We start from the raw sequence: 144,179 nt of genomic DNA, 5'->3' as shown, positions 1-144,179 counted from the left end.
GATCAAACAAGTTGTTCGAGTTACTTAAATATTCTTTTCTTCTTCATTCTGATGATTGTATTGAATCGCAGCAGGTTGTCTTGATCCTTTCTGCATGTCTAAATGCACTGAATGTCTGCCATATGGTTGACTAAATCACATAAACAGGTGTACACAATAAAGTGTCTAATGACTTTATACATACAAAACATTTAGGTACAGTATGTCTATCTGTAAATTCTGCTTCACTGCGTGTTGGATGGTGAACTTATTGCCATTTGCCTAGACTGCAGCTGCTCTCTCAGATGACAACCGTAGAAAACCTGCTGTGCAGCCCTCTTGGCATGGTTACTGGTTGGCTACAAAATAGTTTCCTGAGCAAAACAGTGAGTTAGCCCTCTCACTCATGGAGAAATCTTCACAACCTTCCTTCAAATCCTATGAGCCAGACTTTTGCATTTTTCTAATTGATAAAAGGGTCATATGAAACAGTTCTAGTAAACAAACCTCCCCTTGCTAGAAAGTCCAAGAAGGAGATGATGTTGAGATAACCTCACTCAAAAGATATGCAACACTTAATTTTAGAACGATTTTTCAACCAGGACTAGACATATAGAATGCAGGGTCAGCCATCTGGATGTGTGGATGCGAGTAGTTATTCAGCGATTCAACATTGAAGCGTTTGCTGGATGTGTACATGTAGGCAGTTTTAGTTCAGAGCACCTCTTTGCCTCAGCACAGCACTATAGAGGCCAGCATCTGTTCTCCTGCCTCACTTTCCCCCCTCATGTTTTTCTATTCAAGCTGACAGCTTCTTTTTTTTTTTGCTATTCCTTTCCAAGTCAAACCTTTTCCTTTTTAATCTTTCCTCTTTTTTCATTGCAAAAACACCAATTTTAAGCCACTTCAGTATGTCCTCCCTAGCTGTACCATACCATTAGAGCTGAGCAGATAAGAGCGTGTGCGGATGGGCGTGGCCGCTGCTGTCTCATACCCACATACCCCTTTCACATTCACACACTCAGCAGTCAGCCCCCGTCTGTCTGCCTGTCTGTCTGGAAAAAAAGGGCTGTTTCCACGGCGACTTGTCTCCATGACGACAGCCACCCCATCCTCATCCCCTCTTCCTCTGTTAAGTCTCTTGCCTCCATAATCCACCCCCTCAATTCCTCATTCCAGTCTGTCATCTCACCCCATTTACACCCCACCAAGCCCCATCATCTCTTTCTCTCTCTCTGTCTGTTTCACACTCGATCTCCGTGTCTCTTTTTCAGTCCTCGAGAGAGGAAAAAGTGAAGGAGATAAAGGGGGACCATTCCTGACATGATCCTCTTTCTCTCGGACTCCGAGAAAGTAATGAGAGAAGCCACAAGCGCCCGGAGGGGGCAGAGATGGATAGCAGAGAGGGGTCAGATTTTGGATGGATGGAAAGAAAGCTCTAGGTAGGCATGGGTGGAGCCTGTAATCCTCTGTGCACTGCTGTAACGGTGACCCTGTTTCCTTATGCTCCGAGCAGCCAGGAAAAGGTGGGTTTTGTGCCAGAAAACACAGAAACACGCGCTCACACACACACACAGTGAGAGATGGCAGCCCGACTGTGGCTGCAGGGCATACATCTGGTGGAACTGCGGGCCAGCGGACACGTGTCGGTGAGGGGAAGATGAATCAGGTCGCACAACACCGCCTAATGATCTCTGAGGGAATGGGGGGGAGGAAGCAAATATCCTTCATGTCTATGTCATTAACCTGGGGATTGGCTGGGTGTGTGTGTGTCTGTGTGTGTGTCTAGGAGGAGTAACTGCAACTTATCATCAGGCTCAGGTGTGAAACCCCGCATCTCCACCCATCACATACACACAAAGGGAACCATGGGATTTTCCTCCCCTTTACCAGATGATGAGAGCAGATAGAGAGAAAGTAGGCCAAACAAACAGCTGTCTCCACTGACTACCATTACATCACAGAGAAAGGGAAAAAAAACTAAACTAAGCCACAGGGGCACATGCGTTCACATGCGTAGCCATAACACAGGGTAGGATGGGATATCCTGTTTTTGTTGTGCTTGCAAATGGAAAAGCACTGAAAAGAGTTCAATTAACAGGAAAACAAATCGTAAAAGAAAAACAAGACAAGCCTCTGGCTCTGAAAGCAACTTTCCATTAAAGCAAGAAAAAGGTGGCATTTTTTAAAAAGTTTCTCTCAACCATCGTCTTCTGCCATCCCTGTCCCCATCTGTCTACATCACATATTTTCATCCAACGACAACAGAGTGTTTTCCAAGAAACAACAGAATGTGAGAGAGAGAAGAGCAAGTCATGGAAAGAACAACGTTGGATTATGCATTAAAACTATCAGGAATTATTAGCCTCGGGGAGTGGGTGTCTTGTGTGTACGTGTCTGTGAGTTTATTGTGCCTGCATAGCACCAAGTGCTGAAATAACCCTCTGGGAGGGAGCTGAAGAATTTTCTGTCCGGCTGTCAGCATACCCATCAACATTTACTACAGTCCACACAGCTTACGATAGAGGGCAGCTTTATTGTTAGATAGCACCATCCTCATTCAAGATCTCTCAATACATCCACAGTCATTTTTAAAAAGGTCTGGTGTTGTGCTCGCTGACATTTGCTTCTGTGGTTAGGAGAAAACCTGAGTTCTTTGTGGGCAGGACTGAAAATATAGGAGAAAAAAAAGAAAAAAATAACACATCCTTATTTTCCCCAGCAAGACAAATGCTCACAAAAGACGGCAGTAAGACGAATGGATGAGCTCAGGTTGTTTTAAGTTAATTTACAGACATAAAACACGCCTGAATGGGCCCATTTCCTAGAATAACTTAACCCCCCACTCAGTTTTAGCTTGAACAACCTCCCCACTCCCACAGGCTCAGCATTATCAAGCACTCTGACACCACTGACACTCCCATCCCGCCACATCTCTGTGTAGATTATTGTCTACACAGAGATGTTTTAGCTGTTTTCAGCCACTTTATTACCTGCATGATGTATCTACCAATCATAGATACAGATACACTTTATTGAACCATACTCATATTATTGGTTTCACTTCTACTGTCCTGGTAAAGCCTAGATAACACTAACATGACCTCAAGTATCTATCCTCCCAAGATGGAATCAAATCCAGTACAAGTGGCTTCCATCTACACCTTCTCTTTGAACTCCTATAGTTTAGCAATGTCTCAGCAGACAGAGAAAAGGGGAAGCCTTAATGAGAACACAGAGTGCTACAAACCTGGAGGTGTGTCGAATCTTATGCTTTGCTCCTTTTACCTCAGACGTCAAAGCTGGGAGGGAATTCACACCCGGCATGACTGCAGTCCTGTAGTCGTCGGAGTAACAGGCTTTATTTTACTCTGTAGCAAGATGGTCATTCAGCCATCACTCATAAAACACAATGGCCGATTATTTAATGTTAATGTTTTGTTTGTAAAAACTAAGCTGTGACATGTTCATGGATAGGCCTTAGTGTGTGCTCTGTGTATGACTAGCGCCTGGATTACACTCCATTGCAGACAAGGACCGCTGAAGACCCAACGGCTGGGTAACCATTCCTGTTATACTTTTTTGTTGTCCATTTTAAGTCTGCCACTTAGGACGCATGCATAGTTGATGCTTTTTACTGTAAATTCTACACAACGAGTCTGCACAGCACATCGAATTAATGTCTAACTGTTAACTGTCATAAATGTAAAACAGTGGTTGGTTTCAATTTCCCTTACATGGCACACAGGACCAATGTTCCCTCTAAGCTGCGCGCATGCGCAATTGCGCACTGATGGCACGGTCTCTGCGCAGAAAAAATCTGCATTGCGCACAACCATCGAAGATGTGAGCAGAACAGACAGAACAATTGACGGAAAAAGTGTGGACTTTATACCAGTTTTTAAATTGTGTTGATAGGCCACGTAAAACCAGAGTTATGATAAAATATCTGCAATGTTTGGTTTTCTTCTTCCTGAATACTATCGTTGTTTATATTTACTGCAGGAAGAAACGGTAAAAACTGCGTTTTATAAGGAAAACGCTCGAAAGCACTCTCCACCTGTGAGCAAAGATGAAACTAAACCACCCCCCACACTTTCCCATTGGTCGAAAAATGTACCATGTCAAAACATGGCATTTAGGAAGGGGGAAGTTTTAAGGAGTGACGGCGGTGTTTTGAGATGTGAGAGATTTGCTACATTTAGCGCAAATCTTGTGTAGTCAGTGTGTAGTGTAGTCAATAGTTTTGTTGTGTGTGTCAGAACAATGAGGCGACTGCTGAATGTTACAGGTGTTACAGCAGTGATACATCTCCTGTTGTCAGGCCTGCAGGTATCAGGCTGTTGTTCTCCTTTATCTCATAGTGGACAGAAATTATTTTTTGGAGTGGCACAAATGATTTGTGTGGCATCAAATTTGATGCAGAACAGCTGATTGTTCTGTAAATAGTTTGAAATGTTTATTCAAAAAAACGCCTTGGCTGCATTTTTAGGTAAACAGCTGCAAAAACTTTGTTGTTTGCAAAACTCAGTAACTTTTTTGAAGAAGTAACTATATAATTAATTGCCCAACATTGGTCATTATATACTGTATTTTGAAGACAGAGTTACAGGACTCTCTCCCAGACCACAGACTCATAATACAAGTCAGAGCTTTATTAAAAAAAAAAAAAAGAAATTCTTGTTTTCAAAATTGGAGTTCAAGTTATTTTTACTTCCAATAGTGTTAACATACTACACAGGTCATGAACAAGATTCTTTTTATTTTCATTGTAAGTGGGCTAAAGCAGTTAATTAAAAGTAGTCTAACATAAATGTAAATGCTGTAATTTGATTATTTTAATAAACCATGTAACTTGGATGGATTCAATGCTGGCGTGACCACAGTGCACACGTCTACTGTTGCTCACAGTGGTCCAAGGGACGCTCAGGGAGTTTGTATGTTTGCTCAGACACATGAAAAATTAGAGGGAACGTAATTCCCTCTAGAGGATGTAACAAAACTAAAGAACACGCTTACATTTGCTGATTGGTATTCATGCTCTATCATTCACTTAGGTCTTCAACTACCATGTTAATAGAAATGTCGCATTCTCATCCCAGCTTCAATCACATCAGCCTAAAGATCAGTCGGCACCCACCTAGGTAACCCCTGGTTACTAGGGAAGAATGTTTACTCCCTGACTGGTTGGCAAGTGGTTGCCTGAGATTGCTGGCTGTCGCTGGGAGAAATGAGTCATGAAGAGGGTGCTGCACCAAAAACTTTGCGATTGCTTTGCTCACAAGCAGATTGCCACAGTCGCCTGTTTGTTTAGAAGACGCCAACGTACTTGTGAACACTTGCTGAGTAACCAATGGGAGGTAGTGAAAAAAGTGCAACACAAATCAGAAATGGAGACTGTTGGCCTCAAAGTAAAACGAGTGTCTCACCAACATGTTTCAAAAAGGAGGGACTTGTCTTGATTTGCTTTACACCTTGGAGTCTTAACTAAAGATACTGTAGCAATCTGATGGTGACCAAGACAATTGAGATGAGCTCTTCAGTGCAGCACTATGTACCTTTCTGAGACCAATTTCACCTAGAGGCAGTCATCAACCCATCAAGGGAATATATTTTTCCCTTAGTGGCTGGTGGTTACTATGGGCCCACAGACCAAATTTCTACATGTGTGAGACTGGGACTTATCAATCACAGTGACTGCCAGCATCCTCCCCAGCTGCAGCTGGTCGGGGAATATTCATTTTTCCTTAGTGACAGGTTGTTACCAACTGGTCTGTAGAGCTGTGTGACTGAGGCCTCACCAAGTTTGATTATCACAAAGCTTGACAAAAAACAACACTGCTCTAAACTCTAATTTGAAACATCTAGAGTACACAAAAAAGAGAAACAATGCAGTACACACCTTTCTTAATGTTATACTTCAGTGATCCTGGGCTCTATTTACCTATTTTGCCGATTTAGTAATCCAGTCTTGTGTTATCTGCACATTCCTCCATGCCTGAGAGAATACTGTTTGTCCTTCTATGTACGTGATGTGTGATTAATATACAGTACATGCATATGTGTATGGCAGAAAGTGTGCATGTACCACTAAATTATGTGTTGTGTAATGAACGTTTTTGAATAAAGTCCTTGAGATTTTTTCTGCGCCGTGTTTTCATTGTATGTTCCTGTACATTCCAGCAGAGCTGTTCGTGTGCATGCAAAGTTTGAGCGTGAATAATTGTGTTTATTCCCACCAGGCCACCTGAGGTAGCAGACAGATCAGGCTGCACTGTGATTCATCCCCAGGCCTGTTCCCTGTAATCTCTTCTGCTCATGTCCAGGCAATAGCTCTGTTTACATAATTACTTCCCTGAATACATTAATGCCTGTCTCCTATTCTCATTCCACGCAGTCATCCAGGCTTTTCTCGCCTCACGCTACCTGCAGAGTCTGCTAATGATGGCCCAACTTGTTTATTAATGCGACCAGGTCCGATTATCATTCGAATTAGCAGGAAGAAGAATATGATTACACCCAAACGCTTTGTCAACAAGCCAAAGTTTCTGAATTGCCCTCCTGATGTGCATTTATGAGGATGATTAGCAGTTTCTCACAGTATTTTTCACTCACACACACAAACACACACACTGCAAATGCTTGGCCTTGTGCTGTCTGACTCCTCAGTGACAAAGTGCAAAGCGGGAAGGGTTTAGGTTTCCTGTCTCTGAGGTTGGTGGCAGTGCTTCGCCAACATCCTGGAATTCACACACATGTCACACTCACTCATAAATTCTCAGTGACAGATGTAAACAGTTTTGCATGCGCTTAGCAGCTGGTCACATAACTCCCAGTGACTTGGCAGCTATAAAAACTTTAAGAGCAAACAAACCCGCTTTAAGCATAGCTCAACTTGATGGCGGGTTGGTAGTTCAATTCTAGGCTGAGAGGGAAATGGCTGTTTTTCCTTCACCCCCTCCACCCCCACCCCAATGTCCCATTCTGCCACAGCAGCTGCCGGCCAATCAGATATGAGCAGTCAACACCACCAGGGAGCCAGGGTGGATGAGAGCAGAGCATGCTGGGAGGGAAATGAGGGGCATTGTGGGATGGATGTTCTGGTAGGGTGGAGAGTTGTTCAAGCTCTGCACCAACCTCGTCTCCTGCTGAGAAATGCTGGTTAGGGATTAGGGCTGATGGATGAGGACGGAGGCAGGCGGAGGGGAGCCTGCTGAGGCAGAGTAAGGGAGGACAGAGGAAACAGCTGGGACACGTGAAGTGGAGGTGAAGGAGGAAAGAGAAGCATGCCAGCATTTTGTTCAAACTTCCTGGAGTGGCAAACACAACCAAACACTATCAGGCAGTTCGAGGGGGAAAGAGAGGAGGGATAGAATAGAATAGAATAGAATAGAATAGAATAGAATAGAATAGAATAGAATAGCCTTTATTGTCATTGTACAGAGTACAACGAAATTGGAGTGCCACTCCCTTGGTGCAAGTTTCAATAATAAATATAAATGTAAAATATAAAAAGTACAAAAAAAAAAAAAAACAATCGTAAGTACTCAAACAATAGTATGTACAATATATACAGGATAGCAGCATTAATATGATGACAGTATGAATAGCAGCATAATATAATGACAGTGACGGTATGGAATAGGTTCAATTGTTTTTGTGCTTATTTACTACAGTGATAGCTCTGGGAAAGAAGCTATCCCTGAATCTGTTTGTCCTGGTTTTATGTGACCTGTACCGTCGGCCTGACGGTAATAGTTCAAACAGTTGGTTGCTGGGGTGAGAGTGGTCCTTGATGATATTGCCAGCTCTGCTGAGGTACCGAGAGTTTGCAGTGACCTCCAGGCTGGGCAGAGAGCAGCCAGTGATCTTCTGGGCTGTGTTGATGACCCTCTGCAGTACTTTCCTGTCTGCAGCTGAGCACCCTGCATACCATGTTGTTATGCCGTACGTTAGGATGCTCTCTATGGTGGCTCTGTAAAATGTCACCAGCAGCCTCTCCTCCAGGTTGTTCCTCCTGAGCACTCTCAGAAAGTGGAGACGCTGCTGGGCCTTTTTAACCACCGCTGTAGTATTTGCAGTCCAGGAGAGGTCATCAGATATCTGCACGCCCAGAAACCTCATGGAGTGTACCCTCTCCACACAGCTCCCGTGAATGTAAAGTGGGGCCGGGTCTGCTCTGCCCTTCCTGAAGTCCAAGATAAGTTCTTTAGTTTTCGTGGTGTTCAGTTGGAGGTTGTTAACTGAACACCACTCAGTCAGTCTGTTGACCTCATCTCTGTAGTCCAACTCATCCCCCCTTGAGATGAGTCCAACCACTGTGGTGTCATCCGCGAACTTTATGATGGTGTTTGAGAGATGGGTAGGGGAGCAGTCGGATGTGTAGAGCGTAAACAGGAGGGGACTCAAAACACATCCTTGTGGAGACCCGGTGCTGAGTGTGATGGTGCTGGACCGGTGGGGGCCGAGTCTGACAGACTGTGGTCTATTTGTCAGGAAGTCCTTGATCCAGAGGCAGATGGGGGTGGAGAGTCCCAGGTGAGACAGTTTCTGGACCAGGATCTCCGGGATGATATGATTGAATGCTGAGCTGAAGTCCAGAAAGAGCATTCTCACATAGCTTCCTCGGTGCTCCAGGTGACTCAGCGCAGTGTGGAGCGCTATGGTGATAGCGTCCTCGGTGGAACGATTTGTCCTGTAGGCAAATTGGTGGGGGTCCAGAGTGGGAGGCAGACCGGCCCTGATGTGCTGACAGACCAGTCTCTCAAAGCACTTCATCACTACAGGCGTAAGTGCAACAGGCCTGTAGTCATTTGGGCTGGCCACAGCTGTCTTCTTGGCGATGGGGATGATGGTGGAGGTTTTGAGGCAGGGCGGGACGGTGTTTGATGACAAGGAAAGGTTGAAGATTTTAGTGAAGACTCCGGTCAGTTCGTCAGCACATGCTCTGAGAACCTTTCCATGTATTCCATCAGGACCTGCCGCCTTCCTGGGATTCACTGACCTTAGAACACACCTCACTTGGTGCTCCCTAAGTGTTAGTGTGCCAGTGCTGGGGGCGGGTGGAAGTGGTGTGGCAGCTGAGGGCTTGGTCGTCTCAAAGCGGGCGAAGAAACGGTTTAGATCCTCAGCCAGTGAGGCATCAGTCCTAGATGTTGCCTGGTTGGATGAGGTGGGGAGTGGAGGCAAAAGCATAAGCCAATCCAGGAAAAACAGTGGATATACTTGTGATTATAAAAAAAACATATAATTTTTAATTTGTTTGACCCACAGTTTTTGTTCACATCAATCTAAAGCTGAACACAAGAAAATGGTGACACTTTCAAATATACACAAGTTATATGTATAAGTTCTGAAACTATTTAAACTTGGCCAGTCTTCCCAGTCTTTAGCGTCCTCTTCTCTCGACCAGTTATATACACCAATATATGTGAGACAAGGACTCCACTAGACCCCTGAATCTCACATATCCTGCTGAAATCCTGAGGCCGAAGCCATAGATGAAAGGGTGGACATGGTCTACAATAATGCTTATGCAGGCATTACATGTCATTGTAACATCCACATGGATGGCAGGACCCAAGGTTTCCCAGCATACATTACTCAAAGCATCACCCTGCCTCTGTCGGATAACCTTCACATGTGTTCCCACAGAACACATATGAACAAGTATGGGTTGTTTAGAAGGACTGCCCTCCTCTGTATAAAAAAAGAACATGGCAGCAGAACTTAGATTTGCAAAGTTGCATCTGAACAAACCACAAGACTTTAGGAATAGTATACTTTAGACAGACAAGACCAAAGTGAAGACATTTGGCGCTTGGTGCATCACCACAAACACCTTATAGCAGTTGTCAAGCACGGTGGTGGAGGGGTGATGATTTAGGCTACGTCCACACTAGCCCGGATAGATTTGAAAACGGCAAAAAAAAAGAAAAAAGAAAGAAAAAAAAGATTTGAAAATGGCGTTTTCAGTCGTTTTTGTGCATTGTGCATCCACATTGAAATAGCCCAAAACGCTTACATTCCAGTCCTGCGCATGAGCAAAAGCGAGAGAGAATTAAAGAAATTGAAGAAAAGCTATCTGCAGCATGTACAAACTGATATTAATCTTTTTTAGGGCTGTCAAAATTAAGACCAATCAAAACAACTGCTGTATAATGCACTCTGCTATCTTTGTTTAATTGGTCACATGACTGCATCATTGTTTTAGAAAGTCTGCGTTTTCGAGTGTCCACACTGCGACAGGACAGCTCCATTTTGAAATGTATTCGTTTTCAAAACGCATTAGTGTGGACGTAGCCTTAGGCTTGTTTTGCAGTCACAGGACCTGAGCATCTTGCAGTCACTGAGTCAACCATAAACTAAGTTTGGTCCAAATTGGGTGATGCAACAGGACGATCATCCCAAGAAAAGCAGCAAATCTATAACAGAATGTCTCAAATTGAAAAGAATCAACTTTGCAAGGTTGGAGTCATTCAGGCCTCAACCTGAAAGAAAAGCTGCCGTGGGACCTTAAGAGAACTGCAGGCATAAATAAGCCTGCAAACCTCAACAAACTGAAGCAACACTGTAAAAAAGAGTGAACCAAAATTCAACAGTGTGTGAGACTCATAGTCATACAGAAAAGTAATTTCACCAGGAGGTGGTTCAACAAGCATCTGAATCACAGTCTCTGCTGAGTTTTTTGAGAACTTTTTTTCACAAAACTGCAGGTTAGAAGTTGAGTCTAGAGGCTTCCCACCCTACTTGAACCTGAGGACAGGTCCCATGAGCAAGGATATTTAAAAAACACATGTGCGGGGGTGTAATGGGTGTGCAGAGACTTTAACATCTTTTTACTTACAAGTAAATGAGACGATGTCTGTAAATATGATGTAATGTTTTAGGGACAACTCAGTCACTTTAAAACTATATAAAATTTGATTTTTTTCTTGGCTACTGCGTAGTTTACACATTAACTGTTAATGTAAGCATTTTAACACTGACTATGTAGTGTCTGAATCCTAACAGAGACAAAGAGGTATAAGGGAGGATGAAGAGGGAATTTTAAAATAATGAGAAGTGACACCGATGACGGGAGGGGGGACGTGAAGTTCAGGGAGTTTGCTACCGGCCGTGGTGATATTATAACACCGTCCTGACCTTTATTGTTAAACAAATGCAGGACAAATCAGAATGAATCAAGTTAGCTAACATCCTCCATCTAGCCTCATCTTATTAAGACCAGCTAATAACCTCTGCTTTAGGACAGGAAGGTTCACTTTATAAGCGTGCCAGTGAGAGTTTAATTGTGGGTGACTGGCTGTTTTCAACACGGCCGCGTATTGTTTTTCTTCCCATACGTGCTGAGGAGGCCAGATTTGAACTCTCTCTTCAGTTCTCACGCATGCATCAGTTTACTTCTGCAGATTAAATCCACATTGTGTCAACAGGGTTAGGCCGCATGCTTATACATCCATTTAACCATTAACCACTGGCTGAATAGCAGTGACTCATCCCTGCAGACTCCCTCCATTTACCCCCCTTACCTCTCACCCCAAAGTCACACTAATCATGCTAAACCAAGTCTCGTCAGTTGGATGCCCTGGATTCATGCGCCTCAGATAAATGCATACATTGTGTTTAACGGCTTAACAGGCCCGCTTGCACGCGCACGCACGCCGATGGCTGTGTGTACATTTGATGGAGGCAGAGAGAGAGATGGCAAACAAGAGCAGAGTGAACAAACTGACCTCTATCTCTCTTTGTGCCACTCATGCCTGGTTAGTAATGTGAAAGAATATAAATCAGGTAAAACCAAAGCAGCTCTGTACTGAAAAATACTTTGTTCTGTGTGTAACATACTCGTAATAACAACACCGGCAGCTTTTGCCAAGATCATTAAAAATGCAGCACAAAGTCTGGGGTTGGGATATATCTACTTTTCTGACTCTATACTCACATTTCTGTTAGTTCTGCTTTTTATATTAGTGTTAATGCAGAGGGAGAGACCCCCTGCTGCATTACTTTACATCAGTGTTAAGATCCCCTATGGGCTTGTAAAAGTGCAAAAGAAAGAGTCTCACCATCTGCACATTAAAGGACAGAGATACAAGATACATTGTAGCCCTTTAGCGATTACAGGGAGAAAATGTACATTTCCATGTTCAGCAGCAGCAGCTCACCGTCTCAAGGCCATCACATATTTAGGCAACGGTTTGTCTGTGACTAAACCCAAAAGGACCACTCGAAGTAAAAGAAAGGAGTCTAATCACCAGCTTTGACTCTTTTCTTGGTCCGGGGCCACATCTGTTGTGGATTTTCTCGCTCACCTCGGTGTCAAAAGAGTGCACGTGTGTGGGAGAGAAAAAATACAGAGGAAGCATTATGCCACGATGACTTAAAATGCCAAAAGCAAACTGAATAAGAAAATAACTCAAATGTAATATCAGAGGCAGATGATGTCTAATAGTGTTAGACAAAGGTCGATTTAATCATTAACAGAAGCATTCACTGGAAAGGGAAAACTTAACAGAGACAGCACTGATATAATTCAAACTAAATCCCCTGAAGGCTTTGCAGGGCTTTCACAGTACGACCCTCCCTGGATGAGATTTTCTAAGAACTGAGTTGCAGGATACGACTGACAGAGAAACTCTGTTCTCTTAATCCGTTTTCAAAAACACGTCACAGTGCTGAAGTTTTCTAAACATTACGAGGAAGCGCAAGAAACACAAATGAATCAACCGGACACAGCAGCATAATGTTCAGCATAATTTTCTATGGTGTCCCTGTCACGCCATTGTTTGTAGGTGCACCGGTTCGACTGTTCTTGAAGATAAATATCTAATCCACCAGTAACATGGCAGCAACCCAGTATATTTAGACATCTAGATGTTGTCAACATGACCTGCTGAACTCCAAAATAAGAGTTTTGGCAAAAACGCTGCCTGCTCTGATGAACCTCAGTTTCTGCTGCGACATTCTGATGGTAGGGTTCGAGTTTGGTGCAAACAGCATGAAGGCATGGATCCATCCTGCCTTGTATCAACGGTTCATGCTGCTGTCGGTATAATGGAGGACCCCTTACCACCAACTGAGCATTGTTTAAACGCCACAGCCTAAATGGTATTGCTGACCATGTCCATCCCAATATGTACCCAACATCAGTGTATCCATCATCTGATGCTGCTTCCAGCAGGATAACGCACCATATCACACAGCTCGAATCATCTCAAGCTGGTTTCTTTAATATGACAATGTGTACTCAAATAGCTTCGTCAGTCTAACGGAGCTGCTTTGGCTGCGGTGAAACAGGAGATGGATCCATGGTGAATCTATGCCATGAAGAATTACGGCAGTTCTGAATGTAAAAGGGGGTTTAACCTGGCACTAGGAAGGTATACCTAAAAAAGTAACATGCGAGTGTATAGTAAAGGAAGTAGGCTTTGGTTGCTTGCTGGTAAAAGGTCCATGTGCTGAGCAAAAGAGGGACTACAGCTGCATTTTTAAAGAATGACGATGCGTGGAACAGGAAGTCTAGGTTTTGATATCTGCTGGCTACATCAGTGTCCCTGGAGACAAATGAGACGACAATCTACTGTAGTTTAGTTACTGGCAGGAGTTAGAATGACCTATTCTTAGCAATTTCTTATCTATCTGAAAATAAAACGACATATATAGTTCACTAGCACAGTCTAAAATAGTTTAGTTTGGCTGAGATGACACTAACTACAGTGCTAGGCGATCCATGTCCACTAGCTTCTATAACACACTGCAAATCCTCATAGAAAATTCATGCTTTTCTATTTTTTCTACAAAAACAAAAAAACAAGCGTGTTCCTACACACATGCTTTGAGACACTGACATCCGAGTTTTAGAACATAGACAGTGTATAAAGGATGGACATGTGAAATCAAATCTTGAAGTCATGTGATGAGCATCTCAACCGTCTTAGATTTTTTTAGGCTCCTTGACAGCAAGGAGTGGAAAGGGGTGGATCTAAATGTGGCACCACTATAAACTCATTGTGCATTGACACAACATTGCTCTGCCCGTAAGCATGCTCTCTCTGATCTATCATCCCTTTTAACTCTTAATAGGACCAGACAGAGGTGCCACCCCCTACTGGCCATTAGAAGGAACAGAGTTCTAATGCAGATCACCTTCAGATCCAGACGATACCTCCACCTCGTACACTGCCCCCCCCAAACAGTATATAATCAAAGTGGCATCAGGTCATTATATTGATGTGGTCAGTTAGGTAGCAGAGGGGGATGTTAATCAGTTTCAGCTTCTTTGGTGTTGTAGAACTAACAACAGGTTAGCTAGAGGGGCAACAATGAGACATTCCAGAATCAGGAATGGTTTCACAGGTGGAGGCCACTGACATTTTTCCCTGCTCATCTTTTCTGGCTGTTTTTTTTTAACTAGGTTTGCTTTTGTCTAGGTTCAGTGTCACTACTGGTAGCATAAGGCGATACCTGGAACCTAAAGAGTTTGGACAGGTAGTACAAAACAATCAGGATGGAACATCAGTTTGTGCCATTGCCAGAAGGTTTGCTGAGTCTCCCAGCACAGTCTCAAGAGCATGGAGGAGATTCCAGGAGACAGGCAGTTACTCTGGGAGAGCTGGTCCAGATCTGGGAGGAGATGCCCCAGGACACCATCCTTTGCTGCATTACAATCATGCACTGATCATGTCAGGCATACATGTAAACATGTGGGGCACATACAAAATACTGAGCATCATTCTGTGTTGCTGCAATGAAATTTCAGCAAACTGGACTAATTTTTCACTTTGAGTTACAGGGTAACTTTCAGTTCAGCTCTCTGTAGGTTTTTAATTTCCAGTCCACATCACTACAGATATCCAGCATGATTCTTTTTTCACATTTGATGTATTTCCAAAGTGTTCATTCGTGTACATGATGTGTTACTTTGGGAGCATGTTCCCACCCATGAAATCTACAAAAACTACCTCACAAAGTCAATTTATTAACTTTTCAACTGTAGACTGACGGTTGAGAGCACTGACTCTTTATTCCCTCTTACATCAGTTTTTATTCAGAGTATTCTGGTATAAATGACGCATAATTTGGAGTAAACTATGCAGCACCAAATGTATCCGTAACAGAGACACAACAACACAGGGCAAGTTATTCTTTTGTAGAGCTGCAAAGCAGTAAAGTGGTTTATTATGATGCAGTAATGTGTGTTTGGACAGCTGAATATTAGACATAACATAAAAGGGTAATCTAATCAACACCCTTCATGGCCGCAAACTTCGCTTCATCCCTCAATAACTACCCTGCTCTGAATCAGATGCCGAGTCGATACATCCCATCAGGAAACCGCAGCAATTTGGACCCTACAAAAAAGACTGGGCCTATTCTCCAAAGGCATTAACAGCAGCCGGCCTGTTTTGGAGTGAGACAGCGGCTATTGTCGTGGAACCGCAGTAGAATAGACGGCCGATAATGACAGGGGAAATGGAACCCAGCGCACTAAATGTCACACTCGGTCTCTGGGGGCGTTGCATAGTGCTTAGCCTGTTGGTGGACCTGTTTAGAGCTGAGACAGACTGATAGAGATGGAAAGAGAAAGGGGGGAATAGAGGAGTTGGATGGAAGGATGGGTGGGGGATAAGTGAGCGAGAGACTATGTGCACACATGTGCTCGTCTGTATTGTCTGCCTGTGTTCGAGTGTGCTGTAGCTCCTTCCATCTCCCGAATCTCTACGTGTCTCTAATTCATAGTGACCTCTCCATTGTTAGGGAGCAGATGAGCTGGGTCCAGAGCTACACTGATTGAATGGAGTCCACTGAAGCTGTCTCTCTGTTTTCTACACTATTCCCCTGGCTGTCTCCCTTCATTCTCATCCCAGTTCATTGTTACAGCAGAGGTGCCCGGGTAAAGCGCGCACACACACACACACACACACACACACACACACACACACACACACACACACACACACACACACACACACACACACACATACAGACATACAGAGCCTAGGGCAAAGAAAGGGGGCCAGAGAGAGGGGTCTTTCTTTATTTCTCTGATCAAAACATTCATCTATCCTATCTGTCCCTCTCCCTCCCTCTATTACACTCCCCTTATTAAATCATTCCCCTCCTATTTCAGCTGAATTTATCCATGAGTATTACCTTACCCCCAGACCAGCACACACAGGCTTGCACACTCAGATCTCAATTTCAAGCAAATTTATGTATATAGGAGCTTTTTTTTCCTCTCTTTGAGATCAATTAGATAGAAGCAGGAATGAGAAGATGTGTTATGAAACAAGGGCTGACCTTGACACATACGCCACAGTCAAATGAGTCACACACACACACACACACACACACACACACACACACACACACACACACACACACACACATCTATACAGTAGGTCAGCCCGTGCCGATGTAATGAGACTGAGCAGAAAGTTGGAAGCAGGAGACGATGGGAGGAGACTTTTCAGGAAATGGGTCAGAGAATTAGAATCACACCTCCTCCGTGCCGCTGCAGCTACTTGCCAGCGCTTCTGAAAGTGTTTCTTGCAAATCGAGAAAGTCTCTATTGTCAATGTCTTGGGGAAAGTGGAAATGAGAAGGAAGGATGAAGCAGGAAGCGGTGAGGTTGCTGAGGAAGCACAAACTAGTACTCAGGGGTCTGAGCTGTTGCATTTGAGGAATTCAGTAATCCAATTACCCAGAAGAGCATATACTTCTTTTAGCAGACTGCCTGTAACCCAGGACAGATGTTTGTGGCCAGCCATATGCCCAAAAACACACACACACTGGGACACAGACACACATACCTAACAGAAGACTTCAAAGACGTTTGTTTCCAGTGCCAGATAATAGTACATCCTCCCTACTCTGTTTCGAATGAATAAATTATCTAAGCTGAAACACACAAACACGAGAAATTCGGTTTCAAGACTGTTTTGCTTGGTGTCAGACGAGCCTATTAGTAGCTTTTTTAAGGGGTTAATTGCGCTACTGCTCTACAGGGCATAGAGCAACACTGTGAAAACTGTAAATCTGCTGAGAAAAGAGTGTGGACAGATTAAAGCTACAACGTATATCTGGGTTATTATTTGTTAAATTATAGGAATAAAAAGTAAAGCTTGTGAAAAAAAAATCAAGAGCTACATATTTGTGTGCTTAAAGCACTGTGTGAAAGGCTCAAGGATGAACCACTGTTGTGTCTAGATACAACAGACAACTTTGCAAAGAAATTTAAATTGTTTCTTTAGGCACTTTGTTACTAGTAGCCTGTCTCAAAAGACATAATTACTTCTCATTTCATTAGTTGAGGCTGTGAAAAATGCCAAAGATAACACAGTTTGACAGGCATTAAAAAAAAATCATTTTTGCACCAACAAGGTGATTCCCAAAGAGCCATTAGCTGAAAACTTGGCATATCTCTGTACAGACAGACACATTTATTTGTGTGGAAATTGGCTTGCACAGAATCACCTGACATTTGTGCACATCACATAGAAACAATCACATCAGCATCAGCATAAAAAACACAAGCACAATATGCACTTTTGCTGTCCTTAGGGATGCCACTGTAGATGCAATGTTTAGTTTGTCCATAAACACACAGTGAAACACTATCAGTCATAGACGAGCCTTCCCAGACCACAACATCATTAAAGCAGGATCATCTTGACAGAGAACAGAATAAATGGCATCCTTCAAGAAGCCTAGAGAACTATTCCTGAAGAATACTTAAAAAAATTATAAGAAATACAGCGAGCCCGAAAGTGAGTTCGGGCTGTGTTGAAGAATAAACCTCAATTTTACAAACTGTTTCCATTTATGTTTGCACCTATTTCTAATTTTCCTAGCAAAATGTAAAGAAGTGAGAATTGAACTGAGACTCATCTCTGTCAGAGAGCTGACTGTTAGTAGCTTTCAGTTTTAACTTTAAATGCTGTGCTACTATTAGCTAGCGTTACGGTTAGTTAGCATTATGGTTAGCTAAGCTACAGTTAAATTATTTTAAAAAGTGGCCCAAATTTGGTGGCAGCAGCTACACCTGTTATGCTATTCTTAGTAAGGTGTTAAGTCTCATGTGGCAGTCCTTTTCTAGCAGCCATTTTGATGTGTCGTAGCACGGTAAACATAGGTGTAATTAATCAAATTAATTACTGTCCTGTTACATTTAATGTGCCACAGCCATTCTGGTGAGCCAGCACGCTTGGCCTGGTCTTTCCAAATGGAACAAGGACATAATTAATGTTATTAATTACACTAGTGTTTACCCTGTTATGACATGTCAAAATGGCTGCTGTGACAGTGGTGTGTAGGGATGGGTATCATTTAGGTTTTATCCGATACCGGTGCCAAACCGGTACTTTTGAAACGGTGCTCAAACCGGTGCTTAAAGAATGGAGAACACAAAATTGGTCCAAAAACCTCTCATGTTCAGCTGTTTTTTTGTAAAAAGATAACAATGTTAGCCTTTTCTGCAGCTAGAGGGCATATATGGTATCACTCTTGGCTGGAAGCAGTGCTTAAACAATGGAAAAAAACACCAACTTTGTCTAAAAACCTCTCATGTTTAACTGTTTTCCACTTTTTCTTTGGTCGTTTTAGCCTTTTTGGCCAGGGTGAAGGGAGTATCTGCCATCAAACCAGAAGACAGCCGCATGTAACTACAACGGTGTTTGCTAGTTCACCTTACATGCATTAATGTAATAACGTGGTTAGCCTACTCAATGTAAATTATACACGAACATTAAGCTACTCACGCAGAGAAGAACGGCTGCTGCTGCCATCATCATCCGTCATCATTTCTGCTACACTGGCAGGGCTAGGGGCCAGGACTCTCCTCTTCGGGTTTTTGGGGGATGTTGCTAACTCCGGGTCCGATAACAGGCAACCCACCCGCAGTAGATGCGCTCGGTGTGAGGTCTTGCAGCAAGCTATCAAATACGGCGCATTTTTCGGCTTTTAAAAAAAACGCTATGCATCTCCAGGTGTTTCATCGGATTCGAGGTGTTACCTCCTTTGACAGTATCACAGTATCAGCTTAAAGCACTTGTTGCAGGCTGCTGAGTTTGCATATTTTGCTGTGAAGTACAGCCAGACTTTTGACCGCTTCGCCTTGGGCATTTTTAATCTGTAGCTCTGCTCTAAAAGAACGTACGTACCTGGGCCCGCCTACTACTACTCGCAAACGTAAAATGATTGGCTAGAATTCAAAGTGTATGACATCTCAGGAAAAAAAAGCACCGAAATAAAGCACCGAAATGTGCGCTGCTTTTCGGTCTGGTTACTACCGTTTATGTCAGAACCGGTGCCGGTACCCATCCCTAGTGGTGTGTTACTGCTACAGATATCTGACAGTCCTGACATGATACTGCTGACAAGTCTCAGTCTTGCCATGTTTACCGTTGGCTAACATTGTTAACAAACTGACAAGACAGATTATGTTTAGCCCTCGGTGCTTCTGAGGCTTTAGTTCACTTATAAATGCAGAGTGCAGTCTAGCTAGCAAAACTCAATACCTAGCCTAGCTTAAATGTAGCTGAAATTTAGCCTGACTTTGGACATAAAATGGTGGCAGAGTGGTAAAACAAACATCTAGAAAACTGTTTGGAATGACAAAAAAAATTCTGTCTACTCACTTCGTCCAAAATATTAAAACTATTAATGGCCTGTAATTTATATTTGCTAGACAACATATTGACTTCTCTTGACAAAAGGATGTGTAACAACTTTTTTTAACGAGTGGGTGCAGGAAGGTCCCTGTGACAGGTCATTTTGCCTTCCTAAAGAGACCATTGTCACAACTGATGCGGCTTAGAGCTAACCCTTAGAAAATGATACAACAGCCATTACAATAGCACATAAAGCACTCGTTCCATCCTGTAATCATCATTATATCAGACCTAATCGCCATTATTGACTGTCAGAAATATGAGGTGAACAGGCTGTCATATAAGCATACTGCCAACCTGACCAGATGCTCTATAGGCTGAACCACAGCTGCTCGCTGGGATTATCTCATTTCCCACAAGCACACTAACACACTTCTTGGCCGACACATGCTGCCCTCCACTCAAATCACACACATGCAGAATTAAGAGAGGTGTCCAGTGTGAGTAATCTTGTCACGCGAGACAGATCAGTATATTGCAGACACATCTATCACACCTAAATGAATCACTCCCACAGCATTTCCCTGAGTCATACACACAGTGATAGAGAGCGAGCGAGTGCGAGTTCCCAATGTGCAGGAAAGAAGGGCGTCAATAAAAAAATGTCACTGATTGATCGCTTAAACATATGCTACTGAATTACTAAGGAGAAACATCCAGAGACAAACACACATAATAAAAAACACAGATTCAGAGTCTGTTTATTTTTTAATCCTGGCCCACTCATTACATACAGCCTTATAGCTGCAAGACTTCATTCAGTATGCATCTATCTGCACGCCAGAATTAGCCACCTTATATAAGTGTTACCCTAATTGCAGTTAAACAGTACTGCATTAGAAGCTGGCCTGAGCACACAAGGATAGGATGGGAGTGAAGATCAGGAGGACACTGCTACTGACCGCACTATTGCTTTTCAATAAGGAAGAGAAATGTAACAGTATAATTCACTTTGAAGAGGTTTTCTCTTGTAATACAGTCCTTGAGAGTCAACAAAAACAACCAATTTATTAACTTGAAATGCCCATCCCAGGCATTTCCTGGTGACTTATCATGTTTTGAAGTGGGACACGACCCAGTGACTCGGGAACGCAGGCTTTCTCATTGGAGGGTAGACGGTGAATGGGGTCACGGGATCCGTCGCAGATGGTGCAACCCCTCCTACGACCAAGCCCCGCACACCCCCGTGACCGACCCCGTCCCCCTCCTCCGATGCTGAAATCACGCTGCGTGCTAAAATGAAACCTTAATGGGAAGCTTCATGGGTTATTGATCGCGAGGGTTGACCATTTTATCATGTAGTTCAGCGGTTCTATTTTTTTCATAAAGGCCTGATTGCTTTTTTCCAGTCAGAGGAAGAAAGGTTTATTCGGCTGTTCACCGTGAAAAAAACGAATTTAAAAGCCGGGACACGTGCACGCAAACACGCACTGTCTACTTTTTCAACATCCTGTTTGTCTTTGACTAAACTCTTTTCTTTATGACTGTGGCTCTTTAGCTTCTAGCTCAAAAATCCCCCCCTCAAAAAAAATTAATCAACGCCTACTTGTGCTCCAAACGTTGCACTGTTGCAGGTGTTTATATACAAAACGGTAGACTTTGATACCAAATGACAAGTTTTATTTTCCCTTGACAGGCAATTTTACTTTTTCTAATTACAAGCCGGAGCCTGGAGGCAGCAAATATTCATTACTTGACAGCTAAAACTCTTATTACCGTGATTAAAAACAGAAGAGTTTTGCACATTGGGAATATATATTTCCATGTTCAATAAATCATCCTGTGGATGCTGAAAATCACGCTGTGACCCCCCTCCAGTAATTTTTGAAATGAGTAACAAATCCAGACGTGTTGGCAACACTATGTAGATAACAACTTTTAGCAGAGACTTTCACCTGAATTAACTCATTCTGGGGACTGAATCTAGGACCTGTAGAGTGTGCCAAAGATGCTCCTATGAGTTTTAATGCTGATTGCTGACAGCCCAATCATCATCCCTTCTTTTCCCCTTGTCGTATTACTCAATCACCCTCCCCCATCCACTCTGCCATCTGCCAGGGTCCGACCAGAATGGGCGTTTGAAGGCTGATATCCACACTGAAGGTCTCAATGATTCGTGTGACGTTGACCACACTCCTCAGCTTACTGTGAACTCTGCAAAACAAGCATAAAATATTCACAGCAAATAGTTAGTATGAAATCTGTTCAACACGAAGAAGTGAAAAACTTAACATGTGGTTTCTCACAAAGAGTACATAAAACACTGTAGTTTCTTAGGTTGTAAAATGTGTTTTCACAGGAATCGTCACAAGCAGTAATATCTCAAGAAATGTGGACAAAGAAAGTGATATATTATTTTCATATGAACACATCATTCACACTCCTGAAGTCTGCATGGAAGCCGCAGAACCCTCTTTGTGATTGATTTTAAATGGCAACAAGCCAGCAACCACTTGCCAACTAGTTGGGGACTTCACATTTGTGGGGTTGCAGACCAGTCTCGCGGCCTGTGTTACTGAGGCATATTTACAGCCCGTTCTCACTCCTGACGCGTAATATACCAATGATTTTTCCGATCTCATAATATAGGAACGTGTTGGATTCCCGGAAGCATAATATACCGACAGTTTGTCACCTAGCATAAAATGTTATGCTTTGGGAGTGAGAACGTGTTGATATTTAATGTTTTATGTAGACCAAGGGATCACCTGTAGGGCTGAAAAATCCATCAAACTGGCAAAAACTGCAGTTCCTCTTATGGCCACTTGAGGCTGGCAACAAAAGAATAATTTGACCCCTGTCATGGCCTGGGTCTGTTGACCCAGAGCTCATGTATTTTTGGTATGTTTTTCAGTATGTTATGTTTTTGGTGGTTTTCTCTCCCTTTGTCCTTTCTCCCTGTGTTCTCCCGGAAGTTTTGGGGTCGCTGAGGGGACGGCGACCCGGAAGTGTTTCCGCATTGGAGGCTGCCCCACCTGCCGCTCATTAGCCTTCACCAGCTGCAGCTGATGGCCTCATGAGCAGCGTCTTATTTAAGAAGGTGGCGGAGCTCCAGTCGGCGCGGGATTATACTCCCGACTCAAGTCGAAACTGAGTCGGGAGTCAGGAACGTCGTCATGAGGGGAAATCACGGAGTGGAATCGGGTTTTTGGAGTTGTCACCTTTTTCACTGTTATGGACACGTGTACTGTGTGGGATTCATAGGGGAATCGCCACAGGAGTCACAGTGCCAGAATTGTATATAGTTGTTGTTTCTGTCCGCTCACTACAAATAAATCCACTATCCTTCACTAGAGTCTCGCGTTTGGGCCCTACTTTCTCTACAACTCCACGGTCTGCCATCGCAGCCCGTGACAACCCCGACATATTCCCAGTTTAAAGTGCTTTGTTGCATCACAGCCTGGGATGACACACGGTTCTGGCCTGTAAGGGTAGTTTACAGTCTATGGGTGAACATTTTTCTAACCTATCCATAGTGATACAATAGTTAGAGGCAGAGTCGTTATGATTGACAGGTGTCCCAATGTAGGCATCTGTAGCTGCTATCTGTCTGTTAGGTCTTATCTCTATTAAGTGAGACACTGAACTGGATCTCTCATCCGTGTCTGTGGTGTCAGTGCCTTCTGGAGCATGTCTAATGAAAATATCTGGCAAAAAAACACTGCTTGCTAGTTGGTACAGCCTGCCCAAGAAGTTTGGTGGGTAAAAATCAAATATTTTGCTAGATACTACTTAGCACTAATGGCAGATATGCATGTCTGTGTATGCACTTGTATAATTTATGACTGTACCTTGCTAACCTAGCCTTCTACCGTTAGCTGAAAACTTAGCACTCCAAATCTGGTTCCAACAACCAATGCGTCTATCAATGAAAACATTAACTTTGAGGTTTCAAAACAAAAAAGTCCCAAACCAATGAGTAACACCACACTGGCTATTTCCATCTTTTATATAGAGTCTATGATTTTAGCCTACCAGTCAGTGATAATATACAAGTTTTTGCTGTACCAGCTGCATTCACAATAATTCAGATAATGAAACTGAACAATTAGAGAATGACCAGTTACATCACCACACCGTCATCGAGCAGAGACAAACTGTTAGCAAGCTAATGCTTCCTCTGATGCCGTGACAAAAAGCTAGCTATATTGTTTCTGACATGCAGGTTGTAGCAAAAAACCCTTAGCAACTGCTGAGTAGATTATTTTTGCCCTCAAGACACATGAGGATTGTGAACATGAGTGATGACCCAGCATTCCAACTTGTGTAATGAATAAAGGCAAGCCTATACACTCACTTATAGCCAGGCAAGTTAGAAATACCACTTTGTTAGTTTTTGCAAGGAGCCGTTGAGGCATTAATCTTCACGATTATCGACTGTTTTGTATAGAAATTCCAACAAAAGCCTCAGTGGATACTATAATTCTCTGCCTTGATGATTACTTCAACAAAAAAAATGCAAATTACGCCAGAAGTGCTAAAAGTCTTAAACATGCTTGTGAAACCTTTAACAATGCTGGTCTGTGCTCATCGGCAGCTCTTCTACAACAGTGAATTTAGGTGGCTACAGGATTAGTGTTTAATCACAATTATGAACTTTGAGTGGCGTGAAATACCAGGCTAAGTACTACACTGATGCTAACACTGGTCAAAACGGGAGTCGTTTTCAGATATATTTGATTAGTTTAACAACTGCATCACTGAAAAACAGAAAATGGGAATTTCTAGAGAGAAAAAAAAAAGAGTCTTTAGTTAAACTCTGGAAGCCTCTCCTCTATGTCAAGAGATCCGTTTCAACCCAGCATTTGACTCGGTTGTCACATGTTTGCAGAAGACTTTCGCAGAGAGCCCACAACATGGGAACCTTTGGATTGTGGACTCTTTCTCTGCGGATCCAGTTTTACAAGACAAAGATCTATGAGAAAACGACAGCCTGCAGCTTATACAAGCTGACCCTGCTTTACTCTGGATACTGGCTGCCAGTCAATATCCCTCTCTGTCAGAACAGGCAATCACTTCTCTTCTTTTTGTTTCCTCACCACCTATTTATGTGAGTCATACTTTTCCATTGTGACTGTCAAAAAAAGGAGCAAATTGACAGCAACTTTGAAAGCTACTCTGTGTATCAGCACATTACACCACAACATGATCCCATTACATGACAGAAGCAAACTCAAGTGTTTTACTGTGGGAAATATTTTTTTGTTATGTTTTTCTTACTTTTGGGAAGGTGGTCTTTAGAAATCTTTGATGTTTTTAACAGACCCTCATTTGATTCACAGGACTATTGTGGTGAACTGGTGTAAATATAAAAACTAAATTGCTGTAAACCAGGGTTTGCATCTAAAACGTAATATGTTTGTCCATAGCAAGCTTTTCCACTGTTTTTATTTCCATCTCACGTCGGCAGATGGGGTTGTCATGGGGTCGGCCAAGTTTTTAATCACAACACCCAAGTGTGGAGCTTTGGGATCTCTGTACTATAAGAACAATATGCAGCGTATGTTTAAAGAGGTGCAATATGATGGCCTCTGATGCTTTTAAGCTTAAGCATGGGCTGCTGAGCTACTTTCATGTAATGGCATGTTTAATATCTATCCTCACCTGGGTGTGTGTTGAGTCTGCTTTCTGTTATGTAGTGGACAAGCACAATGCTTTCTGGGATTACAAAAGGATTACACAAGAAAGTGAGTTTCTTTATTAAATGCTCCCTGCTCTCTCTAAGGGCAGTTCAAACAGAAAGAAACAGCATATAAGGTGTATTAACATTACAAAGACCAATAAAAATGTCATAAAGTCAATAGATTAATAAATAAATAATGTAAAAGTGTCCCTCAAAGGTCTCAGTGAAATCTACAAACAACCTTTGGGTCTTTATCTTCGGCTGTTCATAACTGTATAAATGTATGTTGAACATCCTACTGAAATTTTCTGAAAACCTGGCCTCTGATTTTTAAATAGATTTTTAAATGAGCAGTAGATAGATAGACATATGGATAGTTAGATAGATTACAATGTTAGATAGTGCAGGAATTTATATATTTACAACAGCTATAAAAAATAAAGAAAGTTAAGTTAGCTACAGGGAGGAGGCCCCGGGGCAGACCCAGGACACGCTGGAGAGATTATATCTCTCGGCTGGCCTGGGAACGCCTTGGTATTCCCCCGGATAAGCTGGAGGAGGTGGCTGGGGAGAGGGAGGTCTGGGCCTCTTTGCTTAGGCTGCTGCCCCCGCGACCCGGCCCCGGACAAAGCGGATGAAAATGGATGGATGGATGGATGGATGGATGGAAGTTAGCTACAAACAATGTAGCTAATGTAGCTACGTTAAACAGCTGACTTTTAGGCTGACTTTAAGGCTTGTACCAGTCAGGTTAACCTTTGAGAACAGTTTAATACTTAAGTGCTGTTAAAATGAGAGCTTCATTGAACTCTGAAATACCTCTTAAAGTGTTGCTCAGCATTATGAACATTGTTAGCGTTAGCATTAGCAAAGCTGTGCACCTCTCCGTTTGCAGTCGTGCTGTGTGAAATTATGTGTCACCTCAAGCGGGTAAAGACGCCACAATGTTGTTGCAAAGGACTATCTTTTTACGAAATTAATCTTATTATCGATTAATATCAGAGTATCGATTTTTTTGACAACCCTCTTTTGCATGCCTAAATGCTTTGAGTTGTTGCCATGTGATTGGCTGAATAGATGTGCTGGAGAGTAGCGGAGCTGACCGAAGAGCGTGGCTAATAATTATGCTGCAAAAACATAACCTGTATGTATCATGACAGCACAGAACTGCAGTACCAGAGTCCAGTTGCTAAAGGGATAGGTCTAGGGTTGCCAACCGTCCCTTAAAATACGGAATCGTCCCGTATTTCGAAACAAAAGTACACGTCCCGTATTGAGCTAATAAGGGACGCACTTTGTCCCGTAATACAGTGAGAATCAAAAGTAGTCTATAACTTTTAATGGAATTAACGCTTTGTTTGAAAACATAATTCCCAGCCCCTCTCCTGCTTTGTGACCAATGAGCTGACAGCACACTTATGACAATTCGAGTATGACAATTCAGATTACCGCTCATCTCATTGGTCGAGGAAAGGTCGCTTACGGAGAAAATACCGGAAGACAACAGATGACCACAACAAGAAGCATGGCCAACAGGGAAACAAACGCCGACACGGCGGTGCAAGTCTCGGACGACAGTACACCTAAAGCTGGGCAAACACTGTGCGATTTTTTCAGTCACGTTATTCAGCTCCTGCACAAACTGCACGATTGACTCGCAGGGGTTAGAAGTTGGTAGGTCACGATGCAGGGTCTCACACTATACCGCCCGATGCTCTGATGCGACCTGAGTGCTCACACTGTGCCTCCATAACACGAAGGTTATAACAGAAAATCTGTCGCGCTCTCTCTCTCTCCGTCTTACACTCACACAGACACACACACCACCACCATCAACTTTGCTAAATTGCTAATGAAAAACATGATCAGGCAGCTGTGATTGAGCAGCAATGTAAATCCAACTATTTTCACGGTTGTTGTGGTCGTGATAATTTTGTGATGCCACATCGAAAAGGCTCGGATGAGCTTTCCAAAGTTCTACAAGTTGTGCCTCCATCGCTTGTGTCCAGATCACACGCTGCACAGCCGTGCTGCTCCATCTTTTACACCAACGTTTACGTGTTTGCGCGCGCAGTGTGAGCGGCTGTGATGAGACCCTCACGAGCGATTGATGATCGGGAGCTGGTCGTGAGGTGTTAATCACTTCTCGTTACCCCACGTATACTACACGATGCACGATGAAGGCCAAAATCGGTCAAAAATCGGCTCAAAATGGGCCTAAAACCGCACAGTGTGAGCCCAGCATTAGAGCAGCAATGTTTGTTCCCCTCAGAGAAAGGGAAGAATGGGAAAAGGAAAACACCTGGCTGGAAAAAGTTAATATGGGCATGTGCAGTGAATATCAGCGCTATGTGGCCAGAAGTGTGATAATATAATTTATTTTGTGTAATAAACAACTGCAAGGATAGATGATTACAACAAATAGATGACTAATACATAAAAGTAATACATAGATGAATAATGATGATGAGTTAAGATGCGTAATCATGGGAACAAGCGGGTTTACAAACAGGAGCAGCTGATTAGCATTAGAAAAGCTGAAATAATATTTCAACTGAAGCCGATTGTACTAAATGCACTAAATGTGCACTGTTACAAGAATGTTTTTCTTTCTATTGTTTTCTATTATTTTAAGTTAAGCAGGACAGAGTTCTTTTAAAGAAAGATTTACTTATATTCTCAAAAGTTAAGCATGACAGGCTTCTGTTTAAGAAGGAGACCTGTTTTATTGTGTTAATGTTGTCATTTTGAGCTAAAAATAAATGGCTAAATGATCATTTGTTTCACATGTGTTCATATCACAAAGAATACACATCTACTTAAATCAAATTCAAGTCAAAGGGTTAAAAAAATAATTTCACACACAAAAAAAGAGCTAGAAAATTCACCACACTGGGAAGGGTGAAGACAACTGGGTCGCCCGGCCCTGGCCACGAGGTGTCCCTTATTTATTTTTCAGGGAGTTGGCAACCCTAGATAGGTCTGAAGTCCAGACCCATCACCAAATGAAAACCTACTGGCACATTAAGAAAAATACATTAAGCAACTAAGTAGCTAAAATTTGTCTTTTAGCCACAGGATCCACACTTTTTTGTATAATTGGTTATACTTTTCTGCATTAAACCCTCCCTCCTTTCCTTGTGCTAAATTGCAACACTCTGTTTTCCACTTTATTTCGAGAGCACCGTCATGGACGACCCGGGTGAAGGATGCTACTAAACTGTGTCATCAGTATTCAGTCTAAGCGTTTCCCAAAGACAAAACTGACTGTGGTACTGATCAATTTCCCAATAAATATGTGCTCAATCAAAGCGCCGCATATCCATCATACGAGAGACAGTGACACGCTGATGAATGATTTTTAATAAAAAGACCAACACCAGCAGACTTATTCGTCACTCCAAGACTCTCCCCCACCACTCAAAAATCATTTGCACCCAAGTGTAAAGCTCTGCTGCCCCCTTCCATCATCTCCACCCGCCGCTCCACTCCTTCTCTTCTCATATCCTTTCCTCTTGCTTTACTGGTCTCTCCCGAAGCTAAACCCTTATCATAGTAACCATCATCATCCCCTTCACAGACCCCGCCCTCGTTCCCATTTCTATCTTCAGTGGAGAATGTCGATCTGATTATGGCATTTGATCTGCCCCGAACAAACAAGTACAGCAGGAGGTTGTATGCACTTTTGTTTTGTTTTTTTCATCAAGTAAAGTGCTCTTTAAAGAGCAGAATGAATAACATTGGGACATGGTCTGCTTATAGTAAAACATAAGAACCTTACCAGGAAGCATAACCTCGCTAACATCCAAACTCCAGGGACTTGATGATAAGTCTCTAATCCTCTGTTTATGTATGTGGCTTCAATCAGGTCGCAGTGGTGAGAGTGTTTGTTTGTGTGTGATACAATGTGTCTGAATCTGATAGAATTTGAGTCACCCTGCCTGGACATGGGGGAATATTTACGGGGGAGGGGGGGGGGGAATGCACGTGCTCAGAGACAGAAACACAAACAGGTGTTCTGTTCAAAACTTTCTTTGCGTGCAAAATCTGAAGCAGGAAAGGAAAATGTTAAAAAAAAGAAAAAAGTCAAAGACAAACAACAAACAGCTGAAGCTGATTCTGTTATAGTTTGGATTGGGGACAGATTACTGGAATATTAGGATGGGATTAACCGGCCAGGTTAAGCTTTTTGATCGTCAAATAAATATGGCTTAGGAGCCGCAGACGAGCTGATGTCACATGGAATTAATCCATCCATGATTTTGCTATGATTTGGAAACTCTTGGGTAATCCACTCATGAATTTAATATGCTGTCAGTGTGGTGGGGCTGTGTGTTTGTGTGTGGAAGTGACTGGTGTCTGAACATGTGTGCATATGAATCACTTTTAACACAAGTGGCTCTGTGTGGAAAACAAACCCATTTTACAGACTGCATCAGGGGTGGCTGGTTAATGCGGGGGCCGCTGACCTCTTTCACTTATACAGACAAAAACAGGCTACTTAAACATGATCAACATATATTACTTATAGCATGTATAATTATGAAATAAGCCTTGGTTTTCAAATACATTTGTTAAAATAGTTTTTTAATCATATTTACTCTTCCAGCCACGATAACTAGTGATCAGACTGCAAGGACCTCTGGCCTTGAACAACACGCACTGTACCCGGCCCCCATGGTGCCTCCTGCAGGTGTTTGTGCCCAGCCAGCCCGTTCTCACTCCCAACGCATAATATACCGACAGTTTGTCACGTCTCGAGTTGTCCATGGGAAAGCGAAAGGTGACCTTCCGCGTTCTTATGCTACGCGCCAGACTGTGGATGAAACCGAACAGAATGATGCTCCCACGGTAACACACGTTCCAGCCGTGTATTCCAGCCCTAACGCTAGCATTAACGCTAACCTTAACCACCATATTAATCATGTTAGATAGTGTTTTCCAAAGCGATTTAAGTAAAATGAACGTACGTGTGTAGATTCATTAAAAACGGTTCTCATGTTTCCTCATTTTTCCGAACTCGTAATATAGGGACATCTTGGGTGGCCAGAAGCATAATATACCAATGATTTGTCACCTAGGGTAAAACTTTATGCTTTGGGAGTGATAACGTGTTGGCTAAGCAAGGCCCCATGGGCTCTCCCTTAAGCACCCTACCCAGGCCTGGCTCCAGGGTGGAGCCCTAGGCTACGTCCACACTAATGCGTTTTTGTTTGAAAAGGCATCGTTTTTGGCCTCCTGTCCACACTGAGACGGCATTTTCCCCAAAGAAAAACGAGCGTTTTGAAAACGCTCTCGAAAACACATACATTTGAAGACGGTACTTTCGCGTCGCAGTGTGGACAGCGAAAACGGAGACTTTCGGAAACGATGATGCATTTTAGTCATGTGATGCAGTCATGTGACCATGAGAGCATACCGGAGAGCATTATACAGCAGTTGTTTTGTTTGCTCTCAATTCTGACAGCGCATTAAAGATTAATATCAGTCTGTACATGCTCCAGATAGCTTTTTTTTTCCAATTCTTTAATTCTCACTCACTTTTGCAACTTTGTACTTTTGTGTTACTCGCAGCAACAACTCCACCTCATTGTTGGTCCATTTAAAAAACTCGGTGCTTTTCCTCAACATTTTGCCGCGAGGTTTCATCTTCTTGCGTTTCACGCATGCGCAGTACTGGAACGTAAGCATTTTCGGCCGTTTCAATGTGGACGCACAACTCTGTAAAAACGACTGAAAATACTAGTTTTCAAATCTATTTGAACTAGTGTGGATGTAGCCCTAGTAACCCTATCCCAGGCAGGCTAGACTGTCCCCCTTAGTTTACCTCTCGCAGGGGTCACCTGAATCACTTTTCATCTAATACCTCGCCCAGGACCAATTTGGCAAAAACCTCCAGACAGCATAGCCTAAGTAATATACAACCAATTTAGTCACATTTATACAGCACGTTTCTAGTCTTACAGGCTACCAAAGTACTTTAGAGTACAATAAAGGTAGGCAGATTGATACTATTGCGATAGAATCAATACTTTCTTTCTATGCTTTAAGTATTTGGAAATCAAACATGCACAGGAAAAGCTGAAAGTTGTGTTTTAACTAATCAGTGATGGAAAGTAAAACTCACTGGTCATTAAAATGTGTTCAGAATATTCAGACTGATGCATCATCCCATACATCATGACTGACTGCTCATAAGTATCAACAACTCACCCATTTTATCTACCTCACATCCATGACCAGTTTAGAACCTGAGCTAATAGCATATCTTTGGGAGGAAGCAGGAGTTTCCAAGAACACCACACAGTCACAGGGAGAACATGAAAACCCCACACAGCGAGGTCCCAGTCGGGGTTCAAACCAGTAACCTTCTTGCTGGGCAGTGACAGCACCACCACCACCCTGCCCAGCTTGCAAGTTTAACCAGTTTGATAGCTAACAGTGAAATGTCACATGGTTGCAAAATCTGGCCCTTCACTTACACAATATATCTATGTTAGAGAAGCAGACGGTTCAAATGAGGGATAAATTCATTTTAAATGTGAAAGGACAGAGCCGTGAGGTTACTGAACAACTCAAAGTACACATGAGCAAGTAAGTGTGTCTGTAGCTCTGTATAATGTAATGTTTATTTTCTGGGCAATTGAAAGGCTAATCCAGCTGTAATTTCAACATTCTGTAAGTGTGACTCAGTTCAGTCTATTTGTTTTTCTGTCTGTTCGTGGATGACAGAGGATATCTGTGAGCGATAGAGAGGTGTGTGTGTGTGTAATAAATAGGAGGGATGCTGATGTGCGTGCCCGCTGGCTGTAAATGATTACGTGTATCTCATTTTTTAATGTTTTCTGTGTATGCGTGAGTGTACATGGGAGGGGTGTGTTTTTGTTTTTCTATATTCACATCTGTGTCAAAGCTCCCCCCCACCAACATACACAGATACCAGCTCCGAGCTCCAAAATCCCCTGAAAGCTTTTGATCCTGCACAAATGTGGAACTCCTCATTCTCTCTCCTTTTTCCTCCCCTCTCTCCCTCTGTTTCTCTCACACACACACTGTCTGCCTCTTTCTCCAAAGCAGCATTAAAACTCACTCGTGTCCACGTCTCTCCTGACTGAGGAAGTGCTCACTGCTTACTGCACCTATATCGCAAAAAAATCATGGACAGATCGCGGCTGGCTAGAGTAAGGCTCTGCAAGATGCCCAAGTGTATTTGTGACAACTGCCTCGTCTAACGCCAGCGTTCCCCCATCTTCAAAAAGAGACCTAAAAGAAACACATGGGAGTGCAGGGGGTGGGAGGAGACCGGCACTTGGCCTATAGTCCCCTCGGAGACTCATCCTTCATCCCGCTACCGCATCCCAACAGTTTCAGTGTGCACCGTGCATGCATTCCTAATAATGATGAAAGTGACTGAGGGCTGACCTAAAAATGTCACTACAGGAAATTGGGGGGGGGGGGGCAGACAGTTAGTCGAAGCAAAACAGAAACAAAGCAGGTGAATATTAAAGTGTAGTGGGATTGGGGGAGTAGAAGGAAAAATGTGATGGCATTAAAGTTTTTTTCTTTTCCTCCAGCAAATTATCTTCCTTGTGTGCACTTGGGACACAGTCAGGGAGCAAAAAAGCCCCCCCCCTCCCACACACACACACACACACACACACGCACCCCTCCTCACGCGCTCATACATATATTACACATTTGCTAGAGCGAATTTTTCTTTTGCTGACTTTACATTTAAATGAGAGAGGGGGATTATCCTAATGTCTGACGCTTAGGGCACAAGTGTGGCATGCACACCCCCTCCGCATGTGCAGAACGGGACGCCGGTTGTTCCTTTTGTTGCCATGGCGACAGACGGCCAATGAAAGCACAGCGGGGTAAATCTTGAGTCAAAACATTTGGCGCGTTTTGAGCAAGGTAAGGAGGGTAAAAGGTTTTAATCTTTTTTGGGGGGTGGGAGGAGGGGGGGTTGTTTCAAGTTTTATTGGCAGTGTGAGCAAGATTGGGGCGGGGAGGGGGTGTACATGCACATCCAGATACTCACAGCCCGGCCCTATCTCCACCTCAGCCCCCCGCCCCCAACCCCCGCCTCTCTCTCACTCCTCACTTCTTTCTCTTCCTTTCTCAGGCAGAGAGATGGAGCAGAAAGTGGCGTGTAATTACATCCTAATCTTTGGCTGGTATCTGCTCTGCTACAGGGGCTGTTAGTACAGAGAGCTGTCAGGGACACACTAACACACAGAAACACACACCTCCAGAGATTGTGTCCAGAAGTCTACACATTAAATCTGTGCTTAAATGGCTGTGTGTGTGAAGTCACCGCTCGACTGATAGAGGAGCGTGTTCTAAGAGACAGATGGGCGGCTGATTTGACTCCAGCATGTATGTATGGATGCATTTGGTTATATAATTGTACTTTTGACATACAGCAACTCTGCCTCAGTTTTATAAAGGAAAAAAACCTGATGTCCTCTACATTTGCGATGTGCACACGCTCATTTTCTAAGTCATCGAATCATCTAAGTCGAGCGAGTGATCTCATAGTCCAAAGTGGTCATTCAGTGAGGCTGTTCGTACGTCTTCCACGCAGACGAGGAAATGCAACCAGTCTCCACACACATCCAGGCCAGCCGGCGCATCATATCGCGCTTCCCCCAAGCCCTGACGATATATATACACGGTTCTACAGCTGAGGGGTCTTGCATTATACATGCAAAGCTAATTTGTTGTGCGCACACATGCAGCACGGAGTCAGTCACAAAAACACACGCATGAAAACATGCACTTAACTCCATTTAAAGTGCACGGAAGTTGTTAAAAGTAGGCCAGGGCTTGCCGAGGCCGGAGAGTGTAAACAAGTCCTGATCAGTTTGGTTCCATTCCAGTGGAAGGACTCTGAATTAAACATAACATACACTAGATCTGTTTATCCAGGGGCCAGGCACAGACCTCGGGCTATGTTCAATCAATCTGGCTGCAGATTAAATCAAAGGGTCGCTCTGCATATACAGTACTGCTGCTTATACTGCCAGGTAAACTACCATGGGGGGGAGTGTATTTTATCTGGGAAGTGCATCAAGATGTCAACATGTGTACATTTGTTAATTGGCATTCTGAAGCGGCATTGACTTTATAATGAATGCAGTGCAAGGCTGAAAGCAGGCTCGAGCACGAAAGCTGGAGCTTTTTTGTTTCCTTTTGCTCGACACATTATTTTATGTTTGAGTAATGCACGCACATTTCTCAGTTGTTTTGTAACTCCTGCTCAGTAAGCAGCTTAACGTGCACTAAAGTGATTCATTAACACGTTCCCCCTCAGGAGTTATCGCGGCGTAATTAAGGCAGGTCGCAGCTTATCTGTTGACCAACAGGTCCATTGTCGCTATCCGGCTTTGTTAAATAAGGATCAGGACCAAAACATATTAAATACAGCTTGCAATCAACTAGTGGTAAGAAAATTGGTTGAAGTACTTGGTATTAAGTAAAGTTAATAGTTTAGTGCTTTGACCGTCAAATCATTTTAAAGATGATTTAAAATGCAGAAACACACAAGTGTGAGCAGCAAAAGAAATCATGCATGGATTGCATATGGCTGCTTCAGTTACAGTGCCCAGGTGCCGTTTGTAATGCGTGAGTGTCATTTGGAATGGAGCCACCGTTAATGACATTAGCATTTGTGCTTTTCTTACTGTGACAGCTCTAAATGGCTTTGCCATGGAAAGACATCTCATGTCAGGAGGCTCAAATGAACTGAATAATTACCGCTACTGAATCAAAAATCACAATTTCAGAGTGCTATTTTAAAGTCGCAGGATTCTAATTAAGCTGCGGCCCGCTCGTTAACGACAGATGCTCTGTGGCCGCACATTTACTCAGCTGTAGGTAATTAACATGAACTGCAGTAGGTGATCAACCAGGCTCGTGGCTAGCAAAGAGCTGTCTCTAATCACCAAAAAACAAAGGAGAGATTACAGTTAACCATTACTTTAGAAGACAGATTCAGTGAACTTAAAATTGATACAAGTAGCTGAGCTGAAGCAGGAAAATATTCGTTGGATACAGGGTTGGGTGATATGGGTGCTTTTCCATTGGCAAATACCCCCCAAAACTGTTATTTTTTTCTTGGTCGCAATGTAACGGCTGTTCAATTTTCATAAAATAATAAACATTTCTAGTAATTACTGCTATAACACAGAGTTTGGAGCACAAACTTCTAGACATTTCAAATTTTTAAGACAAATAAAAGAAATTCTGAAAAAGATACTACCCAGAGTAACAGAAACTAGCATAGGCTAGCCCTTATGTGACAGTAAGTAACTTCAGTTCTGTATCTTTTTAGCTAAACATGTTTACATTAGAAATTTAACATCATTTTATTCCAGCTCTTACAGACTAGCAGCACTGCTGACAGTGTGGTTACTCTCTCAAAACAACAGCAGCTAACACCTAACTTGTCAGCAATCAATAACAAACATCAGTCACAAACTTTCCATTAAATGTTCAGCAAATTCATTTTTTTTAATCAGCCATTTAGTATACCACTCCTCCATTATCTAGTGCTCTGAAGCAGCTTATCTTGCCAGGCTGAAAAGCTAACATTAGCTTAGTAGTAAAGCTTTGAAAAATACCATCAGAAGTCAATAGCAAGTTAGCAAAACATCCAGTTACAAGCTAGCTTGTATAGGCATGTTCTGTAGTTCTGTGAAAGAAAAGTTTTCACAAGATTTTATGAAGCCCTGTGACAACCCATGTTTTACTAGCTGGTAAAAACATCTTCAGGAGCAACAACAAAATAATCTTTTATCAGTTTTTCACACCATTCTGGAGGAATTTTGGCCCAATGTACAACGTAGCTTTAGCGGTCTGTACTTTGACGGGACAGCTTGATGCTTTTCTTCATCAGCCATTTTTACCATAGATTTCCTCATGTGTTTGGAATCACTGCTCTGTTGCATGAAAAAACTTTGACCAAGGTTTAGTTAATGGACAGATGGGCTCATGGACTTAAGAATATTTTGGTGTACAGAGCAGTTCACAGTCAACTTAACGACCCCAAGGTGCTCAGCTCCTGTGGTTGCAAAACAAGCCCAAATCATCACCTCTCTGCTAACGTGCTTGACAGTTAGTATGAGGTAATTGTATGTATTTGATATGCTGTGTTTGGCTTCCTCCTAACATGGTACTGTGCATTATAGCCAAACATCTCCACTGGTCTCATCTCTCCAAAGGACAATGTTCCATAAGTCTTGAGGTAAGTTGTGTTGTAACTTTGAAAACCTTAGCTATGCAACTTTTCTAAGCAAGTTCAGCCTTTTCTTATTTGTAGTGAACTTTAACATTTAGAACTTTAACTGAAGGCTGTAGAGTCTGAGATGTAGGTCTTCCTCTATTTGTAGTTTGCCTAAACATTGCATGGCCTGACCTTGTGTATGAAAACTTTCTCTTTTTTTCAGTATACTTTATTATATATATATATATCAGCTTTCACACTTGGCAGACATGAGCCTCATTAAATCATGCTCATCCTTCACGGCCTTCATGACGTACAAAGTGTAAGTTACCCTTCCCTGGTTTTATCCAATTTGTTCTTCACCACATCTGTGGGTACAATTCAGTGTTATTGCAGTGAAACATATCAGTGACACTGTGACCTCAAGAATGAGTATTAAAACTCATAATAACAGATTAGTTTGCATCCAGCTGTAACCGAGGCCAAATGTATTCTCCATGAGAAAACAGAAGGGAAAAAAATCTCGCAGACACAGACACTTGGAGCAATTTATGCTCACACACACACACACACACACACACACATTTCCCCTCCAGGCTAAAAAACTCTTGAGGTCAACATGAGGTCACCTGGGCTAGATCATCGACCTCTTGATGAGTGTGCATCCTGAGCCGACCTTGGCTCTGTCCCCACACTGGTTCTGTTTCTCTCTGCTCTACGCTGCCCTGGGCCTAGTCCTATCTGTCTGGAATGGCAATGAGCCCAGCTATTTTCAGCTTTGTTTTGCACTTACAGGCAGACCTATAGACCCTTGCAATTTTTTGTGTGCGTTTGGTTTTTTCCGCAGCGGTGCGGACATTATTCTGCACTAAAAGAGTCAGATACTTCAGATGGCACGAAAGCACCTTTATCTGCTGTAAAGCGGGGTGAGGAAGTCTGAGCTTTAAAAACGGCATCAGTGAGAGAGGAAGAAGAGAGAACGGCAAAGTGCGTTTTTCGCCGTAGGTGCTCCAGCACAAGCGGGGCCAAGTGTTGATTAAACAGACCAGAAATACAGTGGGAATAAGAGGCAGAGCAGATAAGAGCCTTCCAAATACAACACATACACACACATACATATTGCTTCACACAAGGACAGGAGCGCAGCAGACAATATCTACCTCTAACTGCACTCACAGTGTTTTCATGCCAAGGAATTACAAATTATATCTATTTAACTCTCAGGGCCACAGAGAGTCTTTGTGAAGCCTGGAAAGTTGAAGCTGAATTTAGCGAGGAACAACAGGCAATGCTGAGTATTCACCACCACCAACTTTATCTCTTCAAGGACTCGCTGTTTCCTTCTCCTACATCCATAAATTCTTTTGACAATTAAGTCAAGAATATACAACTTAAATCAAATCAAATCACTTTTATTGTCACATCACATGTGCAGGCACACTGGCACAGCACATGCGAGTGAAATTCTTGTGTGCGAGCCCCACAAGCAACAGAGATGTGCAAACACAACAACACAAACGAGCAAAATACAAGAATGGCCAACCTGAAACTAATAAATATATGTACAATATATAATAGTGTATGCATTTCTGGATGTGTATACTAAATATTTTCCTACGTGTGTGTGTGTGTATACACATTTTTACAAATTAAATAGTAAAAAAAATAAAAATAATAATAATAATAATAATAATAATAATAATAAAATATATAAAATATACAGAGTTGAATATGTGCAAAACAAGTGGCATTTATATACAGTATGGAGTGCATAATGTTAAAAAAACTTATAAAGCCAGAGAGAAGAAAAAAGACAATACTGGCTGAATTGTGACTTAAGGTTTTGGCTTTTGTAGCTTTAAAGAGAATTACTTTACATTTGTCTGCTTTTCTGTCGTCACCCGGCTCATATCCATATCTTCCACTAGGACATGCCAACAAAGACGGCCTGTGTTGTGTTGACAAACTGTCGTTGCCTCTCGTCCATACGCTTTTAACCTATACGATGCGAATGCGTCAGCTCTGATGCCTCGAGCCACATTCCTAGAAATGGCAGCGCATTCCACACAAGCCACCCATGCGCCGTGCGTACCCCGTGCTGCTCTGCGGGCCGCAGAGCAGCACGGGGTACGCATGGGGAACAGCAGAATTTGGCAAGTTTATTTGTTTATTGTTCGAGCCGCTTTAGCCTGTTGCTTGTGAATTGAAGTGACAGCAAAAGCTGTAAAGAAGCGGTTGGGGTGAAACGGGGTGGCGATTTTTCTTTTTTCACATGGCTGACGACGCCTGTGCATGATGTGCAGCGTAACATCGAATCATCTCATGTTGAAGGTAACAAGGTTGGACAATTGCATAAGCAAACCATGCATGGTGGGGTCAGAGAAGTGTTTTCAATGCAGGAGGCGCTCGGGCACTTTACTTTGTGGTCTAGGTCACCCACGTTTCCACAGCCATCACAGCCCGATACTCAGACACAGTCATACTGTGATAGTTGTTATAGGTTCATGTGGAAAACACAGCAAATTAGATTTCAAGTGTAAAAACTTTGGGTATTTGTGGGTGTAGAGTGTGAGAAAATGTGAGCCATTATGTGGCTACTGTAGACAGCTGGATAGTCTGGATTGCTTTTGAGAGGTGAGAAAATGCATTTTCTCTTAAATATCACTTTAAAAGCAGAGAGTTTCAGTATTTAGCCTGTGGACTAAAAATCATATGAAAAGGGGGATTAACAAGACATTCAGTTTTAATCCATTACATTAACTTGCAATTTATTATTAGATTATAGACTGTATATAAAGGATGGTCATTGCCTACTGGTCTGTAAAGTTCTGTTTTGAAGACTCTTTTTTTTTTTTTTTGAAGCTCTGTCTTATTAGCAAACAAGCAAACTTTTTAAACAAGCTTGCCTTTGTAGAATTTACTGGTGTATCAAACAAACACAGATACATTGTAATTAGTGCTAAGTACTCTACTTATAACAAAACAGAAATTCACCCTCTAAAACTGGAGCACTGACTTTTCAAATTAATGGTACAACAATTGCTTCTATTCCAACTACGATGAATATGGGATCAGACATCTAGTTCTGTGACTCATATTAGCTTAGCTAATATCAAACAAGAAAGTTAGTAACCTTGTAGGCAACTAAATGCCATTCATAGTAATTATGCACCTGCTAATGAATAGCTTCAGTCCATAATAAGAGTAAAATGGTTGCATTTTTAAACCCTTTAAAACCAGTTGGAGCAGGCACGCTCCGTTTTGCGTAACTATTTTTAAATCCCTGTAGAACTGGAACCACGTAAGCTAGCGCAATAATTATTTTTGCATATGAAACCGGACGAGTTGTACTTACATTTTATGCCATCAGCTTGTCCTAGGTCACGATTTCCTTCCACATATAGCTTTGCAAAAATTGCATAAAAAGCAATTGCAGCAAACACAAAACATAATATTCCAGAAACACGCTTTGCCGATAAGATCAGCTTTTCATAACACTTCGAACGTCAGCGTGAACTATCGCATGTCCGCCATTACCTGCCCAAAACCGGAAGTGGTGTCATTTTCACGAAAAATGTGATTTTTCTTTTACCTTCAGGCCTTATAAGCCTATACTGGTGCTTTTAAAAGTCATGTTTGACTTTATGCTTTTCTGTATAGTTTCTGGGATGCTTAGAACTCAAATTGCACTGCTGGAAATAGTTTATTTTGATGCATAGGCTGGTTTTTTACAAATTTGCATTATAGTATTTGTTTTTCCTGCAGTATATAAAAATTGGTGTATCTCAAAAATAAAACTATGACGACACTCAAAATAAATTTCCAGTTATTGGAAACTATTTTCAGGAACTTCTTTGTATTTGCAGTTTTGAGGGATAAACCTCTTAAATTTCTCTAACTAGAAATATATGTAAAAAACAAAAAACAAAACAAAAATGATTTTAAATTTTTTTGTAGTTTATTGCACTTTTTTGCAATTTATGTAGTTACTATGGACTTAATACATACATATCATTAAATTTGGGCTATAATGGTTGTATTGATATATAGCAACTTAAAATGCTCCCACAAATGGCACTACAGCATGTAAAAATATAAAGATATGCTCTGGCGCATCTAGCTCATAGTTTTCTCTCATGGTTCAGTGTCTGTTCACACAGAAAAAACTAAGCAAACACTAAGTGAACCAAAATAGACCACTACAAACCAAGTGAGAACATTTAGTCCACTTCTTAGTGTGCCTGAGGCAGAAAAACAGTTGTCTTCTGACCTGGTACATAATGTGAATACTTTATATTAGTTTTATAGCTAGCTGCAAGTCTGTGCTTACCGTTTATGTACCCTGCACATCAGTCTTACTGTGTTTACACCAAGAAGGAATATGAACCAGTTTCAATGGAATAAACACTGCAGATGTGAAAAAAGTATTATTCAAGACTACATGTTCAGTTCATGGTGCCCTAAGTAGGATTATCATCATGCATCAACAATCTCTGCACAATCTCAAGAGCACGGAGGAGATTCCAGGAAGCAGTTAGTTACTCTAGGAGATTTGGACAGGGCTGTAGAAGGTCCTTAACCCATCAGCAGGACCAGTATCTGCTCCTTTGTGCAAGGAGGAACAGGATGAGCAATGCCAGAGCTAAAAATTTACCTCCATCAGGCCACTGATGTGAATGTCTCTGACCAAACAATGAGACTGACTTAATGAGGGACCCACATCTTCTTCTGGGCCCTGTGCTCACTGTCTGGCACACTGTAAACCCCAACAGTCCACCTGACTTATAAAGTTTGTGGATACAACAATTGAAATGCGTCACAAAGTTGAAACAACTTAAAACTTTTCTGTTCTCTTAACGATTCAAACAGTTATAATTGTACATGGCTTAGAAGTTAAGAGTAAATACTGCTTTTTTAATTATGATTTTTGAGTAAATGTTTTTTTTTCGAGCTCCGCATTTGTACGTCATGACGTCATGACGTTTTCTCTCTAACCTGAACGACGTTGACAGAAAATTCTGTTCAATATGGCTGCCCTTCTCGAGCGACCGGAGAGCACATTTGGAGAAACTTGTAAGTAAAACGGAACCTTCGTTATGTTTATTTTTTCCGTAAAAAAGCAAGTATATTAATATGTTGCAGCCATTAACTTGTTTTTGAATGCGCCGTTGTGTTAAACAGCACAGACCCAGGTAGTGAATTGTTGTTCGCTGTTGTTCGCGCTCTTTTTCAAACCGATGATATCGTCAGTTTTACAGTTTTAACCGATTAAAACACAGTTTTAATAAGAATTGCACATAAAGAAAGTGTCTTAGTGATATTTTAACGACCCATTGCCAACGCAAGAAAGTTGGCGTTTTTACAACAGCAGCCTCATTGTTCGGCCGGGTTTTTTTCTTCTTCTCATTAGCATCATTCAAAAGTGACTTAGCTAGCAGTGGCAACTTCTATCTTAAGCAGCAGCCTGTAAAAGAAGTAGTTTGTAAGTAGAAGTTCTGTGTAATATTACATGTATCTCACTGATGTATTATGTACTATTGCATAACAATGTGTCTTTGCAAAGATTTATCCCGCAGTTTGGCTTGGTTTTTTAAAATAACTGCAGTGTAAATTCATATGTATTCTGTGCTTTTTTTTTTTTTTGCTTTTTTTTTTCCAACTTAACAGAATTTATACATGGTGAGACAATGTTGATTATATGGTAAAAACTTAAAACTAAAAGAGGGTTACTGTTTACCATGACTAAATGGAATGATGGCCTGTGACTTTGTAACATCTGAAATTCTTACCTATGTTTTGGATTGTTGGATGATCGGCCATAGAATTCAAGACTGCACTCAAAGTAAACAGCAGTAATTGTAAGGTTTTTTTTTTACCATGCTAAGTGTTTATTTTGTCATGAAATGTACAGTGTACTTTTGAAATTTTTGAAAGCTGTAATGATGGCTGAGTATATAATTATCACTGACCATAATAAGGTTAATGGTATGATGTACAGTGTTTTTATATATGAGACGATTCATTTTTTAAAAATCATCTCCATTCCTTGTTTTATTCATAGGATGATGGCAGTATCCCAAAAGTTCCTGCTGAGAGTTCACCTCACCACAGATGTTGTTGTGAAGGTTTCTCTAACTAAGCGGCCTGAGTCGGTGGAAGAACTAATCACCATACTCCGTGAGAAGCTCAACCCAAGGCTGGACTTTGAGTTTACCTTACAATACGAAGACTCCGACTTTGATGGGCAACTTACCTGCCTACTGGATATTCAAGAGTTGCCGGAGAAGGGCACACTAAAAGTAGTGAGATCTGAAAGTGATGTCAGTTCTTGTGCAAGTTCTGATACAGACATCCTTCTTCATGTGCCTTTAGCTCAGCGTCTGAAGTGTTGGCCTGACACTTTCCCAGTACCTACCTTTTCTTACGAAGTTGAACATCTCCTTGAGGAGGGAAATAGAGGCTTTGAGATGTCTGGAAAACATCTGAAGTTGACTCGAGCCCAAAAGCACAACATCTTGGAGACCATGGCTTCAGTGATGCACACCTTCAAAGCCTATCCGAGTGATGGAGATGTCGGTTTGGCAGCAGAAGCTCTTGTTACCACTCATCCATGTCTTAAAGAGCCTGGAAGTAGGAATGGAAGTTATGGTTGGAAGACCAGTTTAAAATTCAAGATGGGAAATTATCGCACCAAGCTAGCCAGATCTGGATGTGTGGAGGTGTCTGTCAATGCTGGTAGGAGGAGTGTTAACAACCCTGAAGGAGAGCATCCCCACTCAAACATAAAAAGAGCCAGAAGAGCTGAGGTGAACTACCTCCCAAACTTTCCAAGAGGAGAAGATCAGATCAGTTTGGAGGATATGAGAGTCCAGATAAAAAATGAGGTTGAGAAGACTGAGCCCAACAAAGTAATGATTGAAAAACTGATGCAGACTACCTTCGCACTTCGTCGCCATGAAATTGTTCAAGACAACCCAATGGTAAAGAACTTCTTAGAGAAATGGCCTGCTCTGCGATTTGACTCTCAGGTATCTGTGCTTTGATTTTTTTCTTCTTCTTCAGTTTAACATGAAACAATGCAAGTTCAGCAGATCTCTTCAGATTCAGATAATAAATAAATAACACATAAATAAATAATGGATAACAAACAAAAATATATTTCAGCTTTGTGATACACTTGTGCTTGTGGTTCGGGTCCAATTTAAAGAAAAAAAAATTCATAGGACATCTATAAAGCAAGGTTAGACAGAAGTTGGGCAATTCCTCTTTAATGATAAGATGTAAATTTGGTCAGTAATTTGGCTTCATGTTGGATGTTTTTGTCCTGTTTTATTTTAGATTTGTGCGGAGTTCCACCGAGTCACAAACATTAACCTGCGGAACCAGTTCTACGCTGAACTTGACAGACACACACCACGACTTATGGCTCTATACAGACAGAAGGCTGCACGGACTGGCAAGATATCAGAGGCTCTGCGAACCATCCTGAATCATTATGATCTTCAGGTGAATATTGATAATGATAAAATTAACACAAATTAAAAGTTTCACTGATAAAAACTCAATTTTTCCTTGCTTTGAACATTTGTGTTTTATACAGATTACAGCTCTGATCTGGTATGTTACTTTAAAATACTGTGTAGGATTTTTGTCAAATGAGTAAGATACAGACTCTTTGTCATAAGAGACAGAAAGGTTGTGTCTTAAAAGAAATGTCTCCAAAATTATGTAGAGTCACATGTCATGCAGTTTCATAAACATGTATTCTCCCCAAAGAATGACACCTGAAAACTTTGTGTTCAATGAACTTTTCTTTTCCCTTTTTAGGAGGCGCCTGATATCAACGTGAAACGCACTGCAGTGCTTCGTGCCCTTCCTGTATACCTGCGGGAGGAGGACCCAGAATTCTTTTAGACATGTAATGTAAGTGTATTTTTGCATCACCTAAATTCTGCCAGTGAGATAAAACACCATGGATTTTTTAAAATACAATTTAATACCCTAGCAGCTACCAAATTGTACAAGCAAAATACCCTCTCTTTAGAAAACCCTCACACACACACACAGGGTCAGGAGCAGGGCACAGGCGTATCACAGCACTTCGGCTACGCTGCAGGTGGCCCCAAAAACAAGGCTGAAGTCAAGATTTAGTTTCTTTTTGAGATAAAGTCATAAAATAAAAAATGACTTCTTTTTTTTCTTTTTTTCTTTTTTTTTTTTAGAAAAATAACAAACATACTAATTATGTAATGCAAGAAGCTAACGCGTTAATGTACATTTTTCAAAAAAGTAGAGTACCCTAACCCGTTACAAAGTAACCCACTACACTGCTGAATTTTTTGCTAGATTACAGGTCTTGCTTGTCACATTCTCTCAAACCAACCTTACTTATTGATACTGTGTCTATTCCAGGCAGACACATTGGATGAGTCGACCCTCATTGACACTCCAGTTGCCCTTCTCACAGTGGTTACCGACGGCGCTTCCCAGACCAGTCCATTTTACTTCCTCAAGCATGGCCATTGTGGTGGAAGGCGACTTGGTGATGCGTGATATTCCCAGATTTGCAGATGCATTTGCCTTATTGTTTGGCTTGATCTATGCTCTGCATTTAGACTACCCCAGGAAGCTCGTTCACACATTTACCTTTGTCCAAAAAATCTTCATGGGGCTTGTTGACGGCAAACCTCTGAAACCCTGCCTACATGCTCTTAAAAATGATTTGTTGCTGAAAGAGTAGTTCTGGAAGGAATATAAGGCAATGTTTGTTAGGACATGCACTCTGTTACTGAGCACTTTGTTTTAAGCACTTTATTTAAAGCACTTTAAGTTTACTACAGACTTTGGGTGGATTTAACTCCATCAGTTTACCTAACTTTGCTCTGGTTATTTGGAAGATGATCATCTTTATTTGTACCCATTTTATAAAATTGTTTTTCATTTCTTTTTCAAACAAAAGTGATTAGTATTTGACTTTTTATTTTGAATTTATGTATTTTGAGAAAGATGCAATTAGGACTGATGTTGTCCTTTGTGATTTTATAAAAAGACATGTTCTACATTGAATTTATAATGCTCACTTTATGGTGCCAATGTCCATGTTAGTGGTTTTATAAAAACACTAAGTGATGTTTTTACATTTCCATAAAAAATGTTAAATAAACAAAATGTAAAGTAAATGAATTTCTCTAATTTTTTTTACTAGTCTACACTCAAACATTTAAAAATAAATATCTTTTAATTAATAATCATATAATTTGCGTTTAGTTTGTAATATAATTGCATTGTGTTGGATCAAAATAGTAAACTACAAAAAACACAAAAATATTAAAATTAAAGTATATAGTTTTTAAGTAAAGCTCAATTAATAAAATAAAAATATAATTTAAAATTTTTAAGTTAACAATAAATACAAATTTTGAGTACCCCATACTTAGAAAAGATGAGTTTGTGTACTTAAAACTTTTGAGGTAATCAGTTTCCACAAATGTTTTAAGTTCAGTCAACTGATTCGGGTTTACAGTGCACCGTAAAGCCTGACTGGCATTTGTCATAGAATACCAGAATTGGCAGGTCCACCACTGGTGCAGTGTGCTTTTCACAGATGAGAGCAGGTTCATCCTGAGCACGTGTGACAGACATGAAAGGGTCGGGAGAAGCTATGAACAATGCTATGGGTCAATGATGCCTGCACAGACCTCCACAGGCTATGCAATGGCCCCCTGCCATCAGTGTTGGGGAGTAACGGAATATATGTACCGCCGTTACGTATTTAAAATACAAAATATGAGTAACTGTATTCCGTTACAGTTACAGTTTAAAAAGGTGGTATTCAGAATACAGTTACTTTGTTGAAATAAATGGATTACACTGCGGTACTTTCCTGTTTCATTTTGTCGCGGGTCAGGACTGTTTGGTTTTGTTTGACAGCTACGTTCTGTTGTTCCAGGCGGCAGCGTTACGGTTGCCATGGTTACAGGGCGACGCTCTCTCTCTCTGTGTTTCCTGGGTGAGAGAGCGCCTTTTCGTTGTTGTTGTTGTTGTGCTAAGCTAACAGGCAGAATGCTACAAGCATAGCTCTAAAGAATGTAGCATCATGGGCAGTGTAGTCCGTGTTGCAGGGAGAATGGACTGCCATACACGTTATGGGTCTGTGAGCGCGAGGAGGGAGAAAAAGGGGAGTGGAAAGGTACGAGTTGTCATCGAGCAAAAACGGGAGCTGGAAGCATGTAAATATAATAATAACCACTGCAGCCAAGAAGAGTGCCTGACGAGCCCAGTTGTAAGTAAGCTATTAAGACTCGACTGTACACCGTGTTCGTGTTTTCCTCCGAAAACAATAAGTTCCGTTGGAGCAGCCTTTCAACGCCTCTCTCTGTATCTCGCAAGAAAAGTTGACCCACACAACAAAGTAAAGCTATTTTTCGGCTACAAGCCGACAGGGACCCCGCCGTATTAGTCAGAGGTCCCTTTACTACAGTTCGGAGTCGCGGACCTTCAGTAATAGTAATAAATCACAGCAATAGTACATTCACGTTGTTGTAAAAAGCATGATAATTAAGTAATCCAAAGTATTCAGAATACGTTACTGTCATTGAGTAACGTAATGGAATACGTTACAGAATACATTTTGGGGCATGTATTCTGTATTCTGTAATGGAATACATTTTAAAAGTAACCTTCCCAACACTGCCTGCCATTAGGTATCCTTGGACCATTGTCAAACCTACGCTGGTGTAGTGGGTCCTGGGTTCCTCCAGTTGCACACTGTCTTACCTCATGTATTGAGGCGATGTTGAACTTGCCACATGAGGCTGACATTGCCGGGCCTCATGCAGGCAGTTCCTGGAGGATAAAGGAACTGATATCCAACAGGTCACCTCTGGGATATTGTTTTATCATTTAGTCCATGCAGGTTCCACCTTACACGGTCCAGGATCTCAGTAATGCATTGGTCCAGATCCGGGAGGAAACCCTTCAGGGGCATGCACTGATGTTGCCAGGTGTGTATACAAGCAAACCACTGAGTACCAGTTTAAGTTGCTGCAGTGAAAATTTGGCAAAACAGACTAGCCGGTCACATCATTAATTCACTTTGATTTTCAGGATGTCTTTGAATTCAGCCCTCTGTAGATCAATCATTTTTATTTCCATCAAATCGCATCCATTTGTTCCTAACACATCACCCAGTCCACATCGGGGGGGGGGGGGTCCCATTTCACTGCAGGGCAACCTGCTTGTGACAAATAAAGCTTTGATTGATTGATTGATTGATTTATTGATTGATTGATTGATTGATTGATTGATTTATTGATTGATTGATTGATTGATCAGCACAGATATCCAGCAGGACTTTTTCCCATTAAGATTTGATGTGTTTTCAAAGTGTTCCTTTAATTTTTCTGAGCGGTGTACAACGCCATATTCAAGTTATAAGCAAGCTGAAATTAAACATCCCTTGTTAAGAAACAGTGTAATTTCACAATACTCTGGTTGTGTCAGTTTTGGTGTTAGTGAGGCTGCTTGGCGCATTTGAACCAACCTCCAGCGCTGAATAATACAGATAGAGAAGCAGATTACAAACTATCCAAACATGGAAAACGCAAACCAGAGACTGTCTCTTAATCCCAGCAACACATTGAGATGGAAAACAGTGGATAACGGCGCAGAGACAAATAAAAGCTTAATCTAATAAGTCTGACTCGCTTAGGCCACCACACACAGTACACTGCTGCTGTACAAACAGGCTGAGGTAATCATGTCTGTGCGTGTGTGTGTGTGTGTCATGGCCTGAGAGGCCGTGCAGCACCAAAGCTGCCCTCACCATCTGGCCTTGGCAAAATGAACACAGTGTTCCTCCACAGTCTCTCTCGCTCTTTCTCTCTCTACCTCGATCGTTCGCTGGGGGATTTGATACTCATCCACCCAGAGAGATTAAGCGTTTCCATATTCCAGTCATATTCCCCAGGTTGTTTTGCTTTCTAAAAACAGTGTTTGTGTGCCAACATGCTTGGTGGATGGATGGGTGGGTGGGTTAGTAGCCAGGCAGAGAGAGAAAGGGAGGCCGGGAAATGACATGAAAAAAACATGTCAAATCTGGGTTTAGCGCCAAAACCACACGAAGGTGAAAAAGTAGGCAGACTGAAGGTCATGCTGGTATAATGAGTGTAAAGGTGCATAAATATAGCAAGTGTACACATCCTGAACTCCGTGGGATACCCGCAGGGACCCTTAGAGGTGTTGAGAGGGTGTCTTTTCATGTGTGTGTCTTGTGCCTCAGTGTCTAAGGTTAGATTCACAGTTCACAAGTTCAGGGACTTCCAACACTGCGGAATAAATGTGACGCCACACATCTTTGTGTCCCCAAAGCGGCGAGGACCTTCCATCAACCTACACCCGTTCTCCATTCTGCGACCCTTAATCCAAGTCAACACTTCTAAAAGAAAAAAAAACATCATTTCAGGATAACAATTTCCACATTAGGGGATTTTCTCATCTCTGTATCCTTGTGAGGACATTTGAAACACACACACGAAACCACAAATCATTTGACAGGAGTGTAAATCCACAGCTCCCTAAGAGGCTTTACCAGGAAAGATCACACTTTCATATACTCCTCTGTTCCCCTCCCTTCTTTTTCCTAAATACTTGTTTGTTGTTGAATTCAGAGAAGACAAACGAGACATTGATCACTCTTACTGAACTGAGGATGTGTGAAGATTTCTGCACAGTGAACCAGTTTTTTTAAACAGCACTTAAAAACAGAAAAGGACACAGACTGATAATAAACAGCGCACTCTGCTCTGCGGTCTCCCGTGACAACCGGGGTTAGCGTTCGCTCACATACTCCCTCATGCGCTAAATAATTCAGGGAGGACAACAAGACTCACCCCATCTCAGGTCTGAACCTCCTGCTGTGGTTCAGCCCTCACACACACACACACACACACACACGCACACACACTAAAGTGTATTCACGCTTTCCAGCAAAGGAGAGCAAACCCATCCAAGGACACGTAATGCTACTAAATATTCTATTGTCTGGAATGGGATGTTTTCCTTTATTCAAAAGAAAAAGAGTGCTCATTACTGAAAAGTGTAATGGTGATGAAAACCAGATTGGGAGGCATAAGGGAGAAGACATAATTACATCAAAGGGCTCCAAAGCAGAAATCCAACGTTCGACACAAACACAGCGAACAACAGCAGAGTTCAGTCCTGCAGTGTTTTTGTTCTGACACCCTTTAAAGCTGTATATTTATCATGAATCTTCAACAGCAAATTATTTATTCAGTCGCAGAGTGGCTTTCTGTGTTTTTTGGACACCTATTGTCGAGACTGATGGAAGGATTTTTTTCTTAATTAGAAATTATTTACTTTCGCCCATTTCCTGTATCCAGGAGGGACTCGAAGGCAAATGCAGGAATATTTTGAGAATGCTGCCAGGAATACTGCAGGGCTAGTGTGCTGTAATCTAAAACTTTAAGACAGAAAAAAATTCAATGTAAACTAAGAGATCTTCAACCACTTACTGTATGGGCAGTCATACTATCATGTCTTTAAGTCCGACATCATTAACTGTTTCCGGGTCCAAACTCTGCTTTTGGTCCCAAAGTCAAACAAACGCTGTGGCATCACTGCGACTTACAAAATGTCTAAATTCTTTCATCTGTAATAAAATGATCAGTGTGGCGATATGAGGTGTAACAATTAAGTTTAACATCCAGGCATCCATTAAAACAGAATTTATGAAGTTTAGCGGAGTTAGGAGTTAGCAGGGAGTTTGGTAGTTTCCATCTAAAGATTATATACCATGTTCTGACTGAGGGATTTCTGAAAAATGAAAACGTACAGCTCTGCTATCACTTCCATCATAAATGATGACAGAAAACTAAACAATAGTGACATTTGTAGGGTTACTGAAGTTACATCATCACTTAACAACATAGCTGGACTGGCCATCGGGCATACCGGGCATTTGCCTGGTGGGCCGCTGCCGATTTTTTGTTTTTATAGGCCGATCGATTTTTTTTTTTTTTTTTGGAAGGGTATAAATAATGAAAGGTGTTGGATTGGCCAATTGGTCATGATCGACTCTGGGCTAGACCAATTACAGCCGAGGAGGTCGGATGCACCCTCCCCCTTGTTTACCAATCCTATAACCAGGGGTGCCCAATCCCGGTCCTCGAGAGCTACCGTCCTGCAGCTTTTAGATGCATCCTTGTTCCCACACACCCGAATCAAATGAATGGCTTGTTATCAGGCCTTTGCCAAACACGATGGCATGCTGAAGAGGTAATCAAACCATTTGATTCAGCTGTGTTGGATTAGGGATGCATCTAAAAGCTGCAGGATAGTAGCTCTCGAGGACTGGGATTGGGCAGCCCTGTTATAGACGAACTAAAGAAAATGGAGAACAAAAAAAAGGAAAGGAGGTGCAGAAAAAATTAGGGCCAAAAAGAAACAAGCCCTTCAGGCAGACGCTGCCAAATGTGTAAAAATAACTGAATTGTTTGGCGGTAGCTATGGCATAGCTTCCACAGATTTAGCAACATCAGCAAGTGGTGGAGGCCAGCAGGTGGATAAGGGAAAGGGGAGGCAAGAGGAGGAGAGACCCGAGGCGGCCGCCGGTCATAGTGGCAGAGGAACTGAACTTCAGGTAAGAAGTTATGACCTGCTGTCTATCTGTGTCAGATATAAACCAAGTTTAGTTGTAGTTTGTTTTCATTGTGCTGACTTTTTACAGTCGCTTAGAATAACTGGTACTGCGTACTAGCTAGCATGACGGAGTTTATATACTGCTGGACGGGTGCTATGAAGTTACTGATAGTAAATTTTATTTTATGCTTAAGGTTAGTTTCTCAAACTCCTCAAAATCTTAACAAATTGTGCCAATCCTTACATGTTGCACCAGGCTGATTTATCATCAAAAGTGGAGAAGTCTGTGACAGAGGAGACAGAAGAGCAGCAGAGAGAGAAATAAAAGAGCAGGAGATGGAGAGATGACTTTATGTCATCCATGAGGGATGCATTTGACATATGTTTCACATATTATAGCCCAACAAGTTACTTATAGCAATTTAAATACGAGCAATCAGTTTTTGGCAAATACCGGAAATCAGTTTTTGGCAGACAATCACTTTTTGGCACAACACCGGCTAGTGCAGTTAATAATACAACAGCTTGTTGCCATTTTTTGTGTTTCTTTTTATCGTTGTGTAACTGAGTTCAATTGAAAGCCTGCATGCGCTAGTACCGCTTGCCACAAGTTCCCAGAATCCTTTGCGGTTTTATCCCTGAATGACGTCACATTTTTGGTGGGCCGGTCTCTAGTCAAAATGCCCGGGCCGATTTTTTTGTCCCAGTCCAGCCCTGCTTAACAACCGGATTGTCTACCAGAGAAATGGTCTGTGCTAACGCTTTAAAATAAAGCTGCATTACAAAAACAAAATTGAAACTTCTCTTTACGCTTATACACCCAATCGCCTTTGGGTGTATAAGCGTATAGTATAGTATGTAATACTCTCATTTTATTCCCCTCAGCTTGACTGGCCTGATAAATTGCTTTTCGGGAAGACCCAGTTCATTTTTATCAAGTATTCTTTTTTTCTTCTTTTTTTAAACCTAGATTTAGCTAGCATTAATTAGCAAACATAGCATGCTAACATACCAAACTAAACTAGCAAATATGGTAACTATTATCTGCTCACCTTGTTATTATAGATGTATCATCATAGACTGTATATTATACACAGTCAAAACAGTGTCACTATTAGTTTCTGAATGTCATTTTGAGTCTGTGCAACACTTTGCCAATTTTCTGTGAGTATCTTCTTACGAAAGAAGTGTTTTATGTCTATATGTACCCTATCTCCTCCTTAAAAGGTTGGACAATGTGAATTTCACTCATCAAAACTGAAGAACAAACTTCTATTTTGGTAAATTAAAAAAAACGTCTACAGTTGTCATTATGGTGGAAATTAGCTTTAGTGATGGCACGCATGCTAATGCTAATTCCCTTGAAGTTGAGCATTTTAACATGGAGGTCCACAGGTACACTTTTAAACACAGATTTTAATGACCACTGAAGGAGTCACTTACTATGTAGCCATGCCATTAGAAATATATGCTAGCATTTCACTTGAGGGACATTGTTTTCAGTATTTTGTAATATGTTTTGTTAACTTAATAATGTTCATTTCTCCCACCAAGATATTAATGAATCACTAAATCACTAAAGACCTTCCACTATGCTTTTGTTCTATGAAATTATATAATAAATATATCTAAAGAGCAGAATGTCTAATTTTTCAAAGCTATGTTAGCATGATGTGAAACAGCAGTTGTTAAAATAGTGAAACAGTGCTAAAAGTAATTACTTAATACTTGAAAGGAGCCAAAAGAAAATTGAAAGACTAAATCGGCTGAAACATGTCAAAATGTACCTCAGAACTGAAGGGAACTACATATTCAAGTTATAATCATCTGAATAGTCTGTGAATTATTTACCTGTTTCTTTGGTGCATTTTCGATAAAGGAAATATTAAATGTCAGTAATTCCTTTGTGTCAAAAGGAAGTGTTGCTGACATGTTTAATACATATTCAAATATTCTAAAAGAACTGTGATGAAAAAATGCAATTATTTATTGTTCCCTAAATTAAAGACATAGATGGACAGAAAACCAACTTACTTATGTATGCAATGTTTTCTTGATGATACCTCAAAAGCTCTTTTTTTTCTACTGAGTTACTTTTTATTATTGTCCAACCAGTGCTCTTCATATTGTTGGAGCATTTGATAATAAATTGGCCCCCAGGAGAGGAAATAACCACTTGAACGTTGCCATTCTGTGCAAGTTTAAATTAGCTGGCACGAGATGTAAGAAACTCTGTATAAACTAAGGCTAATTAACAGCAGTGGAATCCAGCAGACCTGGAGAACCAGATCACATCTCTGAGTTCACCAAAGTCCTTCCAGGTCCTTTGAGCAACTGCTGTGAACAGCTTTTACACACAGCTGCGTCTCTCACTGTGTGTCTTTAAACTTGCTTGAAACAATCAGCTCACTTAAAAGTGGCGAGTGAGTGCACTGCGTCTGTAGTTCAGCCAGACTGCAAACTTTTAACTTTTATTTATCTTAGCATCAACCCTACAATGGGATCCATAACTCCCAGTGCTTTCTGTACACAGTTGGCTGGTCCAAGTAATCTCACTTGTAGCTCCACATGTCTCTCACTCACACACACACAACCACAGACACACACAGTTTTACACCCATGCTGCAATATCTCAGCCCACACCAGATGACCAACTGTTTGGCCGCCTCTTGTTGGCCAGCCTGTGGTTCAGAGATCACAACACGGCCTGCGGACATTAAAATGAATCACCCTTCGCTACAGTCACGTGCAAGCACACACAATATACCCCACACACGCACACACACACATCACATTTGTCAGGATGAAGTCACTCTGTGTTGGCTGGAGAGGGAGAGATAAAGGGAAAAATCTTGAGCAGCTGAAGAAAAAGAAAAGAAAAATGGGAAGTAGATGATGAAAAGAGTTAAGGTTGAGTCTGGGTCCTGCGCTGACCTCAAACACATTTTTTCATCTCTCAGTAATGGTCTGCTGTGAAGGACCTTTCAGGCAGACGGTGTTTCTGACTGAAGATTTTGTTCATTTTGATAATCCTTAAAATATTTTTTTTTACACTTTTCATTACCAGAACATTACATTTCCTATTTTCTTTCTTACATTGACTAAAAACACACACATGCACAAACTGTAAATACTAGAAACCTCTCTCATGAACTGATTCAAGACAGACGTTTCATTAAATGTGCATCAATTTTTCTTTCATGGGTCACAGGTGCCAGAAGACTTGAGCCTTCAGTTTGCCTACTGGCTGCGCAGGGCTTTAGCCGAGCAGCCAATCAAAGCGAACGTGAGGCACTTCTTTGGAAGAATGAAATAACATGCAGCGAACCTGAAACCCAACAGGATCCTTGTTTCATCTCAGCTTGGAAACGTTTAAAACAGTGACTTGAAAGGCAGTTGCACAAAGTTAAATATTAGCACAGTCTTACTGTTACTGCGCAGACTTGAAGTGTAAATATGGATTTCTAATTTGATTACCAAGCAAACTGGAAGTCTGAACTTGTTTTCTGTGCTTCTTGGAAGTGTGTGAGTCTGTTCAACAAAACTAAAGAATTTCTGAGCTGTCTGTGTTTTAAAACTGAATGGAACAGAGACATTAAACGCATGAAAGCATTAAATAAAGAAAAAAAAAAGATACTGCAGCAGGTCTTTTATTATAGACCATGTTGCAGAAAAGCCATCTGAACACATGGTTTAGAGGTATAATTTCTGCTACTGCAACTGTGGGCTAATAATATCAGAAATATCTTAACTTCAAATGTCATTACAGTTCATGTCTCTTCCTCTGGTTAAATTGTAATAACTATGGCAATACAATGACTAGGAATGTGCATAATTAATCCACTAGACAATTAAATGTTGCCGTCCTCGCTAGCTGGCACCAGAAGACGACCGCAGACTGCAACTGGTGGAAAGTGGGGCAGGTGACAGCTTGGAAAAGTAGCACAATTTGGATTTTTCTTTTTAAATCACAAAAACAGGCAAGAGCACTGTGGGAGCACATTTAGCAAAGGCAAGTGGAAGTAACCCTGTATAAAGAAGATCAAAAATGTTATCCATATTAGGAGTGTTTGAATAATATAAGTAGTGGTTCAAATATTTTTTTTAACCACAAATATTTGGGTGGAGTTTTCCAATAAATTACACTCAGTTTTAACAGTTTTCCTCAATATCTTTTCCCTTTTTAAGCAACTAGTATACTAACAGACAGGAAGAGCTCTTCCCCTTACTTTTCATCTAGTGCTTTCATCTGGGACTTTTAGATATACTTTGGGTTTTGATAATTAATTAACTCAATATAGAATGCATATTAAAGATGGAAGCACTATTTGTCTGTAAAACATGAAGCCACTGCTTAAGTACCTTCATCCTCTATACCCCAACAGAATTCTGTTAGAATGTTTCAGATTCTCGAGAATTCCAAAAAAAGGTGAAAATCTGATGAACATTTGAAACACCTAAATATATATATATATATATAAAAAAAATACAAATAAATAAAAACTGATGTAAAGTATATCAGTTATAAGCTTTTTTTAAAAATTTAAAGATCACAAGTTGTGCTTTTAAGTCACGTATGATTATTTAAGATCTGTATATTTGAACGTTTCATCGGCTTTCCTCCATTATGTCTTTCTCCTACTACTTTTATTCATCTGCCTCCTCTTACCACTGCTCTCTCCTTCCTCATCTCAACCACATCCTCCAAATACTGATTTCCATCAAATTAGACAATCGACTTTCTCGCCTCCGGACAGTTGGCCATAGCTGGCTATATCAACAAAAGCTGGTTAGAAGCTAATGTTGTTAACTCACATCATGTGAGAATGCAAACAAACATTTTATTATTCTCTAAGTTTATTCACTAAGTGCCCGAGTCGCTGAAAGTGTTGGATCCACTTTGAAGAAAGTTTCACTAATGCTGGCTAACAGCAGCTAACAGCAGCATTCACTGATAGAAGAATTTTGGTTATTCTCAGTATCGCTGTCATCGGACAGAAGTGGGTAACCAACTCATTCACTCATGTCGGACGCTCCACATCTGGCATTATGAGGTATACAGTTACCTGATAGCCTGCACTCACTGGCCAGAGTTTAAGGTGACCCCGGGTTAAAACATAAAATACTGCAAAACATTTTATTGTCACATCCGTTTTTACTCCTGATAAATTGTGAAATGCCATCATTATTCAAATATATTAAAATATCATGTGTATAAAAACATTTTTATACACAAACACTACTAAAAACACAGCAGTCGGCTGCAGCTGAGGTATGGGCTACAGAGAGTTAAACCTGCAGTCCAGCAACAAATGATCCCTCTGTTTATTTGCAATTGATCTTTTTTTACAAACTATAGATGGTATAAAAGGTGAGGATAGCTTCTGGGCCTCAAAAGAAAACCCAGTTGGTAGGTTACTTAAAACTTCACTTTGTTTAATGGCCAGCAGGGGGCGACTCCTCTAGTTGTAAAAAGACTTCTTGCTGTATAAAAATTTATAGAAAAACACCCGTGGCTTCCTTTCTCTGTGACCTCAATTAAACCTTTCCTGATGACACTTCGACTCATAATGAACACAATATGAAATTTGTTGTCTTTGTTTTATGTTGTTTTATGTTATGGCAGAAAAAACAACGATTTAGGCTATGCTCACTAGATAATGTGCTTTTAATGACAAGCTGTTAATCCTTGGTTTCACAGGGTATGCTTTATTGGCATGGCCCTGTAGTGTCCTTGGATTTTCCTCCTCTTCGACATGTCAATGGCTGTGAACAAAGAGAAACTTGTAAATAACTCATGCAAGAATAAAGTTACGTTGAAACCAAGCACACCATTGTTTTTCTTGTGACATTACCAATAAGTTTGATGTGTCACATGGCCCTCTTCCTATTGAAAAAATAAAAGTTGTATCCAAGATGGCCGACTTCTAAATGGTCACCACCCATCCTGAGGAGTTTGCCCCCTCACATCATGTGGAAACTAATGTGCCACAAACAGGACTTTAATATCACCAACCATTCCCATTTTATTACGGTGTATCCATATAAATGGCCCACCCTGTACTTCCATTTTTTAATATACATTCTGAAGCTAACACCACATCCTAAGCAAGCAAACGTGCCAATCATTATTTGCTAAACATTAACACGAGCATATTCACCGAGCGCATGTTAGCAAGCCGATGTTAGCTTTTAGCTCAAAGAACTGCTTTGTTTAAATACAGCCTCGCCAAATATTTTGCTTGTCTTTCCACTATAATTATGCGTTCTTCAAGCAGCAGATCAAACAGAAACTTGAGCACGAGCTGCAGTACGATTGTTTTTGATGCTCTTCTTACCCACAGTGGTGAAAAGAAAAGAGACCGTTTTAGAGGGATCTCACAATGTAGTTTAAGTGCAGGTTGTTTAAGACACTGTCCTTAGACGGAAAGTGGCTCAAGAAACCTTTGCAGACAAAGCAGTGTATTTTAGACATCAGTGACATCATCCCAACTTTGTTTTCGACAGAAAAATTCATCTTGTTTCAATGATTCTGTCGCTGCTGTGTGCTTGTGGCTGCTAAAGAACATACTTTGTCAAATAACACCAGTGGGATGCCACTGAGTGGGAAAAAAAGAAAGAAAGAAAAACAATGTGTTTTACCAATAAAAATCACACAAAGATGTTACTCGTTTAAATCGAAGCAGCAAATCTGAGACTTCATGAGATGTCAGTTTTTTGCAGTGGATAACAGAGCAGAGGAGACAGACGGACGACTGTCAAAAAGGCAGAAGGCGAGCGCACAAACTTTCACACAAAAGTCCGAGGACTAGCAGTGAAGTTAAATTGGGGCTGATTGTATTCTCGGCGTAGACTTGTCTTTGTCCCTAAGCTCTGTCTAAATATTGAAGCAGATCGTGGTGAAAGGAGCCGGCTATCCTGAGGATTCAACCCAATCTGCATATTCATCACAATTAATTAGGATTCCTCTCTCTCTCTGCCATCATTTTTTATCTTTCCTGCTTTATTTCTCGAGAGGCATCTACAAGACAATGGTGGGGCGGTGATCGGAATCAGTTATTAGGGGGTGCGCAGGCGGGTGCACGCACACACACCCTCTTGCTTCCACATCTTAGGTTTGAGAGTGATTCTGTCTGCATCAGATATGATGATGAGTGTGTTATTGCACATTTCTCTGTTGATACAAACTTCCAGTGCTTTCTCTCACTTTGTCTTTTCCCTCCTTTTGTTTGGGCCGACTGTGCATCGCGCCTCCGCCAAAGTGACGGAGAGCAGTTATTGTCTGGCAAGACATACGAACGAACTGCTGCTCAACAGCCTTCTCGCAAGGCTAACTCCTTTAATTGCTCAAAGAAGAAGAGGCGAGAGATGAAGCCTTAGGGTGAGAAAGTGGTGAAAGTTTTAGACAATCTGTCTGCCTCGTGTGCTCAAGGCACTATAAGTAGCATGTTCAAGTCAGTATTTATGCACATTCGAGGCTCTGTTGACTTGGACTGGAAGTCAACTGGAAGTTGTATAAGATAAGTTTTAATGTTTGCACACATAATGGACACAGAACAAGCAAATGGATGTAAATGACTCGACAGTTAAGAGCAGTACTTGGCGACACTGGGAAGAACAAGCAACCTTCTAACAGGAAAAGAGAGGGGCAGCCATTCGTCTTTACTAGTTGTACGCCTGTGGTGTGATAGGACAGTGAAGAGAAAGAGAAAAATATAGTTATTAGCAACAAAGAAGCAGGTGGCAAACAGAATTGAATATAGTTATGAAAAGAAATACCCTGTCTGGATAACTGGGTAAGTGTGGCTGGTTTGAAAACCATGCTAGGACCCAAATAATCTAAATTACTAAAAGGCATCTAAAGATATCTTTTACATAATCAATTACCTTCATTGGTTCAGAAGATGGCCTGACTGCAGTTTATCCAAACTTTAATTCAAACCCTCTTAAAAAGATTTAGCATTTTGTGTGTGGAGAAGCACCATGCCTCATGTGAATACAGTGCAAAGTCCTGTTAGTCACACCAAAGTAAAACATAACATAGCAACGTTATTAGTTATTATTAATCTCTGGCTCTCTTCCACAGCGTGTCTTCATCCTGTCTTCCTCTCCTCACCACCAACCGATCACGTCAGATGACCGCCTCTCCATAAGGCTGGTTCTGCTGGAGGTTACTTCCTGTTAAAAGGGAGTTTTTCCTTCCCACTGCTGCCAAAGCGTTGGGGTTTTCTGTTTTCTTTGTATTATCGTATGGTCTTTACCTTACAATTTAAAGCACCTTGAGACAACTGTAATTTGGTGCTATATAAATAAAACTAAGTTGAACTGAACTGAACGTCCTCATAGTGTAACTTGGAAAAATTTGTGTCTTCCCGGTGACTGAATTTGATTTTTTTCTTTGGTCACCAATTGCACATTCACCAATTACATTAGGAGCAGTACAACATTCCTGGAAAAAGAAAGCTGACATTTATACGCATGGTACTTATCCATACACAAGTTTGCTAAACACTGGAGGCAAACATTTATGACAAACAACTTCAATTCCTCAAAGTTGTAGCAAGATGTAAGTGATAGCTCCCGATTGTATTTTCCTATTTTTTGAAAACCTTTTTTTTGACTTGACATCATAAATCTCATAAATGACTGTCTCTTAAACAGGGATGCACCGCTGCAGAACAGGAGTCTGCTTTGCAATACAACATGATCAGGCTGATACTTACACCTTTTTCAGGCTATCCCAAACACCATTTTAAGCCATCCAGCAGCAAGTATCCAAATCTTTAAGGCAGAAACACAGCCACTACTGCAAAGCCACTGGGAAGCAGAAAACCAGGCAGTCACACTCATGGACTTGGCTGCGTGCTGTAATCCTGATATTTACAGGCATCTACAAAAGAGAATTCTTGGTTGTTTTTCTTTTAAAGACATTGTTGTCTCCTATTTTTCTGTTGGTGATAACTTTGCCATGTGGCCGCCTGGGGTGCTGAAAGTGTTGAAAGAAAATAAGAGGGAGAAAAAAACAAAAACGGAGGGAGTGTGAGACAGATGATAGAAGTCGTCCATTAAGTGAGCGGAGCAGTCCTGGTGTGAATATTGCATTTCCGCATTTACCACAATTACAGGCCTGTTCACTGTTTCACTTCCTGCCGAGGGCAAAAATGGAAGAGAGGAGACACTCCTGTGGGACGATGAGAATATCACCCGCCCAGCCGGGGATGTGAGATACGGACACGCGCGCGCATCTTACTCAAGTTTAACGCCACTGCTGTCACGTCTTCGGTGTCTCTGTGGTTAAAGCGATCCTAATCTGCCTGCTGCGGGAGCTAAAAGACGCTTAGTCTGCTGTTGTGTCTAAGGCTCTGCGATTTAAGTGAAATAAAATTTGCTGTGGAGACTGAGACGCTGCGCTACTCGTCAGTCAAGTCGCGCTATTTTGACTGACAGAGTGAAACGATGTCGCTCTACGAGCTTTCCGAAGACTTTCAGGCTCCGAATTGGCCTCATTTGTGTCTGTCCATCTTTAACACTTGAGCAGATTTCTTCTGCTGCTGTGAAGGACAGTCTAGCAACGCTGACTCCCACGCAGGCATCGCATGCAAACAGACATGCAAGCACACATAATCAACCTTTCCACTGGCGCTGAAAAAAACAGGAGTGTCGGAGACACGGTCACGCAAGATCCAAATAATAGGCTGCACCACAGGAGACGGTTGGAGGCCGAAGGTCAATCAGATGACAACTCTGAGCTGCGATGGGCCAAACAAAACAAGCCCTCTGCTGTTCTTAATCTCACCTAATGACGTCTCTGTGGGCTGACAGCTCTAATCCCGACCTCACTTGTATCCCCTACTTTTGCTCTGCTGCCTGACAGAATGAATATTTCGTCCCATTAGTTCTCTCTAAGAGCATCATTGTTTCTCACATCTGTTTCACAGCCATGTTTATTTCTCATTTCCACTGCTGACGTGAAGTATGACTTCAATTCCAAAAAATACCAAAACACAAAGGCTCTGTGATGTTGCCTTCACTTTAAGGTTTCTTGCCTTGGTTTCATGCTCACAATCAGTCCAAATTCAATTCTGGAGAGACGGCTTTTCATACTCCAAGAATTTGTACTAAACGATGTAATCATCTTTTCTTTATTATCTCTGACCTTTCTGTTGCAGCTCACTTTTATCACTCTTACCTTCCTGTCACTGAAATCTTTTGATGACTTTAAAAAAATGATCTAAAAACTTGGTAAATGTGGAATCTGCTTAATATGTGCTTAAAAGTTAATATCAAACCAAAGCAGCCAAGCAGCCATCATTCATGTTATTACCCAGTTTTTTTTTTGGGGGGGCGGAGGGGGGAGCTGTGACACATCGAAAGGTCCTGTGTAATAAAAGATCTGCTGATATTGAGATGAGATATGTCGGGGACTGTCTGATTCAGCTCAGCGGCTGATTGATTGATCGGTCATGCTGTACATTCACGACGCAGAAATTAATCAAGAGCAGCGCACTGGCAAAACGCAAAGGACAGACAGCGTGATTGGTCCATTTAGACTGGGCATGTGCGCCATTAATTTATGCCACATGCACAAGATTAGTTAATAGCCCCCGATAAAACAGGGACTATTTTACGGCCGTATTAGTCATCCACTAAAAGACATTGCATGAAATGAGGCGGGCAAACAAGAAATGCGGAAAATAAATTGTTATTAAGTGTGTTTGTTTTCGTCTATGTGGTTCAATAAGACGAAGTCTGTCTCCTATCGGTTTGTGATTGAATGAGATCAAGTTGGCAATGGTCACAACTGTTTGGGGACAGGTTGCCTTCCATCAGACGACCTCTGCAATTGTCTAAAATTAACATGTTGAATAAACGCAGAGAAAGAGTACCGTCTCATGGATTTTGCCAGTGTTGGTGTATCAGATTAACTGACAACTGCTTCTGTGCCAGAAACTGCTGTTAATCAAATGGCCACTTGATGCTGTCTCCAAAAGTGGCCTAATCCTCCCCAAAACCTACATTACGCTACAGTCACACTAGAAAAAATGTTGGTTGGAGACCATTATTGTGATATTAGTGGATCAATTCGCAATAAATTTGTTGCCTTTCAGATGGTTGCTTTGAAGATGTCGTCCAGATATGCAGTTACTTGCAGCCAGTTGGCGTCTATGGTTTGTGATTGAATGGGATAAAGCTGTTTGGAGACATGTTGCCTCCCACCAAGCGACCTGTGCAATCACCTTGCAATCGAATGTGGTCACCCAGAAGCTGAAGGTGCTGCTCACTACAACTACTTGCAACTGAAAAAATTCAAACCAATCATCAACCAGGAATTCCCTCTAAACACCAGGAGATCCCATCCTTTTTTTCATTACTGAGCTGTAAGACATGAAGCATGAAGACACACCAATCAAATTTAACTGCTTCAACTTGAACATTTCCATTTTAGAATTGAATAGAATAGAATAGTGTTTTATTGTCACTGTTACAAGAACAATGAAAGGCAGTTTGGTATTTGGTATTTTCAGGTTTAAAGGGTGGGCTGACCCACAAGAAGCATACCCAGCTTTTTGACAATTTTTTGTACAAAATGTTGCATTCAGTACGATTAACTCATCTTAATTCACCAGGAAAGTCATTACTGAAGTCAAAGCAACTGCTTTCTACAGCCAGAGGGTGCAACCCGATTATTCATCTTTGATGAACATAAAGCAATAATTCTGTGTAAAAATGCAACTGATACATATTACATATATACACATACACATACACATACACACACATATATATATATATATATATATATATATATATATATATATATATATATATATATACTAGTGGTGCAACGATACACAAAATTCACGGTTCGGTTCGGTTCGATACTTTGGTGTCACGGTTCGATATTTTTTCGATACAAAAAAATGTTCATGCATTTTTAATTTGTCATTTATTAAAATTATAAATATATATTTTAACTCAAAAGTACAGTTTTTAAATTTAACTCTAACCCTTGTGCGTGTTTTTTATTTTGACAGCGAATGCATATACATATACATACATATACATACATATATATATATATATATATATATATACACACATACATACATACATACATACACACACATATATATTAGGGGTGCAACGATATTCGTATCGATATTGAACCGTTCGATACAGTGCTTTCGGTTCGGTACGCATATGTATCGAACAATACAAAATTTGTAATTTATTTTATCAACTTTCCTTCTGACGATGCTGTCTGTGTGGAGCGCTCAGTGAATCTGCGTTCGACTACTCCGCCTAGGCTGCACTGTCGAGTGCAGATCCACTGAGCGCTCCACACAGACAGCATAGTCAGAAGGAAGAGCGCAGGGCAAGCTAGCGAGACAGAAGTTAAGCTCTCCTTGCAACATGGCAAATTGAACCTCCCCCAACCTCATTCAGATGTGGCGTTTGGAATTATTTTGGTTTTCATGTGACGTATGACCCTGAAGGTAAGCGCGTCATGGACTAAAGTAAAACAGTATGTTGGATGTGCCACACAATGCTCAATTACATGGGTGGGGGCTAGTGTGTTAGCGCAGTTAGCTCGTTAACGTGTTGGCGGTCTAGCCCCATGCACGGGGCTATCAGGGGTAGCTCGTTAATGGAGATTTGCTGTGTTGTGGCGTTAAGGTCATTTTAACGAGGTTAACCTGAAAGCACTAGTGGGAACACAACGAATATGACTGCACATTTACGCCGACATCATCCTAGTGCAAAGACAAAAACAACAAGCATGCATGCTACAAACTTTACCCGAGTCATTTAGACAGCCGTTAGCACATGATTCTCCTTATGGGGACCTGATATGTTTAATATGCTGCTGAGAATATAGCCCAGAAGAAGCGGATAGTATAGCTTTTATTTTGGAAAGAGCCATTTCTCTGTAATAAACTCTCTTTTCCAAAGATAAGTGATTCCTCAATCAGATACAGGGCTCGCAAAATCGCTAGCCCGACGTCCTGGGGCTAGCGATTTTTCCAGTCGGGCTACCAAAATCTATCTCTGCCCTGCCCGTCCGGCTATTGTAGGAAGGAAAAATATATGTCAATGCTTTTGCATTCTTTCGGAAATGTAGCTGGGTAATTATGTCATTGGCATCGGTGAGCCACTGTCAATATGTGACATATTGAAATCGCGTTTGAATTTGCGCTTGTTTTTTTGCTTTCACTTTGCAATCGCGTGAACTGCGTATAGAGAGCGACAGCACTGACCTGTGAGTGATGATAATTTGTGCACCAATTCCTCTGACATCGTCTTATCAATCGTTAGCTTACTATGCAAACATGACAAGTGAAATCTCCCGCAGCTTAAACATGTGAGACGTTGATCGCGCAGAGAATCGCTGAGCTTATGTGAGTGCCTGTGTAAAAGCAGCAGGATATATATTTTAGTTCTGCTGAGCCAAATAAGACAGGTCAGGGTGAAGAAGTGACAGCCAAAGAAAAGCTTACCGCAAAACGGAAAAGTTATGACAAATCAGACTATAAGGCAAAAAGAAAGTGCAGCTTTATGGTTTCATGGCCAAAATAATTTCTGTGGCTGCGATATGATGAGCTAAATAACCAGGGGTGCACATAAGTAGTCCGCAGGTGCACATTCGCTGTCAAAATAAAAAACACGCACAGGGGTTAGGGTTAAATTTAAAAACTGTACTTTTGAGTTAAAATATATATTTATAATTTTAATAAATGACAAATTAAAAAGGCATGAACATTTTATTTTGTATCGAAAAAATATCGAACCGTGACACCAAAGGATCGAACCGAACTCGTATCGATATTGAACCGTTCGATACAGTGCTTTCGGTTCGGTACGCATATGTATCGAACAATACAAATCTTTTTATTTATTTTATCAACTTTTCTTCTGACGATGCTGTCTGTGTTGAGAGCTCAGTGGATCTGCGTTCGACTACTCCGCCTAGGCTGCACTGTCGAGTGCAGATCCACTGAGCGCAGCGCAAGCTAGCAAGACAGAAGCTACGCTCGTTGCAAGATGGCAAATTGAACCTCCCCCAACCTCATTCAGATCCGGCCTTTGGAACTATTTTGGTCTTCATGTGAAGTATGACCCTGAAGGTAAGCGCGTCATGGACAAAAGTAAAACAGTATGTTGGATGTGCCACGCAATGCTCAATTACATGGGTGGGAACTAGTGCGTTAGCGCAGTTTGCTCGTTAACGCGTTGACGCCGTCCAGCCCCTCACATGGGGCGATACGCGGTAGCTCATTAACGGAGATTTGCCGTGTTGTGGCGTTAACGTCATTTCAGATTAACGCTGACAGCACTAGTGGGAACAAAATTTACGCCGACATCACCCTAGTGCAAAGACAAGTGGAAGCAGACAAAAACAACAAGCACGCATGCTACAAACTTTACCTGAGTCATTTAGACAGCCGTTAGCACATGATTTTCCTTATGGGGACCTGATATGTTTAATATGCTGCTGAGAGTATACCCCAGAAGAAGAGTATAGTACAGCTTTTATTTTGGAAAGAGCCATTTCTCTGTAATAAACTCTCTTTTCCAAATATACCCAAATAATTGACCATTAAGGAAAATGCTCATGTTATAAAATAAATGTATACCAATTAAATATATTTCATTAGACGAGATTCCTTTATATGTAACATTTTACAGTGTAACACATTCACCTAAATTAGTTTTTTTGTAAGTGTTTCTTAGAACAAAGGCAGGTTAAAGGCATTTCAAAACCTCTTTAAAGATGCTAAGATTTCCACTGAGAGTGGCCAGAGGCATTAAAAATGAGTACATCAGAAGATCAGCTCAGGTTGAGCAGATGGAGACAAAGACATTGGATACAGTGGACAAAGGATGTTAAATATGGAGCTGCCAGGAAGAAGGGAAATACTAAGACCACAGAGAAGACTCATGGATGTTGTGAAGGAGGACATGCAGAGGACTGGTGTGACAGAGGAGGATGTTAGGGATAAGGTGAGGTGGAAACAGATGATCCACTGTGGTGACCCTAAAGGGGGCTGCAGAAAGAAGAAGAATACCTACACACTAATCATTTGTCATCGTCAAACTGTGCTCAGTTTTGACTGCTATCTCAGTGTTTTCTCACTCTGAGACTGACCATGTAGTCTGACTTATTGCTCCTTAATCAACTAACAAATGAGTCACCAAGAATATCCATAATTTAGACACAGCGTCTGCATCAGATTGCAAAGGCTGCTTTGACCAGATGCATTTGCATTATTAGTGACTGCAATCAGAAATCTTGGGAGAAACATTGTTAAAACGTTGCATTTGCTGCATTTACAGCTGCAGCATAACCATCACCTCTAATAGTTTTGTTATAGGGTAAATTAGGATCTAGTTAACCCAGTTTTTCCAATACTGCAACTGTACTGGAGAAGCCTCTGACTGGACAGCCAGTCGAAGCTGCTTAACAGCCACAAGTGAAGGACTTTACATTTTGCATTTCATGTAATTACCAGTCAGGTCTAAAAGCAGAAGACAGAGTCTTAATCGCTCATTGACAACAACATAGGCCGGATGTGGCAACTTCTGAGTAGTTCTTACTGTAAGATGTTTTAAGTTTGACATGACCAAAGCTCAAACCACACGCTGCAACTGGGAGCAACTAAAGCTGCTTGTGCTGCCGTGTCGTAGCCTGAGCCCGACCCGAGGGTGGAAGCAATAAATTACTCTCAAACTGAGGCTTTTTTTATGGACGAGAACTTTGTAATTTTGCTTCGAGGCATGTCATGAGCAAAGCATTTTTCTCTGCTACATTTTAAATTGCTTGCAGGTTCTTCATTCACGTCATTAACTGGACAGCTGCGATTATAATCAAATAATTGGTCCCGCAACAGTTTTTTTTGGTTGTTTATTTGGTTTATTTTGTCGACTTCAGCTCCTTGAACTTCTGCCTCTCTTGTCCTTGTTGCACAAAGAATTTCCTTTTCTTTTTCTCCAAATGCAATCTTTTCAGAAAGTCAGACACCCATATTTTGAGCTGAACAATTCTGAGTGCCTTTTGAAGGTTGTTGGGGTGTAGAGTCAATAATACAAAATTGTAGGTCTAATGTGCCAAAGAGGATGAAAAGCAATTTTTATTCATTGATTTTATTCATCAGAGTCTGATTACAAGTCTTTGGGAACATTACTGCCTTTGTGAAACAAGTCATATGAAGCATCTTGTGGTTCCAGGGTAAATTAAATTAAGTGATGTCGCTTGGGTCAGTGTCATGTTGGAGCAAAAGACTACACACACAGACACACACACACACCAAAAACCCCCTCCTGTCATAATTCGGTACATTATTATAAACAGGAAAATGCATAGACTTCTGTCAAATAGCTGCGCCGTCACTGCCTGCATGGGTGCCTGCTGTCTCAACCCCTCCACCGCCCCATCATCCACCAGCAGGCACAGGGAGGATAGTTTCCTTTCAAATGTAGCAAATTTATGGGGAAATATGGACTCTGCTGATGTAATAAATGAATCATTTAGAACGAGAAGTGTCTGACTGAAGCACAGATATTTTTTAAAAAGTTACGTTAGCCTTCTGGCAACGATCTGCCGGAAACAGGCGCCACCGGGCCCTCTGACCACCACCAGTAGGCAAACATGGGGTTAGTATCTTGCCCAAGGATATTTGGCATGCAGCCAGGATGCAGCCTGGGATCGAACCACCGACCGTCTGATTAGTGGCTGACCTGCTCTGCCACCTGAGCTACAGCCACCCCAGATTTATCGCAGATTTTAACACCAATCCAATACTAAGAATTGTACTGAAGTATTGACCCCATTGTGCTAGTACCGATCCAATACCAATACCAACTTTGGCATCCATACTATCGACATTTGGATTGATCATCCCACCTTTACTAGCTAGCTAACAAGTTGCATTCATAAGCTGTATGAGTGCAAAGCACAGATAAACATCAGCATATTGGCTAATTAGGACTAAGTAGGGGACTAATATATAACACACAGCAAGCCATTATTTTATTTCAATTATGCATCAACATTGATCCCAGACCTAAGAGACACTGACTAGAACACCCCCAGGACACATGTCAATTAACAAGGTAACTTCCCCCCACTAGTGGGCTGCAAATATGCTTTTTAACACTGTAAAGTTGGACACAGTGTTTTTGCAACTTTAGTGTTTCAGTGTTGTCTGACTATTTTCCCCTCCAGTGGGTGTGGTTTCCAGAGCATAGATGAGATTTCCACTGTCTATTACAGTAAATCCAATGTCCAGTCCACAAACACATGCTAGTAAGTTCTGCCGTTGCACATTGGCAACCTCAACCAAACACACCTGAGCCTTTCCCTCAGCTCTCTCAGGTATATCTGAGGATATTTTAAATATTCACTTCTTCTGTTACATTCAGAGGTCAATAGATTCACTTCTCCAGGAATGGGGAATTTTGGAACTGCTGCCAGCACACCAAATAACACTTCTGGATGGCTCCAGCTTCCCGGTGAGCTTCCAGTAAAAGAAACTGGTGGTACCAGCCGCTTTCCAGTTCACACATGCACACAGTCACAGAGTGTCAAACCACAACACACTCACATTGCCAGGAAGGGGTCAAATTAATGGCTGACTTTGCAGCTCTTGGGCAGACACTCAGACACACATATGCACAGGCAAACGCACACACTTGTACTTGCTCGCGTGCACACGCACACACATACACAACCACACAAAATAATTCCATTTCTCCCCCTTTCACCGCCCTTCCGCTCAGTGCCACTCTGCTTTTTTTCCTTGTTCTCTCTCTAATTTGCATAATGTACTCGCTCCTTCTGAAGCTCAGGGTATACACACACACACACACACACACACACACACAGATGGCACCACTGGCTTCAGACACAGTGCAGAGTGGGGAATGTGAGGGGAACGAAGGGACGAGGAGGAGAATGTTCTGGTAAAATAAACACACACACACGCAATAATACCATAATTATCCTGGGCACTGGCCTTGGCACTAACCTGGGGAAAACCCTGATGTGCCAACTCACTGCACCCAGTGACCTATCTCAGCCAGCTGGAGAGGAACACACTGGCATGCATACGTAGACGTATACATACAGCATGCACGGGCCCATTCATGCAAAAACATTCATGCATACACAAAGTACACAAAGCCAGCAGTGCAGACAGGCTAAGTAAACTCATCATCATCTCTTCTGTTCTGTTTAATCACTCTTGCCTTTTCATTTGTGCATTTAATTATTCGATTTACTTATTTTGGTTTTCGGAGGGGGTCAGATCACGTCTGTTTTGTTGGACTAAGTTATCCTTGTAAAGCTCTGGGCCTGATTATCCTGTGATGAGTCACCCAGGGGTGGGTCAGAGGGAGAGAGAGAGAGAGGGAGGTGAATTCAGTGCACAAGAACCCAACAACCAGGCCACTAGTTACATAGCTATAAACAGAGGGAGAGCGCGCACAGAGAAATGGGCCTTGAAAGGCATCAATCCCTAGCTCAGGCATGGGAGAGCTCAAGTAGAATGAGGACAAATCACACCACACACACACACACACACACACACACACACACACACACACACAGACAGACAGCCATCATTTAACCTGCTTCCTTTTCTTCTTGTTTATCAAAGCTGTGCAAGATGGGCTCTCTGGCTACCGAGAGCCACCGTTCCCGACGCGATTCTCACCAAGCGGTACATGTCGGGTCACATCATTTACTTGCTAATGTAGTCAGTAATCACAGAAAGAGAGAGAGAGGGAGGAAAATAACAAAAACAACAGGCTGTCGAGGACAGATCTGCAGCCGGCAGGCTTTGTTGATGCCACAAGAGCTGCGGTCGTTTCGGATAAAGTTGCATAACATCTCCCTCATACGGGAAAGAGGAGGAGGGGGGGTGACATTTAGAAATGGCCAAATAGATGGGGGGTGACAAACACATGTTGACACACAAAAAGCCATGCAAGCTTTCCCACTTTTCACTCAAGTTGCTCTAATAAGTTAATTTTCAGGAAAGTTGAGGCATTTATGATAAAAAAAACAAACTAATACTTATATAGCCTACACTTTAGCAAAGAGTTTCGAACTTGAGTGGGTTTTCTTGTACACTTCCTACACATGTATACCGTATATATGCACAAACATATGCAAACACCCACAAGATTGTGGAACAATTGCATTCAAGTTTCTCTTATTTGACTTGATAGACTCGCAGCACTCACAAATTTCTGTGCCTCGCCGTCACTCTTCAAGCCTTTTTTACTTGAGGGGGGTTCTTCTGTTTTACTCAAATATAATTTCCTGCAGGAGCACTCACATTTCTGGTCAAGTTATATCCTGCCAAAGTAATATTTGCTCTGTTTGAGCAGAATATTTCAGAAGGCCATCCACTTATGCGCATGAACACACATTCACACACACACACACAAGCGCACATATCTGCTGAGCCTGATTCAACAGGACTGGTCGGTGTTCTCACAGCGCTAACTGTCGCCACAGTGAGAGGTCAAACAGAAACAGTAGCACAACTTATATAAGTCACAATAACAGGCGCAGGGGGGAAAGAGGGTGAGGGGAGCGTGGGTGTGTAAATGTGTGTGCGAGCAGAGAGAGGAACAGCTGATTTTATGCTAGCTTCTCTGCAACTTCTTCAGTAACCCAGGGAAGCTGTCATTTTTCACACCAAGACTCATATTGCTTCTTTCATAAGTGACAGTTACATCATATTTTATCTTCAGAAATTTAGTAGCTAACAAAAGCATGGAACAGAACATTAATAATGAGATTTTTAAAACAGAAGTGCATATTGGAAATGCTAGCGGCACTACAAGCTAGATAGCTAGATAGCTAGCTTGACAGCTAGTTAGCTTGCTTATCCGGTTGTTCAGTCTGACGTCACTAGCCGTGTCTGGACCTAAACTCCGCTGCAGGTCCATATATCAAACGATCACTATGGCATTACTGAGAGTTGAAAAACTGTCTAAAGTCTTTCATCTTTAATAAAATGATCAGCGTTCTGCTCTACCAGGTGTAACAATTGAGTTTAGCATCCAGGCATCCATGAAAACGGAATTTATGACATTTAACGGATTTAAAAGTTAGCAGGGAGTTAGCTCGCTAGCTTCTATCTAAATACAATATAGCATGTCCTGACTGCGGGGTTTTGGAAACAAATTAAAACGTACAGCTCTGTTATCACTTCCAGCATAAATGAAGACAGAAAACTAAAAAGCAGTGACGTTTGTAGGGTTACTGAAGTTGGGCTAGCTGGTATATGATGATGTGCTACGTGACCGCTAGCAACACAGCTATGTTAGCATAATATAAACAAGCTAACTTTTTTTCCCACTCGATAAAAGTTAACGTGAGTGTTCTCGGTGATCAGGAACAAATGTAATCGCATGGCAGGATGCTGTAAAAGGACCAAACTTCAGCCAGGAGAACAACTGAGATAATCCATCCATAATACGAGGTTAGTCATTCATATACTGCTGCATGGGCTGGGTTGTAGTTACATCCTAAGGTTTTAAAAACTGAGCTTAAATAAATGATTAGCGGTAATAAAAGCCGAGGGAGGTCAACAGTGATCACTGACTGTTTTAGGAGCTTTTTGAGATCAAATAGAAGAAAATACATAACATTAAACATGTTAACAACACAAAAGCCATATTAAACGCAGGCTACTTTAGGCCCGGAAGTAGGATTCGTTGCGTCATCACTGAACAACCGGATTAGCATTAATCTGTAATTCACCATGATATTAAATGAGTGCTAATTATGGTTAGCTAAAGCAAGCTTAAAGAATATACCTATAGAAAGCAAATAATGTTTATTTCAGCTATACAGACAGTTATTTTAATGGTTCAGTCACACTAAAGAAAAGATAGACGCCAATTTTGCAACTACAAAAAATCATTAATGTGCACTAACAATACTGAATTTTTTCTGCATTCAGTAACCAATTGCAAGTCCCCCAGCAGTTGAGCAGTCAACACCCTCAACCTCTGGACAACCACTTTTGCAAAATGATTGCACGGGTCATCTGTTGGGTTGCAACCTGTCTCCAAATAATTGCAGTGCAACTCAGACTGAGTGCAATCACTTTCAGACAGTCAAATTTGTAAAATGGCTTACCAACACATTGGAATTAATCTGAGTCAGTCTGTCCATGAATTAGTTAAATTGCTATTGTGGAGCAATTACGTCACCTTTATGAGGATTTTCAGTTTAAGATCTATAAGGTAATATCTGGACGTAGTTACTGTGAATTTCTGTGTGCGCAGATGGCAACAGATTTGAAATTTACACCAGTTTATTGCAATTAATCACTATTACATGTAAATGCTAACTTTACCACATTCCATCACAAACGTAAAGACTTATTCTGTCTTATTGCTTTTTTCTCGACATCTTAAAAGTTGCTTTAAAGACAGCGAGTAGTCGCAGCTCTGGACGCCGTCTTTTAAGTAACCACTTCAAGGGCAACAAAATTGTAAGACCAATGGACATGGTTGTTGGTCATCCAATGGTCTCCAAACACAGTTTTCCCTGCTGTGACTGTAGCATAATGTAGGTTTCCACTTTTGGAGACAGCATCAAGTGGCCATTTGATTAACTGCAGGTCCCAGTCTTTCTGCAATGGCCTCATTTGTCAGGCTCTGAAGTCGTTCCTTGGCTTCCACTTCCACTTCCACAAAGTTAATCAGTTAATCTAGCATGCTAACACTGGCAAATTCCACTAAACGTTACTCTTTGTCCACGATTATTCAGCACCTACTCCATCACGGCCTGCTCCCGAACATTTATTTGGGAAAGACATGAAAAGGAGCATTAGCGTTAGCGGTCTATATGCTTTCTTGGTTCTGCCAACAGCGACCATAAAAGCATACAGAGCTTTCATGGTTGCTGTTGTTGTTCCAAAATCACCAAAGTCAAACATGCTATAAATCTCTTCTGGGTTTTTTTTTTGGTGATTGCAGTTTGGCTCAAACACAAACACAAGTCTAAACAAACAGCAAAGACTTAAATACTTTTAATTTCTGTCCCGCTTTAATGCCAGATTTTCACTCGCGTGTTACCCAGAGAAAAACTGCCATGTCACCAGACTGGCTGAGCTGTTCGCCTAAAAGGCAAACAAAAGATTATATACTCCATTACAAAAAAGTCATGAGACTGTAGAGGATGCAGCATCTAGTATAGTGAGGGTGAGGATAGGATACAAGTTCGTACTGACTAGGACAATGAATGTGTAGACTTCAAGAGTGATTCAGTGCGACAGTTTAAAGGGGAGGGTGGAGAGGACAGAAGGACAGCAGAGGGGTAGAAACGCAGAGGTATGCAGGAGAAAGGAAAGAGCAAGAGATTTTCTATAAGCTTAAGATAAAGAGGTCATGCTGCTCGTTTCTGGGTCAGCTCACATTAAACAGGCAGCAGCACGGAGCTACCGTGGTCCTCGGCCCCGTGGAGGCGCAGCGGTGCGGACGTGCTTCCACCGACTGTGACCGCACATTAGGCACTCACTTTGAGCTGTACAGGCACCGCTCAAGGCGTCAACACATAAAGCTGCCCTTTCTTCTAATCCGCAGCATATAGAGGCGCACACACAGAAGTACATCCAAGAGCCTGGCAGCTAGTGGTGGAGTTTGTGTGTGCCGACTGGCATTAATGTTAACCTAAACTCTGATCAGTGACAGTCCCTGGAATGCTGCTGAAGGCATAAACACTGGAAGGTAATGGACACACACAAACACACATGCAGGACATGGTATGGAATACATATGAGACTGAAATGATGTGCAGTTACTGAGCTGTCAGCGGGGCACACGAAGCTTATTTTTATGTCACATTCCTACGGTTGTTTATGCTAGGACTGATCTGGGAAGCGTGATGGAACTCAGGCTTTTAGACTCCGGTGGTAAAAATTTAGCCCAGCTTCGGCTGATCCTCGGCAGATGACAGTCACACAGGAAAGAACAGCACGTCCCTGCCAAATCGCACCATTTAGCTAGCTGCTAGTGGTTTAAAGGAGTATTTCAGCAAGCAGATGGTATTAAAGTAAGACACCTCAGAGATGGATTTCAGAAAGAATGCTCAAAATCAAAGACAGAGAAACAGAAGTGTTGCACTTTTTAGTCAGCGTGGGCCAATCTCCACTGCTCAGTCCTACAGTTCGCTTCTCTTTTGTTTAGCTATCCTTCACTGGAAAAATAAATCTTTTCCTTAATCACTGAACATGTTGCTAGTCATGTAAAATCACAGGCAATAGAAAATATACTGCAGCCTATGACACTTTTCCCACTAAATGCACATAATTCATAGGGCAGGAATGGTCGAATGCAAAGCAAGGTCAAAGTTCAACAATCCCTGTGGCCCATAAACTGGTGAATCATCAGTAAGGTCTGCAACCTGTTGCTTTTTAAGTACAAAGAAAGGGTATAAGGACATAATGCAAAAAGAAAATCAATGCTACACTCAGACTAGGGAAAACAGTGGTTAGAGGCCATAGCACAACCAAAATTACTGCAACCGTGTGCAGTGAACTTGCAATCTTGCCTTTGAAATATTTGCTTCAAAGATGGGGATCACGGCTGTGACCAATCACAGTCATTCGGCGTCTTCAGATGGCTTTGTTGCGTCAATCTGCAATAAAACAGGACCGTCAGTCTGCAGCTGAATAGCGTCTGGTTGGCAATTATATGCAATGTTTGTAATAACACAGCGATGAACTGTGATAAATCATCAAAAATTGCAAATCTAAATAAACATAAATTCACATGAACTCAGTCTATAGATCTGAAACTAAAATTCCTCCACAACAGCAACATAGTTGCCACAGGACACTGATTTACCTACATCAGGTGACCCGTGCAATTAAAAGTGGTTGTCCACACTAGTTGTAATCAGCCTCTACGAGCGGAAAAAATTTCAATGCAACCACCCAGTCGCAAAGCAGTTGCTGTCCTATTTTTACTCCAGTGTGGCTGAGCCATTGTGCAGCCCATTGCTGCTTCCGCCATTGCAAACTGCCACCTGCATTGTGCAGAAAAGCAAACTGAAAGTGACAGCCTGCATTCAAATAAAAGTAGTGACGCCACCAGCAAAGACATTTATAGCCTAGCTCTTCATATAAATCAAATTTTGCTCCACAAAAGTGAATTTCTAATGACTTGTTCACTTTGAGCAGTCTAAGCGTTAAAAGCAACGAGACTTGTTGCCTTGTTCTGCGATTTGTTCTTCATGACACATGCAGTGGGAACAAGTCTGCATCCCTACGACCCGGCTCATTAGAGTTGGATTTGTGCAAAAATGATCTACAGCCTCACCTCCACAGCCACAGAACATATATTACAAGGATGAAAACACGAGTAACACTTTATAGTAACTGTTAGTTTATTCAATCATCCAGAGACAGCAACAATGTTACAATAACCAACCAGCTGTTTAACTCAAATACTACTACCACTTATTAACAGCCATTATAAAGTGCTGCGACGTGTTTCACTGAGCTGTGCATCAAACTCATTGGTCTGAATGAACTTCCTGTCATAAAGCTGGATCTGTCAACATGTGAGCTCATTAAGGCCAAGAATACACCCACGACACCTTTAGGACCTTCGAAATAGCACTTCAACCTAACAAGACAAAGGTCCTCTCCTTCCACTCGCTGCATTCATGATCTTCACCAGCGACGGCGTTGGCTCAGTTGTTATGGAGATGGAGCTGCTGAAGCTCAAGCTCAGCAGCTACCGAACAAGGGTAAGGGTTAAGTTTGAGTTCCCTGGAAACAGATTGCAATGCAGACCTGGAGTCGGATGTTTTCTCAAACTTCTATTTCCACGGCTTTCATGCCGAGCTGTTGTTTTGGAGACTTCTCCTTCTGTTGGCTTGTCAGACCTTGAATTGGGCTGAGGTAAGTTCGCAGCACCTCCCCACGATGCGGGTTAATGCGGGTGAGTTTTTTACATTCAGGCTCTGTTTACTGCTAATTTCACATGGTTAAACCAAAGATTTTAAAAGGCACAACTAACCTTTTGTCGCCTCCTGAATGTCGTCTATTCATTTTGGGGCTAAATGTGTCACATGTCTGAGTGATAACTACAGCAAAACTGGCCACTTTCACCTAAATTCATCAACTAAGCTCTAGCTAAAGAGCCAAAACAGGAATTTGGGGGTGTTGAGAGGGGTGGGAAGGAGGAATATTTTTTCAAGGGCAAATAATGGACCCGACTGAACTGAACTGAAAGCAGCCATTAAATAAAAGAAAGACAAGAAAGAGCAGGAGAAAGAGGCAAATATCTTTCCAATTATCAGCTCTGGAGCATTTTCTTAAGAGAGAGCTGAAAGGACAGGTTATTAAGCTTTAATGCATCACAGCATAGGAACCATTCAAGGCCTTCTCCCTCATTAGACCTACCACCAGCCTCACAGTGTGTGTGTGCGCGTGTACGGCCTCACACTACACTAAACACTAAACACAGAGTAATGAGAGCGTGAGTGCGGGCTAGTCCGCTTACAGACGGAATAATTGCAGATTTAGCCAACATGGGCATTTTCATTCCCTTGTATAGATGGGATTAGCACACGTACAGCAAACAGGAGTTACATTTTCCTAATAAAACCATTCAGCGGGATCGAGAACACTGTTGGACCCACACCCAAGCGCTATATACAAAATGTATGACAGAGAGAGAAGAAAAAAAAACCAAAAATTTGATCAGATTTTCCTGGATGTAACATTCTTTTAATGAAAAAAAGAGAGAGGTAATACTTATAGAAACACTGGCACCGCTCCTCGCGGGATGTGGCTCTGATCTCTAACTTTCATTTCTCGCCTTTGTGTTTTTTTTCCTCTCCCAGGCAAACAAACAACATGATGAAATTTCTGCGGATGATATATTGCCCCGGTTGATGTCAGTGTATTAGAAGTGTGGTGTGGGGTTGATTCCGCAAACAAAGCCAGAATTGATTCTCCTTATTGAAATCCACCACGTAATATCTGAGGGGATCCATCTGGACCGCAAAGCTCTCTCGCCCTCTATAAATAAAAGCAGACTGAAGAGGGGAGAGTGGAGGAGAGGGGGGCAAAGGAAGGAAAACGGGAGCCTCACCCTGGAAAAGGGGGGCTCCCGATCGACGTTGGAGAAGACGGAGGAGGAGGAACTTAAACAATTTGGCCTGCTCGGTAGAGCTGAGACTTCGGCGCTGCCAGACGGCACCATATGAAGGCATTAGCGAGACAAAACACCGCCTAACACCCAGTCCAACTTCCTAGGATCAATGAAGAGGCATTGGCTGCGGTGCCTCTGCTCAGTCAGCCACTAACTCTCCTTCTGTCCATCCAGTGATTATCACCATGTGTGCACACTGTGGCCCCGGAGTTTGATGAGGATGATTTTCCCGTAGATGGGATGATTAATGTGGCTGCTCTAAGATGCTGAGTGAGATTGATGCTGCCCACTATCCCCTGCATGCCTAATCTTTCATCCTTACAGTAAATATGACACAATGTCCATATGCACGTGGAAACGGCCTGATTACAAACAGCTTGCGAAGCCCTCGTCCCGTTTAATGATTACATCCAAAGGCACTCTGAGTCAAACGGCCGTTTCCCATAATGAAATTAGCTGGTCGCACTATCTGCCCGCCTCTGAGCGCGAGGCAAGGAGTTTCCGTGAGGGTCACCCCAGCTAAGTAATCCTAGTTAAGCAACTCGAATGCAAATGAGATGTAAATCAAGCTAAAACGGAACACTGGTTAATTTGGCCTCCTGACATTGCAAACAGTCGCAGGGGGATCCGATGCAAATTGCATGCAAATGACAACTGACGGTCTTTGTCTCCATTGGCTCAAGGGTATGAGCCTACGAGCTCAGGTTCGTGTCTGGTTTTGTCTATGCAAATATTTAATGTATCCAAGTGGAACTAAAGAAAGTAAATACCCACTGGAGAGAGGGCTGGAGAGGTGGACGGGGTTCACAACAGGTCACGAGGCTGTCATCGCAAGAGCTGAGGCATTATACACCCACACCGCGCGGCCCCGGCGCAGGAGAGGAAAAATCCAAAACCTCAGACCAGAGAGCGCGAGTGAGCCAGACGTTACATTCCGACCGCTCCGCTCCGCTCCAGGACCCAGCTGTGTGTGATCCAGCCAACTCCTACATCATCTGGAGCCTTGCCTTATATATTCACTGCTGAGATCAAGCCCTACAGTACAAAGCCCCACATATAATTTTGGCAATCCTACCAGGCCTGTTTTAAGACCTAACAGAGAGCGTATCTAAATCCAAAGCCCCCTGGGAAGAGGTCAAATCTTTGCGGAGACGAGCCCCTAAAGACCAACGGGCTGAGCAGAATGACTTTCCTGGTCCATGTACCGACCCCCAGTATGGATTCTCTCACACAAGAAATTGATTTTCCCTGCAATCTTCTATCAACCATCAATATCAACCATCAAAAGAGGTGGAAATCAACTAGTGGCAGCTTCTGTTTGTGTCTCTTTTCATCTATTAAAGAAAAGCCATAAAGTAAGAGAAATGGCCGTCTCCTTGCCTCTCTCTTTTCTCCATACATCACAGTGTGTCTCAGCTGGTTGTGCACAGCACACACCCAGCCTCTTCAGGCTTCAGTGCTCTCTCGCCTCTCATTTACTCTGAACGGGGCAAATTCATGTGTTGCCCCACTGAACCAACGATTTGTGGCTTCGCTTTTGCATGCGCTGAAAAGTTAAGACAGGTTCAGCGTTTCAAGCGCCAGCCAAGAAAAACACGTTTATTAAAATGCTCCAGTGCTGCCATAAGCCAATGAAATCATATCATGAACAGAGAGGGCGAGGTGGTTGCTAGGGCAGCCTGTCGGTTCACATCAAAACTAAGGAGAAGCTCATCACAGTGGTTGAATTATTGCACCATGTGTATGAAGCTGCCTTGGCTCATGCAAACTGCTAATCAAACTTCTGCTTCGGCAACTGTCAAAACAGGACTAGAAACCAGTTAGCGACCACCCGGCAACCACCCATCGCAAGGGGAAAATGCAGTCACCGTAAAATCGACTGCTAAAACCCAAGTCATGCAGACCTAGAGAGCAGTCAGTAAGTCCTTGCAACCACCAGATTCTTAGGTAGAAAGTTTAATCTCCAACTGGATGGCAACTGGCTGCTGGAGGTTGCTTATTGTCACTAGGTGAAAGTGGTCACAAAGATCCTTGCAACTATTTTGGTCACTCGGTGATCGCAGCAGTTGCCCTTGTTTGCATGGAAGACACCGACTTGTCTTGTGACTTGCAGACGAGTTCCAAAGTGGTTCAAGGTTCAAGGTTCTTTATTTGTCACATGCATAGTTATACAAGTATAACACACAGTGAAATGTAGCCTGACACGCTCCTCGACATGTGCAAAAATTGGGGGGGGGGGGGTGTAGAGGAAGAACATTATATATATATATATATATATATATATACATACATATAGTATATACACTGGGTGAATGTGCAGTAGTAGCAGCAAGCAGGTGAATTCTGTACATTAATATGAATAGACATCTGACGAAACTGGTAGCGAAACTGTGAAGATGTTGACACACACAAACAGAGACCATACTCCCTAAATGCTACATGTCTTTTGAAATGTAAGCACTGAGGCATTACTTTAACAGTTAAGGTAAATATTTCCCATTTAAGGCTTGAGTTACAGTTTTTTTACGTTTCAGTAGTGCTTGCTAGTTAGTTGGGGAGTGATTGCAGCTTCCAATTTGGATTCGGGAGACAGACACTGTGGGACTGCGGGCAGCACGGTTAGCACTGTTGCCACACAGCAGGAAGGTCCTGAGTTCAATTCCACCATCAGGCCGGGGTCTTTCTGTGTGGAGTTTGCATGTTCTCCCCGTGTTTGCGTGGGTTCCCTCCGGGTACTCCGGCTTCCTCCCACTGTCCAAAGACATGCAACTTGTGGGGATAGGTTAATTGGATAATCCAAATTGCCACTAGGTGTGAATGTGCGAGTGAAAGTGAGTGCAAATGGTTGTCTGTCTCTGTGTGTTGGCCCTGCGACAGACTGGCGACCTGTCCAGGGTGTACCCCGCCTCTCGCCCTATGACAGCTGGGATAGGCTCCAGCGCCCCCCGCGACCCTGAAAAGGATAAGCAGAAGCAAATGGATGGATGGATGGATGGATGGATGGATGGAGACAGACACTATCTCTACTTTTAAGATTAGGCTTAAAACTTTCCTTTTTGCTAAAGCATATAGTTAGGGCTGGACCAGGTGACCCTGAATCCTCCCTTAGTGGTGCTGCAATAGACGTAGGCTGCCGGGGATTCCCATGATGCATTGAGTTTTTCCTTTCCAGTCACCTTTCTCACTCACTATGTGTTAATAGACCTCTCTGCATTGAATCATATCTGTTATTAATCTCTGTCTCTCTTTCACAGCATGTCTTTTATCCTGTCTTTCTTCTCTCACCCCAACCGGTCGCAGCAGATGGCCCCGCCCCTCCCTGAGCCTGGTTCTGCCGGAGGTTTCTTCCTGTTAAAAGGGAGTTTTTCCTTCCCACTGTCGCCAAAGTGCTTGCTCATAGGGGGTCATTTGATTGTTGGGTTTTTCTCTGTATCTATGAAGCGCCTTGAGGCGACTTTTGTTGTGATTTGGCGCTATATAAATAAAATTGAATTGAATTGAATTGCAGACAAGTCAGCACATTTCATGCAAACTACAGGCAACGAACAACAACAAAAAAAAATCATCGTTACTAACCTCGATCATATCAAAATTAATAAACAATAAACCCCGAAATCACAGAATTTTAGAAATTATTTGAAATCACAAAACAGACTGGCGCCTATAGGGTTGGGCGATATGTACAAATTTTCTTACCGACAATCGCCAGTCCAATAACCGCGATGTGCGATATATTCGCGCATGTGCAGACTTTTTGATGAGCGGAGCAATGTAATCATGCACGGACTGATCTGCGCGTTTACAACACAGAAGTCCAAACATTGACGAACTAAATTTGGGCTGTCAGCGTTAACGCGGTCTTCACAATTAACAATTAAATTTCTAATGACTAACGCGATTAACAATTAACCCATCTGGAGCGCAAAATGAACAAACTTTGGACAAACTACCCAAAATGCGTTGACAGACATTTCAGGGATTTTGACTCAGTCTGCACTCCAAATGGGTTAATTGTTAATCACATTAGTCATTAGTCAGTTAACGCTGACAGCAATTAAAATTGCTCACAGATCAAAGAGGGTGCTGTTAAAACAGCGCTATTATGTTTTCCTGTGGATTGCTTCTATTAGCTCCATCACTATTAGCAAACTTACTCATGGGCAAATGAATAAATCACCAATGGGCTCAGCCTATCGTCAATAGTCGATATATTCGTCCAATTGCCCAACCCTACTGGCGCCCCTGTCACATTTGAGCTCCAGTCCATAATAATCCAATATATGGCTTTTTACTAGTGCTCACATATTCCAAATATAAGAGAAACCAAAGAAGCTGCTCGTAATGATATATTTTTGGGGGTGTTTAAAATGGTATTAAAGATCTCACAATCGTGGTTGTTGAATCTAGTCATTAAAAGTTATTGGGTTTACCGAACATTGTGGGTGTTCACGATTTCCAAATGAGACAGTCATACAGCACTCATTTCAAACGCACATAAACTCTGCTGAGAAAAGGTAAACAAGCCATGCATTTCTGTCTGTCTCTGACTCAACCCGTTAGTTCAGATTTAAATTAAGTTTCAAGTCACGCTGATTTTTTTTCTTTTTAGTAAACTTAGTGAACTACACCTCCGAACTTGAGCTGTCATTTATTGGTTGACTCGTGCAGTGTCGCCCTCCATGTGGCAGGAGAATTTTGGGACAGAGAGTGTGTCACTTAAAACACTTTAAAATACATGGATGTGAAAATGTTCCATAGCCCATTTATTCCCATTACTCATGAAATGAACGAATCATTTGGTTCATATGGTCTAAATTACTCTTAGAGCAGAGGTCTCAAACATAAGGCCCGGGGACCAGAATCGGCCCAGCGAAGTCTCCAATACAGCCTAATGGGAAAATATGAAGGAGGACACAAATTTAACTGTGTTTTCATATATTTCAGATATTTTTCATATATTGAATACATGTCTTTTTTTAAAATGAAGATTTCTGATTTATTAAACCTGTAATTAAATTTCTGTACACTGAGAAACTGAAGTTTTGCTGGTACAAACCATGTGTGTAACCTGGCATTGTGAAAAGAGTTTGACATCTCTGCTTGAGAGGGTTGAAATAAGAGGATGAAATGGTTTGATAAGAAGGAAAATATGTAACTGAACAGTCTCTTTTTGGTTCTTTGGGTGTGTGGGGGTTTCCATATGTGGACTGTTTAAACAACAGCTTGTGTCTTCATACATTTTTAACTCTTTTTGCCATAAAGACGGCAGTCACTGCTGTATCTGTAGGGTAGAGGTGAACATTTTATTTTGTCAAGAAACATTTTGAGGAAAGGGACATTTGAGTCCAGCTGATTAATACCCAAACACCTTGACGTTGTCGACCTCTGAAGGAACTGAGAGCCAAAGGAGTGCAAATCATGTTATTATGGAGTAAAAACACAGTGACTCAACATCTCCTGACCTCTGGACGAACTCCACCAGCAGCTGAGCTTATAAACCCACTAACAGAGTTTAGCGTGCTGCCCTTTCAGTCACTCTTTACATGAATGAAACTGTGCTGGACTGTGACAACAAGTGTGTGGAGAGAAAACAGGAAGAAGGTAAACAGCCAATTCTGCCTCGGGCTGGTCCACCTGCACTGATCAGGCTTTGACGCGTGTATGCACTGTTTAAACTGCACTTACTACTTTGTGAGATAACAAAGATGGATAAAGGTGTGCCTGCGAGTGCTTTTTGCATGTGCTGCTGCATCGCTGCCGCCCACTGATCTCTCTGTCCGCGCCTAGAGGCCCTCTGAGGCCACGTGCGTAGCAAAACAAGCGCACCTGTGTCTTCGGTCTACGCCGCGCAACCCGAGCTTACGGGTGATGAATCAAACTACTCCCGTCCTGCTTTCTCACTATTCATTTCATTCATAAACCCAAAAATACTGCACAAGTCGTCGATTGGCTGGGGCGGCGCTACGCAAAAAGACGCCGTACTCTCCCCCGCCAATGAGAGACGAATAGTACGCTCGCTCCATCTCTCTCCTGGTTTTCATGCTCCCTCTTTAACCCTCTCTTATTTTTCACTCTCTCTCTCTCTCAGCCTCAGTGTATTACAGCAGTCAAAACAACCGCCTGGCTGAAGAGAGCATAGCGCAGAAACAAGTGCTGCATTTTCAGGGGGTAAAGGGAAGGAACAGCTGGGCAAGCCTACCAACCTGCAGCGTCACATGCCTCGAGTCACTCCTAAAACCCCCTTCCCTGAGGGAGTGAGCCTTAAGTGATGATGACTTAGTCCTATGTCACACTTTAAGCCAAGCCATCTGTGTGTTTTGTCCAGTGCTTCAAAACCTTCAAAGCCACCACACATCATGCACTTGCAGCCAACAAGGAAAAGCACTTAAAAAAAATAAATAAAAGAAACCTCACAGAATGATTGATCGCCCGATTGACAGTTGTATCGACTGAACTTTAAGTGAGCCCTCTTGAGATGGGAAGGTGGTTGACGTCGGACCTAATTCAATATGACCCAATTCAATATTCACTTTCCCCCCCTTCCTCCGATGTGCAAATCTTAAGCGACACAGAGAAGAGCAAAAAAAAAGAAGAAGAAACAACAACAAGAGAAGCACACATGAATCAATAATAGCAGTGATCCAGTGACTTCATGAACTCGGTGTGAGTGTGCCACTGTTTGTGGGGAACTGGGTTGACAGGGTTCATGAGGGGTTTTTAAGGTACCACACTGCCATCTATAGTCAGGCTCGAAGGCTGTAGGCACCTGACGGATTACATCATCATGTCGAGGGCGATGATGTGTTTTTCTAAGATGCTGTGGCTCAGACAAAGAGAAGTAGGGACGGGAAAAGAAGAAAAAAAGTTTACAAGGTGCGGGTGCTTCTGTATAAATAAAGAGGAACATCAGAGGCACTTCTTGTTTTAAACTGAGCTTTAGAAGATTTTAGATCACTTTTTTTTTTTAAAGAACCCTGATTTAATCAGCGATCATCTGACAATAACACCCACATCTACCAATGTGCCACAGAGGATTTCAGCTGTGGAGCAATGTTTCAGTCTCACTAACATGTGCTCCTTCCTCCAACCATGAAAGTCGGGCAAATACATTCAATGTAATTACCAGTCTCTCCTTTCATATCCAGTAAGCGGCCTAAGGATATGGTAATCTGATCAGCAGAGTCAATGATGTCAGTCAAACCTGCATTTTAACCCCGCTCTCCTGGCTCCTCTGAAGCCGCTAATGCCTCCAAAACTGATTCAGATTACATGTCTGATAAGTAGCCTGGGGCGATCTTGGCGACTTCACTTGAATGAGATGACAAACTGTCACATCGTCATGTCAGCAGGCGCCTGGTCCTTGCACAAGTGGGCACGGGGAATAAATATAGCTCCGACAGCTCAGGGAGGTGATGTTTGCGGCTGAAACAAAACAGAGCACGTGGGTGTTCAGTTTGACACAGAGCCTGTTCCTGCTGATTTTTTCCGTAAAGGATGACTAAAACTTTCCTTCCGCTATTTAGATTTAACGTGACCAGCAAGGCGCCACGTTATATCATCGCAACCCCGTTCCCACTTCAATTTATACAAGCCGCTTCTCAGATGGGCAACACTTTATGGCACAGTTTGAAAACAACACAAGCTTGTGAAAATGTAATTGAAGGATTCTGTGGGATCTCAGTGCCTCCTAGTGGCAGAGAGATCCCACTAGTGCACTGCACTGGGGGTTACACGGCAATTAGGATGGTTAAAGAAAACTGAAGCTTTGTTACTGCTATTAAACAGCATGAACACTAAACAGAAGCACAGAACATGACTGTTGTTGTGTAGCAGGTAACGTCAAGCTGCTTCATCCTGGTGCGTAGTTTGGGATCTTAAAAGCACACACTGGGACTGTACCAAAGCAAAACAGCTGATCTCCCCACACTATGGAAACATTTAGAAGTGCTCAACTGCATGGATTTAAAAGAAAATACACTGCTGAAAGAAATGACAGAAAGATGGATTCTCCCCACCCGTCCATGTCTGTCACATGTGGTCAGGGTGAACCTGCTCTCACCTGTGACAAGCACAGAGCGCCAGTGGTGGACCTGCTAATTCTTGTATTCTATGGCAAATGCCAATTCTGTGCTGGGCAGTGAGCACAAGCCCCATTAGAGAGTCCTCAGGCCCCCCTCATGAGGTCATTTTGCACCTCTGGCAGTGCTCGACCTGTTCCTCCTTACTCAAAGGAGCAGATACAAGGCCTGCTGATGGGTTAAGGACCATCTACGACCCTGTCCAGCTCTCCTGGAATCTCCTCCATGCTCTTGAGACTGTGCTGGGAGACACAGCAAAGCTTCTGGCAGTGGTGCATACTGATATGCCATCCTGGAGGATTTGTATTACCTGTCCAACGTGTGTAGGGTCCAAGTATTACCTCATGCTACCCGTAGCGACACCGACCCAAGCTAAGTGCAAAACTAGTGAAAATACAGTGAGAACAGATGACGTGGGGAATAATGTCAGTGGCCTTGACCTGTGAATCCTGTATTTGCAGTGTCTCATTGTTGCCCTTGTAATGCACCTGTTGTTAATTTCATTAACACCAAAGCAGCTGAAACTGATTAACACCCCCCTCTGCTACCTAACTGACCACATCAATATAAAGTTTCAACTCTGTTGAACTTCCCACACGTCACAACCTTGAGCCAAAAGCACATTTTTAGAACATTTTTCTCCATGACCAACTTTGAACATCGCTAACGTGGATATATCAGTTTCAAAAGCAAAGCTCTCCCAGTTGATTGTCTGTAGTGCAGAGTAACAGAAACAAGCCTTGGGGCCTTGGATCTTTTTTCTGCTTTCTGATAATTCACAGAGGAAAACTTGAAAAAGTGCTTTTTGTGTAAACTTTAAAGGATTGTATCAGCATGTGGGAGAGCTGGCTCATCAAAACAAGATCCATCTTCTGAAAGCTTACCCTTTTACCTTTTAATAGCCAGCACACTTAAAATTATTGTTAAAATAATTTTCCAATATAGTGAAAATTTAACAACCACAAATTTGAAGCCTTCAGTGTTTAATAAGCTTTACTTAAAAACAATATAAGAAAGTGTGCTTAAGTAGTCGGGGACAGCTCTCCAGGCTTCTTGAAGGACAGTCAAAGCTCTTCTTTGGGTGTTGCCTCTTGTTGATGATCCCATATTGTTTCAATAATGCTGAGGTCCTGGCTGTGGGGAGGCCAGTCCATGTCTGATCATGTACAATTGTGGTTTGTTTGTGTCTTTTCCACTCGAGGCATGTTTTTAGTGCATGCAACGCAAACCAAATGCTTCCCCGATGACACTGAATGCTGGATCACAATCCGACAGTAGTTGGACAAGATCTCAAACACCGCTGTCTGAGATGCAAGCCAAACTATAACCGAGCCTCCACCGTTTTACCTCTCTCCTGACAGTCCGTACAAATTGATTTGAAACAAATATTTCAAAATTGTTTTTCATTTCATTCGAACTGTTGCCACCCATTTTCAGTCTTGTAATTTGTAATGTGTTCTGCAATTTGCCATATCTCAGTCTTCTCTTCCCTTTCTTAAGAAGGGAACAGTAGATTGAATCAACTGAAGGGCCAGATCCATCTCTCAGGTCCTGTGTCAAGTTGTTTTTGACCTAGTAAATCTTTGGGAATCAGCTTGTTGGCACAAAAATACTATTTTATGCCATTGGCTCATTAAATAGGAACTAATTGTGAGCGGTTTTTTTTTTTTTTTTTTTTTTTTTTTTTTTTTTTTACAAGCTGCTTGTAACAAAGTGCCAAATGATACAATTTCAAACTGGTCCTTTGCTAAGTTGTCCGTTATGTGGAGACAACACCAGCTCATCTCTTGAGTTGGCGCTTATTTTTCCTCCCCCACACACACACTTTAATGATTCATAGGTCAGTGTTACATGATCTAATTGATTTAAGGCTTACACTACCACTTAAATCAACTAGTCTGAAAACATTTAACAGGCATTAGAGCAGGAGCGTCCAACTCCAGGCCTCAAGTGCTGGTGTCCTGCAGGTTATAGATGTGTCCTTGATCCACACAGCTGATTTAAATGGCTAAATTTCCTTCTCAACATGTCTTGAAGTTCTCCAGAGGCCTGGTAATGAACTAATCATTTGATTCAGGTGTGTTGACCCAGGGTGAGATCTAAAACTTGCAGGACACCGGCCCTTGAGGCCTGGAGTTGGACACCCCTGCATTAGAGGATCCAATGTTCATTTAAAGCTCTTTTTAATCTCAGTAGCTTTGCACGATTCAGACCTGTGTGTCTTCTACTTATACTGGCTGCCTGTATTAAAACTGTCTTCTTCTGACCCTTATAAACAGAAACTCTGGACAGCAGTTGTGATCCACTCTCAGTGACATCATAGAGAGCCACGAGTTGGAAAAACTCTTAAACTTTAACATTCAGTGCTGTCTGAATATAAGGAAAAGCATAATGAGAGTAATTTAACGTGGACTCACTGAAAAGCAAAATGTAATTTAAAAATAAGAGAAAACAGAATAGACTTGGGAATTAATAAGTAAATGAGCTCAAATTTATTCAAGTTTTGATACAATATTTAACAGAAATGACCCTCAGCAGAGGTCTTCTGGCTACAAAGCAGCATTAGGGGGACAGAATCAGTGGTAAAAAGAGGCTCTTGAGTGAGAATGAATCTAACTGAACACAAAACTGATGCGAATACGTGAACAACAGTAAAAATAACATGAGGGGAAAAACCTGAAGCTTTAGATTTGATCTTAGTGTCGAATTGTTAAAAACACAGAAAACAGTTTTTCCTTTCACAGCCTCCCGACTCTGCCAAGCAAACATAACACACATTGTGAAGAGACTAGCCCACTCTGTGGATTACAGAACACCAGATCTGAGTGCCAACAGTGGTTAGCTGTTCAATGCCTCGTAAATACAGCAGTTGAGCCACTCAAGCCGGGCGCTGTCCTAGTTTGATACTGACAACAAATGACAAGAATTCTGGTGAGCATTCATGAGAGATGCTCAAGTGAGCATGAAAAGGGTTTAGTGTTACAGTCCTTTCATTCTCCAAGAACGATGACAAAACAGTTCACCCGAATGCAACATGTTTGTTTTTAGTGGCGCCGAACACAACCTCGCTGAAGTGTGCGCCGTGAAAAAGGCACAATTTAAAATGCTCCGTAAACAAGAACGGGCTTTAAATGGTAGAGCCTCTCCTCTGTGCTTTTAGTGGTTCAGCGTGTCATCATCAGACAATCCTGCTCCTCTTAACAGCTAAGAGAGCGCAAACAGGCCGCAGCGGTACCTGAGAAAGTGACCTGCTGAAATGTCTGCCATCATAATTAGTGTCATTTTAAACTGGCGATCAATATTAAAGCAAAGCTCTCGTACACGTCAAACTCTGGACAACATTGTAAATACCAGAGCCCGACAGATATCAGCCGATATCAGCATTTCTAATGGCGCATTAAAGTTGAAAAGTGGAAAGAAGACATGGCTGTAGAGCATATTTTGAGTGTTGATGTTGCAAACTTTTAGTTCAGAGATCACTCCTCTGTGACTTCTCAGTAAGCAACACCTGTTTGTTACACCACAGACAACAAGCAGCTGATCTGAGCACCTCCAGTTAGAGTGCTTTTAAACTACATGAGCCAAATCTTATGGAAATGTGGTTATGCTAAATATTGCTGCTTATGTGTCGGATTTTTAAATTGCCGGATATCAGTTTAGGTCTTAGTCATCCTACATCAGTGGGGCTCTGGTAAATACTGTGTATGAATCAGCCTTTAACTTATGAAATTGCACCAGGTGTAAAAGCTACTGGAACCCTGAGAAAAGCCAACACGGGCTTATAGCACACTGTGCTATGAGGCGTTCAGTTTAAGTAGCACAGAGTAATGCACTGTTCCAACACATCAGTAAACCTTAACAGTCATTGGTCATAGCCTAACCAATCAACATTCACCTGTTACTTTGTTATGTCATCACAAACGGCTTCATAGCCTAAATCTTTATTCCGTCACGCTGAGCCGCAAACTCAGTCTTAAAATGCACATCGAGACGATTCAAATGACCTCGATGCAATACGATAAATCTGAGGGCAATGAGAGCACGTGCTTGGACCGATAAATCCTCCTGACTTAAGGTATCTGAAACGAAAAACCTGGATGGGAGAATGCCAAATAATGGACAGGTTTGCTTTAAACGCATCACTGCAAGATGATACAAGACCAGCTGTAACTAATAAGACACAAATCTGCATTAGTATCTCCAACAAGTCGAGTGAATCAGTAATAAAGCACAACAATGTTCATCAAACAGTTGTGTACGAATGCCATCTGCAGCTGTTTGTCATCACAGAGCTCCAAAACAAGCAGCAAGAGTCTAATGAATGACTTTGGACAGACTTCTAAACCTTTGGTGTACGTCACCTCTCCAGACCAGTTCACAGTGTCCCTGTAACTGACAAAGCTCTGGGTTCAAATCAGTCCATTTTGTTGACACTGAAATACTGACATTGTGGAGAAGAGCTGTCAAAAAGGCCTCAAAACAGAAACATGCCTCAGAACGCGTGTCAGCTCGTCCAAAAGAGAAGAAAAGAGGCCTGGATGGCAATGGAATTACATGGAAGGCTCCTTCACTAGTTTGGCTCCTTCAACTAGTTTATTGGATCCTGTTCATATCCCATTTACATGGAAATTCCATTAATTCCTTCACATCTTTTCAGAGAAGCGGAATATCCTGAGGCAACTGGTCCAAGTCGACAGAGGAGAAGAGGTCAGTGATGCCCTCCCCGTCAGCCACGCTCACAACGCAGCCCTCCTCATTGTGAGAGAAGGCCACAGGGGGACTGAGAGCAACAAAACTGCACTCAGAGGGGGGCTGGGGGGAGGTGAGAGTGGAGGGCATAGGAGAGCGCTGCTGTGTCGGCTCAGGCTGAAGCTTGGAGAGATTATCAATTCCACAACTGCTGTTAGCGTTTTCTGGAATGACACGGGAGTGTGAATGAGGAGACACCGGTGAGGAAGAAAGTGATCAAATCACCCAAAAATCTCAAAACAGAGTTGGAGCTGTGCATAGTACTGTTCAAGGCTCCTGTGACAGCAACGCGGTTACGGTGATACGTCGTTTCCTTGTCCTCTGTGGCACCAGAGCGACAGGATGCTCAAACACAAGACTCACCTCTGGAAGACTGAGCGAAGGCCGCGAAGGGCAAATCGAGCATGGAGTCGCTGTCATTTAAATGACTTCCACTGCCCTCGTCAGCAGCTGAATAACCTGTAGCTTCGATGGGGAGGGGCTCATCGGAGCACATGAACACATCAATGGGTCCCTGAGTGCTGCTGAGGTGGATCTGCAGGCTCTGAGCATTGAGAAAGCAGACACGTGGATTTATGATTAACGACTCAAAAACAGCAGCAGTTCCACTAGAGAACAGAAATGACTAATAATCTTACACCTTGTCCGACTGACATGTACCTCGTCTGGGTGTGGCACTACGAGTTGAGTCTCTGTGGGGGCTTTGATCACGATCACAGTCTGATCTTTCAGAGCGGGAATCCTATAGATATCCTTGTAAGTCAAATAGGCGTATGTGAGCCACAAAGTCAAGGAAGACAATAAAAACAACAGACTGGTGTTTGTGTGCCGCTGGAGCTTAGAGTTCAGCGGACTCCAAAACTCATGCACGTGTCGCACCAGCAGTGTGGTTTCACCTACATCGTGTCAGCTTTTCAAATCATAACTGTACGACTGCAGGACACCGCATGCTCACACTGCAACAGTTTCTTTATCACAAGGTAGACCTGTTTTCTTTACACCAATATGAGCCACAATTCATAAAACAAACACCAAAAAAACAAAAACAAACAAACACTATTGACCCATTAGGAAGGTGTTTTTCCCCCTGCCACAGGAGAGGCAGATTTATCCCACTTTTAGCCAAGCCGGCAATTAAATACAATACATTTGTGATAATACATCAATCAAATGTGATCAAGTGGCAAAATTCACACATTTGTTGCCAACTACAAACATCAAAACTCACATTAACTACTGGCCAAAATGTCACTGATGTAAAACAGGCATTCCCAACAAATATGACAGAGCTGCTGCAGGTGGGATTTAACTACAAAATGACCGGCACGCTCTTTAACGCAGGCACAGTGCAATCAGTCCGTCTGCGGTTATGAATTGGATGGCAGTTATTTTCAAACCTGCAGTTGGTCTGAGCCATTCCACGATTGCTGGGAGACAAACTGCCCTCCCACCAGGCAACCAACCACCCTGTAATTGAAAGCGGGCGTTGTGGACCAGCTGGTTGCTGCAACTACTTGGAATCGGCCATCAAATTTGATTTGAAAAGATAAATAAAAAATTCAACACAATCACCAGACAACCACTGCTTTTTATTAACCACAAGGCAGGTGTGTTCTGAAACATTAGTGATAATTAATTCCAGGTATTGTTTGCTCTTTGAAAGCTAGTATTTTTCCTTGATTGGAACAAATAAACTTTTCCTCCTTTATGCCAACAGCACACACACCACTACAGTAAAGACTGTCTCTGGTCAGCCATTATTAAATGTTGACAGTTTACAAAGAAAGAAATGTACCTCTAGTGCCACCTGCATGTCTCATGAAGTCAATGCAGTTTGAAAGGCAGACATACTGAGACTTTGAGAACAACTCAGGGCTCCTGGTGCTGTTACTTTAACGGCAAACACTAATATTTTTATCCTAGCAGTTTTACCCATTAAACCTGCCTTCAGAGTATTTCCTGGGTGACAATAAAGAGTGAAATGAAGCTGAACAGACAAAGGATATCTGTGACTGTGGCAGTCCTCACACAGCTCATGAATCTGCTCCGTACAGCTTTGGATCAGCTCGTCCAGCTTCCTCTCCTCCTCGCCAAGAGCCTTTAGCACAGGCTGATAGTCTTCATTCAGTTGTCCGCCCCTGTGCACAAGCATTCAAAAACACCCAGGTCAACAGCGAAACAAGCAACACTCAAGTTATCCAATGTGTCTGAGCATTAGGAGCAGAAAAAAAGCCCCCTTGCCCTACTAAATACAGTGGCTTGCAAAAGTATTCGATTACACACAGGTGCACTCTATTTAGTCATTAGCACTCATCAGGCAATGTCTATGGGCAACTTACTGCACTCAGACCAAAGGGGGCTGAATAATTACACACACCCCACTTTTCAGTTATTTATTTGTAAAACATGTTTGGAATCATGAATGATTTTCGTTCCACTTTTCACGTGTGCACCACTTTGTTTTGGTCTTTCACGTGGAATTCCAATAAAATTGATTCATGTTTGTGGCTGTAATGTGACAAAATGTGGGAAAGTTCTAGGGGGCCGAATACTTTTGCAAGCCACTGTATACATTTATGCATAAAATGGGTCTATGTTTGTTACTTACTGGCCCAGTTTATACTTACCACCACTGGATGTGGTTTTTAGACTTCTTTTTGATGAGCTGGATCCCTTCAAGGACGTTTGTGATATCATAGATGCGCCTCTTAGAGGCGCCAAGTTCCCGACACACTACGTTTAAATCCAAAACCCCATCGGCGGAGCACCTCAGGAGCTCTGCAAACTTCCGGGTCAAGAGACCCAGTGACGTATCGAAGCGTGACCTCTCCCGCTTGCACATTAGGGAACCGAGACCTGGAGGATAAACGGACAGGTGGAGACTGAGATGTTTTCTTGCTGGTAATGGCTGCACCATAGGAGTATCTCTTAACCCCCCTTTTCCTTGACTACCTACTCAGATCAACTCGGCACGGTTTGCCGTGATTTTCAGGATTTTCCATTAGGTTATAGTATCTGGCTAGGTTATAGTTGCCCTGGAGGCAACAGCTACAGCAGGAATAAGGTTGGCTGGTGCTTGTGTATGTGTGATGGTCTGTCAGAACTTTCTCTCAACAAGATAGTTTTACATGCATGTAGCTGAGATTACAGTTAAGGCTGAGTTCAAAGATGGGCAGCGTCTGACTGCCTAGTTAGTGAGTAAGGCTGTCATTCATGACCCAAAAACTTCAAAATGTTAATCCTTGTGATAATCATCAAGTCCCCCAAACTGGATCTGTCACTGACTCATTCAAGGATGAAGATGACGCCAATTTTGAGTTTGAGTTTTTTTACCAGCACAGTTCTGCATTCTAAATCCGTAGGCTTTAAGATGAATCTGGTGACCCTTTGCATCTATAGCAGCTTCTACTGTTCTGGGAAGACTTGCTACAAGATTGAGTGTGTGTGAGACTTTTTGCCCTGCTGATCCAGCAGAGCACTTATGAGGTCAAATGCTGATGTTGGAATTAGAAAGTCTGACTTGCTGTTGCAGTCCTAGAGTCCAGTGAATACGTTACACCACTCTGTCTGATGCAATCTGGAACTACTGTCCATCATGTGTCGTCCTTTTTATCTACCTCGGGAATTTGCATCGGTCATTGTAAGTGCCGTTTATATTCCACCACAAGCGGACACGTTCACCGCCTTATGCGAGCTGCATGAGGCACTCACACAGCACCAGACACAACACCGGGACGCTGCGCTTATTGTGACGGGGGACTTTAATAGCGCCAACCTCAAACGCGCAGCGCCGAACTTTTATCAACACATCACCTGCCCCACCAGGGGTGAAAGGACACTGGACCACTGCTACACTACGGTCAAGGACGGCTACAAGGCACAATCCCGCCCCCCGTTTGGCAAATCTGATCACGCCGCCATCTTCCTCATGCCAAAATACAAACAAAGGCTGAAACAGGAAGTTCCGGTTCAGAGGAAGGTCGCGCGCTGGACGGATCAATCGGTGGCCGCGTTACAGGACGCACTCGATGACGCAGACTGGGGCATGTTCAGAAACAGCTCCGACGATGACGTCAACGTGTTTACGGAAGCGGTTGTGGGATTCATCGGGAAACTAGCGGATGATACCGTGGAGACAAAGACTATCACAACGTTTCCCAACCAGAAGCCGTGGGTGGATAAAACCATCCGCGACGCTCTGAGATCCCGCACCGCTGCCTACAACACGGGACTCATGACGGGGGACATGGACCCGTACAAAGCCGCGTCATATAACGTGCGGAGGGCGGTGAAAGAGGCGAAGCAGCGCTACGGGAGGAAACTAGAGTCACAACTCCAACAGAGTGACTCTAGGAGCCTGTGGCGGGGACTAAGGACAATAACGGACTATAAAGCACCAACAACCGGTATGACGAACGCGGCCGTGACTCTGGCAGACGAGCTGAACACTTTCTATGCTCGCTTCGAGGCTGCAGCTAAGGTCTCCAACAATGCTAGTGTTAGCGGCGCTAACGGCTGCAGACAGGAAGATACTGCCAGCACCGGAAACGTGCTCGTCATCTCCGAGCATGAAGTAAGGAGAGCCTTCAAGAGAGTGAACACCAGGAAAGCAGCAGGACCAGACGGCATCCCAGGTCGTATCCTAAGAGACTGCGCATACCAGCTAGCTCCTGTGTTCACTGAGATATTCAACATCTCTTTATCTCAGTCGGTCATCCCCACATGCTTCAAAGAGTCCATCATTGTTCCTGTCCCGAAGAAACCCCACCCTGCTTCTCTCAATGACTATCGCCCTGTAGCCCTCACCTCAGTAGTGATGAAGTGCTTTGAACGCCTGGTCAGAGACTTCATCATTTCTTCACTACCAGACACACTGGACCCACTACAGTTCGCTTACCGTCCAAATCGTTCCACAGACGATGCCATCTCTCATCTCCTCCACACATCACTCACTCACTTGGACACTAGAAGGGGGAATTATGTTAAAATGCTCTTCATAGACTACAGCTCTGCATTTAACACCATAATTCCCTCCACACTCACCACCTAGCTGGAGCATCTGGGACTCAGCTCATCTATGTGTCAGTGGATCTCCAACTTCCTAACTGGCAGACCACAGGCAGTAAGGATGGGCGGACATGTCTCAGCCTCCACCACTCTCAGCACTGGAGCCCCCCAGGGGTGTGTTCTGAGCCCCCTGCTGTACTCTCTGTACACATATGACTGCGTGGCCACTACCAGCTCCACCACCATCATCAAGTTTGCTGACGACACCGTTGTGGTGGGCCTGATCTCTGATAACAACGAGACGGCCTACCTGAAGGAGATTAGGAATCTGGAGAACTGGTGCCAGAGGAACAACCTCCTTCTAAACGTCAGTAAGACAAAGGAGCTGATAGTGGACTTCAGCACTAAGCAGGAGAGGAACTACCAGACCCCCGTCATCAACGAGTGCCCAGTGGAGAGAGTGGACAGCTTCAAATACCTCGGAGTTCACATCACGCAGGACCTGTCATGGTCCTGTCACATCAACACCGTGGTGAAAAAGGCCCGACAGCGTCTCTACCACCTCAGACGCTTGAGAGACTTCCAACTGCCCTCCAAGGTGCTCAGGAACTTTTACTCGTGCACCATAGAGAGCATCCTGGCGGGAAACATCTTAACCTGGTTCGGGAACAGCACCATGCAGGACAGACGAGCTCTACAGAGGGTTGTGCGGTCAGCTGAGCGCACCATCCGCTCCGAGCTCCCTGACCTGCACTCAATCTACAGCAGGCGGTGCTGGACCAAGGCCAGGAAGATCGTGAAGGACCTCAGCCATCCCAACAACAGACTGTTCTCTCTGTTGAGGTCAGGAAAGCGATTCCGCTCCCTGAAGACCAACACAGAGAGACTGAGGAGGAGCTTCTTCCCGCAGGCGATACGGTCTCTCAATCACACCACCACACAGTACTGACCCACACATATGGTTCTTACACACACACTGGACTTTCTGGACATTGTTTTTGCACACATTGTTTTTTTGCACAACACTGGTCACTATATTCTTCATTTCCGGTTAATACTTGTACAGCTGCTGTTATTGTGTATATATTTATTTAGATTTAGATTTATTCATACATTCTTATATAGTTCTATATTGTGTATTGTGTATTTTGTTGTACAGTTATTTTATTTTCAACTTTAATTTATATATTTTATCTTATTCTTCCCAGTTAAATTTACCCTTCATTCTAATTTGTGTTGTACAGTTATTAAATTTTTAACCTTAATTTATATTTTATTCCTTCCTAGTTAAATTTACCCTTTTTAATTTTTCATATTTATTTCCTATCTTATTCATAGCCTTTTCCTTTTTTGTTCTCTTTAGGTCACGAGCAGTTGTCCAAGCATTTCACTACATATCGTACTGTGTATGACTGTGTACGTGACAAATAAAATTTGAATTTGAATTTTGAATTTGAAGCCTCATATCACCAACCACAGGAGAACCACAAAGCTCCTGATGCACACTTTTTGTCCTGATGTTAATGCCAGAGGACCTTTGAAACTCTGCAGTTACTTAGTCAGCCTAGCTTGGCAATGACTTTTTCACATTGTGTACTTTAGCACTCTGTCATCCTGCTCTGCAAGAGTGCATGCTCTGACACTTCAAGGCTGAGTTACTAAATACTTCTGCTTGCAATAAAACCACTTACAGCTGATCTTGGAATATTTAGGAGAGGACCAAGTTCATGAACAGACTTTCTGCAACAGTGCAGTCCTATTATAGTACTAAGCTCTTGAGAATAACCCAGTCTTTCACAAATGTTTGCAAAGGCAGACTGCATGATTGAGTGCTGGATTTTATACACCTGTGACTGAGGGATTAAATCAACACCTCAACTGAGCGATTAAGCCGTGTGGCCCAGTTAGTCCATTTTTTGAAGGAGAAGCATATCAAAGCATTTGACACCATTAACTTATTAATTTAAGTTTTTGCTACACACGCCATTGGAACAAAATATCACCCATTAACTATGCTCTCCTGTAAACTGTAAAGCTGCGTCCGAGAGGTTTTATCCATTTCTTCCTTGGAATGGGCATGTTTTTCCATCTGATAATCCAGAGCACAAGTTATTACATCACACAGCCTTACTGGTTTCTCCTGTGTTTGTTAGATGGACCTCTGGCAGCACTGCCTCCATCCTGGAGGTCTGGGGCGGGTCACCGTCTTCCAGCTCCAGCTTTATTCCTTTGCCTGAAAATATTTAAGACAACTTGTTAGAAGTTACTGCTTGATATTGCAATATCATGCAACTTGGGATGTGTTTTCCCCTAATTTGTCACAGGGCTTCAATTTTTGCAGTAATATAAACTTGTCACTAGCCCACTGCCTTTACTTGAGAACCATGTAATTGTAAGATGTGAGCACGTCTCTGCATAAACTAGTAAACCAGTGTTGCCTTCACGGACTAATTGCTTTAGTTATTTCAAGCTGTCACTTATTACTTCGCAACTGGGGCAGAAGCTAGCTTCCCTCATCAGTGTGTGTGTAAGCTAACAGTAGGAACACTCCCCTTCCCCCTCCCATGCTGAGCATGCGACAGTTGTTTTGCAGCAATGATAAACAGCACCCCGCTACCGGGCTCCTTACCAATGTTTCCTCACACAAACTCGACGGCTGAAGTGTGCAGTCAGATTACACGGCACCCGAAGTCCGACATTTACACAAGTCCCCGACCATGCGCGAAGGTAAAACAAGCGTAAATCTACCGGATATACGCAAAAGGTCACAGTCCACCCTTCTAAATAAAATCATACTCACATATTAAAACATGACATCGTTATGAAAATGGCTTTAAACCTAAAGTATGAAGTGGTCCATTACAGCTAGTGAATCTTATATTAACTATTAATGCAAACTGTTTAAATTCTGTATTGTGTCGTGTTTTTTAACCAGTTTGAAGAAAATTAGAAAAATAAATAAATAATAATAAAAACAGCAGAAACTAAACAAAAAACATTACATTTTACACCAAATCTTAGCATCTACAGTTATTTTTTACTACTGTTGATCATTTTAGACGTTATACTCTGATTTTTATACAGCAAGGACACCTATGCAACTTTAAAACTAAATACTTTTTCGGACAAGCCTTTATTCTGAAAAGGTACTTCCTGGCTAACCAGCACGCGTTTGACCGATAATAACCTTAACTGATAAACCACCAAGTATTTAAGTCTCACCGCTTGCGTAAAATAGTCTCCGTTATATAGACATGCCCACATCAGCTGTCAAACCGCACTTCGTTTCTGAATTATAAACGGCCGTAACAAATATAAGCCTTCGGGCCTTTTCGAGCTTCACTTTCCTCTGGTCTCTGGGGTTTGGTGCTGCCTGCCTCCAAGAACTCCACTTTCACAGCGATTCCCACACAAAGGGCCCCGACCTATTAGGGTCCACTCTGTACACTCCTGTTAGGCTCTCCGAGAACAAGAAACCAGCTTTTCTTCTACCGTCAAGCAGAAACAGTCACCCTTATCATGATTTCTACTGAGCATCCTGACGGGGTTTTAAAATGTTTTAAATTCAAGATGGAAACAATTTTCCTGGTATTAAACCAGATTTTCACGAGACAGGATATCGGCTATGCACGCTAGTGGTGGGCGGATCGATCCAAATATCGACTGTATCGATACTAGCCTGGTGAGATGGATTCTTTACTTTAAGTTTTGCTCTTGTTTGCAGTGCTGTGCTTTCGGCAAAGATGAAACAGCCAGGTCGCCGGACTCGCTCCTGTGTCAGCGCAGAGCAGGCGCACTTTGCTTCCCCTCCCCCCTCTTGTGTTTAGGCGTTGTGCTGTCACGTGACGCGATTTAGACGCTTTGGTTGTTAAGTTGTTTACATATTTTCACCAGTTATATTATAGTTTCTCAACAGTACTTGTTTTAACTTGTTTACTGGTTCTCCTGCCTTTTTTGAAGAAAAATCTTTAAATAAAACCCCCCCAAAAAACCTTGATAACCAAACCACCACGGCTGCATTTTCATGCTTCGCAGCATCTTTTATTCTCACAATAATCACACGGCTGCTGTAACAGTACATTCAACGGCTGCAGCTCTCCACATCACCAACAACACAAGAAGAGTACATTTTTAATCTGGCGAGGCATGACTGTAGATGAGTCCATCTCACATGCAGCGGCATCCCCATCGCCCGCCTGAGGCCGGGGGGCCATCCGGCCGAACCTACTCCCCAGTCCGCTGAGCAGGCGAGGGAATCGGCCCGGACGGGGAAGTGTCCACTCTGGCGGTCGCCCGCGCATCCAGCGGCGCCGGTGACGAGGTGGTTCCTGGGGCCGCCCGCACCTCCAGCTGCAGCCCCGTAGCTGGTCCGGTGGCCACCCACATTGGCATGTGAGGGGTTTTTTTTTAATCCAGGTTTGCTTTTACTTCATTGGAAGTGTGGTTGGGACTATTGTCACCATAAAAATACCATGCCTCCTCCTCTCTACACACTGATGACAATTTGATTTACAACTCCATACTCGCTGAGATATGCCAGGTTTTTCGCTAATAGCGCTTTGCGAATCACCTTGTTGGTGCAAAAATACCAACAATTATACTTTATTCATGTATTATTATTGTATGTATTTTTGTGTGGTCTACCTTACAATATAAAGCACCTCCAGGCGACTGTTGTTGTGATTTGGAGCTATATAAAAATGTTACCTTTGGCAATTTTTGTAGGTTTGATGAAGGGAATGGGAACAAATGATATATTTTTATGACAGGCTGCAAATAACAAATTGCATAAAGGTACAATTTAAAATTGGTTCTTTACTCAGATGTCAGTTGTGTAGGCAGAACACTGAGTTAGGTGTCTTTTTTATGCTTGAATGAGTCATAAATCAGTGTTAAGCAGCTTAACAAAAGAGCGAGAGAGAAAATACATTCCTCTATAAAACGGTCAGGTACAAGGACTGGACTGAAAATGGGTGAAGAAGAAGCCAATGTACAAAAATAAACTACTGGTCAGAACTACATTTAAAAAAACAAAACAACCTACAAGTCTGTCTCTTTGGAAGGAAAATGTACTGAAACGAGTGGTGGCTCAAGACATTTACACAATATTGTAGATAAAAACTTTACAGCAAAAAATGGCACAATATGCTTGTGTCAAGATTACAACTGTATTATTCAAACATGTCTAATAATGAAGGACTTAAAAAAAGTGGATAACATAATCACAAAACCATCGCTGGAATTAAAAGGACAGAAAACCTGAAATGTGCACACGTTCAAATACACAAAAAACAGCTTCCCAGTGTCCTACATTCAAATTTGTCCCGTTACCATAGTGCAGCCATAGAATGAATGCGCTGCTTAAACTGCTGCCCACTGACAAAGCTATCACAGAACAGGTTGCATCTTAGAGTTTAAACCTTCCAACACATCATCCCTGAACTTTAAACTTTACACAAACAGCCAACAACTTTCAGTCATCATCATCACCAAACTTGATCTTCTTCCCCTGGAAGGCCAGGATTTGTCCTTGCTGCTCCTTCCTTCTCTTACTGGCCTCCCAGGATGGATGCAGTGCCTGCTGTGGTGCCCGATGTGAGAAGACACCTCCACCCCTGTGATCTTTTTGTCTCAGAACATCGCCTCTGCCTTGTCCCCTTCCTCTGCTAGCGGTAGCAAAGCCCTTATCCTCGGGGTAGGGCTTGCTGTACTTAGACCCTGAACTTTTCTCCGGCTTCTGGAACTTGGGCTGTTTATTGAAATCTTTATTGTGTTTCCTAAATTTATCTCCACCTTTCCCTCTGCTAGCACCTCTACCCCCAGCTGCCTTGGTCCCAGCCAGAGAAGGACAGAAGAGAGACTCCAGCTTGGTCGTTTTTGATTTCAGCCTAGATTCAAGCTCATCGAGTTGATTCTCGAGCTTGTCCGAAGACACGTTCTCAGCAGAGTCCTTTCCTGCCTCAGCTCTCTTATCCGCCGCCATCTTCTCCATACTTTCGTCTTTTGGCTTTTTCTTTTTCTTCTTGAATTTGCTCACTTTTCCTACAAAGAAGCCGTCATCATCATCGCTCTCCTCCGACTGCGATGACTGCTTGTGGAACCGTTCCTCCGTGCTGTCATCAAAGTACTCTTTCTCTTCATCACCGAATGACTCTAAATCGCTCTCTTCCTCAGCTGGCTCAGCCTGGATAATGGGTTTCTCTTTTTTAACTGGAGGTTTATTTTTCACAATCTCCTTTATGTCACTAGTTTTTCCTGGTGCTGCTCTAACACTCTTAGGCTCCGTCTTTTTTTGTGCGTGAACATCAGAAGTTCCACCTTTCTCCATTTCTTCTCCGACTTCGGCAACAGCTCCATCTTCACTCTCTTTAAGACGTTCCTCCTCGCTGTTTTCCCTAAGCTCCTCTTTTCCCTCCTTTTTCTCTTGTAACTGCAGAGTCACCTTTCCTTCCACTGCCTTCCCTTGATTTTGCACTTTGTCCTTTCCTCCTCGCTTCCCGCTCTTCGTCCGCTCCTCTTTGAAGGCTTTTACAGCTGCTTTGATGTTCTCAATCTTCCTGCTGAATTGAGGGTGGGTGGCGATGCGAGCGATGGCCCGGTCAGATATGGTAGACTTGGGGTTCTTGCAAACCTGCTCAAAGCTGAGATTCTTCTGTAAGGCGGTCTTGGTCACCTGTAGATAAGTTGAAAAAAATATTTCAAAATGAAAAGATAAAGAATGAAATGGCTTGGAAGTCGTTGCAGAAATGATTTGCTGATAGGACAACAAGCCCACCTGATCGGGTACGAGGTTCTTCATGTCGTGGATCTCTTCCAGAAGTCTGGCGGCTCTCCTCTGATTCCTCTCCATCTCGGTCTCGTTCCCCTTCTTCTTCTTCAGCGCGCCAATCTGACGTGTCAGCTTCCTTATGATCAATGCCCTGACCCTCTTCACCTCCTTCCTCATCTTCACCACCTCGTTGTTGAGGTTCAGCACATCTGCCTCCTTTTTCTCCTCATCATGATCAGGTAAGGGATTCTTTTCCTGCTCCTTTTTTTCCTCATCTTCTTCCCTCTCACTTCCTTCTTCTTCCTCTTCTGTTTCTTCTTCATCTGTCTCTCCCTCCATCTCCTTCTCTTCGTCCTCAGCAGACGGCACCATTTTCTCCATTTTGTGCAGCATCATCTGTTGAAAAATAAATCCATATACTGCAATAAGAGCAAGAAGTGCAGCACTAGCAATGGTGCAAAAGAAAAAAGTCACGTGAGGGCGAAATGATCTTTTTTTACTCCCATATTAAGTAACCAGAATGCGAACGGTCATAAAAAATTCAAAGTGCAGTTCATTGATATTTGAGGTTATTTAATATAGAAAAAAATGTAATCATAAATATACATCAATTAGATTATTACATCCTCCAACAAACAGATGCATTCTCATAAACTTAGAATTAATGTATTAAAACCACAAAGGACCGGCTGCCTATTTGTGGAAGTCACCATGTTGTCTTGTCATGTTGAATACAGTGGCTGAGCTAAACTCTTGTCTTTTAAATTAGTGTCTGCACCTTCAGATGATATGAAACATCATTCCTATGTTTTATCATGTGAGAAGGAGTCGCCATTCACACACACATTCACACACTGGTGGAGGCAGCTACAGTTGTAGCCACAGCTGCCCTGGGGCAGACTGACAGAAGCGAGGCTGCCATCGGCCCTTCTGGCCAACACCAGTAGGCGGTAGGTGAAGTGTCTTGCCCAAGGACACAACGACCGAGACTGTCCGAGCCTTCCGATTAACTCCCAGCCACGATCGCCCCGCAATCGTGGCTCAGATGCAGTTTTTATGTCCAAGTAACCACTGAAAGTACAGTAAGATTTTAGCTCATACATCAAAACAACTTTCCTCTGTGGCAGAGTGGCATGACGTCCCCCAAAGAAGGAGTTTGTTTCTGAAGTCCACCCCACACCAGAAATAAATAACATTAAATTAAATACACCGCATACTGCTTTACCGAAATTATCTCTTTTATGGAGCTTTTATCTAAACACAGATTGGAAACAACTTTTCTTACTACAGTTCTTCCGAGAAATCCAAAAAAATGTGCTTAAATACCCGGCGGACCCTTCCAAAACAAACGTGGTTGAACACGCATGGACGCGTTTCACCACAAAAGAATAGCAATAAATAGCTCGCTCTACTTAAAACACGATTAAACCTGGCAACAAATCCAAAAGAGCATCGCTGCAAAGTTTTACCGCGACACTTACCGTTCAAAAAGGACAATTAAGAGCGAAAACTGAGCAAATCGCTTGGGCTAGCTGGGAGCGGCCATGTTTCGCACGCCTCCGACAGCGGCGTGACGTCAGACGTCAGCGAGTCAACGCCGCCGTGTCGTGAAAAGGGGAGGGCCTTCCGCGGACTGTTTTTATTTATTTCTTTGTTTCATGTGCATAAAACAACAACAATGGTGGATAATTGAAGAAGTGTGAATATTAGGATGAGCGAATGACGTGTCCAGTCATAGTTACCAGGCCGATATCACAAGTGAATCAACAGGGGGATGATGAAGCGGCGCAATGCGGACTGCAGCAAACTCCGACGGCCGTTAAAACGGAACCGAATCACCGAGGGTATATATAGCAGGTACAAAAAGGGGGCCGGGGGGACGTTATTGTATAACAATGGCGCCTAGTTGCATATGTCAAGACAAGGCGGCCAGTCTCTGCTCATGTTCATATTGAAGCGTATTGACGCTTTGTTCTCGAGCTGAATGAACATGCCCGCTTATTGTCATAATTATAGGCCTAGTGTGGCATCGTTTACACGGCTAGGCAGTTAAATTCAAATTCGGGTTAAATGTAAAAGAATAATGCAAATTGCGTTCAGCGGTCAATCCGCTTGACAAAAAAAATCCCAAACAAAAACTAAACAAAACCGTGAAGTCGTGGGGGGAATCCTGCTCGTGCTCGAGATGACAGCAGCAATGTCAGAGGCGCTCGTTTTGAAGTGGAACGGGTTCTTCTCACCTGTGCTTTGTCTGCCATACACCGGGGGCTAAATTTAAAGACGTCAGTGGAAACCGTTAGCAGCAAACAAAACGAGTCCCCGGACCGGAAAAGCCACACACGATTCAAGCACGGCTCGCAATTTCAAAATAGCATGGCCTTTCCTATAGACTGATAGATGGCAGGCCAGAACAGCTGTGCAGCAAGCTAGCATGTCCAGACATGAAACTCTGTACATACTGTTTTGCCCCCAAAGGTGTTTGGATGGATTGTTCTGATCTTTTATTGATGGGAATAACTGTATGCGTCCGCGCTCTGTGCTTCACTGTTTTTTAGTGGTATTATTATGTTAATTTTTTCTCTGAAATTAAATATTTTTAGCTTTTATAGTGTGAAAGACAAATAAGCTCCATTTGTGTACAACTTTCCCACCTCTTTCATCAATTAAATTAATATAAGCATAAACGGAAGCTTTATGCTTTAAGTTTTTGTGGTCTTCTGCAGTAGACCTGAAAGTCACATGCTCACTCAAAAATGCAGTTTAGTGTTATTTGAGCTTCTGTTCTGTTCACACAAAATGCTGTGCAGCCCCATCATAAACTGAGAAGCCTGGTCAGCCTTGCTACAATGTTAGACACCCCAGGGACCAGGTGATCCTCAGATAATGAGCAAGCACTTGGTGATGATGGGGAGGAAGAACTCCCTCTTAAGACAAAGAGACCTTTGACAGAGCCAGGCTCAGGAAGGGGCAGCCACTAGGAACACTAACCCCCAAAATTGGCTGGGGACACTGTGGGAGAGAGAGACGAATGTCTGTGCCATGCAATAGTTTGGTATAAAACACGGAGTGCAGAGGAGAAGCATTCAGCCCCAGGAGCTTATAGCAGTATACCTAAGGGATAAGGATGGTTCAGGGAGCTTTTAGGACAACCGGATAACAAACTACCGAAGTCGAGCCCAGAAGTAACAAATGCACATACCAGTTTTTCAGCAGGAGGCAGGATTATTCCTACTTTTGCCTTCAATCCTAGAGCTAGCACTGCAGGTCGCACTGAAAACGTGGTTCCTATAAACATATTAGACTGTTGCATAAACCTGAGGCCCACATGACTGTCATTAAACTGTATCTAAATCCACAATAAGCCATCTTTAGTGGTTCTGCTTTATCTCCTTTTTTCATCTGTCCATTCACCTTCCTTTTTCCCCTGTGTTTTCCTCTGTCTCTTCTCCACAGCACGTTCCTGTACCTGAAGTTCCTGGTAGTGTGGGTGTTGGTCCTGCTGGCTGACTTTGTGCTCGAGTTCCGCTTTGAGTATCTGTGGCCTTTTTGGCTTTTCATTCGAAGTGTCTACGACTCCTTCAGATATCAGGGGCTGGTAAGAGCTTAGTTGTAATGACCCTGAACACACCGCTCCTTCCACTCAGTATAAATGCACGTTGGAAGATGAAACATCTAATATCTCCATCCTTTTCTCTCCCATGCGTTTTTAGGCATTCTCCGTCTTCTTTGTGTGTGTTGCGTTTACATCAGACATCATATGCCTTCTCTTCATCCCCGTCCAATGGCTGTTTTTTGCTGCCAGCACCTACGTATGGGTCCAGTATGTCTGGCACACAGGTTAGTCCAAGTTGGGGTTTTTTTCTTGCTATGTTTTTCCCTTCTGGCAGCCAAATGGCCACTTTCACCTCAAATACTCAGTGCGTAAGAAATTCAAAGCTGCCAAGTTTCTTCTCTGCTAACTTGATGTTTTTTTCCCCACGTCTCCTCCTTTCATGCAGAGAGAGGAGTCTGTCTACCCACTGTATCGCTGTGGATCCTGTTTGTGTACATCGAAGCTGCCATACGATTCAAAGATCTGAAGAACTTTCACGTAGACCTGTGTCGACCCTTTGCTGCTCACTGGTGAACATCAGTTTGTGATTTTTGCAACAATTTTCAATGTTCAGTAGTAAGAAATAAAATCATGACTTCCTTAATTTTTCTAATAATTGTACAAAGCACCGATTGTTTCCCCCCTACCTCCCAGTATCGGCTATCCAGTGGTGACTCTAGGCTTCGGCTTTAAGAGCTACGTTAGCTACAAGATGCGACTGAGGAAACAGAAGGAAGTGCAAAAGGAGAATGAGTTCTACATGCAGCTCCTACAGCAGGCGTTACCTCCAGAGCAGCAGATGCTGCAGAGACAAGAGCGGGAGGCAGAAGAAGGTAAGTCACAAAAACACATTAAAGGGGTTCTGTAATATTTTTCAACCATTTCTTTCATCTATATTCTGGTACTATTGTATGTTCTCATATTAAATAAGTGTTTCAAATAATAAAATGTGTATATATGGACGTAATCCCTGCTAGTCAGAAACTCGGGTTTCAGACAGGATGGAGAGCCATTCATTTCTTTCTTTATCCAAACAGTTTAACCACAGATAGTTTGCCACTGTGTCATGGGGCTAATGAAAAATGTGATCGCTAATTATTATTGAAGCTTTCACTTGAAGGCGTGCTTTCACCAATGCAGTTTAGAAAAAGTCTGCACACTGTTGTCTTCTATCACTTAGCTTTACTTAAGAACTAAGACCTCTAGATATGAGGCCATCTGGACTAACAAGTGTCTAATATACCATCAGAAGTATTGCGTGCCAGTCACATTGTGGTGATTAATGGCACGTCAGTCAGCATTTTCCCAAAGCTGGACGCACCGGCAGGCATCAGCATTAACTGTCCAGTTGTCATGAACAGCTCATTAAGTTGCAGCTGATTATAACACATACTTGTACAGGATGTCAGTTCAGGCTTCAGACACTGATTTCAATCTTTAGCAGAAGATGGCATTGACGCTTGTCATCGTGCTGCTTCTTGTTTTGTCCAGTGAATAGTTCCAAATGTAGAAAGTGAGGCGTCGAGTACAGCACAGATCTCATACAGAGCGTTGAACCCAGTTTATTTTCCTTTTTTTTCCCTTTAAAGCTACAAATGACAGAAACACTTCCCATGTAAGCAATGTAAGCTGAAAGAGTGAAGTCACTGTCATTTTACATCATTGGCCACAAACAGCTCACTTTGATCTTAAGCAGGCTGGATCAGACCAGTGAAACTGTGGTCAAAAAGTGGATAGTGGAAAAACAGCAACGTTTTTTAATCATTTAATTGTTTATGTTTTACTTAATTACTTTGGTGTAGTTTAAATGCCAATGACGGGGAGGGACGTTTGTTCTGGCTGATTCTGGCCCCCAGACCACATGTTTGACACCTCTGGCGTTATAAGCTGACTGTTCGTGTTAAGAATTTGTATAAAAACAGCTTGGAAAAAAAAAACTAAAGAATTTTTAAAAAGAGAATAAAGAAACAAGCAAATGTTCTGACTTTAACACTGCTACAAATGTTGAGCTGTTCATAAGCTCACATAGACGTAATCAGCCATCGCTGTATATGAACAAGGCTGGTATCCTGCTTGTGGATATGTTACCTTTTGGGCTTGAAGTGGGAAATAAACAAATGCAGTAACAGTTGCAGTTATTGATGTTAAAGGGGATGAAAGAGTTATAAGAAGAGAGTACTGTTTGGCTAACCCTATATATGTTTCACACTCCTTCTAAAGGCCTGTTGGTCAAGCTTTAACATCAGAGTTGGGTCATGGTCGGGGTAAGGATTTGGCATTCGGATGTGATAGTTGAAGCTGGTTGATCACATTCCTAGACTAGGTGATACAAGCAGACCTCAACTCGTCATGGGATGGGACGTACAGCATCATTTCACTACATGGTGTTATGTAAACTAGATGACTCAGTGCACACCTGTTTAACTTAACCTTTCAGTTTTCATCAGAAAATGCTGATGTGGCTACTAGTCATCGCTTTCTTAGAAATTCACAAGTTGGTAGTTTATGTTTTGAAATGATCTGTTACGCTTCAGATGCTCTGCTTTGCTTTCAAACTGCATACAAACCGAGATGCAGAACTAGACCCAGCTTTTTTTTTCTGCGGCTCGGCCCAGATTTTTAGAGTTCGTTTGACAGCGCATACACCTGCTGAGACAAACTGAACAAAACAGGAAATGCACCAGATTTGGTCCCCCCCCCTAAACAGGTTAGGTCTGAAATCACTCTTTTCTGTTAATACAAAACAGGAAACCCAGCTGCTGCCACAAGGCTGTTTTTTATACACACACACACACACACATATATATATATATATATATATATATATATATATATATATATATATATATATATATATATATATATATATATATTAGGGGTGCAACGATACACAAAATTCACGGTTCGGTTCGATACTTTGGTGTCACGGTTCGATATTTTTTCGATACAAAAAAAAATGTTCATGCCTTTTTAATTTGTCATTTATTAAAATTATAAATATATATTTTAACACAAAAGTACAGTTTTTAAATTTAACCCTAACCCTTGTGCGTGTTGTTTTTTAGCTCGTCATATTGCAGCCACAGAAATTATTTTGGCCATGAAACCATAAAGCTGCACTTTCTTTTTGCCTTATAGTCTGATTTGTCATAACTTCTCCGTTTTGTGGTAAGCTTTTCTTTGGCTGTCACTTCTTCACCCTGACCTGTCTTATTTGGCTCAGCAGAACTAAAATATATATCTGTCTGTGAAGGTTCTCAATCATCCAAATCATCGTAGTGAAATATATATCCTGCCGCACTCACATAAGCTCAGCGATTCTCTGCGCGATCAACCTCTCACATGTTTAAGCTGCGGGAGATTTCACTTGTCATGTTTGCATAGTAAGCTAACAATTAATAAGACGATGTCAGAGGAATTGGTGCACAAATTATCATCACTCACAGATCAGTGCTGTCGCTCTCTATACACAGTTCGCGCGATTGCAAAGTGAAAGCAAAAAAACAAGCGCAAATTCAAACACGATTTCAATATGTCACATATTGACAGTGGCTCACCCAATGACATAATTACCCAGCTACATTTCTGAAAGAATGCAAAAGCATTGACATATATTTTTCCTTCCTACAATAGCCCGACAGGCAGGGCAGAGATAGCCCCGGGACGTCGGGCTAGCGATATTGCGAGCCCTGTATCTGATTGAGGAATCACTCATCTTTGGAAAAGAGAGTTTATTACAGAGAAATGTCTCTTTCCAAAATAAAAGCTATACTATCCGCTTCTTCTGGGCTATATTCTCAGCAGCATATTAAACATATCAGGTCTCCATAAGGAGAATCCTGTGCTAACGGCTGTCTAAATGACTCGGCTAAAGTTTGTAGCATGCATGCTTGTTGTTTTTGTCTTTGCACTAGGATGATGTCGGTGTAAATGTGCAGTCATATTCGTTGTGTTCCCACTAGTGCTTTCAGGTTAATCTCGTTGAAATAACCTTAACGCTGCAACACGGCAAATCTCCGTTAACTAGCTACCCTATACAGAGGGGCTAGACGGCCAACACGTTAACGAGCTAACTGCGCTAACACACTAGCTCCCACCCATGTAATTGAGCATTGCATGGCACATCCAACATACTGTTTTACTTTAGTCCATGACTCACTTACCTTCAGGGTCATACGTCACATGAAAACCAAAATAATTCCAAACACCAGATCTGAATGAGGGTGGGGAGGTCCACTTCTGTCTCGCTAGCTTGCCCTGCGCTCTTCCTTCTGACCATGCTGTCTGTGTTGAGTGCTCAGTGAATCTGCGTTCGACTACTCCGCCTAGGCTGCACTCTCGAGCCTAGGCGGAGTAGTCAAATGCAGATTCACTGAGCGCTCAACACAGACAGCATCGTCAGAAGGAAAGTTGATAAAATAAATTACAAATTTTGTATTGTTCTTTTTTTTTTCTCCCCTTTGGTTTTCTTTCTTTCTCTCCCCCTCTTTCTTTCATTCTTTCCCCCTGTCCTATCCCACAGTCATGTCTGTCCCGTTTGCAACTGAAAATAAAATAAATTCATAATTATAATAAAGGTCAATCAAATGGACCAATATGATGATCCACTTAAAATAAATCCTCTTGGCATCTTTCTTGGCCTCAAGACAACAATTCTGATGGCTATAGATCCAAACGGGACACAAAAAAAAAAAAAAAAATTGAAAAAATTGAAAAAAAAAAAAATTGAAAAAAATTGTATTGTTCGATACATATGCGTACCGAACCGAAAGCACTGTATCGAACGGTTCAATATCGATACGAATATCGTTGCACCCCTAATATATATATATATATATGTATATCTATCAGGGATTGCCAAGGTCATCACTCATTCTCTGTTTATGACCAAATATGAATCCAGTTTGCATTAGTATTTGCTTCAATTCATCTACTGTGTTTTTCTGTGTGTTCTAATGCTGTATTCAATTGCTTTCATCCAGCTGCCTTAGCTAAAGGAATCTCAGAGGTAGAGCCCACAGTGGTGTCCCAAAACGGAGCACCTCCTGGAAAGAAAAGCACTTCAGTACCATTACCTGAGCTGGAGTACCGGGAAAAAGGGAAGGACACTTCTGCAAAAGAGGGCAAAAAACAGAACACAGTTGGAATCAATAACAACAGTATTATACACGCACTGGACTCCAAACTACAGGAGACGGAATATATTGAGAACTACGTTGGGGCAAAAAGACTGAACAACGACCTGGCAGGCGACAACACGCACGCCGACACCAACACGCACACTTCTTCTAAAGAGGAAATTGGGGGGATGGGGAAGAACTACAAAAATGCCAGCGGAGGAGGCGGAGGCAGCAACTCGTCACCTCGGAATCACAGTTCTGCCAACGGCAGCGTGCCGCCAGGTTCCTCAGCTAATAAGAATGAGAAGAAGCAGAAGGGAGCAGGGAAGGGGCAGAAGGATCCGGTGGAGAACTGCATCCCCAATAACCAGCTGGGAAAGCCAGATGCTCTAGTGCGGTAAGACACCCCCGTTATCATTTTCCGACATCCATTTTTTTACTTGGATACTTTGAGGGACACTCACTACTTGCCACGTTTCCTTTTGTCTATCTCTGCTGGATAGCCAGCTTAGTCATATTTCAACACTGAAGCTGCTAAAACAACACTAGCATTATGTACTATATTAGAACAACTCTACACTGAAACTGATTCTTTTAGGAAATGTGTTTGCTAATATTGCCGTGTCCCTTCCCAAAGACTGGAGCAGGATGTGAAGCGTCTGAAGGCAGATCTTCAGGCCAACAGGCAGCTGGAGTCGGAGCTGCGGAGTCAGCTTTCCTCTCTGAGCAGCCAGGATCGTAGCCTGCGCTCCGAACTGAGCCAGCTGCGCCAGGACAACGAGCTGCTACAGAACAAGTGAGTGCATGTACACTTAATTGTCAGGACCACTACAGTCAAAAGAAAAGATCAGTATTTCCAACTGAAGTGATTCATATTTGACTGTATTACTCTGTTTTCGGACCTCCCCAATCTTCCATATGCATATATGGAAAGCCAGAAGAGGCAGCAGCAAGCCGCTAGCACAGAACAAAGCAGGAAAGACAACAGATATAATATTGATTATCTAAGAATGTCAAACTCATTTTAAACTGTGAGCAACAGCCCGATTTGAGCGGGGCAGACCAGTGAAACACCCCTCTCTATCAACATAAAGATATTTAACGGTACACCTAATCCCTGCAATAGCTTGGTATTAGAAAAAGAAATGCAAGTGAAAGAAATATTCTGCCACAACTTTTTTTATTTCTTACACATAAATGATAAGAAATACAGAAATTGTTCTGGTAGCTTATTATAAAACAGAAAGTTGTTTTATTTTTTCTTCTTATTTTTATTGCTTCGAACCTGTTGTTAAAAACAAAACAAAACACAAACAAACAGAAATTTCTATATTGGTTAAAAAAAACAGGATGTCTGTTGTTATTGTCATTGTTATTATTATTGTTATCATTGTTTATTTGTTACTTTGATGTAAATACAATAGGCTGTGGAGGAGGTCTTTATCTTTAGGAAAAGCTGTAAAATGTAAAATACAGTTTGAAGTTCAAAACTTATGCCCTCCTTAATATTTTGGAAACATGTCTAGTGGGCCGGTTGGGAGTCGTTGCCAGGCCCAATTTTGGCCCCTAGATCTTATGTTTGACACCCATAATGAAAGATATAACATGAAAGGAGAAGCTGGGGTGGAGGTGGTTTGTAAAGTGGTTTGCAGATAAGATATTTTGGGGAAGGCAGTTTGGGTTAGTGATATAACCTCAAGGATAATTCTATATTAAGGAAATCTGTCCTAATGATATTTACAATGATATAGAAAAACACATTTTATTCTTGATCACAGCTTGCACGCTGTTGCATTTATTTATTAGTGCAAGAAAAAGTATGGGGAATTTCCATCCTTCTATTCCAAGGAGTTACTGTCATTGATGATGCACTAATCTGATCTAATCTTAAGTGTGAATCTATTGCCACAAGGTGCCAGTAGCAGCATTAAAATTCATTAGTAGTATAGCGCATTATATATAGCATAGTGACACAGCATCAGATAAATGTAAACACAAAAGTAGCCTTGTAGTGTTTTCACTGGAGTTGAGCTGATCTGCCTGGACTGCGGCTGGATTTTTGTAGCCTGCCTGCTAACACTGTGTGATTTGCATTTTTTTTGTTTTTGTCTGGTTTTTTTTCTTCACAGTTTTTCAGATTCAAGTTTCTAAAGTTGTGTTCCACTGAAGAGAGGCAGATTAGTGCCATTTGTTCCCATAATGCGACTGTAGGAGTGTAGATTTGTCTTTAGGACCTCAGTGTACATTTATTTTAAACTTCATGGCCCAAGATCAGAGCAGTGAACATGCATCATTTTGCACTAATGTTCAAGTTTGGTTCATCTGTTCAGCTCGTTTCCAGTTCTATATTTTTATTCATAGGAACTGTAGAGAAATTTGCATGAGTCACAGTTTAAAATAATCCCCGTTTATCTTCTACTGGGCATTGGTGCAGCTCTTTAGTTCATCCACTGTTTAAAACGAGCTGTTTGAGCTTCTCCCTGTTTAAGGCCACACTCCTTTTAAACCAACAGAAACTGAGTACTTTAAGTTATTGGTGCTGGAGGTGGTTGTGCAAGCCACAGAGTCATGGAATGTATTTTCACAAGTGCTTTTTGCATTTTGGCTTCGTGTGTCGTTCATCTGAGATTGTATTTACCTCAAATTTAAGACCTGCCAAGGACCAGGTGATTTTTTTTTTTTAATGTGGTAATATGTACAACTTTATAATTCTAAATAAGGTGTACTTTCATTTTTTAACATTACCATATAATACTTTTCAGAACGGACTGCCCCGTGCATGAGGCTGCACGGTGCTAATGCGTTAACGAGCTAACGTGTTGACGGCGTGCAGCCCCACGCACAGGTGATCTGCGTTAACTCGCTAACGGAGGCTATGTCCACACTAGCCCGGATAGATTTGAAAACGGCGTTTTTGTCTGAAAACGCTCTGCGTCCACACGAGCATTTTCAGTCGTTTCACAGAGTTGTGTGTCCACATTGAAACGGGCGAAAACGCTTACGTTCCAGTTCTGTGCATGTGTGAAAGGCAAGACGCTTCGACCTGCCTCATTTCTGTCTGTCGTTTATTTACTTTCCGGCTCGTTGAAACATCACCGCAAAATGTTGATGAAAAGCGCCAAGTTTTTTAAATGGACTAATAATGAGGTGGAGTTGTTGCTGCGAGTAACACAAAAGTACAAAGTTGCAAAAGCGAGTGAGAATTAAAGAATTTGAAGAAAAGCTATCTGGAGCATGTACAAACTGATATTAATCTTTAATGCGCTGTCAAAATTGAGAGCAAACAAAACAATTGCTGTGTAATGCCCTCCGCTATCTTTGTTTAATTGGTCACATGACTGCATCACATGACTAAAATGTGTCATCGTTTTAGAAAGTCTCCTTTTCGCTGTCCACACTGCCATGAAAGCACTGTTTTCAAATGTGAGCGTTTTCGAAACGCTGCGTTTTCCATCAGCGAAAACAGCATCTCACTGTGGACGGGAGGCCAAAACGGAGAGAAAACGATGCGAAAACGCATTAGTGTGGACTTAGCCGGAGATTTGCCGCGTTAATGCGGTTATGGCGTTAACGTCATTTTAACAATATTAACGCTGACAGCACTAATTTATATAGCACAAAGTCACAACAAAAGTCGCCTTAAGGGTCTTATATTGTAAGGTAAAGACACCAAAGTAATACAGAGAAAATTCCAGCAATCTGACGACCACCTATGAACAAGCACTTGGAGACAGTGGGAAGGAAAAACTAAATTTTTAACTGGAAGAAGCCACTGGCAGAACCAGGCTCAGGGATGGGAAGCGAGGGAGACCGGACCTAATAGAGATCAATAATAATAATGAATGATTAAATGTAGCATGGTTTAAAAATACATAGAGAGTGAAAAGAGGTTAATGAAGAGGAAACGTGGATCAAAGGAAGCCTTCAGGAGCCTGGGCCTATAACATCTAAATAAATACACCAAATATTCTCAATGATTTCATTGTTGACTATTTTTTCCTGTGTCCTCCAGGCTCCACAGTGCTGTCCAGGCCAAGCAGAAGGATAAGCAGACCATCTCCCAGCTGGAAAAGAGACTAAAGGCTGAGCAAGAGGCTCGGGCTCTGGTTGAGAAACAGCTGGCTGAGGAAAGGAAGAGGAAGAAGATGGAAGAGGCCACTGCCGCCAGAGCTGTAGCTCTTGCAGCTGCAACCAGGTACAAGCCCTCACTATTTTTGTCTTTTGACTCTTAGCTGTTTTGTTTTGGGGCATTTTCAGCTCCTAAAAAGTTTTTCTTTTCCTCCTCTGCCCAACAGAGTGGAGTCGACCGATTCGCTCCGCGGTCGTATCAGAGAGCTGGAGACAGAGTGTAAGAAGCTCAGCATGGATATGAAACTCGCAGAGGAGCAGATTAGAGACCTGGAGGGCAAATGTCAGGTGAGCCTGAGAAGCAGAGTCTTTCCTTTATTATAACTGCGCCTTGTTCTTGTCAGTGTTTGCATACCAGGTTTAAATTGATTGGAAAGTACATTATTTAATTGCTCCGAATATAAATGCAGTTAACGGGCTGCTGCAGGACTCCAGCATATTTTTCCCCTGTTCTAAATGCTTAGTGTAAGTAACTGTTATTTTATAGCATAATAATGTTGTCTCACTTTCCTTTTCTGTTTCTCTCACTCCTGCCTCACAAAGGAGCTGCGCAAGTATAAAGAGAACGAGAAGGACACCGAGGTGTTGATGTCAGCGCTGTCCGCCATGCAGGAGAAGACCCAACACCTGGAGAACAGCCTCAGCGCCGAGACCAGGATCAAACTGGACCTCTTCTCTGCACTGGGGGATGCCAAGAGGCAGCTGGAGATAGCACAAGGTAAACTGCTGCTGTAGGAATCCAGTCATTTGCTCCTGAATTTCTAGTTCTCCCTTTGATTGAAGCACTTGCCTGCTCACAAGAACTGTGTCATCTGTAATAGAGAGGATGAAATTCTAACACAATGACTAAAGGGCTCTTGAAGAGGATATTAGAAATGAGGAAATATTTTTATGAGACGTGTCTTTTCAGCAGTTGAGATGCTCTTTCTGCTGCTGAAACTGCAGTGCTAGGGGCGCAGCAATTCTAAACTTGTTCCATAATCTTTTGTAACCTAATGGCTCGACAAACCTCCGTCTGTCTCTGGGAGCAAAATTGATAAACGACAGCCGCTACAGCAACACCATAAATCCCCAGCTACACGAGTGTAAGGAAGCGTTTGAGGTCTTGCTTTCAGCATCACAGCATGGCTTTTTTCCTAGTTTTATCTAGTGATTACTTCTTACTTCAGTGATTGCAGTGAGAATCATGTCTTCGCTTTGTTTCATTTGTGTAAACACAGAAGCAGCAAAGCAACGAATTTCAATTACATTTTGCCTCAAGGCACTTTATGTTTTAAGGTAAATACTCTAAAATAATAATGATGAAATTCCCAACAATTGGACAACCCCCTTATCAGCAAACACTTAGAGACAGAAGGAAGGAAAAACTCCCTTTTAACAGGAAGAGAAGCAGACTAAGAAGGTGAATCGACTGGTTAGCTGGGCCTTTCTGTGTCGAGTTTGCATATTCTCCCAAATTCAAAATGCTGGTTTAATTGGTGACACTACATTTGCCATAGCTGTGACTGTGTCTGTCTATATTTGTGTGTTTGGATGGGTCCATCTCAGACACAGGCCCCACCCACCTGTTATTAAAACTTCCTGTTTTCAAGCACAAGTAATCTGAAGACGTCTCATAGAGAGTGGGAAGAAAGCTAAAACATGCCATACCAAGACTGGTTTAAAATGAATAAGATGAATGATAATTATTTTAAACTATGAGGGTCAAGTGTGTCAATACTTTTTTTTTAAACAGTAATTGATCATGTTGATGGTGTTTTTATTGAACACAATGCTGTAATTCATTACACCTCACGTGAGAGTGTGGTTGTCAAGTGCTGACTTAATCTCAGTAAACTGCAGTTAGATTTTAATGAAAGAAGGCAAAGCCCAGGTGAAACTAATCACCTTTAAAATATGTTATTAATTCCACCTGTGCTTGACACCATATCTTCTTCTTCCTACTAGCTTTTATATTCTTTGACTTGGTGAATTACGGCATTTTTAGCTAGCTATTACGGCCCTTGGTTGCATAGTGTGGGACTAGCTACTCTCCTTATGGTGGCTGTGGTTTCCAGATTTGAATGACATTACTACAGGCTAAAAGCAGGTCTTCAGCAATGTTACTGAAAAACAGTAGATAAGTTAGGAAGCCACTGAAAAATTATCCTGAAATCATGTTGCAAACTGCATGAAAGCCATGGACTGTTAATATTTTTGTTGCCCCTCATGTTTAAAACCAAAACCAACACACAAAAAAATTGTACAGTGTGTCTTTGTTTTGACTTCCCCCCCCCCCTCACCCCCCAGGGTTCTTCCTGGTAAAATGTAGTTCTTCCTTCCCATTGTCACCAAATGCTCACTCATAGGGGGGTCATTTGATTGTTGAAGTTTTGTCTGTATTATTGTAGGATATTTACCTTACAATATAAAGCACCTTGAGGCGACTGTTGTGCTTTTCTTGGAATATAAGTAAAACTGAATTAAAAAGAAGGTGGCTTTAATATAACTGGGAAACTGGTCTTGTGAAACATCACTGCCTACCTAATAATGAGATGAGAACAGGAAGATGAGAGAAATTCATCTAAACTCATGATTTGTTCTTTTATTTTATTGTAGTTTAGTTTTTTTCTTTTGGTCACGTTTATAAAGTTGATCCCGTCCCTTTAATATTTCGGGCTGTATTAGCCCAGAAGGAAGTCAGAAATGAGGCTTTGCTATGAGAGCACACCTAAGGCTGTTTGATGTTCGGTCTGTCCGCCCCTCTGCTGTTTGTAATACTGTGAAATGAACGTTGTGTTTTTCCCACTCATCTCATCCCATCCAGGTCAGATCCACCAGAGGGAGCAGGAGATTGCAGAGCTGAAGCAGAAGATAGCAGAGGTGATGGCAGTGATGCCCAGCCTGTCCTACTCGTCAGATGGCAGCAACCTGAGCCCCGTGACCCCGCACTACTCCTCCAAGTTCATGGACAATAGTCCCTCCTCCCTGGACCCCAACGCCTCAGTTTACCAGCCCCTTAAAAAGTGACTCTGACATCCACGTTTGTCAGACGGGACTTTTCCTTTATTTTGATCTCAGTTCTGGTTTCGGGTTATTTTACATTATTTTCAAGCTTACAAAGCCCCGGAAAGTTTTTGCACTTTCAACACGCACACACAGACACACACAGCCCCTCCATACATCTGGGTATTCGCTCTGGGTGTTTTTTATTTGGGTTTTTTGTCCTATTTATTTTAGGGGGGGGTTGAATTTTGCTTGTTTGTTCATTTTGGGTTGTTTTTAGTTTTGAGGGTGTGTTGTTTTTTTTGGATTTAGCCATCAGACAGCGCGATCTGTTTGAAGGTTGGAGAAAGGAACAAACATTGTTTGGCCAAATGTACTGAAGAGCCATCATGCATCGCTTCGTGTCAGTCTTCTTTTAGTGTAAAGCATGAACCTCCCTCACAGGCATATATTTCTTTCTCTCTCTCTCTTTGTCGTCTGGATTAAACTGACAGACAGGCTTTTAGTTTAAGAAGAATTAGCTTCTTTTTTTTCTTTCCATGATGGTTTGTAGATGACAGAAGGCATACTTTCAGTGCAGATGTGAATTCGAAGCTCACCTGTAAAGTAAAGCCCTGTGAGAGATACATGAATGTAATACTGTTCATGTTTTGATATCAGCATTAACATAAATCAGTGATTGTTTGTTTCGGGTTTTTTGTAATATTTCAGTTCAGTCACGCCGATGTACATTTCTTCTGATTTAGTGATACTGAACAGATGATCATTTGCTGTGTTTCTCGGATACACTTTTAGTCTCTCAATGCTGGAATAGCGGTTTCTCCAGGATTATCAGTAAGTGGATGAAGCAGATGTAGACTACTACTCCTTGATTGGACGTGGCACTGCCGAAAAAAAGAAAAATGTTCCATCAACATTCAGTTGTTTGCTGCAGACACCTCTCTTCTTCTTCTCCCTTCTGGACCAAATTAGAACCGGTTAAGGCCATATCATTCGCTGGATTTAATGATGTCGAGGTAACCACCCCGCCCCTCCCGTTACCTTTATTTGGGGATCTCACAGTGCCTTGCAGTTTCTCTTTTTCAAAAAAAATGCAGAAAATACATACTTTGCAATCCTGGGATTTAAAAGCTTCAAACCTGTTTTCTCTCTCTTTATCCTGTTCATCCACTCACACGCGTTCATCAGTATTCAAAAGCTAAACCGATTACGTGTCATATCGCAGCTAATTGACCAGCTGCGAATTTAAAGGGAAAGCCTAACTCTGGTACATGGTACGCATTGTTTCACGGTGACACAGTCTTGGTATGCCAAACACCAAACCAAACTGATTGTCTTGCCCTCTTGCCGGCATTTTGTTGTTTACAGCGATGTACATTGACTTATCGAGGAATGTTTTCTTTCTTTCGTTTGGGTTCTTAAGTGCCAAGTGTTGCCATTCTGTTTCCATCCATACTTTGATTGATGTAGCTAGCATAATGTTTGCAGGAAAAAAAAAAAGAGTGCTGTTATGTTTTTGTTTTGTTTTGTTTTTCGGTTTTGTTTTTTTGTCAGTAGAACATATTCGGATAGTGTTGTGTTTACAAAAGGTTCTGGGCCGATCATGATGAAGCAGCAGAAGCAGATGGTCAGTCGGACTGCTCGTGTTATTCGCACATTTATTTATTTGTGACAGCCTTTTTTTTTTTTTCCCTTCTTTTTTAAATTGAGTGACACTTCTTTGATATTTCCCATCACGATCAGTTGGTTTCCAGTGTTTTCTAACCAGGAAGGATTGTGTGAATGTGTCGTGTTGGGAAGAGGTTACCCCTGAACCATTTGACCATGTTGTGATGTCATGTTGCCTACCTGGGGGGGGGGAAAAAAAAGAAAGAAAAAAAAAAAAAAAGTATTGTTTGTGGATCGCTCTGGCGTTGTGAATTCAGTTCTCAAGTTGCTTTTACAAGTTTGTGTAGAAGGAAGAGAAGGTTTTAAAAAGTGCTTTGTTTTATCTTTTTATTGCTCCACCATGTTTTTGTTTTCTTTATTCAAAGTGATGGTGGCTGTGTCACACTTTTCACTTTGGTCATCACTATTAAAGAAAGTCTTGCTGGTGGCAACGCAAAGCTGTTGAGTCTGTGTACGTGTCATGTTCTGTGTGTGGACTTTCACAGGCCTTTTACATAAAACTTATCACAACATGGGGACAGTGTGATCTGCAGAATTTGCAGAGTAAACAAGAAAACGTACCAGTCAATATTCTCAAGGAAAATATCGAAACTTGTGAGACTTGTAATTTGTATGTGCTGTTTTCTATTCACACTCATTTAAAGCAGTAGCTTGAGCTTGCTGACACCTCCCAAACCTTTAATCTGGGTTTATTTGTTTTGTTCATGTTGTTATGTCTGAACTTAGACAAAAAACACATGCCCTATAATTCAATGGTGATTTCAGGTGCTATTTGTAAATGCCTACTCTGTTTTTTTTTTTTTTTGGTTTGTTTGTTTTTGTCTCCCCCCCCCTCCCATGTAACCTGATATAAGCTTCATTCACTCATAAGGTAGACCAGGGGGGTCAAACATAAGGCCCAGAATTAGGCAAAGACTCCAATTCAGCCCTGCTGCACAGCTTTGGAAAATGCGAAGGAGGTTATTCATGGTACTCCAAAGTAATTAGGTAATTTTTTTTTAAAATTAATGATGGAAATGTTCCTTTTCTCCACCATCTACTACATAGATTTGTTTTGAGTTTTGTTTTTTTTAATAAATGGAAATAATAATCGTCCAAAGACATGCAGCTTGTGGGGATAGGTTAATTGATTAATCCAAATTGTCACTAGGTGTGAATGTGAGTGTGAATGGTTGTCTGTCCCTGTGTGTTAGCCCTGCGACAGACTGGCGACCTGTCCAGGGTGTACCCCGCCTTTCGCCCTATGACAGCTGGGATAGGCTCCAGCGCCCCCCGCGACCCTGAAAAGGATAAGCGGAAGCGAATGGATGGATGGATGGAAATAATAATGGATACAAAGGAAATACGCTCTGTATCCATTGCACACAATACAATGTATACAATCAATTTATAAGTGCATATATATTTTTAAGAGTTGTGCTGAGAGATTTCATTACTAGAGCAACATTTCTTTATCCTGCAGAGAAAACAGACGATGTTAAGGTTACACTTCTTATGGTGGCCCTGAGAGGCCAAACGGACTGCAACTTAAGAAAACACCAGCAATAAGCAAAACGCTGAAAAAGCACACAAAACACAGCGGAAATAGGAACAACGAAAACAGAAATAGGAAAGAAAAAAAACCCAGAAACTACTTCTTCTTATCATCATCTTAAGATATGTCAAGAATGAAATCTGTAATTGCTTCAGTTTTAGTGAATGAAATTCTAGAGATTTACTTGTCTGTTATTTAGCACTGATTAGCAGACATGCCTGTCTATTGTGCCTGTATAGTTTATAAATGCATTTTGCTAACCAAGTTGTTATACGGGCAGTCTGCCAATTCTGGGTTTATACTGTAAGAGCATTCTTTAAAATTGTGTCCTGAAAGCTATAGTTGAGGTTCTGATTTGGTCATATTTATGTGGCTCTTCCATATGAATCGTCTCTTCTTTTTTAAATTATTTATTTAGCATCCTTTCAGATACCACGTAATGTCCCATGTAACTCAAATGCAGCACCACTCCTCTGTAGTAAAGTCAGTGTTGTGCAAAAAATGATTGCTCGTATTTAAATTTCTATATATAAGTTTTTGTGTCTATAATATGTGAAACCTGTGAAATGATATCAAGTCATCTTGAGCCACAATCAACATTCCTGTAACAAGGTAGAAGCCGGACTTATCCAGTTTAAAAAAAAAACCTCGTTGACATTAAAAATATTTTTTGGCCTAAGAGGACAGCAGAAATTGCAACAAATATAACAATAGTTGTGTAAACATATTTTAAGTGCACAAAAGGGACCGGATTGGTTATAATGTAAGTACAATAACACAGAGTTATGAAGATACTTGAAAAACAGGTAATTTTAATTTTACATATAACCCCCTTTGTAGGAAAAATATTACATATAAGAAACACACGGAAAGTTTTTGGCAGGCGATGACTTTTTGACACAACACCGGGATTTCTGAGTGCACTGGAAGGCACCACAGGTCCATCCTCTCTCCCCATCAGCAGTCCGGTCAACATTTCTCCTGGAACACTTCGGGGAACTTCACCGACTCTCTGCACTTCAACACACCGACATGGATGCCCTCAAGTCTGCTGGAAGAGCTATTATCCGGAGCCCAAGTATGGCGAAACAGTCGTGGACTGCCAGCAAACACAGAAGTAAGAAATACTCGTTAAATTAGCTAAAGGAAAATAAAAAAAAAAACATAAAAAATAAAAGGTAATACCTTCTTTTTTTTTTTTTTTTACCGTTAGCAACAAATTTAAAATTCCGCCTAGCCGCAGTTTACTTTGCCTGTACCCAATTTACCTTTTTTTTCTGTGACAAATAGTGATTAATTAAGACATTTATAGGTTAACTTGACCAAACTTTGGTTTCTGTTTCACAAACGACGTATTGTGCTGTCGGCTGTCACAGCGGGTGGTAAAGACGGAGTTTGACATCTCTTTTTTTTCTTTAGCTTGAGTAGTTACGTCTCTTTTAGTTTGTCAAAGGAGGGTAAAGGTAAATAGTTTCTCCCGCTTAGTGTTTCTGTTCTGGGGAAACATACAGCGGTTTCTTCCTGCGGAGGATGAGTAACTGTTTGCAATGCGGTTTATCATGGTGCAGGAATTTTCCGGGAATTCAAGTTATTTTAAAATGAACCACAACAACAAAACTAATTAGAAGTTTTATTTCTAATTTGTGCCATTTCTCGTGGATTATTCACGTGTTTCAAGACTGATTTTTGTGTGTTTCTCACGGTCTTTTACTCAGGTGGGAATTACACCAACTACTTCTTTTGCTTTGTGTTTCGCTAACTAAAAAGGTATTTTTGGATTTCTTGATAATCCCACCTCCCTCTTTCCGCCAACCCTGCCAGAGGAAGTTCAGAGGTCATCGTCAGCACGAGATCTTATTATATTTATATTTCCCCCATTGTATGTTGCTGAAGAGCACTTTGCCAGGGCAGGAGCAGTCACATGCAGCAGCATTAACATAAAGCTCCTTTAAGAAGGAATTGGCACCCATTGTAGGACTCAAGGGCCACTTTGTAAGCTAAATCTCACTTGATCCTGCCTGTGAAGTTGTGGGGTGGGGGGAATGACCGTGTGGCTTCCAAAGCATGAAAAGTCCACAGCCTGTAACCAAGAGGACAAGCCAGGAATGCTGCGGGGCAAGTCTGTGCACTGCCCCTGTTGGCTTCAAGTCATACTGCTGCTCTTTTGTTTTCCTTTTTTCTTTTTAAATTCCAGAAAGGCTACTGTCACATCTGCAGAGACATTAGAGAGTGACAGGGTGGATAACATAAACACACTGCATTGTTGTGTGTAACCTTAGTTGCTCACCAGGGAAAAGGCAACGCCGCAGAAATTAGAGATGGACACTTCCATATTATGCCTGCACATTACTGCGTTAATGGATGAGGCTGAGATGTTAATCTTACATCTTCCCAGCTGTCAGTGGAGAGGTGATATCTGGCTGTATTACATCTGGCAGACACTTTCCACAGTGCGAGTTTCTTCTGCCTGAGTTGTTTGTATGTCTGTGGCAGCCGTTCCGACTGGAAGTGGGCTATTCTGATTGTTCGTGGAATTAATGGCTTCCTGTAAATGTGGCTACTGACCCACTTGTCGTAGAAGTAGAGTATTGAAGTTTGGTCATAGATTACCTGGCTGCAGGGCACGCATTCTTCACCAGCACTGACCCATATCATTCATGCTGGATTTTTAGGTCTGACGTTGCCTTCATCAGAATCGTCCTACATTTCCATGTACTCGGGGTAGGGATTACTTTGGGTCAGGTGAATGCAGTACAGGGCTCGAGCACCTGAGGACCCAGGCATCATTTCCATTAATGAGACTGTATTACAAACTGTACATAAAAAGATGGTCATAGTTACTGTGACTTCACCAGTTGGTTTTAGGATACTGGTAGTTCAGCTGCTGCCGTGATGTTTTTTTTGTTTTTGTTTTTTTTTATTATTATTCTATAGGCTAAAAGGGTGTCAATAGAGGAATTGATTAACTCAGCATGCATTGCGTTCTCGCTGTTGATTTTTGTTTTTAGGTACTCTATTATATTTGTTAACCTGTCATATGTCAATCACCAGTAACCTTCTCTGTCATTGGTACTCGCTTGCCTTTAGTACAGGGTGTATCAAAAAGAATGATCAGATTTCAGAGTGCCGATTGAAAGGCATGCTGTTAGAAAGAGCGGATTCGTGAGTTTCCCATGGATGCCAGTAGGTAGAGTAACAACAGCAGTGGCTGCAGTGACTCCAGACAGCTTGACTATCATCTGGACATGTGCCATGCATCCGGGGGACGCACCTTAAGTGCTTGCCGAACATTGTAAGTGTCGTATGTAAAACTTTATATTCAGCCATGTATTTTAAAATTTTAGGTTTCTGTGACCATTACTTTAAAAAAAAAAAAAGCTTTTTGTAATCGGATGATTCATTTAGATGAACCGTGTATAGAAAAGTTGTGATCCACCTATGTCACGTCACTTGTATGCCTCTTTGCATGTTCTGTTTTCTCACCATAAGTTTGTGTTGGGAGAAATACATTCATCTTATCTAGCTAAGACTTCATCTTCTCTGTTCTTTTGCCCTGGCTTAGACGGCCTATGCCAACAGTGTTAAGGGGACCCCCAAAGTTTATTTGTTTGTGTTGAAGACCCCTTTTTCCAGGATCCTCTCCAACAGGTGCCACTCTTTAGCTCTGACTAGTTTTCTCTGCAGCTGTATTTCTGTGGTTGCTCTAAACTGGCTGTAATGGACTTTTTGATGAATAAATATGACTTGTATTAAAATCATCCGGAACGCCATGAGGCTGAAGTTGGAGATTCAGCATGTGGCATTTGATGTGAATGCAACGGCGCTGATCAGTTGTGCTGCATTTCTTTTAGCGGTGATGCTTGCATTTAAAAATCCATGGCTCCTTTTTCCTTTACAATGTTACTGTCTGTCTTCCATGAAATCCCAAACTTCTATGGCAGGTTCTGCACCACATTTATGTAATTATTTAAATTTTATTATATTTTATTCTACTATGATATATTTAATGGCTAAACTTTACCCGTTAGCTGTTTAACTGTTATGTTGTTATCATTAAGGTAGTGGCTAGCGGCTATGGCTAGTAATAAAACAGTAACATTAATGCTAGAGCTGCACAGCCAGCGTCATCAGTCCTGCCTGTGACTAATGTTACTAGACTGTGTTATTTTAACAGGATAAACAATTTAATGGTCTGTAAAAAGAGTTAGGTTTCTCTTAAAGTCTCAAAATGAAGCTGAAAAAAGTCTGTCATCAACTAGATGGAAAACAGTAGCAACCTACTGTACCACTCTATTTGACCTGCAACGAACATATGGGAACGTCAGTAGAAGCACAACACTACAGCCTGAAAGTAATGTTGTTGTTTTGTTGTTGTTGTTTTTTTAAGCTACCTGACAATCTTAAAATATTTGTCATACACATTTACCTAAAAGTAATGATACTGTATTATTTTGCAATAGTTAGACAATTTAAAAATGCTCTCTTCGATGATGTTTTTTGTATTATACTACTTTTTTAATGTAAAATTTTAATTAAAAAAATATGTCTCATCAATTTATCACAGTTTTCCCCATTTATTTCAAAATGGTATTGCATATTTTCCCATGTATGAATTTTCGTGATGACAGTCTGCCAACCTGACCACTGCAGAACTGTGTTTGAGATATAAGCAACAATGGATGTTGAGCCAGTCAAGCACTTCTGTTTGAAGTGACATCTTCTTGGGACAGTATCTCACCTGAATGCAGTTTTTCAGAATCTTGTTTAAAGTCAGGTTTAACATATGACAGCTTTACAGGCAGTAGCTGACTTATAATTTTTTATTTTATTTTATTCATGTTCCACTTGACTGAAGTGGACAGAACCCGATTGGTCCATTTTGTCGAAAAAAGTTTAACGAACCACAGAGAAGGTTGATAGCCACCGCTGTGATGCCTGTTACCTCTCATTGAGGGTTTAGGTTTTGTTGAGCAAAGCTAATGCAAAGAAAGCGTTGCTATGTGGCTAAGTCTGCTTCATACACTCAACAGGCAACCCTGTTTGTTAATGTGAGCGTAGCCCACCAATCAGAAGGTTGTCCTTCACTGTGAGTTTATACACAAGAACCACTTCTACTCCACAGCACCCTCAGGATTGAAACTCTCTGTATAATATAAGTACTTAAATTAAAAGAATTATGTCGCACTTTTCATAGGTAAAAATCATAAAAAGTTTCACAATAAAACACAAATGTGTACAACCTATCATAACAGTGGAAAGCAAATATGTATTTATATATGTTATCATAATCCTGCTTGTGACCACTTAGCTGCTGTATGAAGAGCAGACTGCTGCTGTTGTATACAGGAAGCGTCTCCTTCTGATTTTACAATGTGATCCTCTCAAAATAAAATCAAATGAACATGCTTCTCCATAGCTGCCCTATTATGGGAGAAACAGTGTGTGACTATTTGAGCCAAATGTGTGTAACTGGTTTAGGAACTGGCCAATGTAACAGACAGGAAGCTGAACAAACTCATTAGGAGGGGTGTGTCCTCAATGTGTAGTGGGCTTTCCCCCCCCCCCCCTTTAACCATGAAGAAGCATTGCTTTTCTGAAAGCGATGAGAATGCAGTAGGACTAAAAATTTATCTCACCTTATTTTGTCTAGGTTTAAAGACCTTGCTTGGCACATCAGGTCTTTCACTGATAAACATTTCAGATGCATTCTGCCCCTAATTTACTCGACTTTGCATCTGCAGAGACTTCCAAATTGACACACTCTCACTAATGTGTTTACGTTTTCCCCACATTATTAGAATCCCAAACATAAACTCTGGTGAATTTGGGACTCTGTGCATAATAATTTGAGAGGCGTGCAGGCGTAGATCAGTGAAGGAGGGAGGAAAGTGAAAAGGCAGCAGAGGCTGAGAAAAAGATAATTTGGCACTGGAGGAGTCCAGAGTTGTAGGACCACAGTTGGTGGTTTCCCCAGTGATCCAGTGTTTGTTGTAGACACACAAATCAGCCAGGATGCAAATTGCCTGTCAGTTGGACCTTTCTGGATCAGCACCATTGTTGTCACAGTTTGCAACTAAGAGTTATTTTGCACTCTGACAAATTAAATGGCTACTCATCCATCAGTGTTGGATGTAATGGATATCTATAGAGCTGAAAACTGAGGCTTTGTCTTCCAATTTTTTCTCCTCTTTTTCTTATCTTTCTCACATTATACCAAGACACTTCCCCCAATACTACAGTGAGAAACCAGTAAGTGATTATTTGCCACATACGGGTGTGATGTTAGTAGCAGGTCACCTGGTTTTTCTTGTTCTCAGTTGACTCGTGCACACAGCTGTTTCCTTTGACGTATAACGGTTGCTGACCTTTTATCGTCAAAGCCTTCTGCATTCTTGGGCTGATTGGTGCCTGGTACAGTCTCTGCTGCTGGTGAAACAAACTGAAAACCAGAACAGGTTCTTTATTACAAGCTCAATATTAGCTCTCCAACACTGTCAGTGGAAAACATGCACTGAAACCTGCGTCAGTGAACCACTAAAAGGATCCATTTCTTCTTTGTGTAAATTAAATGTTTTGATGTCTAAAATGGAAAACATTAATATCTGCAGTTACTAGCATTACATTTGTTACGTTTTCCACTCACTATAATTTATTACTTAATGTAGCACATTTATAGGAGGCAGTCGTGGATACTGAGAAAGGATTTTCTCAGTAATCAGTGTGTTGTAGACTTTTTGACCTGGTTACATTTCAACATAGGTTTCAAAGACTCTCTGATTCCACTTCTCTCATAAAATGAGCGAAACATGAAATGTTTACCAAAAGAGAAGCTGAACTTATTTGTTATGAAAATTAAATTTGTTTTCAGCTATTTCCAGGTGGCCTATTATGCTTTTGTATATTATTGTTTTCTGACAGTGATGGACGCTCATGTTAAATAGGGTCAGCGTTTGTACAAGCTCAGTTTTTCTTTCTACACTTAGCTCTGTGTGACGTAAAAGATTGGGAGCGTTCTTCATATGATCAGCTGCTTTACACATAGATTGAATAGGCCTCCTCTTGGCCACTCTTATAACAACCAATTGCGTCAGGAACGTTACAGAGTAGGCATGCTGAAAAGTAATAATAATCAATTTTTATTTGAAAGCGCCTTTCAAACTTTCACTTAACAATAGAATAAAATACATTAAAGAACAATGAATACGAAGAAAAATAAGAAAACAAAAGCACAAGGTAAAATAAATAAATAAACAAACAGTGTCTTCTGTCTGCTCTTGGAACGTCCTCTAGCCTGTGTTCCAGCTGTTTTGAGGCCTCAGAGGTGATGATTAAGTGATATTTTGACAGCGTGCCCTGACAGCTTTAGTTGCTTACACAAATCGACTTGACTTGATGGTGTTTGCTGGTATTGATGACTGAGGCTACCTGCCTCTGCCTTCAGCACCTTGGTATTGCTATCCCCCAGAGCCTTTGGGCAGCTGCTGAGAAGATGTTCCAAAGAGCCTCTTCCAGAGCAAAGGGTGCAGGAGGGTGTCTCACTCTTTCACCAAACTTCATACACTGCCTGCACCAGGAACAGGACCCACTTTAAGTCTGCATGCATGATGTTTCCCCAGGTGATCCTGTACTGCAGGATACCTCCCATCTTGTTCATGCTCCTCGTTGCCAGAGCCCCAGTGTTCTGCCAATTTCCTCTTCCTCTACACCTGCTAGGATGTCTTCCTAGAGTCTGTGGTGTTCCTCCTTGAGTTTTGCTTTGTTGACGTGGGTCTGAAGTGGGAACTAGTTAACCCAAATTCACTCTACTTATCACCATGGTGCCCACCAGTGCCTTTTGTCTCAGGCGTGATTCTGCTTTCCCAACTTTGGATCTCTTGGCACTGTTAACATAAACTCCAGCTAATGATGCTCTGCAGTCCCTGTACTTAAACGCTATGTTTGATTATTTTGTAGCCGATATTGTTACTATAAATAACGGCCTGATGATAACGATGATGATGATATCTGACGCTTTCACACGTGCTTTGGCTGTGTTAATATGAACACCTGTTTTTATAACAGTGTACATGTGACGGAAAATCACATTGAGTTTCCTTCTAAGACTTTAAGATCTTAAGATCTCTTGGTCCAGTTTGTGTAGTCTGCATTCAAAATGTATGTGTGTGAATATGTACCAGCATGACTGTGTGGTATGTACTACATCCCAGAGGAGGGAAAGGTTAGGAGGGTGAAATTCTAGGTAATAATGGTGGATTGAGTTTTTTCCCCCTTCCTTCACCCCCCCCCCCCCCCCCCCCCCCCCTTTTTTTTTTTTTTTTTCTCTGATGAAAGTGCAAACAGTATTACAGGTTCAGGGTCGGCCAGCGCCACACAAAACCTGATAAGAAATCACACAGAGGTAGAAGCTGTTCCTTCAGTAGTTACACTTTAAACAGTCTTTTTCAGGGAAATTTTAAAAATGGAGACAGTAATGCACTTTGAGAACGACACATGATTCATGCTGTTGGAGAGATCGCTGATGTTACCACGCTTTCCTCTTATCACAGCGTGTCACAGTGCATGTACAACTTGCTCCAAACTCTTCATGTTTTTTATTGTCGAGCCCTATAAGCTATTTGGAAGATGAAATATTTACTTTACGCCTCAGCACCTCTGACCTAGATACCCTGTTTTGCCTTTCCTCTTCAGCGAGGGAGCACATGAAGTGGGCCAACTCTAAGTTCAACACAGACTGTTTACATTTCTTCTGATTTGTGTTTTTCTCAAAGTCTTTGAATGTTGCACGAGCCTTATTTATTTTGGAACATGAACCCTGGGAAAAAGCAGATAAATATTTGATGTTTGCAACGCTTGATGTTTGACAAGAACGTCGTTACAGTTGATCAGAGTATCGGCCGCTCCCGCTCTTCTCCGCAGAGCTCCCAGAGAACTGGACAGACACGCGGGAGACAATCTTAGAGGGCATGACCTTTAATCTTCGACATCTTGGCATGACACTGGTGGACCAACCCAAAGGAGAGGAGCTGTCAGCAGCTGCTGTAAAGAGGATTGTTGCCACGGTCAGAGATCGCTCATTCACAGTTTACTTTATCTCCACTTTTGACTGCTCTGCTTTGATTTCCTGCCAAAATCAACAACAGCAGTGTAAGAAAAACAATCCAGTGGCTTTTAAGACTACCACTTTAATTATTATCATTATTTTTTTCTTAAAATTGTTAAGCTCTCTTAAATTTCACAAACATACTGACATTAAGGCTTTCATCATGTCCTCACCACCATCTGCATGTTTATAAACTCTGGATCAAATTTAGTTTAAAGCTGCTCTCTGTATCTTACTGTGCCTGTTTCCATACATCCTCGCACTAAATCCTGATAAATAGTAAATGTAGGGTTTTTTGAAAGTGTCTGGTGATTAATAATGTACAATGTTGTCTCTAGCGTACCACCGGAAATAGACATTGTAGAAGAGCTGAGTAGTATGTAAGCAGTGTGCGGACGTTTTGCATTTCGGTCATAAAACAATCATCAGTTTCCGCTGCGTTATTTTCCCCATGACAGGCTAAAGCCAGTGGGAAGAAACCTCAGAAGGTCACTCTTAAGGTTTCTCCTCAGGGAATTGTCCTACATGACAGCTCAACAAATAAACTCCTGGAAAACGTGTCCATATACAGGTATGTGTAGAATGACTGGTTTTGTAATTTTATTTCATCACTTAAGTAATTTGAAATAGATTCTCCTTGGTGGGTGTCATTGAAACCAAAAAGTCACATATGAAAGTCTCAGACGGGTTCCAGTGTCGGTACCGTGACCTAAAGGTCCAGTATAGGGGTGTGTACTAGGAGGCTGAGGGGTTGCCAGTGTTTACTCATTTTTAAAAAAATCAACATTGTATTAATCTTTGACAAAAACATACTAACACGGCAGGTCAATCCGTCTTCAACTGTTTTTTTTTTTTTCTTTAGTCTTTCTGTGTAAATCTCATTCTTGCTTCTGGAAAGTTTGAGCGTATTTGTGCTGTCAAAAAAAAAAGCGTTGGATCTCTGTACGCTGTTTGTCTAACCTGTTGTCTCTGGTCTGCAGGATATCCTACTGCACGGTGGATAAACTACACGATAAAGTCTTTGCTTATATCGCACAAAACACCCTGAATGGAACCCTGGAGTGCAACGCCTACCTCTGCTCAAAGAGGAAAGTGGTGAGTTTAGAGCACGTACACTACCAGTCATCTGAAATGGTTTTCCAACAGTCTTGAAGGATTTGCCAGAGATGCTGAGCACTTGTTGGCCCCTTTGCCATCACTCTGCGCTCCATCTCATCCCAAACCATCTCAACTGGGTTTAGGTCAGGTGACCGTGGAGGCCATCTGGTGCAGCACTCCATCACTCTCCTTCTTGGTTAAATAGACCTTACTCAGCCTGGAGGTGTGTTTGGGGTCATTGTCCTGTTGAAAGATAAGTGGTGGTCCAACTCAGCGCAAACTGGATGGGATGGCATGGATGCTGTGGTAGCCATGCTGCTTCAGTGTGCCTTCAATTTTGAATAAATCCCACAACACTGTCAGCAGCAAAGCACCCCCACACCATCACACCTCCTCCTCCATGTTTCATGGTGGGAACCTTTCATGTAGAGATCATCCATTCACCTTTTCTGCTTTGCACAAAGACACTGCAGGTGGAACCAAAGATCTCAAATTTGGACTCATCAGACAAAAGCACAGATTTCCACTGGTCTAATGTCCACTCCTTGTGTTTCTTGGACCAAACAAATCTCCTCTGCTTGTTGCTTTTCCTTAGTCGTGGTTTCTTAGTAGCTATTTGAACACAAAGGCCTGATTTGTGCAGTCTTCTCTGAGCAGTTGATGTAGAGATGTGTCTGCTGCTGGATCTTTGTGTGGCATTTATCTGGGCCCTAATCTGAGTGGCTGTTAACTTGTGATTTCTGAGGCTGGTGACTCAGATAAATTTATTCTGGGCTGGGCGGTCATCATGTGAACTAGTTTCATTGTCGTGCTTGGTTGATGATTTTTGCGACTGCACACATTGAAAGTTTTAGCAATATTCCAGGCTGACTGACCTTCAGTGCTTAAAGTAATGATGGACTTTCACTTCTCTAGCTGATTGGTTCCCAACCCCATAAAGAAGGCAAGAAATTCCACAAATGAACCCTGACATGGCACACCTGTGAGGTGAAAACCATTTCAGGTGACTACATCATGAAGGCCAAATGTTTGCACCGTCAACAAAGCGAAGGGTGGCTGCTTCGAGGACTCTAAAATAAAAGACATGTTTAAAGTTATTTATATATTTTTTTTCTTTGCTACATGATACCATATATGTGGCTTCATATATTTGATGTCTTCAGTTTGCATCTAAAATGGAGAAAGTAGTAAAAATTAAGAAAAAACATTAAATGAGAAGGTGTGTCCAAACTTTTTAACTTTTCAGTTTAAATTCAAAGTTTCTCAATAACTCAAATATTTAGCATATCTTCCTCTGTGGCTGTGGGGGATCATTACCTTCCTGATGATGTAATGACCCACATTCAGCCGTCATTCGTCCTGTAACTGGCTCTCTCGAGTGTCTTGCTGTCACCATAGCTCTTCCTCTTCATCCCGAAGAGGAAATCCTAGAAGTTAAGCTCCTGTTGTCTTCCTGTCTTTTCCTTGGTGTTGAAAACAGAAGGGCACTTTTCCTCTCATCTTACTTGCTTCCTCACTCCGCTCTTTTTTTTCTCCCAGGATAACATGAGAATACTCTGCTTCCTTAATATGTGCTCCTCTATCTACCAGTGGGGTTCTGAAGAGATTTGGGATGACCTCTCTGTGTCCTCTACTCAATGAGAGGAGTGCTTCAAGACTCATAGTTCAAAATAATACCTTTTTTAAAAAAATGACATGACAATGACATAAAGTTGGAAAAAAACTGCTGGTCTTAAACTAAAAAAGATAATAATAAAGAGAAGTATATGAGGACCACTTTAAAAAACCAACTAAAGCAGGGAAATTAAAGTGAAAGCGAGCTTATGAGGTTAATAATGTGCTGAACAAAGACACATTTTTGTAGTTTTTCCTCTATACATTGTTTGATTTTTAAAAGAAATAATCAAAATATGATTGAAGTAAAGTGTGATTGAAGTGCAGACTGTCACCTTTTCAGGGGTTTAATAAAAGTTTCCATTAACGGCTCAGCAGTTGCAGCCATTTTTATTCAGTCCCCCATTTCCAGAGGCTTAAAAGTAATTGGACAGTTGATTGTCATGCAGTTAAACCCCTTGAATTTAAGCTGAAAGTCTGCAATTCAATCAAATAATAATTAATTATTTGACTTAAAGCCCCAAAGTGACCTTTTTTCTTTTATGTGACAGTGACGACGGACTGTGGACAGAGATCAAGAGCTATCCTTTTTTGTACTCACATCTTTCAGTCATATAAATATAAAGCATTACTGTTGAATGGCAACATTTTATAACCATTTTTACAGCTGTCCATGTTATAAATATAACTTTGTTACCTGAGATAAAGCATTTAGTGTTGTAAACTACATGTTCTATCTTGATGGTCATGCAAAGTTTTCTTGGACGGTCAACAGCAGTCAGAGAAGCAGACTTCTTTAAGTTAGTGCTCTGTTTTTCATCCTCTGTTTGTGTCTTTTTCTCCTGTCCTCCAGGCTCAGGCTGTGGCGCTAACAGTAGCCCAGGCCTTCACAGTAGCTTTCGAGCTCTGGCAGGTGTCCAAAGAAGGTAGGCATCGCACACTTCTCCATTCAAGTCCTGGAAATGACACGCGTATAGGCACCGTCTGTGGAGGGGTTGTTTTTATCAAGAGACTGTCTGTGTTTGTCCTTGTTTCACCAAATATGTTGATATGTGCTGTAAACAGGTCCTGACCTGCTTGTGTTGTTTCCTCTTATCTGATTTTTAGAGAAAGGGAAGAGAGCAAAGTCTGGGTCCGCTGGAGAGGCTAGCAGCAGTTCTCATTCAGAGAGATCGAACAGCTTTGGGAGTTTGAAAGGGACAGGTAAAAAAAAAAACAAGATGCAAAGCATAAAGGAGCTGTAGCCACATGAGGTCATTTGTGTTATGTAGTCATTCACAAATGGTGTCAAAAACCAAAAAAGGAACTTGGCAAAGTTGTTTTCTTTATCTTTTTTGGTTGCAAAATGAAAGCATAAAATTTCATCTAGTAATTTATAGAAATGGGACGATACCACTTTTTTATGTCCGATACCGATATCATAAATTTGGATATGTGCCGATACCGATATGAATCCGATATAGTGTTTTTTAATCAATAAAACAGTTTTTTTAATATCTTGCTGCATTTTGTATAAGTTCATACTCAAGTTTAAATAAACAACAACACTAAAGCTATTCTGTTATACCTGTATGTAAAAAAAAAAAAAAAAAAAAAAAAAAAAAATACACTGCACCCAAAATATTTCATAGTTCAGTAATACTGATCAATCTAATAAACTTAAACCTGCTCCATCCTCCCTATTCTGGTATTTTAAAGAGTACTTAGCAGAAATCTTAAGCAACCTAACTAATAGGGTTGCAAACTCCCAGCAAAAAAAAAAAATAGGGAACCACCCCCCAACCTCCACCTCATGATGCTTAATCGACGTAATCAACTTTAATTTGATGCAGTGTGAAAAAAAAAATGCACAGAAAGAAATTATTTTTGAAAAATAATTAAATAGATTCAACATCTTCCTTCAACAGAACTGCAGACTGCACAGATGGTATCTTCCCAAAGGAAAAAGTAATATAGCTTACTAGGGTATATTAGACTTAACAGTTATTATATACAGTAATGGACTTTGGGTGTAAGATTCAGATAATTATTGATTAAAAGCTAGACATTTTAAATGAGAATAAGAAAGAAAAGTATGTCTTTGTGCCCCCTCTTCCCTGTTCATGCCCTATCGGCCCCCCTGGCTAAACTTTGCTAGATCCGCCCCTGGACAGTTACCAGCCGTCAGCTGCGTAGAAAAAGATCCTGGTGTAGAAAGTAATATTAAATAAATTCTAACAACAGCTTATCAAGCTTAAACGTGCTGCTGTTGTTCAGCCGCTGGTTTCCTCTTTCTGGCGCGAAGTGGGCAATAAACAAACAAGAGAGACGGAGTCGTGACAGAAAAGCCGATCAGCTGATCATTAAGCAGTTTCATGATTGAAGTAGCAGCAAGAAGAGGCAGTCGCTCCAGGTATTGGTTGTTAAGCTTAACGCGGGAATGCTTTACAAACATTCAGAGATGAACTTACACACTTGCTTTACTTATCTCTGGGATAACCTTCTCAGAGATGAAATGCTGGTTTGGTAGCAGGCTTCAAATACACACAGCTGCTCTATCACACTGCTCCGACATGCTACGGTTATGAGCCGAGTTACGCCGTGTCGCAAGTTTTGTGAGGTGCTTTTTTTATATTTAATGGATCGGATTACATTTTTTTTTTTTTTTTTTTATTTCTCTCCGATATCCGATCCAGTAATTTACGTCAGTATCGGACCGATACGGATACGTAATATCGGATCGGTCCATCTCCAGTAATTTATATTTATTATATTTATTACTGATGCTCATGTGGAAAACAGACTTCAGGCAGTATTAAAACTTTAGACCCTCCTACTGTTCGTACACAGAGGTCTGAGGGATCCACTATTTTCTGAAGCTTGATTGGTCAATAGGTGATTTCATACTTGTTGATCTCTAATGTGAGAGCAGGGTAGGTTTGCAGCATAAGTTACCATAGCGATGTCCAGGTAACCCAGTTTCCTAGATAAGACAAAATTCTGCTTTGTAGCACAGGCCTCTGGTCGTTTTTTATAATCTCACTGACATGTGGTGCTCATCATTTTATCCAGTTTGTAAAATTCTTAAATTTCCCCACAGAATTTCATTGTGGGTGTTAAAGAAACACCCTCTATGCTCACAACAAACTTTACGAGGGGCTTTGGCCCCGTGTTTGTACTTTCAGGCAGCACATACAGGTGATTGGTCCAGTTTGTGAGCACAAGCCATGTTGTGTGGCCTAAAGTTTTCAGCTTTAGTTCTACGTACTGTTCACAGAACGTGATCAGCTGGGAAATAAACCTCCATGGCACATCTGCCTTTTTTGTTTTTCACAGTAGAGGGTATGTGGTGCTTCAGGCTTTTATTCGTCAGCCCTTACTGGTTAAAATAATTATTTTACGCCTGTAGTCCCATGGTCAAAGAGTTATATTCCCGCAGACACACAGGCTTAATAGACGTCTGGCCTCTCTGTTCCTGTGAGAATGTAATCCTTGCTTTTGAAACTGGAGGTTTGTGACGTTGGCATTTAGCCTTTCACAGATATTACATGGCTCAATGCAGCACAGTTTGTGAAACAATTTATTGTAACCAATTTCAACTAAAATCTAACTAACTGTGAAACCAATTTATTCATGGCTATAGACATAAAAGGACATGGAAAACCTTTGCATGCTTTAACATTATATTGCCACAGAGATGCAGAAACAGACATGGCACGATGGTCTGCCCCATCATCATTTTTAACTGCTCCCTCTTGTCACTTCATCCTGGTGTGGAGGCTGCACTGTGTCTTGCTCTGATCTGTTATTATAACACCAATCAGTTGTCATTCCATCTCTTTTCTATTAGATGTGGCTACAGATATGTTGTTGGATTTGGAGAAGAGTGTGAATGTGGCAGTGGAGACCAATGGAAACATCGGAGAGGATCAGCTGGATAACCACAGACAGACCTCCGAGTCCAACAACAATCCTGCCTGGGTGAGTCCGTCCTCTCGCTTTGTCTGTGTTGACTGTGAATCTCTTACAAATGACCCTTTCTTTCATACTCCGATGTTGACCATCCTCAGTTTGAGAGTTGGATTTTTCCCGACTCAGTTTGGATCTCCAGCTTTTGGAAAGATTTGCTTTAAATTTCCCCTGTTTGTGCCAGCACCACACACATATTACATGCTTTTCCCTGAGTTAATGTTAAGGACTGATTGCTTTTCTTGCAGAAAATAGAAGATGGTTTGGATGAAGCCTTCTCCAGGTGAGATATTTGATTCTAAAGTCTTAAAATAATCTGAAATTAATCCTAGGTGATTTTCTTTGATCCCTGTTCCCAATAAAACATCCCCAAAACACAAAATCTGCCTCTACCTCTGTACTGTAGTTCCTACTTGTACTGCTTGGCTCTATGTCGCCACTTACTGGTGATTTCAGTGTACTGCAGACCGCAAACCCTCCGTTCTCTGACAATATAAAAATATAAATGAAGGGATAATCTCAGTAGAGGTTTGACAGTTGGTGAGAAATGATTTCATAGCTGAACTTTAAATTGTCCTCAATCTGCTGTGTGTTTGTGTCTCCAGCTGTGCTCTGGATAGCTATGGTTCATTTCCAGGTAAAGTTGAGCAATTGTTATCACAAGCCTTACATAGAGTGGTAGTCCCAGTTACTAACCTGACATCAGTCCATTTCATTCAATCACCTCCAAACCTGAAAACCCAGATTACAGGTCAGAGACGCGAGTCACTCGGGGTAACACAACCTCCTCCGTCTTTTATTTCCTGTCAGATGCCTTTGTTGTCGATGGATTTTGTGTTTGATTCGATGTATTGAATTTCAGTCAAAATGAAAAATGTTATTATCTCAACCCATTTCATCATCACCACAAACATGACTGTGTCTGTCTGATAACCCTCCTCTGTGATGTGTAGTGTGTGTTTTGGCTGAAGCGGTGGGGATGGTGCGACTCCACTCCACACAGCGGGGCTTTTGTCCAGCAGTTCCCGTGTCTGAAAGTGGAGCAGTGGGTCACTTGAACTCATTTACGGATCAACACCGTTTATCCCGCAGCTCAAATGAAGTGAATGTGAAGTAATCCCACTGACCTCTACCCAGACTCTGCAGACATTGTTATCCCAGAGAGAAAGGGATGTTTCAGACATATCGGAGCAGACTGAGGGTGTAGTTACATAAACGAGTCTGAGAGGCTGAGCTGCAGTGAATTAAAATCAGCAGAAAACTGAATGCTGGGAGTCGAAACAGCTCTGCTTGCTATTAAGCCCTGAGGGTCGAGAGGATAAGAGTAGGAAACAGAATGACGGCTAGTTTTTACTGTTTACATGAGCTGCTGATGCCTTCTTGGTTCTTCTATTTTATTTCACTTCATTCTGATGGAGGTTGAAGGGAATTTCCTTCTTTTTCTGCCTCAATATGGAAATATCAGTTTACTTTTAATCCCAGCTCTGTTCAATCTAATTCCAGTTTCCAGGCAGAGGTTTTGTTTTTGCTTGGTTGAGACCATATTCAGCGCAACTCTGTCAACAATCAGGGCTGTGTTGAACTCATTGGTCCCATTTTAAAGAGACCAAAAGCAGTGATGAATTGAGCTGTTTCCAAATGTTTTAGTGGATTTGTTCAGGATTATTTTGTCTTTTGTAACCAAAAGCTGCTGTTTTTTAAATTTTTTTTTAAAAAGCTCTTTATTTGAGTATTAAGAAACAGACCTGTACATTACTGGTTTTGGTCTTTTCATGGGATTGGTTCACACCAAAATAGAAGAATTTCTGCTTGCTTGCATTCTTTTAAAGGGGAGCTGTTGTTGACGGTTGACGGTTGTTTCTCTTTCCCTCAGACTGGCAGTGTCACGTACTAACCCCCAGGTCCTGGACATTGGGGTGACCCCCCAAGATTGGCTCATTGAACCAGACTGGGATGGCACCAATGGAAACACTCCCAACACTGTCAGCCCATTTGAGGATGACTTCTTGGGCTTCTGACCAGAGTCAACGACTAAGAGGGGGAGGGGTGGTGGTGTCTTCCTATGAATTAACCAGATATCAGTGTGTATTTAAGATGAGTTTACTGTACATCTGCAAGGGAATGAAGGGTTGTGAGCTCAGAGATGAAGTTTGCCCTCTCCACCTTGTTGTACTCTTCACATGAGCAGTTCTTCCTCTTTCTTTGTGGAAACAGCACAGGCCGCTGCCCCTGTGCACCAAAGCAATAACAGCCTTTAATGTTACCCCATCTCCTCCCATATTACACTGCACAGCGTTACTACTAACTTATGTTCTTCTGTCAGCACTTGTTCTCCTTTGTTTACTTTGTTTTCTTGTTTCTCTTGTTTCTCCCTAATCAGTGTTTTTTTTTGTATGTGTTTAGTTCTAATTTATAGTTGAATAATTATTTTTTATGAATAAAGTAAGTATTTATTCTGACTAATATACAGACAGTAACACCGGGCCTTAATAACAGCAGGACAATCAGCTATTCTCTAAGTGAAATCTGCTTTGGTTGCAAAAAATTACAGTTGTTTAATGTTTATAATCTTGTTGCACTTGTATTTATATGAAATCTCCCAGCGACTCATTTACAACACGCTGTAAGCTTTGCTGTTTCAGTGCAGCAGTGTAACAGTGCTGAATGTAGCCCAGGTATGTTCACAGTCTATTGTGGCCATTTCATTTTGCTGGAAATATTCCAGTGTTGTATAGAAATAAAATGTAATCATGAATATATAATTTTTATAGCAGTGTTTTGGTCTGTATTCATCTAAGTTTAAGATTACACTAGTTAGAATCATCAGAAGAAATGGAAGACATATAATATTGATATAGATATCTTTATTTAGTTATTTCTTTTGAAAGATTTCCACATTGAACATTTCCATATTGTTATTGCTCCACTTCACAGGTTAGACTCTTTATTTTTCTCATGCTGGTTCAGCTCCTCAGCTTAGACACCTTTGGATAGTCCTTTCCCCTTTTTAAGCCCACTGTCTTTCCATTGGCTACTCATCATAAACAAGAGGTTTGAAGAGAAGGTGGGTGGGGCTTCTGTGGTCAAATGCAGACATGGTCATATAAGGAATATCTGCTCTCATTTGAGGAGCTGTCTGAACCTTTTTGTGTTGACTGTCACGTCTATTTGATCCATAGCAAGGTTATTATCGTTAACGAAAACTAGAAGTGAAAAAACATTTTCGTTAACGGAAATAAAAATAAAAACAAAAAAAGGAAAACTAACTAAAACTGTAATGAGTGTTCACAAAATTAACTGAATTTATAGCAAAAATGTGTTTAGTTTTCGTTGATGTGTGCGTGTCGTACAATAGTCAAGGGTGAAAATGAAGTTTAGTTTCCAGATTTTTTTTCTGGCTGTCTCATTATGCCAGCAGGTGGCCAGTACGTTAGTCGAGTCGTCTGTGTTGCTGCTCCGTCCACGCGCAGAATCATGTCAGGAAAAGTCGGGAGAAAGCGCCTGAGTCCAATTTGGGATTACTTTGAATATGACTGTGTTTTGGATAAAGCAAGTGTCTTGTAGTGGAAAGAGACAAATTATGAGGGACATTTCTAAAGGGAAAAAATCCCACAAACCTTAACGCGCAGTTGAAAAGCTCACATAAGAAGGCTAACCTAGCATACCTTGAGAAGGGAGCACACTCAACCCTCATTCACAGAAAACAGAAGCTAACCCCAGGCAAGGCAAGCGTGATGCATCCCGGGACAACAGGACGGGGATATCTACATAACTGTGTGAGTCAATTGCCTTAAAAAAGTTTATCAATTCACTTGAACCAAAATTACGAACACCCGGTGCTGCAAGAGTTAAGTCTCATTTGGGCCAAGATATACATTTTATAGTTGCCTGGTGTCAATGACTTGTGTCAAGCCAGCCTCCAATTCGAGACTTGCAGTCAAGCCAGCCTCCAGTTTGTTTTACGTTCCCTGTGTATTCAAAGTATTAAGGGAATGGATGTGGAAACCGGATTTCAAAATAAAAGCCAACTTCGAGTGAATTAACAGGTATGTTAAGAACATAATAACATATAATTTAGGCTTTTTTTTTTTTTTTTTACAAACTCTAATGTTAGATCTATATGACACAGCCTTGTACCCTAATTGTGCCCTGTCACTATCAAGGCCATCTTATTTTGGATTTCAAAGTAAAAGCCCTGTGAATCTTCATTTTTGAACTACTCTTTCAATGACTTAATAATGCTCTTAAAAGCAAAAGTCGTATTTCCAAATACTATTTGAACTTTATATCAACACTTTCCAACCACAGTCTTTTTACAGTGATACCATATCAATATCAAGTCAGTCTGATTTTGCCTTTCATAGTAATGGCTCTTTGAAATTGTCCATAATTGACTTAATCTTCTAATGATTCAAAATGCTCTAAAATGAAAAATTCTTGTTTCCACAGGGTAATTCCACCTTAGATCAACAGTATACAGCCCCACAGTGATACCATATCAATATCAAGTCATTCTGATTATGCCTTCCAAAATAAAAGCCTTTTTAAATTGTCCATAATTGACCTGACTTTCAGTGATTTCAAAATGCTCTAAAAAGGAAAATTCCTGTTTCCACAGGGTAATTCCACTCCAGATCAACAGTATACAACCTCACGATGTTACCATATCAATATCAAGACATTCTGATATTGCTTTAAAAAATAAAAGCATTTTCAAACTGCCCATATCTGAGTTGCTCCTGGAACAATTTCAAAATGCTCTAAAATGGCACATTCCTGTTTACACAGGGTAATTCCACTTTAGATCAACAGTATACAGCCCCACAGTGATACCATATCAATATCAAGTCATTCTGATTTTGCTCTCAAAAATAAAAGCCTTTTTAAATTGTCCATAATTGACCTAACTTTCAGTGATTTCAAAATGCTCTAAAATGGAAATTTCCTGTTTCCACAGGGTAATTCCACCTTAGATCAACAGTATACAGCCCCACAGTGATACCATATCAATATCAAGTCATTCTGATTATGCCTTCCAAAATAAAAGCCTTTTTAAATTGTCCATAATTGACCTGACTTTCAGTGATTTCAAAATGCTCTAAAAAGGAAAATTCCTGTTTCCACAGGGTAATTCCACCTTAGATCAACAGTATACAGCCCCACAGTGATACCATATCAATATCAAGTCATTCTGATTATGCCTTCCAAAATAAAAGCCTTTTTAAATTGTCCATAATTGACCTAACTTTCAGTGATTTCAAAATGTTTTAAAATGGAAATTTCCTGTTTCCACAGGGTAATTCCACTCCAGATCAACAGTATACAACCTCACGATGTTACCATATCAATATCAAGACATTCTGATATTGCTTTAAAAAATAAAAGCATTTTCAAACTGCCCATATCTGAGTTGCTCCTGGAACAATTTCAAAATGCTCTAAAATGGCACATTCCTGTTTACACAGGGTAATTCCACTTTAGATCAACAGTATACAGCCCCACAGTGATACCATATCAATATCAAGTCATTCTGATTTTGCTCTCAAAAATAAAAGCCTTTTTAAATTGTCCATAATTGACCTAACTTTCAGTGATTTCAAAATGCTCTAAAATGGAAATTTCCTGTTTCCACAGGGTAATTCCACCTTAGATCAACAGTATACAGCCCCACAGTGATACCATATCAATATCAAGTCATTCTGATTATGCCTTCCAAAATAAATGCCCTTTCAAATTGAGCATATACGGCCTACTTTTTTGACGATTTCAAAATGTTCTTAAACAGAATTTTGCTGTTTCCACAGGATAATTTCACTTTAGTTCAACAGTATACAACCTCACGATGTTACCATATCAATATCAAGTCATTCTGATTTTGCTTTCAAAAATAAAAGCATTTTCAAACTGCCCATATCTGACTTGATCCTGGAACAATTTCAAAATGTTCTTAAAAAGAATTTTGCTGTTTCCACAGGATAATTTCACTTTAGGTCAACAGTATACAACCTCACGATGTTACCATATCAATATCAAGTCATTCTGATTATGCCTTCCAAAATAAAAGACTTTTCAAATTGCCAAGATACGACCTACTCTTTTAAAGATTTCAAAATGCTCTAAAAGTGAAAATTGCTGTTTCCACAGGATAATTTCACTTTAGGTCAACAGTATACAACCTCACGATGTTACCACATCAATATCAAGTCATTCTGATTTTGCTTTCAAAAATAAAAGCATTTTCAAAATGCCCATATCTGACTTGATCCTGGAACAATTTCAAAATGCTCTAAAATGGAAAATTCCTGTTTCCACAGGGTAATTCCACTTTAGATCAACAGTATACAGCCCCACAGTGATACCATATCAATATCAAGTCATTCTGATTATGCCTTCCAAAATAAAAGACTTTTTAAATTGTCCATAATAGACCTATCTTCAGTGATTTCAAAATGCTCTAAAATGGAAATTTCCTGTTTCCACAGGATAATTTCACTTTAGGTCAACAGTATACAACCTCACGATGTTACCACATCAATATCAAGTCATTCTGATTTTGCTTTCAAAAATAAAAGCATTTTCAAAATGCCCATATCTGACTTGATCCTGGAACAATTTCAAAATGCTCTAAAATGGAAAATTCCTGTTTACACAGGGTAATTCCACCTTAGATCAACAGTATACAGCCCCACAGTGATACCATATCAATATCAAGTCATTCTGATTATGCCTTCCAAAATAAAAGACTTTTTAAATTGTCCATAATTGACCCAACTTTCAGTGATTTCAAAATGCTCTAAAATGGAACTTTCCTGTTTCCACAGGGTAATTCCACTTTAGATCAACAGTATACAGCCCCACAGTGATACCATATTAATATCAAGTCATTCTGATTTTGCCTTCCAAAATAAAAGACTTTTCAAATTGCCAAGATACGACCTACTCTTTTAAAGATTTCAAAATGCTCTAAAAGTGAAAATTGCTGTTTCCACAGGATAATTTCACTTTAGGTCAACAGTATACAACCTCACGATGTTACCATATCAATTTCAAGTAATTCTGATTATGCCTTCCAAAATAATGGCCTGTTGAAAATGCCCATAATTTACCTAACTTTCAGTGATTTCAGAATACTCTAAAAAGGAAGATTTCAGTTTCCACAGGGTAATTCCACTTTAGATCAACAGTATCCAACCCCACAGAGATACGATGTTAAGATCAAGTCACTCTGATTTTGCCTTCCAAAATAAAAGTATTTTCAAATTGCCCGTAGACGACCTACTCGTTTAACGATTTCAAAATGCTCTTAAATTGAAAGATGCTGTTTCCACAGGATAATTCCACTTTAGATCAACAGTATCCAACCCGACAGTAAAACCATGCAAATTTCATGTTGGTCTGATTTCGCCTTTCAAATTAATGGCCCGTCGAATTTGTCC

The 144,179-nt window shown here is 41.7% G+C and overlaps 5 protein-coding genes across 9 annotated transcripts; 3 read left to right on the top strand and 2 right to left on the bottom strand.

Moving 5' to 3' along the window:
- The first annotated feature begins 42,777 nt into the window (after positions 1–42,777).
- On the top strand, positions 42,778–44,419 carry LOC143414582 (uncharacterized). The gene is made up of 3 exons (XM_076879284.1): positions 42,778–43,533; positions 43,844–44,011; positions 44,333–44,419. Exons 1-3 carry the CDS (start codon positions 42,973–42,975, stop codon positions 44,417–44,419), a joined length of 816 nt encoding a protein of 271 aa, XP_076735399.1. The 5' UTR covers positions 42,778–42,972.
- A 43,481-nt stretch (positions 44,420–87,900) lies between these two features.
- On the bottom strand, positions 87,901–99,000 carry e2f3 (E2F transcription factor 3). Of its 3 annotated transcripts, none has more exons than XM_004563671.4 (7): positions 98,888–99,000; positions 97,319–97,420; positions 92,808–93,036; positions 92,187–92,318; positions 90,841–90,955; positions 90,544–90,724; positions 87,901–90,344 (listed from the first exon to the last, which is right to left on the bottom strand). In XM_004563671.4, the coding sequence occupies exons 2-7, from the start codon at positions 97,365–97,367 to the stop codon at positions 90,085–90,087; spliced, it is 966 nt and encodes a 321-aa protein (XP_004563728.1). In that variant the 5' UTR covers positions 97,368–97,420; positions 98,888–99,000; the 3' UTR covers positions 87,901–90,084. The 3 variants fall into 3 exon arrangements, with proteins under 3 accessions (XP_004563728.1, XP_076735682.1, XP_004563726.1); XM_076879567.1 differs by having other exon boundaries at positions 98,867–98,995; XM_004563669.3 differs by lacking the exon at positions 98,888–99,000 and adding an exon at positions 97,817–97,952.
- Positions 99,001–99,202: 202 nt separating this feature from the next.
- On the bottom strand, positions 99,203–109,900 carry srfbp1 (serum response factor binding protein 1). Of its 3 annotated transcripts, none has more exons than XM_076879566.1 (3): positions 109,712–109,900; positions 101,963–102,352; positions 99,203–101,860 (listed from the first exon to the last, which is right to left on the bottom strand). In XM_076879566.1, exons 1-3 carry the CDS (start codon positions 109,721–109,723, stop codon positions 100,661–100,663), a joined length of 1,602 nt encoding a protein of 533 aa, XP_076735681.1. In that variant the 5' UTR covers positions 109,724–109,900; the 3' UTR covers positions 99,203–100,660. The 3 variants fall into 3 exon arrangements, with proteins under 3 accessions (XP_076735681.1, XP_004563733.1, XP_014268271.1); XM_004563676.4 differs by lacking the exon at positions 109,712–109,900 and adding an exon at positions 104,197–104,351; XM_014412785.3 differs by lacking the exon at positions 109,712–109,900 and adding an exon at positions 103,438–103,578.
- On the top strand, positions 103,579–119,894 carry maco1a (macoilin 1a). Its single transcript, XM_004563672.6, has 11 exons — positions 103,579–103,813; positions 105,410–105,551; positions 105,667–105,793; positions 105,955–106,078; positions 106,203–106,381; positions 110,531–111,065; positions 111,306–111,464; positions 114,681–114,863; positions 114,964–115,084; positions 115,340–115,514; positions 117,603–119,894. Exons 1-11 carry the CDS (start codon positions 103,731–103,733, stop codon positions 117,803–117,805), a joined length of 2,031 nt encoding a protein of 676 aa, XP_004563729.1. The 5' UTR covers positions 103,579–103,730; the 3' UTR covers positions 117,806–119,894.
- A 1,987-nt stretch (positions 119,895–121,881) lies between these two features.
- ldlrap1a (low density lipoprotein receptor adaptor protein 1a) lies at positions 121,882–139,511 on the top strand. The gene is made up of 9 exons (XM_004563677.2): positions 121,882–122,100; positions 129,900–130,042; positions 130,542–130,654; positions 131,064–131,178; positions 133,649–133,721; positions 133,903–133,998; positions 136,625–136,755; positions 136,992–137,026; positions 138,617–139,511. The coding sequence occupies exons 1-9, from the start codon at positions 122,016–122,018 to the stop codon at positions 138,759–138,761; spliced, it is 936 nt and encodes a 311-aa protein (XP_004563734.1). The 5' UTR covers positions 121,882–122,015; the 3' UTR covers positions 138,762–139,511.
- Positions 139,512–144,179: the final 4,668 nt, after the last annotated feature.

The sequence above is a fragment of the Maylandia zebra genome, linkage group LG22 (genome assembly GCF_041146795.1).
Source record: "Maylandia zebra isolate NMK-2024a linkage group LG22, Mzebra_GT3a, whole genome shotgun sequence".
NCBI classification, from domain to species: domain Eukaryota; kingdom Metazoa; phylum Chordata; class Actinopteri; order Cichliformes; family Cichlidae; genus Maylandia; species Maylandia zebra.
The sequence above is the reverse complement of the archived record's forward strand: the minus strand, read 5'-3'. Positions and strand labels throughout refer to the sequence as shown.

What these genes read in the sequence shown, in the direction of transcription:
- ldlrap1a (XM_004563677.2), top strand. Translation starts at nt 122,016, where the DNA reads ATGGATGCCCTCAAGTCTGCTGGAAGAGCTATTATCCGGAGCCCAAGT. An exon ending in TGGGAGTTTGAAAGGGACAG is followed by an intron (nt 133,999 to 136,624) that starts GTAAAAAAAAAA and finishes CTTTTCTATTAG; the next exon opens with ATGTGGCTACAGATATGTTG. An exon ending in CCAACAACAATCCTGCCTGG is followed by an intron (nt 136,756 to 136,991) that starts GTGAGTCCGTCC and finishes CTTTTCTTGCAG; the next exon opens with AAAATAGAAGATGGTTTGGA.
- srfbp1 (XM_004563676.4), bottom strand. An exon ending in AGAACCTCGTACCCGATCAG is followed by an intron (nt 101,861 to 101,962) that starts GTGGGCTTGTTG and finishes ACTTATCTACAG; the next exon opens with GTGACCAAGACCGCCTTACA.
- e2f3 (XM_004563671.4), bottom strand. Translation starts at nt 97,367, where the DNA reads ATGGAGGCAGTGCTGCCAGAGGTCCATCTAACAAACACAGGAGAAACC. An exon ending in AACAAACACAGGAGAAACCA is followed by an intron (nt 93,037 to 97,318) that starts GTAAGGCTGTGT and finishes TTTATCCTCCAG; the next exon opens with GTCTCGGTTCCCTAATGTGC. An exon ending in AAAAACCACATCCAGTGGTG is followed by an intron (nt 92,319 to 92,807) that starts GTAAGTATAAAC and finishes GCTTGTGCACAG; the next exon opens with GGGCGGACAACTGAATGAAG.
- maco1a (XM_004563672.6), top strand. Translation starts at nt 103,731, where the DNA reads ATGATGAAGCGGCGCAATGCGGACTGCAGCAAACTCCGACGGCCGTTA. An exon ending in CCTTCAGATATCAGGGGCTG is followed by an intron (nt 105,552 to 105,666) that starts GTAAGAGCTTAG and finishes ATGCGTTTTTAG; the next exon opens with GCATTCTCCGTCTTCTTTGT. An exon ending in GCTCTTGCAGCTGCAACCAG is followed by an intron (nt 114,864 to 114,963) that starts GTACAAGCCCTC and finishes TCTGCCCAACAG; the next exon opens with AGTGGAGTCGACCGATTCGC.
- LOC143414582 (XM_076879284.1), top strand. Translation starts at nt 42,973, where the DNA reads ATGTCTGGAAAACATCTGAAGTTGACTCGAGCCCAAAAGCACAACATC. An exon ending in CTCTGCGATTTGACTCTCAG is followed by an intron (nt 43,534 to 43,843) that starts GTATCTGTGCTT and finishes GTTTTATTTTAG; the next exon opens with ATTTGTGCGGAGTTCCACCG. An exon ending in TGAATCATTATGATCTTCAG is followed by an intron (nt 44,012 to 44,332) that starts GTGAATATTGAT and finishes TTCCCTTTTTAG; the next exon opens with GAGGCGCCTGATATCAACGT.